General features: G+C 44.9%; 1 protein-coding gene across 1 annotated transcript; it reads right to left on the bottom strand.

Moving 5' to 3' along the window:
* Positions 1-12072: 12072 nt before the first annotated feature.
* MTF2 (metal response element binding transcription factor 2) lies at positions 12073-98683 on the bottom strand. The gene is made up of 15 exons (XM_038744989.1): positions 98540-98683; positions 52062-52260; positions 51870-51951; positions 50218-50313; positions 43198-43298; positions 42685-42833; positions 39508-39603; positions 38106-38174; positions 36792-36915; positions 29355-29422; positions 28843-29013; positions 22090-22198; positions 21647-21705; positions 21423-21527; positions 12073-13714 (listed from the first exon to the last, which is right to left on the bottom strand). Exons 1-15 carry the CDS (start codon positions 98542-98544, stop codon positions 13357-13359), a joined length of 1791 nt encoding a protein of 596 aa, XP_038600917.1. The 5' UTR covers positions 98545-98683; the 3' UTR covers positions 12073-13356.
* Between the last annotated feature and the right edge of the window lie 27835 nt (positions 98684-126518).

Raw genomic sequence — 126518 nt, 5'->3', positions numbered from 1 at the left:
TAGACTGTGAGCCCACTGTTGGGTAGGGACTGTCTCTATGTGTTGCCAATTTGTACTTCCCAAGCGCTTAGTACAGTGCTCTGCACATAGTAAGCGCTCAATAAATACGATTGATTGATTGATTGATTGATTGTGCCCTCACTCAGTTGGAAGCCGTTCAATACCCGGATTGGCTTGGGATTGGTTTGGGAAGGTCTTTTCCAACTTTCGTTGCGAAAGCCGAGGGAAAAGCCAAGCCAAAAGACAAAGTCCACCAAGAATTGCAACAGAAGCCGCAAATTATTACACAGTTTGTCCTTTGTACCACTAAACAGATTGGAGCCCGGATCCAGGACGGCGAGGGCGTCCCCGAGTAACAGTGGTATTAAGCCCCCCCTTCCTGCGCCAAACGCTGTTCTAAGCGCTGAGGTCGAGATATAAAATAAAAAATCAGGCTCAGTGGAAAGAGCCCGGGCTTTGGAGTCGGAAGCCGTGGGTTCAAATCCCGGCTCTGCCACTTGTCAGCTGTGTGACTTTGGACAAGTCACTTCACTTCTCTGGGCCTCCGTTCCCTCATCTGGAAAATGGGGATGAAGACTGTGAGCCCCTCGTGGGACAGCCTGATTCCCTTGTATCTCCCCCATCGCTTAGAACAGTGCTTTGCACATAGTAAGTGCTTAACAAATACCAACATTATCATCATCATCAATCGTATTTATTGAGCGCTTACTATGTGCAGAGCACTGTACTAAGCGCTTGGGAAGTACAAGTTGGCAACATCTGGAGACAGTCCCTACCCAACAGTGGGCTCACCGTCTAAAAGGGGGAGACAGAGAACAAAACCAAACATGCTAACAAAATAAAAGAAATAGAATAGATATGTACAAGTAAAATTAATAAATAGAGTAATAAATCTGTACAAACATATATACATATATACAGGTGCTGTGGGGAAGGGAAGGAGGTAAGATGGGGGGGATGGAGAGGGGGACGAGGGGGAGAGGAAGGAAGGGGCTCAGTCTGGGAAGGCCGCCTGGAGGATAACATTATGGATAACATTATTATCGTAAAAAAGGTCATAGTAATAATTATAATGATGATGGCATTTATTAAGCGCTTACTATGTGCAAAGCACTGTTCTAAGCGCTGGGGAGGTTACCAGGGGATCAGGTTGTCCCACAGGGGACTGGCAGTCAATCCCCATTTTACAGATGAGGGAACCGAGGCCCCGAGAAGTGACTTACCCAAAGTCACACGGCTGACACTTGGCAGAGCCGGGATTCAAACCCATGACCTCTGACTCCCCCTTCTAGCCCGTGAGCCCGCTGTTGGGTAGGGACCGTCTCTAGATGTTGCCGACTTGGACTTCCCAAGCGCTTAGTATCATCATCATCAATCTTATTTATTGAGCGCTTACTGTGTGCAGAGCACTGGACTAAGCGCTTGGGAAGTCCAAGTTGGCAACATATAGAGACAGTACAGAGCTTAGTCCAGTGCTCTGCACACAGTAAGCGCTCAATAAATACGATTGATTGACTCCAAAGCTGATTGATTGACTCCACGATACGATTGATTGACTCCACGATTGATTGACTCCACGACGATTGATTGACTCCACGCTGTCCCACACGGGGCTCACGGTCGTAAGAGGGAGGCAGACGATAGATTTTATCCCCATTTCACAGGGGAGGAGAAGTTGTCACTCGCTGTAGGTCCCACAGCAGGTAAGTGGCAGAACGGAGTTTAGAACTCAGGTCCTCCGGCTCCCAAGCCTGTCCTCTTCCCACTAGGCAACACTAAAAGGCTTCTTGCCTCTTTTTCTTTTGACCATATCCCCGCACCGCTTATCCCAGGAAAGGCAGGGAATGCTAGGACTGCGTGGTTGCCCTGCCTTATCCCAAACTTCCTGCCTAAAGCGGTGGAGTGTGAAAGAAGGATTAGTCAAAACTCTTTCTCCCTCCCCAACGGAAACAACTTTAAAATAATCAATCAATCAATCAATTGTATTTCTTGAGCGCTTACTGTGTGCAGAGCACTGTACTAAGTGCTTGGGAAGTACAAGTTGGCAACATATACAGTCCCACTGTACTAAGTGCTTGGGAAGTACAAGTTGGCAACAGCGGGCTCACAGTCTAAAAGGGGGAGACAGACAACAAAACCAAACATACTAACAAAATAAAATAAATAGAATAGATATGTACAAGTAAAATAAAGAGTAATAAATATGTACAAACATATTGTACATATGTACAAAATATGCAGGCATCTTCCACACACGTTTGGCTGAGTTCTCCTGTTAGCTAACAGAGCCGGTTTCTCAAATAATGCCAACTTGTACTTCCCAAGCGCTTAGTCCAGTGCTCTGCATATAGTAAGCGCTCAATAAATACGATTGATTGATTGATTGACTCCAAAGCCCGTGCTCTTTCCACTGAGCCACACTGTCCCACACAGGGCTCACGGTCGTAAGAGGGAGGCAGAAGAAGCGCTCAATAAATACGACTGATTGATGATGGTGTTTATTAAGCACTTACTACGTCCAGCGCGGCTCAGCGGAAAGAGCCCGGGCTTTGGAGTCGGAGGTCGTGGGTTCAAATCCCAGCTCCGCCACTTATCAGCTGTGTGACTTTGGGCAAGTCACTTCACTTCTCTGGGCCTCAGTTCCCTCATCTGTCAAATGGGGATGAAGACTGTGAGCTCCCCGTGGGACAACCTGATTACCTTGTAACCTCCCCAGCGCTTAGAACAGTGCTTTGCACATAGTAAGCGCTTAATAAATGCCATCATCATTATTATGTGCAAAGCACTGTTCTAAGCGCTGGGGAGGTTACAAAGTGACCAGCTTGTACTTCCCAAGCGCTTAGTACAGTGCTCTGCACACAGTAAGCGCTCAGTAAATACGATTGAATGAATGAATGAATCCGGTTGTCCCACAGGGGCTCACAGTCTTAATCCCCATTTTACAGATGAGGGAACTGAGGCCCAGAGAAGTGAAGTGACTTACCCAAAGTCACAGCTGAGAATTGGTGGAGCCAGAATTTGAACCCATGACTTCTGACTCCAAAGCCCAGGCTCTTTCCACTGAGCCATGCTGCTTCTCTCATCATCTCATCTCATCCCAGACTGAGCCCCCTCCTTCCTCTCTCCCTCCTCCCGCTCTCCATTCCCCCCGCCTTACCTCCTTCCCTTCCCCACAGCACCTGTATATATTTGTACGTATTTATTTGTACGTATTTATTAGAGTATTTATTACTCTATTTATTTCATTTGTACATATTTACTGTATGTATTTTATTTTATTAATATGTTTTGTTGTCTGTCTCCCCCTTCTAGACTGTGAGCCCACTGTTGTGTAGGGACCGTCTCTATATGTTGCCGACTTGGACTTCCCAAGCGCTTAGTACAGTGCTCTGCACACACCTCCTTCCCTTCCCCACAGCACCTGTATATATGTATATATGTTTGTACATATTAATTACTCTATTTTACTTGTACATATCTATTCTATTTTATTTTGTTAGTATGTTTTGGTTTTGTTCTCCGTCTCCCCCTTTTTAGACTGTGAGCCCACTGTTGGGTAGGGACCGTCTCTAGATGTTGCCAACTTGTACTTCCCAAGCGCTTAGTACAGTGCTCTGCACACAGTAAGCGTTCAATAAATACGATTGATTGATTGACTTGGACTTCCCAAGCGCTTAGTACAGTGCTCTGCACACAGTAAGCACTCAATAAATACGATTGATTGACTTGCACTTCCCAAGCGCTTAGTACAGTGCTCTGCCCACAGTAAGCGCTCAATAAATACAATTGAATGAATGAATCTCTAGAATGTAAGCTCATTATGGGCAAGGATTAGCATGCTATCTGCTAATTCTCTTGTACTCTCCCAGCCGCTGAGAACAGTGCTCTGCAAATAGTAAGCGCTCAATAAATCATCATCATCATCATCAATCGTATTTATTGATATTTATTGCAGAGCACTGTACTAAGCGCTTGGGAAGTACAAATTGGTAACACATAGAGACAGTCCCTACCCAACATTTTCAACTTTTTGCAAACCCCACCGTTGTTACTGCGACAGTTAGGGGCCTATACTGTCAACTATAATGAAATCATGAGCAACACAAGAATCTTTTTAGACGGTGACAAAAAGTTTCCGGTTCTTTCTGCAGCGATGGTTGGATAAATTCAAATATAGTTAACGGAGCTTGTGAGATGAACCGCAAACAAATCCTGCTTTTCTACTCTTCCTGTACAGCAGACGTATTACAGAAGCAGCGCGACCCAGTCAGCCTGGGAATCCGAAGGGTCTGGGTTCTAATCCCGGCTCCACCACTTGTCTGCTGTGTGACCTTGGGCAAGTCACTCCACTTCTGCGCTTCAGTTCCCTCATCTGTAAAATGGGGGTTAAGGCTGAGCCCCGTATTGGACAAGGGACTGTGCCCAACCTGATTAATTACCCCATCTACCGCAGCATTTAGTACAGAAGCAGCGTGGCTCGGTGGAAAGAGCCCGGGCTTTGGAGTCAGAGGTCATGGGTTCAAATCCCGGCTCCGCCAACTGTCAGCTGTGTGACTTGGGGCAAGTCACTTCACTTCTCTGCGCCTCAGTGACCTCATCTGTAAAATGGGGATTAACACTGTGAGCCCGCCATGGGACAACCTGATCACCTTGTAACCTCCCCAGCGGTTAGAACAGTGCTTTCTACATAGTAAGCGCTTAATAAATGCCGTCATTATTATTATTATCATGCTGCTTCTTTCCCAGGAAAGAGCTCGATCCTGGGAGTCGGAGGTCTTAATATTATTATTATTATTATTATTATTATTATTATTATTATTATTACAGTGCCTGGCACATAGTAATTTAATTCTATTTGTTCTGACAACTTAACACCTGTCTACATGTTTTGTTTTGTTGTCTGTCTCCCCCTTCTAGCCTGTGAGCCCGTTGTTGGGTAGGGACCGTCTCTATATGTTGCCAACTTGTACTTCCCAAGTGCTTAGTACAGTGCTCTGCACACAGTAAGCGCTCAATAAATACGATTGAATGAATGACTTAAATACCACAATTATTATTTTTCTACCAATTTTATTATTTACAGGGTTTCTGCCCCACCGTGACATTTCTTTATAGGCACATACTTTCCTTCTGTCCCTCCTGTGAGTATCTGTTAAGCTCTTACTTTGCCAGGCACTGTACTAAGCTCAGGGTAGACATGAGATTCATTCAATCATCATCATCAATCGTATTTATTGAGCGCTTACTGTGTGCAGAGCACTGTGCTAAGCGCTTGGGAAGTCCATGTTGGCAACATATAGAGACGGTCCCTACCCAACAGTGGGCGCACAGTCTAAAAGGGGGAGACAGAGAACAAAACCAAACATACTAACAAAATAAAATAAATAGAATAGATATGTACAAGCAGAATATATAGAGTAATAAATATGTACAAACATATATACATATATACAGGTGCTGTGGGGAAGGGAAGGAGGTAAGATGGGGGGATGGAGAGGGGGGCGAGGGGGAGAGGAAGGAAGGGGCTCAGTCTGGGAAGGCCTCCTGGAGGAGGTGAGCTCTCAGCAGGGCCTCTGCACACAGTAAGCGCTCAATAAATACGATTGAATGAATGAATGAATACTTTTTTTTTTTCCATAATGCTCTTCTTTCTGAATTTGAAGCTATATGCTGTTGGCCAGATGAGAAAGGCGGTGCCTGGGGAACTATAGTAGGCCCCCGGGGAGGGGGGGAATCAGAAGTCCAACTGTTAAAACATTTAAATAAATCGTAAAGGGAAGAGCATTTCTAAGTATACGTCTCTGCACAGATGCCAAAAGTGCAGGAAGCAACGAGCAGCAACAGTGCTTTGCACATAGTAAGCGCTTAACAAATACCCCCCAAAAAAAAAAAATAAAGCCAACACTGCCTCAATCTCCTATCTTCTTTGCCAGCTCCCTTCCTGCATCCCCCGGGGGGGAAGGTCACATGGTTCTCCCACTTCTGCTTTTTTTTAATGGTATTTTTAATAATAATAATAATAATAATAATAATGGCATTTGCTAAGCGCTTACTATGTGCAAAGCACTATTCTAAGCACTGGGGGGGGATACAAGGTGATCAAGTTGTCCATGTGGGGCTCACAGTCTTAATCCCCATTTTACAGATGGGGTAACTGAGGCTCAGAGAAGTTAACTGAGCCCACTGTTGGGTAGGGACTGTCTCTATATGTTGCCAACTTGGACTTCCCAAGCGCTTAGTACAGTGCTCTGCACACAGTAAGCGCTCACTAAATACGACTGATTGATTGATTAAGTGACTTGCCCAAGGTCACACAGCAGACATGTGGCAGAGGCAGAATTCGAACCCATGACCTCTGACTCCAAAGCCCAGGCTCTTTCCACTGAGCCACACTGCTTCTCCATAATACCATTTTAATAGTTTTTAATAGTTGTAATTCTTAATAGTACTGGCACACAGTGCCAGGGTAGACACCTGTTAATAAGGTTTGGACACAGTCTCTGTCCCACATGGGGCTCAGGCTTAATCCCCATTTTACAGATGAGCTAACCGAGGCACAGAGAATTTCATTCATTCAATCGTATTTACTGAGCGCTTACTGTGTGCAGAGCACTGTACTAAGCGCTTGGGAAGTCCAAGTTGGCAACATAGAGAGACGGTCCCTACCCAACAGCGGGCTCACAGTCTGAAAGGGGGAGACAGAGAACAAAACCAAACGTACTAACAAAATACAATAAATAGAATAAATATGTACAAATAAAATAGAGTAATAAATCTGTACAAACATATATACCGGTGCTGTGGGGAGGGGAAAGAGGTAAGGTAAGGGGGGATGGGGAGGGGGAGGAGGGAAGTGACTTGCCCAAGATCACAAGGCAGACAAGTGGCAGAGTCGGGATTAGAACCCAGGTCCTTCCGACTCCCAAGCCCGGATTCCATCCATTACTTGTACATATTTACTCTTCTATTTATTTTGTTAATATGTTTGGTTTTGTTCTCTGTCTCCCCCTTCTAGACTGTGAGCCCGCTGTTGGGTAGGGACCGTCTCTATATGTTGCCAACTTGGACTTCCCAAGCGCTTAGTCCAGGGCTCTGCACACAGTAAGCGCTCAATAAATACGATTGAATGAATATGTTGCCAACTTGTACTTCCCAAGAGCTTAGTACAGTGCTCTGCACACAGTAAGCGCTCAATAAATACGACCGAATAAATGAATGAATGAGGCCATGCTGCTCCTTTTGGGGAAGCCCCAAAATACCACCACCCCTATACCACAACTTCTTTTCTCATTGCCAATAAAAGACCAAAACTTAAAAACCAGACAGCATGCTGGTTTCGGCCACCTTTTTTTTAAAAAATAAAATCTGTTTTACAACTACCATAGTCTACTTACTGCCTTTGATGCATAGTATGGAGTTCAGGAAACAAAACGGAATCTTTTTGCATTTTATGGCTTGCCTCCCCACTTCACAGTCTTACTGTACATTAAATTACTGCAAAATGAAAATACTCACTAAATTTTTATGTGTCAGTTTTCATCCCCACCGTTGGGTAGGGACTGTCTCTATATGTTGCCAACTTGTCCTTCCCAAGCGCTTAGTCCAGTGCTCTGCACACAGTAAGCGCTCAATAAATACGATTGATTGATTGATCTTAAATAGTGTAGAATAACTAATGCCTTAAACCACCATAAAGGAAATCATGGGTGTGAATTTATGGATGATTTGGTTTGAAAATTTCCACAATATTAAAACAAGTTCAGCACTGGTTGGCTGGTGATTTCATCTTGCTTCCCACATCGTAGACTCAGAAATCTAGCTTTTTCAATCAATCAATCGTATTTATTGAGCGCTTAATGTATGCAGAGCACTGTACTAAGCACTTGGGAAGTACAAGTCGGCAACACATAGAGACAGTCCCTACCCAACAGTGGGCTCACAGTCTAGAAGGGGGAGACAGAGAACAAAACCAAGCATACTAACAAAATAAAATAAATAGAATAGATATGGACAAGATAAATAGAGTAAAAAAAAAATATGTACAAACATATATACATATATACAGGTGCTGTGGGGAAGGGAAGGAGGTAAGATGGGGGGATGGAGAGGGAGACGAGGGGGAGAGGAAGGAAGGGGCTCAGTCTGGGAAGGCCTCCAGGAGGAGGATTTATTTTCATCATAAATCATATTTATTGAGCGCTTACTGTGTGCAGAGCACTGTACTAAGCGCTTACTTAGTTTTCAGACCACTAACTACGTAGCATGGCTCAGTGGAAAGAGCCCGGGCTTGGGTTCAAATCCCAGCTCTGCCAATTGTCCGCTGTGTGACTTCGGGCAAGTCACTTCACTGGGCCTCAGTTCCCTCATCTGTAAAATGGGGATGAAGACTGTGAGCCCCCCGGGACAACCTGATCACCTTGTAACCTCCCCAGCACTTGGAACAGTGCTTTGCACACAGTAAGCGCTTAATAAATGCCATCATTACACGTAGATAGAGCTGATCTGTAATTTTTTACTCAACCTAATACACAGACCTGACACTCATCTGACTTCATACGGCAAGATTTAATACCTGAGCACTATGCAAAATTATAAGGAGCAAACATTTTTATCCTTTTTTTTTTTGCCTAGTCAAAACTTTCATTTAATTTTTGACCAGAACCCGCATGCAGCAAAACAAATCTCAAACACATATGAGGCTATCTGCTCTATAGAGAAAAAGGAAAGGATTTTAGAACCACAGAGCATCTCATAGTCTACCGAATCAATCGTATTTATTGAGCGCTTACTGTGTGCAGAGCACTGTACTAAGCGCTTGGGAGGTACAAGTTGGCAACATATAGAGACGGTCCCTACCCAACAGTGGGCTCACAGTCTAGATATCATCATCATCATCATCATCGATCGTATTTATTGAGCGCTTACTGTGTGCAGAGCACTGTACTAAGCGCTTGGGAAGTACAAGTTGGCAACATATAGAGACGGTCCCTACCCAGATATCTGCATGATATCTGCCTGACTGACAGTGTTTGGGGTTTTTAATGATATTTGTTAAGCTCTTACTCTGTGCCAGGCACTGTATTAGGCGCTGGGATGGCTACAAGCTAATCGGGTTGGACACAGTCCCTGTCCCACATGGGGCTTACAGTCTTAGTCCCCATTTTACAGAGAAACAGCGTGGCCCAGTGGAAAGAGCCTGGGCTTTGGAGTCAGAGGTCATGGGTTCAAATCCCAGCTCCGCCGCTTGTCAGCTGGGTGACTTTGGGCGAGCCACTTGACTTCTCTGGGCCTCAGTTCCCTCATCTGGAAAACGGGGATGACGACTGTGAGCCCCACGTGGGACAACCTGATCACCTTGTATCTCCCCCAGCGCTTAGAACAGCGCTTGGCACATAGTAAGCGCTTAACAAATACCATCATCATCACCTTGTATCTACCCCAGCGCTTAGAACAGCGCTTGGCACATAGTAAGCGCTTAACAAATACCATCATCATCACCTTGTATCTCCCCCAGCGCTTAGAACAGCGCTTGGCACAGAGTAAGCGCTTAACAAATACCAACATTATTATTTTACAGATGCGGTCACCATGGCCCAGGGAAGTGAAGTGCCATGGTCCTACAGCAGACAAGTGACAGAGACCAGAGAAGTGAAGTGACTTGCCCATGGTCACACAGCAGACAAGTGACGGAGACCGTAAGCTCTCTTGTGGGCAAGGAATGCGTCTGTTTAATGTTGTATTGGACTCTCCCAAGCACTTAGAACAGTGCTCTGCATGCAGTAAGCGCTCAATAAATAGGACTGAATGCACGCAGGTCTTTTCACCAGGTTAGGGAGGGAAGGAGGGGGAGTGTCCCCTCGGGACAGTAGGATTGAGGGGAACGGTTGTCAATTAAGCCTTTTAGACTGTCATTTTGTTAATATGTTTTTTTTTGGTGTCTGTCTCCCCCTTCTAGACTGTGAGCCCACTGTTGGGTAGGGACTGTCTCTATATGTTGCCAATTTGTACTTCCCAAGCGCTCAGTACAGTGCTCTGCACACAGTAAGCGCTCAATAAATACGACTGATGATGACGATGATGATTAAGCCAACACCAAGCCAATTACAGGTCTACAGTAGAGCGCAGCCTCCCAGCCAAAAGACCTCCCAAGGTAAGACTTTAAAGAAACAATCCCAGCTGAAGCACCTCAATTTAGCCAAACACCTCCACTGTACATTTCCCATCTGTGACACAGGCCACAGGCTGAAAATAGTTTCTTGTCCACAAATGTGACTTTAGGGTCTTAGGGAGCCGGTGAGGAAGTGGGTGGGCTATAAGCATCAACGCACATTTTGTTCTGTCCCAAGCAGAAGTAACCTCTGGCATCTACAAAACACACCTATTTTACTCGATTGCTCATATTCTGGTCTGATTGATTTTCCCAGACTCTCATGATCAGAAATATTGACCATTAAGCAGTGCAAAAAAAAAAAAAAAATTACATTCCCTCATCCACCGCTATTCAATTCTGTACCACAGCGGGTTAAATCTTCCAATATGCTGTCTTCCCTTTCCCTATTCCAAAGAGAATATTTTTTTACGGGCCCTGCTTCTTTCTGGTGGCTGCATCATCATCAATCAATCGTATTTATTGAGTGCTTACTGTGTGCAGAGCACTGTACTAAGCGCTTGTATCCACTTCACAAACAATAGGACAAAAAGAAAAGGGATTCATTCATTCAATCGTATTTCTTGAGCGCTTTACTGGGTGCAGAGCACCGTACTAAGCGCTTGTATCCACTTCACAAACAATAGGACAAAAAGAAAAGGGATTCATTCATTCAATCGTATTTCTTGAGCGCTTTACTGGGTGCAGAGCACCGTACTAAGCGCTTGGAAAGTAAAATTCATAGATAAAAAGCTAAAAAGCTCAATCGGTTTTTGCACGGGGAGGGGGAGAAAAATACTCATTGGGATTTTCACTGTCAGATCTGCAGCATGGTTAACTGCTGTTTTCAATTTATAATTTCAGTAGGTGCTTAAAGCTTTAAAACAGGACACGAAAAAATAAGTTCTTTGGGGAACGGGAACAATCAGCGGTTACTCCAGCTAATATTAGCTGTGGAGTCGGAAAATCTCTACCTCCACGGCTAAAGGGCTGGACCGGTGTGTATTTTCGAACAAATTCAAAAGCAAAACCCGTAATCTCTTTAAAAAATACACACATTTAATGATGGTCTGTTTTCATTCTAAGTAAAAGCACTTCCAAAAATACAAACTGAACATCAGAGCCGTGTGAACCACCGTGATAAGACGAAGCAAAGACATTCACAATAACTAAGTCTAAAGACGGTTTAGTTTGATAAGTTTTCTTCCAAGCGCGTCAAGGAAATAATGCTGGTGTTCAGTTAGAATTAAAGGACTCGGGGGGCAGTGAGATCGTGTGAATCCAGGTGGGAGTGGTGGTGTTACATGGGATTTTACATTTTCCATTACCCCTCGACACAGACAGACATTCAAAAAGCAACACGAAGTTTGTGTGTTCTCAAAATATCGCAGCTGCGGGAAAGGCAACTTGAAATTACCAGCTGGGGGGAGAAAAAAAATCAAGTTCTGATGGAGGTAAACAGAAGTGACCGTTTAATTTGCACTTTTGTAAAGCTCATTTAGACCTGGCCACCCAGGCCCCAAGTGCAGGAAAACAAGAGTTCTTTCTGCTTCTTTTGGCTAGAATGTGACAGGAAAAAGTCATCTTTTGAAGATGTTCAAAGAAACAAAGCAACTTTCTTCATAAACAGTCAAATAATCAATTAATGGAATAAATAAGTACTAACCCGGCAGCACACGTTAACAGCTCTGCAATCACTACACTTTACAGATTTTTTCCCCATTTTGGTGGCCAATTCCCAATTTGTAAATTAAGCAATATCAGATAGTCTTCAGAATCAAATGAACAGCCACCAAAATCAGAATATTCTTCTGTTTACTCTTTGGCTAAAAAAGAAACCAAACCAAAAAAATATATATATATAAGGAAGAAAGAAAAGAAAAAAAAAACAGAAGACAAAGAAAATACATCTAACACTGGTGATAAAAAAAGAAACTGTCTTTTTTTACATGTCAAATAAAGTTATCAATTTCAACTTGGTACATTTTATAAAAACAAGAGGTAATGTTGTAATTAAAAAAAAAAAACCCAACAGTAGTTACCTCAGTGGGCACCCTACTGCTCATTAACCCTGTGCAATAAAATACTTTCTGTTCATACTACATTTATCCAACACGACTAACAGTTACTACTGACATCGTAGGAATCTTTGATAGGACTCCTATAGACTGACTGTTAAAACTGGGAGACATTTACAATCATAATGTGCCACACACACACACACACACACACACAAAAAAAGGTTCAAATGTTACTTCTGGTAGAATGTCCGTAATTTTGTCATTTTCTTATTTTTTTTTCCCCTAAGGTTCTGGTTCCAGAATCGAAAAGCATCACGAACAGCCCATCAGCGCCGTCGTTCGCACCCTTGCGCTGAACTCGTTTGACACATTTCTCTTCATACATAGCAAGCAACAGCACCCAATAAAGCCTGAGAAGAAATGCTGCTGTGTAAATACTGCAACTATTCCTGAAAAAAGAATTATGGGATATATATATATATATATATATACTCCAAAGCTGCCCGTTCCCATAATCGAAATTGCATAGGTCACAATCACACGCATATACAGACGCACAAGGAGTGTGTGTATCTCTATATGCACATGCAAGAATATATTAAGACGACAATGAAGTCTAGTCACAGAGCAATTTACAGGCTCAATATATTTTTTTTTTTTTTTACACTTTGCTTGAAAGGAATTTCAAATTTTACAGTCTTCAGTAGGAATTATATACACTGCACTGTGTGAAACCTCAAAGGTACTGAAATAGAAATTCATTCCCGCCAACGTTTGGGTTACAAAACAGACACTGCTTCTCCAACGGCTTGTGCTACCTACGCGATCGGTTTGCTCCGACGACCACTAATCACCCACGGACTCGAGGAAATACCTAGAAAGATTTTTCTACCACCATGCACGGAATCGAAGGATCAGTTCTTAAAAAGCTCCTAACCCTAGACACCATCTACGGTCCGTCAGCTTACGGAATTAAGTCTCTGCTCTGATTTTAAAAGACAGCTTTTCTGACGATATCCACAACGTTCCCCAGGTATGTGTTTAAGGCTAAAATGGTTTCTGTGTGTTTTTTTTTTTGTTTTTTCCTTTTATTTTTAAGAAAGACCGTCAAAAGCAAGACTCCTTCGGGGCTCTGCGGTGTACCTACGGGAGATGAGAGTGCAGTGAACGCGGCGTTCAGTCCGCCAGTCAGGACGCAGTCGCTCCTTCCCACTCCACCAGATACTGCACCTTTCCGTCAAGGGTCACTCGGCGGGCCAGGACACGGTACTTCTCGCCACAGGCGATTCTTCCCGCGGCGCCGAAGTAACTCGTGATGGAGTTCTTCAGGTGGTTCAGCTGCAGCTCCTGATCGGCTAAATTATTCAGGATCTCCGTGTTGAGTTCATCGAACTGGTAATCTTCCTTGCCTTCGTCCTCTGGGACGATTTCCGAGTTCTGCGCCTGGAGGGCTTTGCGGGGGAGGCGGCCTCGTCTCCTCCGCAGGTGTGGGATGGCGGCCGGCCACGGTCTCCCCGTCCGAGTTCTTTTCCTGGAGTCGGATAGGCTGCGCAACGCAAAAGGCCAACGGGGGCTCGGTAAATGCTCAAGACCGCGGGCTGCCTCCCTGAATTCTGCTACTGATAATAATCAATCAATCGATCGTATTTATTGAGCGCTTACTGTGTGCAGAGCACCGTACTAGGCGCTTGGGAAGTCCAAGTTGGCAACACATAGAGACAGTCCCTACCCAACAGGGGGCTCACAGTCTAAAAGGGGGAGACAGAGAACAGAACCAAACATACCGACAAAATCAAATAAATAGGATAGAAATGTACAAGCAAAATAAGTAAATAAATAAATACAGTAGTAAATCTGTACAACCATATCTACATATATACAGGTGCTGTGGGGAAGGGAAGGAGGTAAGATGGGGGGGATGGAGAGGGGGACGAGGGGGAGAGGAAGGAAGGGGCTCAGTCTGGGAAGGCCTCCTGGAGGAGGTGAGCTCTCAGCAGGGCCTTGAAGGGAGGAAGAGAGTTGGCTTGGCGGAGGGGCAGAGGGAGGGCATTCCAGGCCCGGGGGATGACGTGGGCCGGGGGTCGATGTAACTTCTCTGAGCCTCAATTACCTCATCTGTAAAATGGGGATGTAGACTGTGAGCCCCACGTGGGGCAACCTGATCACTTTGTATCCCCCCAAGCGCTTAGAACAGTGCTTTGCACATAGTAAGCGCTTAACAAATGCCAACGTTATTATTTTATTACAACAACAACAAAGCACTTAGTGCAGTGCTCTGCACACGGTAAGCGCTTAATACATACGGCTGAATGAATGAGTGAATGAATAATAGCAACAGTGACATTTTTTAAAGCGCTTACTATGTGCCAAGCACTGGGGGTATCTATGAGGGAATCGGTTTGGACACAATCCCTGGACCACGTGGGGCTCGCAGTCTAGGCAGGAAGGGGTAGGACTTAATCTCCACTTTTGCAGATGTGGAAACTGAGGCCCAGAGAAGTGAAGTGACTTGCCCAAGGTCACACAGCTGATAAGTGGCTGAGCTGGGTTTAGAACCCAGGACCTCCGACTCCCAGGATCGAGCTCCTTCCTGGGAAAGTAGCAGCATGGTAATAATAATAATGACGGCATTTATCAAGCGCTTACTATGTGCAAAGCACTGTTCTAAGCGCTGGGGAGGTTACAAGGTGATCAGGTTGGCCCACGGGGGGGCTCACAGTCTTAATCCCCATTTTACAGATGAGGTAACTGAGGCCCAGAGAAGTGAAGTGACTTGCCCAAAGTCACACAGCTGACAACTGGTGGAGATTTGAACCCCTGACCTCAGACTTCAAAGCCCGGACTCTTTCCACTGAGCCACATATAGTGATGAGAGCCTGGTCCTGGGAGTCAGAAGGTCATGGGTTCTAATTCTGACTCTGCCACCTGTCTGTTGGGGGGCTTTGGGCAAGTCACTTTACTTCTCTGTGCCTCAGTTCTCTCATCTGCAAAATGGGGAATGAGACTGTGAGCCCCACGTGGGACAAGGACTGTGTCCAACCCAATTTGCTTGTATCCACCCCAGCGCTTAGTACAGTGACTGGCACACGGTAAGTGCTTAATAAATACCACGATTATTATTATTATTATTTCCACTGGGCCACGCTTCTTGTCTATTGTGTTATTTTCTTACCTTATTCTTTTGGTCTTCCTATTTTGGGACAAAAACGAACATTTCTCTCTAACATCTCCACTCCCCCACCCCACCCAAAACCAGTAGGCTGAATAATAATAATAATAATAATGATGGCATTTATTAAGTGCTTACTATGTGTAAAGCACTGTTTTAAAGTGCTGCGAAGGTTACAAGGTGATCAGGTTGTCCCACGGGGCGGTCACAGTCTTAATCCCCATTTTCCAGATGAGGGGACTGAGGCACAGAGAAATTAAGTGACTTGCCCAAAGTCACACAGCTGACAATTGGCAGAGCCGGGATTTGAACCCATGACCTCTGACTCCAAAGCCTGGGCTCTTTCCACTGAGACACACTGCTTCTCTTTAATAGACTGTCTAGACTGTGAGCCCATTGTTGGGTAGGGACTGTCTCTATATGTTGCCAACTTGTACTTCCCAAGCGCTTAGTCCAGTGCTCTGCACACAGTAAGCGCTCAATAAATACGATTGACTGATTGATTGATTGATTAATAAGTGTGGTATTTGTTACATGTTAACTATGGACCCGGCACTGTACTAAGTCCCAGGGTAGATACAAGATAATCGGGTTGGACCGGGTTAGTACAGTGCTAAGCGCTTAGTACAGTGCTCTGCACACAGTAAGCGCTCAATAAATACGATTGATGATGATGACCAGTCCCTGTCTCATGTAGGGCTCAAAGACTTAGCCCCCCTTTTTACAGACGAGGAAATTGAGGCCCAGAGAAGTGACTTGCCCAAGGTCACACAGCAGACAAGTGGCAGAGCTGGGATTAGAACCCAGGTCCTCTGTCTCCCATTCATTCATTCAATCGTATTTATTGAGCGCTTACTGTGTGCAGAGCACTGTACTAAGCGCTTAAGCCCAGGCGTGGCTCACTGGAAAGAGCACGAGCTTTGCAGTCAGAGGTCATGGGTTCAAATCCCTGCTCTGCCAATTGTCAGCTGTGTGGCTTTGGGCAAGTCACTTCACTTCTCTGTGCCTGTTACCTCATTTGTAAAGTGGGGATTAAGACTGTGAGCCCCCGTGGGACAACCTGATCGCCTTGTAACCTCCCCAGCGCTTAGAACAGTGCTTTGCACATAGTAAGCGCTTAATAAATATCGTCATCATCATTATTATTATTATTATTATCACTAGGCCACGCTGCTTCTTGTAAATGCTGTCACTATCCTGCATCTTTTAGACTGTGAGCCCACCGTTGGGTAGGGACCGTCTCTATATGTTGCCAATTTGTACTTCCCAAGCGCTTAGTACAGTGCTCTGCACACAGTAAGCGCTCAATAAATACGACTGATTGATTGATTGAGCCATACCATCATTCTCTCTCTGTCGCTTACTTCTTAGGAAGATGGTTCCCCCGAGCAACCGCCGCCTGGTAAGCTGGAGACGGGAATACCTGGGGATTGTTAGGAAGCCAGGGGCCAAGGAAACCCGGCACGTTACCTGGCAGATGCCCTGGGGCCTAAAAATAGACCGGCAGTTGCTCCCCGGGCAAACGAGGTCTCATTTCAGCCGAGGAGACCGTGACGGCGACACCATCATCATCATCAATCGTATTTATTGAGCGCTTACTGTGTGCAGAGCACTGTACTAAGCGCTTGGGAAGTACAAACTGGCAACCTATAGAGACAGTCCCTACCCAACAGTGGGCTCACAGTCTTAAAGGGGGAGACAGAGAACAAAACCAAACATACTAACAAAATAAATAGAATAGATATGTACAAGTAAAATAGAGTAATAAGTATGTACAAACATATATACATATATACAGGTGCTGTGGGGAAGGGAAGGAGGTAAGATGGGGGGGATGGAGAGGGGGGCGAGGGGGAGAGGAAGGAAGGGGCTCAGGGTGGGAAGGCCTCCTGGAGGAGGTGAGCTCTCAGTAGGGCCTTGAAGGGAGGAAGAGAGCTAGAAAAAAGGGAGTCTACCCACTGGGCATGGTGGTTTTAGTCTTCACAATTCCTGACTCGGATGACTAATAAGTTTTTCCGGTTTTAAAGGGCCCTCTGTTCACATGCTGACGCAAACAAGGCTCGGATACACCGTGTCCATAATTTGGGCACATTTTTCCAATGACCCTGCTTCTGACGCACCTCTCAAGGAGGTTGTGGGTTCAAATCCCAGCTCTGCCAATTGTCAGTTGTGTGACTTTGGGCAAGTCACTTCACTTCTCTGTGCCCCAGTTACCTCATCTGTAAAATGGGGATTAAGACTGTGAGCCCCCCGTGGGACAACCTGATCACCTTGTGAACTCCCCAGTGCTTAGAACAGTGCTTTGCACATAGTAAGCGCTTAATAAACGCCATTATTATTTTACTTTATTATTACTGAAATTGCTATTGAGGCTCTTTTTTTTTTAATGGTGTTTGTTAAGCGCTTAGTCTGTGTCGGCACTGTACTAACCGCTGGGGTAGACAAAGGTTAATCAGTGTGGACTCAGTTCATGTCCCATCTGGGGCTCACAGTCAATCTCCATTAAGGGGAACTGACTCCCAAAAAAGTTAAGTTAGTAAGTCAGTCAATCGCATTAATTGAGTGCTTACCATGCGCAGAGTACTGTACTAAGCGCTTGGGAGAGTACAATGTAACAGACACATTGCCTACCCACCACGAGCTTACAATCTAGATGGGGAGACAGAAATTACTTTATTACAGATAAAGTATTTATCTGTATTTATATTTATTACAGATATTAATTGAGAAGCAGCGTGGCTCAGTGGAAAAGAGCACGGGCTTTGGAGTCAGAGGTCATGGGTTCAAATCCCAGCTCCCGCACTTGTCAGCTGTGAGACTTTGGGCAAGTCACTTCACTTCTCTGGGCCTCAGTTCCCTCATCTGTAAAATGGGGATGAAGACTGTGAGCCCCATGTGGGACAACCTCATGACCTTGTATCCCCCCAGAACTTAGAACAGTGCTTTGCACATAGTAAGTGATTAATAAATGCCATCATTATTATTATTATTATGATTATATTACAGACTGAGCCCCCTCCTTCCTCTCCCCCTCCCCAACCCCCCCCACCCTGCCTCCTTCCCCTCCCCACCGCACCTGTATATATGTTTGTACAGACCTATTACTCTATTTATTTTGCTTGTACATATTTACTATTCTATTTATTTTATTTTGTTAATATGTCTTGTTTTGTTGGCTGTCTCCCCCTTCTAGACTGTGAGCCCGTTGTTGGGTAGGGACCGCCTCTACATGTTGCCAACTTGTACTTCCCAAGCGCTTAGTACAGTGCTCTGCACACAGTAAGCGCTCAATAAATACGATTGAATGAATGAATATTAATATAAATGCATAAATTACAGACATGTACATAAGTGCTATGTGGCTGGGAGGTTTTTTTTTAATGGCATTTATACTATGTGCAAAGCACTGTTCTAAGCGCTGGGGAAGTTACAAGGCGATCAGGTTGTTCCTCAGGGGGCTCACAGTCTTAATCCCCATTTTCCAGATGAGGTAACTGAGGCCCAGAGAAGTTAGGTGACTTGCCCAAAGTCACACAGCTGACAACTGGCAGAGCCGGGATTTGAACCCATGACCTCTGACTCCAAAGCCCTGGCTCTTTCCACTGAGCCACACTGCTTCACCAGCAGCGTTGAATAAAGGGAGCAAGTCAGAGTGACACAGAAGGGAGCTGAAGGAAAGGGAAAGAGGGCTTAGTCAGGGAAGGCCTCTTGGAGGAGATGTGACTTCAGTAAGGCTCTGAACAGGAGGGGGAGAGGAAATGGGGATGAAAGGAGGAGGGAGGACGTTCCAGGCCGGGGGAGAATGTGGAAGAGAGGTGGGCAGCAATCAATCAATCAATCAATCGTATTTATTGAGCGCTTACTGTGTGCAGAGCACCGTATTAAGCGCTTGGGAAGTACAAGTCGGCAACACATCCCTAAGACAGACGAAACTGAGGTACAGTGAGACCGTTAGCATTACAGAAACAAAAGGGTGTGGGTTGAACTGTAGTATGCGAGTACGATTGATTGATTGATTGATTGACTGAAGCCCATTTCCACCTGGCCCGCCCTCCGCCTTCCTCTCTACATTCCTCCTCCGTGCCGTATCTCCTCGGCAGAGATGGAAGGAACGGAAGAAGTGAGTGGAGAGGGAAAGGGGATCGATGGTGAGGCAGTGGGTTGGAGCAAGCTCTTACAAATGACCAAGGAACTTAAAGGAATGGAGAAGCTGGGGGAAGCCTACAGCAGCTGGGGAATAATAATAATAATAATGGCATTTGTTAAGCGCTTACTATGTGCCAAGCACTGTTCTAAGCGTGGGGGGGGGAGATACAAGGTGATCAGGTTGTCCCACGTGGGGCTCACAGTCATCAACCCCATTTTACAGATGTGGTAACTGAGGCTCAGAGAAGTTAAGTGATTTGCCCAAGGTCACACAGCAGACGTGGTAAGCTGGAGTATTTTATTTTATTCTGTTAATATGGTTTGTTTTGTTCTGTGTCTCCCCCTTCTAGACTGTGAGCCCACTGTTGCCCCCTCCTTCTTTTCCCCCTCCCCATCCCCCCCACTTTACCTCCTTCCCCTCCCCACAGCACCTGTATATATGTATATGTGTTTGTATGTATTTATTACTGTATTTTATTTGTACATATTTATTCTATTTATTTTGCTAATATGTTTTGTTTTGTTGTCTGTCTCCCCCTTCTAGACTGTGAGCCCACTGTTGGGTAGGGACCGTCTCTATATGTTGCCAACTTGGACTTCCCAAGCGCTTAGTATAGTGCTCTGCACACAGTAAGCGCTCAATAAATATGATTGAATGAATGAATGAATGGGTAGTGAGGTGAGGTAAGAGGGGGGAAGGTGATTGAGTCCAGTGAAGCCAAAGGTAAGGAGTTTCTGTTTTATGCAGAGGTTGATGGGCAACCACTGGAGGTTCCTGAGGAGTGAGAAAACACGTCCTGTATGTTTTTGTAGAAAAATGATCCGGGCAGCAGAGTGAGGTATGGACTGGAGTGGGGAGAGACAAGAGGCAGGGAGGTCAGCAAGGAGGCCGATGCAGTTATCAAAGCGGGGTGGGATAAGTGCATGGACTGACGTGGTAGCAGTTTGGATGGAGAGGAAAGCGAGGACTTTAGCGACTTGCCCATGGTCGCACAGCAGACGAGTGGCCAAGCCATGATTAGAAACCAGGTCCTTCTGACTCCGAGGCCCAGGCCGCATCCAGAAATGAGAACGCCATTCCAATCGGGGCGGCCTCCTCCGGATCGGCTATGATCGAACGGAAGCATCTGTTTGCTCGAACAGATGGCAACTTTAGGATCTGGACAGCTTTGATGGAGTGGAAGCATCTGTTCTACGGCACAGGCTAGAATGTTACACCCGGGCAGCTTTGGTCGGGCAGAAGGGTCCGTTCTATCGGACAGACAATGACTTTAATCTGCGGTCAGGAGACGGACTCAGACCATTAGCCTTTCCCCTGCCCAAAAACAACCGAGTTCCCTCATCTGTAAAATAGGGGTTAAGACTGTGAGCCCCATGTAGGGAGAGGGACTCTCTCCAACTTGATCAGCATGTCTCAACCCCAGTGCTTAATACAGTACCTGGCAGATAGTAAGCGCTCAACAAATACCATTGCAAAAAAAGGCACCATAGAAACCACCTAAGAAAATCTCAGGTGGAATGATTTCAAACCAACCATGGGGCCTATGAGATTTATCCGCATATATTCATATATGCTTGGCTTAGTGGCCAGAGCCCGGGCTTTGGAGTCAGAGGTCATGGGTTCGAATCCCAGCTCTGCCAACTGTCAGCTGTGTGATTTTGGGCAAGTCACTTAACTTCTCTGCACCTCAGTTCCGTCATCTGTAAAACGGGGATTAAGACCGTGAGCCCCATGTGGGACAACCTGATTACCTTGTATCTACCCCAGCACTTAGAACAGTGCTTGGCACATGTTAAGCGCTTAAACACCATTATTATTATTATTATATATTTGGTTTGCTTGGTGAACGGAAAGAGCGTCCTTTTTATAAAGAAAAATAGTCAAATCAGTCAAACTCTACGAATAAGCACGAACAACCCGAGAGTAAACAAAAGCTACCTATAATGCCTGGAAATGCTAGATGAGGTAGTTTCTTTTGTACTGGCAGCACCCGTGAGGTCCACATCTGAGGTATTGGATGAATGTGCAGTCCCATCAGTTCGTCTAAGACAAAGGAATTTGTGACAATTACTTCTACTAAGAAAACACGACTAGAAATTTGAAAGAGACTAGATTCCTCACCAAATTCCCATTAGGAAAAGAGAAAAGAGCATTCTATTTACCCTATAGAGCAAGGTAAATCTGAGGTGGGATTCTCTATCCCTGGAACTGATTCCTTATCCTGTGAAAGAAGAAAATTATTGAGGCACGGGCTCTAAAACTCCATTGTACAAATTTATGGCTTTCCGAACAAGACTTGTTATAGGTTCACACAATGGCAACGCTACACATTTGGAGCTCTAATAGTTATCTTTTTTGACTCTTTCATATAGAAGCTGTTAGTTTTTTCTTCCATATATGAAGACAGTATTGTTGGACAGCAGTAGGTGTACATCTCCATTTTTCATATGAATTGGCTTGAGTTCTTTTAAAATGTATACTATTTGAATTTTGGAATATGCTTCCAAGGATAAGGATTCCTTATCCTGTGAAAGAAGAAAATCATTGATGCAAGTGCTCTAAAACTCAACTTCTGGCTTTCAAAATTTCCACTCAAAACACTTACCAAAGAAGATGGTTCGGTGGTTTTGTGAATCATCTTTCTGGTATATGGGCCGGGTGGACGCCCAACAGATTTTTTCTTTCCTTTTTTTTCTATACCATTGCTTACTTCCCTGAAGGAAGAGATACATGTTTTTCATGACAAACTTCATTTAAGGCCGCTTAAAAAAACAAACAAAAAACTCCCCACAGTTACGGTCAGTGTAAATAGTCAAAATGAAATCCAGAAAATGAGTGCATGCCCACAATGCTAAATATGCTGAATAAACAAGCCAACCTCAGCACTATTCAGTCCTCGGTACTCATGGACATGTGTTTTGATGTATTTATACATTTTTGTGAATGCCGTTCAATCACTGGTATTTATTGAGCGCTTAGTATGTGCAGAGCACTGTACTAAGCGCTTGGGGGAGTGCGATGCAACAAAATTAGTGGGCACATTCCCCGCCCGTAACGAGCTCACTCTGTACAGTACTCTGCACACAGTACAGCGCTCGATAAATATTACTGACTGACCGATCTGTTTGTACATATTTATTACTCTATTTATCTTACTTGTACATATCTATTCTATTTATTTGATTTTGTTAGTATGTTTGGTTTTGTTCTCTGTCTCCCCTTTCTAGACTGTGAGCCCGCTGTTGGGTAGGGACTGTCTCTATGTGTTGCCGACTTGTACTTCCCAAGCGCTTAGTCCAGTGCTCTGCACACAGTAAGCGCTCAATAAATACAATTGACTGATTGATTGATCTTTCTCAGGTTTTCAGTCCTGATGTGTTTGTACTGCTTTCTGCTTTATATTCTTTCTTTGACTTTGTTTATCTACAAGTAATTTCTGACATCTGCCCCATGAGACTGTGGGCTCCGTATGGATGGGGTAAATGGGTTTGTTATTTTTGTATTTTCCCAAGGGCTTAGTACAGTGTCTAGCCCTCTCCCTTCATATCCAACAGACAATCACTCTTCCTACCTTTAAAGTCATTATAAAATCCTATCGCTTCCAAGAGGTCTTCCCTGACGAAGCCCTCCTTTCTCCTACTCTTTCTTCCTTCTCCTCACCCTTGTGAATTACTTGGGAATCCTTTCAGCATTTGATATTCATCCCACCTCCAGCCTCTTAACTAACACATATTCTTCTACCCTGAAATTTTCCCTATCTGTGATTTATTTCAAGATCTGCTTAGATGTGTATCCTTTCAGCATTTGATATTCACCCCACCCTCAGCCTCTTAATGTGCATGTTCTTCTACCCTGCAATTTCCCCTATCTGTGATTTATTTCAAGATCTGTGTCCCACTCTAGGGGGGACAAGCTCCTTGAGGGTAGGGATGGTGTCTATTGTATTGTACTCTCCAATTCTCTCCAGATTAATCACTCAATAAATTCCACTGACTGATTGAGGAGGCTCAATAGATATCACTGATGGACGACTGCCTGCTTCACTAGTTTGTACCCTAGATGCCATCAGGCATTAAATATTATTTAACAAGTTTTATGTAAAGTTTACCAACAAAAACCCAACTGCTAAACAGAGGAATGGTCGACTGCATTTTGTAAACACGTCCTCAAAAGAAACTTGATAATAATAAGATTTAAAATGGTTGTAATTAGTGCTTACTGTGGGCCAAGCACTGTACTAAGCGCTGGAGTATATACAAGATAATCAGTTCAGATTATCTTGTATATTCTGTATAATTGTATAATTACACAATTATACAATTGTATAATTATATAATTGTATAATTCTGTATATATATATATAATTCTGTATATAATTCTGTATATATTGTATAATCAGATTGTGAAGCAGCGTGGCTCAGTGGAAAGAGCCCGGGCTTTGGAGTCAGAGGTCATGGGTTCAAATCCCAGCTCCGCCACTTATCAGCTGTGTGACCTTGGGCAAATCACTTAACTTCTCTGGGCCTCAGTTCCCTCATCTGGAAAATGGGGATTAGGACTGTGAGCCCCACATGGGACAACCTGATCACCTTGTATCCCACCCCAGCGCTTAGAACAGTGCTTTGCACACAGTAAGCGCTTAACAAATACCATTATTATTTATTATTATTACTCAGACACAGGCTCTATCCCGCACAGGGCTGATAACAGAAGGAAAAATAGGTTTTTATTCCTGTTTTACAGGTGAGGAAACTGAGGCACAGAAATGACTTGCCTACAGTCATATGGTACGCAAGTGGCAGTGCTAGAATTTGAACTCGGGTCCTCTGACTCGTAGGCTAGTACTCTTTTCACTAGATCATGCTGATTCCTACTGTTTTGAAGATGCAAATTTGCTTTACTCAATAAAACACTAAGCATAACGGTTATTTTTTTTAATTCTCCAAAGCATTGAAGTGACTTTGATAAATGTAAAGACACTTCTTTATCTTCTAGAAAAGCAGTGTGGCCTAGCAGAAAGAGTACAGGCCTGGGAGAAAGAGGACATGGCCTGACTGGCTTCTAATCCCAGCTCCGCCACTTGTCTACTGTGTGACCTTGGGCAAGTCACTTAACTTTTCTGTGCCTCAGTTTATCTCACCTGTAAAACGGGGATTAAGACTGTGAAGCCCATGTAGGACATGGACTGCATCCAACCTGATTAGTTTGTATCTACCCCAGCACTTAGTACACTGCCTGGCACACAATAAGCGCCTAAATACCATTAAATTTGGGGGGGGGGGGGGGTGGAGAATATGAACTGGGGTGTAATAAAAAAACAGAGAACAGTGCTTGGCACATAGTAAATGCTTAACAAATACCACCACCATCATCATCATCATCATTATTATTATTAAGAAGAGAGTAGACAGACAAGGGAAACAGCTACTACATATAGAGAAGCAGCGTGGCTCAGTGGAAAGAGCACGGGCTTTGGAGTCAGGGGTCATGGGTTCAAATCCCGACACCGCCACATGTCTGCTGTGTGATCTTGGGCAAGTCACTTAACTTCTCTGGGCCTCAGTTACCTCATCTGTAAAAGGGGGATGAAGACTGTGAGCCCCACGTGGGACAACCTGATCACCCTGTAGCCTCCCCAGCACTTAGAACAGTGCTTTGCACATAGTAAGCGCTTAGCAAATGCCAATTATTATTATTATATATCTGAAATCAATGATTCGGAGTTTTTCTATTTACTGTGGACATTCTGAGTGCTTCCTTTTGGGTAAAGCACTGAATTGAGCTCTGGGAGATAAGCACAAAATATAAACTGACAGTAGGCCCTACCCATGACAGAGGAAATACGGACCGCAGAGAATACATACATCAAAGCTTCCTTTTCCTCGCCCTTCCGCTTTCCCACCCCAGGAACAACAGAGTACCTGTATATATGTAGATATGTTTGTACATATTTATTACTCTATTATTTATTTATTTTACTTGTACATAGCTATTCTATTTATTTTATTTTATCAGTACGTTTCGTCTTGTTCTCTGTCTCCCCCTCTTAGACTGTGAGCCCACTGTTGGGTAGGGACTGTCTCTATATGTTGCCAATTTGTACTTCCCAAGCGCTTAGTAGGAGGCCTTCCCGGACTGAGCCCCTTCCTTCCTCTCCCCCTCGTCCCCCTCTCCATCCCCCCATCTTACCTCCTTCCCTTCCCCACAGCACCTGTATATATGTATATATGTTTGTACATATTTATTACTCTATTTATTTATTCATTTTATTTGTACATATCTATTCTATTTATTTTATTTTGTTAGTATGTTTGGTTTTGTTCTCTGTCTCCCCCTTTTAGACTGTGAGCCCACTGTTGGGTAGGGACTGTCTCTGTATGTTGCCAATTTGTACTTGCCAAGCGCTTAGCACAGTGCTCTGCACACAGTAAGCGCTCAATAAATACGATTGATGATGATGATGAGTACCTAATGTTCCAAATGTTCCGCCAGATACTGATCCACCCTCCCTCTGCTCCAGTGGGAGGGCAAGATTTGGATTCCACAATGGTGGGCCACAACCCTTGAGGAACACACACAAGCTCATGATCTGAAAAATGGGCCGGCCTTGGGCCACCCTGTTTCCATCAATCAACTGAGAAGTTAGTGTTCAGAGATTAAAGTAGGGTTGTTAAACATGATCCCGGCCACTGGAGAGCTTTTAGTGGGAGGGAGGTGATGGAGCTTCACCTGCCCATCACTCTGTTAGAGGTTATGGACGGTCAGTCAATCATATTTACTGAGCACTTACTTGGTACAGATCAGTCAGTAAGTCAATCGTATTTACTGAGCACTCACTTGGTACAGAGCCCTGTACTAAGTGCTTGGGAGAGGACAACAGACATATTCCCCGCCTACAATGAGTTTACAGTCTAGAAGGAGAGACAGACATTAACAGAAATAAATAAATGACAGATATATGCTTTAGTGCTGGGGAGCTCTGGGGGGATGAATAAAAGGAGTAATTCCGGATGACGCAGAAGGGAGTGCGAGAAGAGGAAAGGAGAGCTTAGTCATTCATTCATTCGTTCATTCAATCGTATTTATTTAGTGCTTACTGTGTGCAGAGCACTGTACTAAGCGCTTGGGAAGTACAAGTTGGCAACATATAGAGACGGGCCCTACCCAACAGTGGGCTCACAGTCTAGAAGGGGGAGACAGAGAACAAGACAAAACATATTAACAGAATAAAATAAATATGTACAGGTAAAATAAACAGAGTAATAAATCTGTACAAACATATATACATATATACAGGTGCTGTGGGGAAGGGAAGGAGGTAAGGCGGCGGGGGATGGAGAGGGGGAGGAGGGGAAGGCCACTTGGAGATGTGCCTTCAATAAGGCTTTGAAGGGGGGGGATTGTGTCTACCAATTCTGTTGTACTGCACTCTCCCAAGTGCTTACTACAGTGCTCTGCACACGACAAGTGCTCAAGAAATACCACTGACTGACTGACTGATTAATAGAGGGTAGCAGAGAACTGCAGGGTTGGGGCTCCATGATGGTGAGTGGCGTTCCAGGGAGGTTAAACCTTTAAGGCCACGAGCTCTGGAACAGAATGGCCCTGATGGCAAAGGATTCAACAGATTTACTATTCTATTTATTTTGTTAATGATGCGCACATAGCTATAATTCTATTTGTTCGGACAATTTTGACACCTGTCTACATGTTTTGTTTTGTTGTCTGTCTCCCCCTTCTAGACTGTGAGCCCGTTGCCGGATGGGGACCGTCTCTATATGTTGCTGACTTGTACTTCCAAAGCGCTTAGTACAGTGCTCTGCACACAGTAAGTGCTCAATACATACGATTGAATGAATGAATGAATGCAAGGTCATACCTCCTGCTTCACCATCACCCAAGCCAGGTAAGAGGGGCAGGTTTGAATATCATGATTACTGGTGGTACTCTAAGCTGCTGGGGGTGGGATGCAGTGAGGTCAGAAAATCCCACAAATGGCTTAATCAATCAATCAATCAATCGTATTTATTGAGCGCTTACTCTGTGCAGAGCACTGTACTAAGTGCTTGGGAAGTACAAGTTGGCAACAGCAGAAAGCTTTGCCATTTCTCATCCAGTTACTGCCATGCAATGATGTGCATTTAGCTTTAATTCTATTTGTTCTGACGATTTGACACCTGTCCACATGTTTTGTTTTGTTGTCTGTCTCCCCCTTCTAGACTATGAGCCCGTTGTTGGGTAGGGGCCGTCTCTGCTGCCAACATGTACTTCCCAAGCGCTTAGTACAGTGCTCTGCAAACAGTAAGCGCTCAATACGATTGAATGAATGAATACCCCTTGTTCCTCCTCATCTAGTTACTATTTATTCCAAATGCTGCCAGCTGTAGCTTCATTCAACCCTGGCTCCTTCCCTTCAGCCCTCTGTCCTGGGATCTGACTCAGAGTTATAAAAAGGATTTTTTTTTTTTAAATAGGCTTTGTTAAGCGCTTACTCCGTGCCAGGCACCGTTCTAAACAACGGGGTAGATACAAGATCATCAGGTTGAATGCAGTCCCTGTCTGACGTGGGGCTCACAATCCCAATCCCCATTTTACAGATGAGGTAGCTGAGGCCCAGAGAAGTGAAGTGACTTGCCCACGGCCACACAGCAGACATGTGGCAGAGCCAGGATTAGAACCCAGGTCCTTCCGTCTCCCAGGCCCGTGCTCTATCTACTAGACCACGCTGTCCCTGCATGATCCCTACAGGTAAAGTTGCAGTTCAGAAGAAGAATGCTCTAACCTAGCTATGAAAGCAAAACCAGAGGGGTATTTACCAGGGCACAACTGAAAGTTTTAAACATGAGGTGACAGCCTATCGAGTTGGGGTGAAGGGATAAGCCATAATTATTTGCCAGGTCAGAGTCATATACATTTTTCACCCTTCCTGAAGCTAACAATTTGTAGACCTTGTGAATACACTCCACCACAGCATTTGAGGCAGTATTTCTATTTAACTGCTGAACCAAGTCAACAGTTACTAAATAAATAAATAAATCCTCCAGGAAAGGTGACATTTCTCAGCTAATTTGGCTGGACAATTCCAATAAACATTGTTCATTCATTCAATCGTATTTATTGAGCGCTTACTGTGTGCAGAGCACTGTACTAAGCGCTTACTAAATATAAAAACATGCAGGTTGACAACCTCCCCAATAGCAGTAAAAGCCCAAAACCCAAAATGTTTTGTTACGGCATATTCAACTTGTATATGCAAAATATACCAGCGGCGGGTTACTAGGATCTGGTCTGTGAGTCAACTGCAGGGAAAGTGAACGACGAACCACAAGCCCACAAGTATTAAGCTATAAATTTTTACCTTGAATTGGGAATAGGTTTGGATGCTTTTCTGCCTTTAATTTTGAACTCATGAGATGTTCCTTCAGGTTCTTTCTCTGCTTTAAAAGCAGCGTTAGGTGGCACAGGGGGGACTCGAATTCTCAAGCCAAATAAATGTTTCTTCTTTTTGATTTCTTTCCCAGACATAAACCTAAATGATTGGAAACGTTAGATCCGACTCAATACATCTTCAAAAGCACAATTTTTATTTCAAATGATATTTTGCGGAGTCTTGCTTTCCAACAATGACAACTGATTGCATAATGCCAGACTTTAAACGATTTCGTCCACATTGAGACTACAGCACTTCCTACTATTTGATTCCAAGTTAACTTTACTTGACAGGGCTTTTCTTAGACAACAACTGGCCACCGCTTTGGTCTATTAGAAGCCTGGAAGGGACTGACATTAAAAAAGTTCAAAGCATTCCATCAAATTCTTATACTTACAAAGTATCTCCTTCCCACAGAGACATAAATTAAATCAACTTACATGGTCTTGTAATGATTTAATGCCTCCAGAACATGCTCATATCTTTCAGATTTTGGTGTGTCTGCCAGCTGTGAAGCATCAAGAAAGAATTAAAGATACTACTTTCCGGCAACAAAGAAAATACTGGCGATCGTGTTTATTTTATTACAGGTGGTGCAACTGTCTCATTTCCCAGTTTCCCGTAACTAAGGAAAACGCTACCCGATTCAGGATCAGCAGAGTTTCAAAATTTTTGAGCAGCTGTCTCCCACACTTTTAGTTTTGGAGAGGATGAAGTGACGACACCCGTGTAAAATACTCAGAACAGCGGGGTCTTTAATGACAGAAGAGGAAAGACCTTGAAAGCAGTACTGAGATAGCAACTGTAACCTTTCCCTTTTTTGAAAATTCCATGCACTCTAACCCAAGACTGTTTAAATGCAGCCTGTGAAGTGATTGATTTCAAACTGTATCCAAACCCTAAGTGCCCTATCGTATGAAAGACTCAAAATTGCTCAGAGTAGCAAACTGGAGTTCTAGCCTCGGCTCTCCTGCATGCCCTATGAAAAAACTCCCGTCTCCTCAACAGGTCAAACCTTGGGAACCTATCAATCAATTGTATTTATTGAATGCTTACTGTGTGCAGAGCACTGTACTAAGCGCTTGGGAAGTACAAGTTGGCAACATATAGAGACAGTCCCTACCCAACAGTGGGCTCACAGTCTAAAACAAAAACACCCTACTGATATCCGCACTGAAGTTAACGACTGTACTGTGGCCCTGCACACCTGAACCACGGATACTCACCCTACAAATTCACAAGTGACTGAACATCAGCACCGTACACAGACGTCTGGAAATTGTCGTCCTATACTTCACGCGGTTCACGCCAAGGGAAGCTTTGAAATGGAATTCAAAATGACCTCCGGTGGCAAATAACGCAGGGCTCAAAGTCCTGGAGTTTCTAAGGCATTTTGTTTAAGAGGTCGATTTTGGTGCCGTCACTGAAAAGCCCGCTGACAGGAATGGGCTGCCCCAAGAAAAAGGGCACACAGAGTCAGAACTAGCTGCCTTTATTGCACATCAGGTTCAGCCAGTAGATATGCACTAAGCACTCTTGATTGACTGAAAACTAACACCTGTCAATTCAAGGGAGGCTTTCCTTGCCTGACGATTCGGTACCGCATCCCCATTTTACAGTTGAGGAAACCGAGGCATAGAGAGGTTGAGTGACTTGCCCAGGGTCACACAGCAAGCAGTTGGCAGAACTAGGATTGGAGCCCAGGCCCTCTGAATACCAGGGCCGTGCTCTTCCCATCAGGCTATGCTACTTTCTTATAATAATAATAGTGATAATAATAGCATTTATTAAGCACTTACTATGTGCAAAGCACTGTTCTAAGCGTTGGGGAGGTTACATGGTGATCAGGTCTTAATCCCCATTTTGCAGATGAGGTAACTGAGGCCCAGAGAGGTGAAGTGACTTGCCCAAGGTCACACAGCTGACAATTGGCGGAGCAGGGATTTGAACCCATGACCTCTGACTCCAAAGCCCGGACTCTTTCCGCTGAGCCACGCTGCTTCTTATGCCTGTCTTCTAGACTGTGAGCCCGTTGTTGGGTAGGGACTGTCTCTATCTGTTGCCGAATTGTGCTTTCCAAGTGCTTAGTACAGTGCTCTGCACACAGTAAGCGCTCAATAAATTTACTGGTGCTATTGTTATTATTTATATTATTTATTTTAACACCTGTCTTCATGTTTTGTTTTGTTATGTGTCTCCCCCTTCTAGACTGTGAGCCCGTTGTTGGGTAGGGACCGTCTCTATACTTTGCCGACTTGTACTTCCCAAGCGCTTAGTACAGTGCTCTGCACACAGTAAGCGCTCGATAAATATGACTGAATGAATGAATGAATGATTTCAAGTTGGCTACCGAGTGCTAATAATATCAAAGGCAGAGAAGCAGCACATTCAAGTGGAAAGAGTATGGGCCTGGGAGCTAGAGGACCTGGATTCTAATCCCCGCTCTGGTCCTTGTCCGCTGGGTGACCTTAGGCAAATCACTTAGCTTCTCTGTGCCTCAGTTCCCTCATCTGTAAAATGGGGAGTAAGACTGCGAGGCCTATATGGGGCAGGGACTGGGTCAAATCTAATGAACCTGCACCTACCTCAGCGCTTAGTAGAGTTCCTGGTACACAGTAAGTGCTTAACCAATACCACTTTAAAAAGACAGCTGAGAATGGACTCCAAAATGGACACCTTATCTTGCAAAACATCCTGAAATTAATTTGGCCCTAAGAACGATGCTACCTCATATGAAATTCAAATAAGCAGCTCAGAATGGTCAAATGCTACTTCACGGGCTACTGATTTTTCAACCAAAAGATTACAGATGCTACTCTCTCAGATAACTACTGCAAAATGGAGAAGTTTAAACAAACGAGGTAAAGTGGCGAGATGCCAATGGGGATCCCACAAGCTTTTTCCATTTTTATAATCATTTCAAAAATGTAGCACACTTTACTCATTCTAGAACAACCTTGGGATCTGGCATGGCCTAGTGGCTACAGCACAGGCCTGGGAGCCAAAAGGCCTTGGGTTCTAATCCCAGCTCTGCCACTTGCCTGCCGGGTGACCTTGGGCAAGTCACTTCCCTTCTCGGTGCCTCAGTTACCTCATCTGTAAAATGGGGACTGAGATTGTGAGCCCCAGGTGGGACAGGGATTGTGTCCGATCTGATAGCTTGTATCTACCCCAGCACTTAGTACGGTGCCTGGCACACAATAAATACTTAATACCCCACAAAAAAACAAAAACATAAACAAAACGCTTGGTTGGTGGAAGCAGGGAACTCACCCACAAAAATAATCTGAGGAAAACGACTTGTCACAAGTGATGCCTGTAGCCTGGAACGAGCTAAGACCTGACTGGCAGCTTCAAGGACGGTGGATAGACACGGAAGCGAGACTGAACTGCGGTTGAGCTTCTGACTCCAGCATCCACAAATTGTTTGTGGCCTGTTGAGCCCTGGGCACCCTCCAACTGAGCGTGCCTTCCAACTAGGAGGAACCTGGAATATTCGTAGAACTCAACACCTTCGGGAGGTGGGGAGGAAGCTAGCTAGGGTAAAATGAGCCAGGAAGGAAGGTGGAGGGCTTCAACTAACCGACCACGTTGGATAACTCTGGGGACCATGAACGCTCTCACCTGGAATGATGGATGAGTATCAGCTCTAAGACATCGGGGCTCAGAAACTGCCCAAAGGAGTGGGTGATAGGACTTACGGCTGGACTGGCTGACTGGCAGATTGGCTAGTGGCTTGCACAGGACCACTCACGCTCTCTCACCTCTGTCAGTCACAAGCCCACTGGGGCATGGAGGGCAAAAAGCAAGTTGGCAGGCCCAGGGGCAGCCCACTGCCAACTGTGGGTTCAGTCTTCACCCGGGTACAGAGCCCAAAAACTAGAACCCAGGTGCCCTAATTCCCAGAGCAGGGATTTTTCCACTAAACGCATAACTTATATAATCCCTTTAGGCATATGTAAATTGCAGTTTCCAGAGGAGCCATTCCGTTCTGCAATTACATTCTACTCAGCTGGGCTGAAGGCTAAAAGCTTGCGGCAACTCAGCTGAGAAATCTTCACTCATCAGCACTAGGCTCTTCCTTTTCGGGAGGATGGGAGAGAAAGTTAGCCCTTGCCCTGGACGCGACTGATTTTCAGTGTCCCTGTCCCCCCCCCAGGTTTCTGACGACTGGCTTTGGATGTGGACAGAAGGGGGGAAAGAATTCAAGGTCCCGATGGACACTTCACTGAAAATGAGTTCGCTAGGTATACTACTGGGATACATCCATTAAAAAAAAAAAAGCAATTGGGAACTGAGGCAGTTCTCCTCGCCAGACTTTATTCGAGACTAGGTTTTAAAACTAAAAAGAGATGGCAGTAAGCCGGAGATGACTCAGAGTAGGAGAACAGCGATACCGGATTTAAAAAAAAAACCAGGATTGACGAATGTTCAAGGAACTAAAATGTTTCGGTTTTGAGACCGCGGGAGGCGTTTACTGCATTTATACATAATAATAATAATAATAATGGCATTTATTAAGCGCTTACTATGTGCAAAGCACTGTTCTAAGCGCTGGGAAGGTTACAAGATGATCAGGTTGTCCCCTGAGGGGCTCACAGTCTTAATTCCCATTTTACAGATGAGGTAACTGAGGCCCAGAGAAGTTAAGCGACTTGCCCAAAGTCACACAGCTGGCAATTGGTGGAGCCGGGATTCGAACCCATGACCTCTGACTCCAAAGCCCGTGTTCTTTTCCACTGAGCCACGCTGCTTCTCTACATGTGGTCGGGGGTAGCCTTTCTCCATCTCTACTGGGGTAAAACGCAAAAGAAAGCATTCTGTTTGAAATAAAGTTAAACCAGTTGGAGAGGGAGAATCTCGACACAGGAGCACTGATAAGAATGGGAAAATTGTTCAATGGAAGCCCACTCTGTGACAGTCTGTGGTCCCTATCCATGTAGCATATGAAAGCCTACATCCCTCCAGCCCTTTGATTTTATGATCAGAAATGTGAAACCCAACCTGAGATGGCTTGTTTGAATTTCAGTCTACCCCAAATCTAAAAGACTAGAGGCATGATCCTCTGTGAATGGAAACCTTTAGAAAACACCAATTTCCTGATGGATGTTTCACAAAAATAACCTTCCATGACTCGGGAAAGGAACAGTCAGACGGCAGTCTAATCTTGAAAGAAAACATCGAACTACTCTATCCAATGTTTCTGCCCGCCCAAGTTCTTCATGTAATTCCTGTCAGTAATCAGCATATTAGCCTTAGAATGAGCTTCCTCTTAAAAGCCAAGAATGATAAGAAATTCATAAAATATTGAAGAAACAGCAGGGAGAAATCGTTAAAACAAATTACTGGAGAAAATACATTTGGAGTGACTTGATTTCCAGATCTAAGGATTTGTGCCTTGAATAAACTTAATGTCCCAAATGAAGGAAATGTATTTCTTTCAGGCCCTGGGCCTGTCAGATGCAGGGAATGCTGGTACTCGGTCCTACCAGCCTCAATAGAGGATAGAAAAATGGATGAGAATTAAAATAGTTCTATGACAAACGATTGCTGATGTACATGAGAAGAAAACAGGCGAACTAGGAGTAAAGGAAGAATAGCTTGTTTGGATAGCTGTCTGGAACAAAGATGGTCCTTTAAGAACTGGAAAAAATTATGCCATGTAGAACACCCTCTTTCTCTCCACAAATTAATTATGTTCGACCCACTTTCTCATTTCTAACTACTTAAAATACAAAATAATCCAAGACATTACATTCACATAGGATAACAACACTAACATTTAATTTAAACATGACTCGGGTATTTCCTCTTAATTATTTCAGATTTTCATCACATGAAGGAGAAAGGGTACTAACAGGAATATCCTATGTACATCAAATCTAGTTGTAGCTGCAGTGTGTGGTGATGAAAGAATCATCCCCTAGAAGGAAAGCATTTTAAAACAGTACGAATTTCCGGACGTTTTCTAATCAGATATTTAGAGGGAAAAAAAGGGAAAGCACATGATAGCATCTTTGACAACCCTTATATTGATTGATCTTTTTATCATTTCAACTGATCATTAATCATGGGTGATCCTCTGACTGGCAGAGACTATAGGCTGATCTAAGCCTGTTCCGCAAAAAGCTTACTCCTAAAAAATACTGAAATTAATTAATTCTGGATTTTTAGTGCAATCGTTTCATTTTCTATTCAAATTTTCTTCCAATGAATACCTTAACCCTCACACTGTGTTCAAATTTTCCTCACTCCAAAAGTACAGCTCACATTTCATTTTTAGAAGGTCAATGCACGGCCATAATTCAGAGTAAAATGAAATGATTTGTGACACCAAGAAATACATCTTGGAGTTGTTTGACCTTAAAACCAAACCACTTTTGTGTGGGTGAGCAGCCTAAATGTTCTTGGCATTTGGAGTTGACCAGTTAACACCTTTAACAGGTTACTTCTTTTAACATTTTGGGTTCTCAAAATATGAAAATGAAAATCAGATTTTAATAATATATCTGTCCAACCAAAATGAACAGGTTTTCAACCTACTTCATCCTATGCTGCCTCACCCTGGTATTTGAGGCCCAAATTTTGGACTTGCCAAATCTGCTCATCACAACAGGTACGACTTTATTTGGTGGCCATAGATAAAAGTGGCATTTCCCTGATTCACCCCATCTAACTTTGACCAAGATCTCCACAATATCCCAAACACTTATCGCCTCTATTGACATATTTCTATCCTCATACTGATCTTTTGGTTGCAATCCTTAACCTAGAGATTATTTTTGCCTAACCCTATTGTGCACGTAAACTCCTTCGAGGCAAGGAAAGTGACTTTTCTGCGCCTGTCATTTCCCAAAATAAGTACTCAAGATACTGCAGATTTACAGGCAGCACACAGTCTCAGGTACTTCCTCTCCTCAACCCTAAAAAGCTGAGACAGTGAAAGAAAAGGACAATAATTATTATTGTTGTTCTATTGTTGGAACGGGACCCATTTTAACCCCAACTGCTTGGAAGGTTGTGGCAAATATATTACAAATTTCTCGTTAAAAATAAATTAAAAATTGCACAGATAAAGATAATACCACCTACCTCTCCAGGGTGAAATCTATCAGAGGACCTGGACTCTAATCCGGCTCTGCCACTCATCTGCTCTGTGACCTTGGGCAAGTCATTTAACTTTTCTATGCCTCAGTTACCCCATTTGCAAAATGGGGATTAAATCTTCCTCTCTGTGACGTCGACTGAGGCCCATCTGGGGCAGGGACTGTGACCAACCTGATTATTTTGTATCTATCCCGGCGCTTAGTACAGTGCCTGGCACAGAGTACGCCCTAACAAGTACCATTTTAAAAAATCCTCAGTGGGGCCTTGCCTCTTCTCTGTTTTCCTTATTTCCTCTTCTTCCCAGCCCCAAGGCAACCCAGCCCTCACAGACTCAGTTCTCCTACAATGTGGAAGTTATGGTTCCCGATGAATCCCACTTTGAGGAAATCCGTGTTATAGTATGTGTTTTAGCCAGGGCTGACCCAGTGTGCACAAACATTTCTATTCCAACATCACAATCCCATTCAACCCAAAATAAGTACCAAAAATATGGGCTATGGAAGAACGTCGTGCACAGGCCTCCCCCAACACGTTTCCGTCTCCCACGGCTAGTCTTGAGATTGATGTGAGGAAACAAATTATATCTGAAAAAGCTGGGGGGTAAACCTTTGAACAGCAGATATTCTGTCCAAAAGGTTAATTCATCCCATTGTTAGAACGGGACCCATTTTAACCCTAACTGCTTGGAAGGTTGTGGCACACAAACAATATATTACAAATTTCTCGTTAAAAATAAATTAAAAAATTGCACAGATAAAGATACCACCTACCTCTCCAGGGTGCAATCTATCCCAGTTGTCATTAATATATGTCATAAGCTCAAGTTCAGAATCAAAGTATTTCTTCTTGTGAATAACACTTAGGTTGTAAAGGCATAGGTGTGCTATATCTACCCTAGAATTAAAGATAGCCAAATACATGAAATACAAACTTTTAATTAGATTCCTTACCGATTTCAAGCTACCTATGAAATCTCTATGTTAGAGTTCTAGGTTTCAAAAAGGCATCTGTAACAGTTAAGTGCTTATTATATCTAGAAATAATCACAAAGATCATGAATGAAAATCAATGGTTTTCTCTCCCTCTAGGGTGGGGATGCCATTACTCGCCCCCCACCCCCGACTCTCTCGATCACTGTAGACGGCACCACCCTCCTCCCTGTCTCCCAGGCCTCGCTTCATCTCTCTCATTCAATCCGTCACAAAATCCTGTCGGTTTTACCTTCACAAAGCTACTGCAATGCATCCTTTTCTCTCCATCCAAACTACTACCGTGCTGATTCGAGCACTGCTCATTTCCTGCCTTGATAACTGCATCAGCCTCCTCTTTCGTTTCCCTGGCTCCTGTCTCTCCCCTCTCCAGTCCACACTTCTCTAATGCCCAGATAATTTTTCTGAAAAACCATTCAGCCCACACCTCCCCACTCCTCAAAAACCTCCACTGGTTGCCCATCCACCTTTGCATCAAACAGAAACTCATTAGCATTGGCTGTAAGGCATTCAATCAGCTCTCTCTCGCTCCTACCTAAACTCTCTAATCTCCTACTACGGGCCATGCTTTGCTCTTCTAACAAGAGTTTCTCTAGACTGTAAGCTTGTTGTGGGCAGGGAACGAGTCCGTTGATTGTTTTATTGTACTCTCCCGAGTGCTTAGTACAGTGCTCTGCACACAGTAAGTGCTCAAGAAATATGAATAAGTGACTGACTAGCCTTTATAGGAGGGACTGGTTGCAACCTCCATTACGGAAAAGTCGCAGCAACAGCTGTGCAGGAGAGCAGCAAGAGGTTAATCGATTATCATCATCATCATCAATCGTATTTATTGAGCGCTTACTATGTGCAGAGCACTGTACTAAGCGCTTGGGAAGTACAAATTGGCAACATATAGAGACAGTCCCTACCCAACAGTGGGCTCACAGTGTAAATATGTGAAATGATGATGAAGACTATGTGAAAAAATGTGTGGGGTAAAGTGAAAGAAGGATAAGGGAAAGGGAACAGTGTAGAATTCTATACTCATATCTACATGGTAAATAAGTGTGCTGGATGTGTCAAACAATTCAGGCCTCCTACGATTGCACTTACCATTGTAAGGGAAGACGTTTGAGGTATTCTGGTCCGGAACTGCAGACAGAACAAATAAATGTATAAAACCTAGGGAAAAATAAAAACCAAATGGAACACCGAGTAGGAAAGCTTTTCCTACCCATAGTTTTCCGGCAATCCCTAACCACCCTGACCCTTATGTGGAATATGCAGGGCTCGCTTCTGTTAAACTAAGCTTTTCCCCTTTACGGGATGTCAGGTTTGGACAGGTTCTAAATCATGGATAGTGCTGCCTTTTTAAAAGGAAATGGTTCAAACGCAATTTGAATGCTTTAAAAATGAACATAACCACGAGGGATGGTCAGTTCAGAATGGGAGTTTCGGACAGACCTCCATCCCTAATTCCAGCAACAGAGGAAACGTATGAAGAACCGAGACCACAGGAAACACAGATACGGGATGAAGCGGGAAGCCATCCAGCTCGGGGTTCTACCTGACAATGGCACGGGTTGTCTGGTGGGGCTATGTGATGGTTAAACACCTCGACACCCTTCCTAAGTGGTTGGACGCTTAGTACAGTGCTCTGCACACAGTAAGCACTCAACAAATACGATTGATGATGGACATGTATCGCCTGATCATCATCATCATCATCATCATCAATCGTATTTATTGAGCGCTTACTATGTGCAGAGCACTGTACTAAGCGCTTGGGAAGTACAAATTGGCAACATATAGAGACAGTGCCTACCCAACAGTGGGCTCAAAGTCTAAAAGGGGGAGACAGAGAACAAAACCAAACATCCCAGCTCCGCCACTTGTCAGCTGTGTGACTTTGGGCAAGTCACTTAACTTCCCTCATCTGTAAAATGGGGATTAGGACTTTGAGCCCCCCGTGGGACAACCTGATCACCTTGTAACCTCCCCAGCGCTTAGAACAGTGCTTTGCACATAGTAAGCGCTTAATAAATGCCATTATTCTTATTATTATTATTATTATACTAACAAAATAAAATAGAATAGATATGGACAAGTAAAATAAATAGAGTAATAAATATGTACAAACAAACATCTACTCCAGGGTTCAGCACAGTGGGTAGGAAAACAGAAAGCTCTCAGTCAAAGCCAGTGAAACCAAGTCAAAGAGAATGGAGTGAATCCAGTCCGGAGGCAAAGGGAATTCCCGAAGCAGACGATCTGGGACCCACTTTATGGGTGGACGGGCCGGGAGGGAGTGATATCTCAAACTTTCCCTCTGCCGCCATGAGTTTACCTAAAGTCCCCTGAACCCGGTAACTCAAGTGATATTATGGTTAAAAAGGACGGTGATCCAGGTGGAATTCCCAGATCTCTACCCAGGGACAGAAAATAGGACACGCCTCCACGTCCTTTAGGGCTACGTGCGCACACAAATACACGGACTGATGCTCAAAATCCTTACCTGTCACCAAAAAGCATTGGCTTTTGAAGGCATTGCACACAGGCCTCGTGAAACCACTGTTTACATTTGCAGCACTGCAACATCTTTAAATACCAGCTTCAAAAAGAAAACAACACAGGTACCTGCATTAAAATTAATTCACAGCATCGGAACGATCAGCACTAGATCAGAACCCCCTTTAAAGGAAAAAGCTCAGTCGCATCCAAATCCTAGAAAAGGCTACTTGTTTTGGGAGTGGAAAGGATCGCTTTTCTAGCGATCGATATTCTCTATCAAGGATCCAGAGTGAGAAGAAGAAGATTTTTCCTTTCAAGACTGTAAGCTCGTTGTGGGCAGGGAACACGCCTACCAACTCCAGAGAAGCAGCGGAGCCTAATGGAAAGAGCACGGGCCTGGGGCTCGGAGGACCTGGGTTCTAATCTGGCTCCGCCACTTACCTGCTGTGTGACCTTGGGCAAGTCACTTCTCTTCTCTGGGCCCTCAGTTACCTCATCAGTAATAAGACTGTGAGCCCCATGCAGGACATGGACTGTGCCCAACCTGATTATCTTGTATCAATCCCAGTGCTCAGCGTAGTGTCTGGCACATAGTAAGCGCTTAACAAATACCAACCAAAATACAAAAACCTCTTGCTGTATTGTACTAAGCGGACAATACAGTGCTCTGCACACTAAATAATCATTCAATAAATACCACTGATGAGGATGATGATGAGGCACACAGCACTGTTTTCTACTTGCCATTCAATCAATCAATCAATCAATCAATCGTATTTATTGAGCGCTTACTATGTGCAGAGCACTGTACTAAGCGCTTGGGAAGTACAAATTGGCATCACATAGAGACAGTCCCTACCCAACAGTGGGCTCACAGTCTAAAAGTCTCAAAGCCATCTCAGGAAATCCATGATATTTACTGAGCGCCTACTATGTGCGGAGCACCCTACTAGATGCTTGTAAGAAGCAGCATGGCTCAGTGGAAAGAGCAGGGGCTTGGGATTCAGAGGTCATGGGTTCTAATCCCGGTGCCGCTACTTATCAGCTGTGTGACTTTGGGCAAGTCACTTAACTTCTCCGTGCCTCAGTTACCTCATCTGTAAAATGGGGATTAAGACTGGGAGCCCACATGGGACAACCCGATTACCTTGTATCAACCCCAGTGCTTACAACAGTGCTTGGCGCATAGTGAGCGCTTAACAAATACCATCATTTCAGAGGAGCAGCGTGGCTCAGTGGAAAGAGCACGGGCTTGGGAGGAGCCAGAGGTCATGGGTTCGAATCCTGGCTCTGCCACTTGTCAGCTGTGTGACCTTGGGCAAGCCACTTAACGTCTCTGGGCCTCAGTTACCTCATCTGTAAAATGGGGGTTAAGACTGTGAGCCCCATGTGGGACAACTTGATCACCCTGTATCCACCCCCAGCGCTTAGAACAGTGCTCTGCACGTAGTAAGCGCTTAACAAATGCCATCATTATTATTGGGAGGAGCCAGAGGTCATGGGTTCGAATCCTGCCTCTGCCACTTGTCAGCTGTGTGACCTTGGGCAAGCCACTTAACCTCTCTGTGCTTCAGTTACCTCATCTGTAAAATGGGGGTTAAGACTGTGAGCCCCATGTGGGACAACCTGATCACCTTGTATCCGCCCCAGGGCTCAGAACAGTGCTTCACACATAGTAAGCACTTAACAAATACCAAAATACCATTATTATTATTGGGAGAGTACAATAAAACAGAGTTGGTAGACACATTCCCGGTCCACAAGGAACTCACAGAATAAAAGAGGAGACAGCCATTAAAATACAATTAAGGATATGTACGTAAGCGCTGCCCCTCTCAGGATAGCACTTGGAGAGTTTCCAGTCCTCCACCAGTCTCGGCTTTGGGAGGGAGAGTCCAGCAGGATTCATGGAATGGAATCCATTCCATTCCTAGCTTGGCCAGTGACTAGCGAGTGGGAAGCAATCTGCTGGCTTAGTGGAAAGAGCCCGAGCTTGGGAGTCAGAGGACGGGGATTCTAATCCCGGGTCCGCCGCTTTGTCGGCTGTGCGACTTTGGGCGAGTCGCTTAAACTTCTCTGGGCCTCAGTTCCCTCATCTGTAAAATGGGGATTAAGACTGTGAGCCCCACGTGGGACAACCTGATTGCCTTGTATCTACCTCAGTGCTTGGCACACAGTAAGCGCTTAACAAGTACCATCATTATTATTATTATTATTACAAGTCGAAACTCCCCTGTGCTGGGCAGCAGTGGCCTAGGAGAGAACAGAGGGCAGAGACCCAAGTTGACTGCGCAGGAGGCAGCAATGGTAAACCACTTCTGTATTTTTACCAAGAAAACTCTACGGTTCCACTACCAGAACTGCAGGCGGAGGTGGGGCATTCCCCACAGCACCTGTATATATGTTTGTACATATTTATTACTCTATTTATTTTACTTGTACATATCTATTCTATTTATTTTATTTTGTTAGTCCGTTTGGTTTTGTTCTCTGTCTCCCCCTTTTAGACTGCGAGCCCACTGCTGGGTAGGGACTGTCTCTACATGTTGCCAACTTGGACTTCCCAAGCGCTTAGTACAGTGCTCTGCACACAGTAAGCGCTCAATAAATACGATTGATGATGATGATGGGAGAGATGTGTCCATGGCGTCGCTACGGGTCGGAGACGACTCGACAGTGTTAAGACAAGTTTGCTTCCACAGCTGGGAAGAATCAACCAATCAGTGGTATTTACTGAACACTTACTAAGTGCAGAGCACTGTACTAAGCACTTGGGAGAGTACGAGACAACAAAATTGGTAGACACGTTCCCGATCCACAAAGGGCTTGCAGTGTAGAGGAAGCACTGACTATGTGTCAGGCACTTTATGCACTGGTGTAGACAAAACACAACCACAAGTCAGCCTTTTACCCACCTACCCATTCTGATATGGGCATTTCCTGGGGTCAATAATGATTACTGCCCAGAGCTGATGTGTGGGCAAACAGTCAAAATCAGGGAAATCCCAAATCCTGTCCGACTCAGTATAAATCACTTTCCTCAGGAGTAAACCTATAAAAACTCAGCCACAAATGGCATTAATCAGTTCCTTCTCCAGCCCTCTCAGTTAGCAAGACTGACGAATTAAATTCATTTCGGGGCCGGACTCAAATACTTGAGGAATAACGTGTCTTTACTTACTCTCCAGGGCCTCCACAGTAACAGTAACATTGCTGGACGTTGGTTTTGTGACCCGCATCCCATTCGAGGTCTGCCACGCTGTAGGGTAAAGTCTGCTTCATGACTTGTAATGCTTTGGCATTTGGTCCTTTCTTAAGCGCACCACCTCGCTGAAGATAAAGAGTTAAAAATGTGTAAAAGCCTAGTGTGCAAATCCTATGACCTCTAGGCTGGATTTTTTGAAGTGGTTTCAATTCCAAACACTGTCATTGTGGGGACTGATGATTAAACATTAACTTGTGTTTGTTTTGCCTTTTTAAATAACGATAACTTTCAATGTGGCCCTCATCGTCCTACTTAGATTTCTGCTGCACGCTAGTGAAACCTCATTAGGCAAACTATGAGTAATTCCTACAAACCCTGCTTTATTTTTACATAAAAGGCACTGCATGCCATAAAACCAATGCCCACGTGCTAAACTGGAGCCCCGTTCCATGAGTTCGACAGACCAGAAAGCAAATACTTAGAGCTTACCTTTGTTGTTGTTGCAAACACACACTGTCGACAGAGCCATTTTTCATCTGAGTCGATCACACTGGGATCAATATTTGGTGTGTGACACTGCTGGTGATAGCCTGAATTCAAAATGTATTTTTTTTTACTATTAAGAAAGCATTACATGAGTCAATACTAACCAATTTCCAATCAATATTTTACATGAACGCATCAAAATATATATATGTATATTTCATATATATAAAAGAGATTAAAACGGGCCACACGCCACCCACTAACTGCTGAGGTAGCCCAAGATCCATTATGTCCAATCGCTGCAGGGAATTAAACTCCTTCTCCCTCAGCTCCCGGGTCCCTCCGTGAGCACAAACAGGATGCTGGCTCCTATGCTCTACTCGCCAACAGCCTACAATTGTGAGGCAGTAAAAAAGGCTGCCTAAATCCAGTTAAAAATCCCTGCCCTTCTACCTTCTTTGGGATTTCGGATGAAGCGGAGAAAGTGGAGACGGTTATTACGATTGCCACAGGGCAAAAATTTTAGCTCCACCCCACTGATAGTTTTGGACTAAAGAGTCTTCATCATCACCAGCATCATCAAAATTTATTGAGAGATTACTGTTTGCAGAGCGCTTTACTAAGTGATTGGGAGAGTTGGTAGACTTGTTCCCTGCCCACAATAAGCTTATGGTCTAGAAGAGTTGATAGACATATATAAGTTGTATCCATTTTCAAGAAAGCAGATGAACTTTTAAAAGGGACTGGGGAAGACCTTTACGGAGATATTTAGAAGGGCATTGCCTACAAGGTGCTTTATGAAGAAAAGGAAGCTATTGCTCAAACTCACTTCTCCCTCTCGGCTTCAAGGCTGTCCATCCCCTCGCCCCCTCCTACCTCACCTCCCTTCTGTCCTTCTCCAGCCCAGCCTGCACCCTCTGCTCCTCCACCGCTAATCTCCTCACCGTACCTCGTTCTCGCCTGTCCCGCCATCGACCCCTGGCCCACGTCCTCCCCCCGGGCCCGGAATGCCCTCCCTCCGCACATCCGCCACATCCTCTCTTCCTCCCTTCAAAGCCCTACTGAGAGCTCACCTCCTCCAGGAGGCCTTCCCACACTGAGCCCCCTTTTTCCTCTCCTCCTCCCCATCCCCCCAAGCCCTACCTCCTTCCCCTCCCCATATCACTTGTATATATATTTGTACAGATTTATTACTCTATTTTACTTGTACATATTTACTACTCTATTTTGTTAATGCTGTGCATATAGCTTTAATTCTATTTTGTTCTGACGACTTTGACACCAGTCTACATGTTTTTTTTGTTGTCTGTCTCCCTCTTCTAGACTGTGAGCCCGTTGTTGGGTAGGGGCCGTCTCTATATGTTGCCGACTTGTACTTCCCAAACGCTTACACAGTGCTCTGCACACAGTAAGCGCTCAATAAATACGATTGAATGAATGAACCTAAACTGTAGACATTTTACTCTAAAGTGGAAAAACCTCTATCAGTCAATCAATCACCACTATCAATCAATTAATGGCATTTACTGAGCGCTTAATCTGTGCAGAGCACTGTACTAAATGCTTGGAAAGCAGAAAACAAGACTCGGTGGGCAGGTTCCCTGCCCATAAGGAGCATACAGTCTGTGAGTAGGACATGCTTCTACTGCAGCAGCCTCCTACAAGGACTAATAATCATGTTACCAACTCAATCAATCAATCAATCAATCGCATTTATTGAGCGCTTACTGTGTGCAGAGCACTGTACTAAGCGCTTGGGAAGTACAAGTTGGCAACACATAGAGACAGTCCCTACCCAACAGCAGGCTCACAGTCTAGAAGGGGGAGACAGAGAACAAAACCAAACATACTGACAAAATAAAATAAATAGAATAGATATGTACAAGTAAAATAAAGAATAATAAATATGTACAAACATATACATATATACAGGTGCTGTGGGGAAGGGATGGAGGTAAGATGGGGGGATGGAGAGGGGGACGAGGGGGAGAGGAAGGAAGGGGCTCAGTCTGGGAAGACCTCTGATACATTGCTCTGAATTACTTTAATTGAAAAATAACAACTTAAGGATGTCTAATGTTACACAATATTGCATGTACAGAAATTTCATATATTTCCAGAGGCTCTGGAATGGATTCCAATCGATAACATTGGAAAAAAAAAAATCTACCTCATGACATAGCCATTCATGGATTAGTGGAAAGAGCCCAGGCATAGGAGTCACAGGTCGTGGGTTCTAATCCCGGCTCCGCCACTTATCAGCTGTGTGACTTTGGGCAAGTCATTTCACTTCTCTGTGCCTCAGTTACCTCATCTGTAAAATGGGGATTAGGACTGAGAGCCCCATGTGGGACAACCTGATTATCTTGTATCTACCCCACTGCTTAGCACATAGCAAGCGCTTAACAAATACTGTCATTATTACATATCCATGTTTTTGAGAACCATGTTTCGGGCTGAATCGGGGTTAGGCCTCTAGACTGTGTCCCTCCCCATCAAGACTGTTCACTCGATGAGGGCAGGGTATTCTCCCAAATGCTTAGTTTAGTGCTCTGCACACAGTAAGCGCTCAATAAATGCCACTGATTAACTGATGCCTGTACCACACTCAAAGTCAACTCCTTTCCTTCAACTCATAATCAGTAAGTCTCATTTAGTCTCATAATAATGATAATTGAGCGCTTACTAAGTGCCAACACTGGGCTTCGCGCTGGGGTAGATTCAACATAGGCGGATCAGAAAAAGCCCCTGTCCCTCATGGGGTTCAAAGTCTAAGTGGGAGGGAGAACAATATTTAATCCCCAGTTTACAGATGAAGGATAAGGGGAACAGAGAAGATAAATTACTTGTCCAAGTTCACGAAACAGCTAAGTGGTGTTTTTTTGTTTTTATGGGATTTCTTAAGCGCTTACTATGTGGCAGGCACTGTACTGAGTGCTGGGGTAGACACAAGCTAGTGGGGTTGGACATGGTCTCTGTACCACATGGAGCTCACAATCTTAATCCCCATTTTACAGATTAGGTAACTGAGGCCCAGAGTAATTAAATGACTTGCCCAAGCCAGAATCAGAACCCAAGTCCACGCTCTATCAACTAGGCCACACTGCTTCCCATGTAACTGTCAAGTAATATCTCAAAATGCCAGTAATTTTATCAGTACGTAAGACTACGATACAGTTATTTCCCCTTTAGCAGAGGGACTGAATTTTTGCAACCCCCCTGTAGACTGTAAACTCGCTGAGAGCAGGGAATGTTTTCTACCAACTCTGTTACACTGCACTCTCCCAAGCTCTGCCAACTGTCAGCTGTGTGACTCTGGGCAAGTCACTTCACTTCTCTGGGCCTCAGTTACCTCATCTGTAAAATGGGGATGAAGACTGTGAGCGCCCCGTGGGACAACCTGATCACCTTGTAACCTCCCCAGCGCTTAGAACAGTGCCCACTGTTTGGGTAGGGACTGTCTCTATATGTTGCCAACTTGTACTTCCCAAGCGCTTAGTACAGTGCTCTGCACACAGTAAGCGCTCAATAAATACAATTGGTGATGATGATGATGCTTTGCACATAGTAAGCGCTTAATAAATGCCATCATCATCATCATCACTAGGTAGAGTGCTCTACTCAAAGTAAGCCTTCAATAAATACGATTAATTGAAGAATGCAGTGTTTCTAAAATCTTGCGCTGTAGTACTTAACCTTGACCGATGCAAGTCACATGCATACAGCCATTTCTTCCGTTACCACACTGTGCCGTATCCAGGTGGAAGCAATTAGGAGTCTATCCAGTTCCATCCAAAATGCAGAGCGACAACACACAATCTAGGAAAACTGACTGTGTTACATCTTTACCCGTACCTTGATCTCGTCTTTCTCGCTGCCGATCTCCCGTCCACATCCTGCCTCCGGCCTGGAACGCCCTCCCTCCTCATATCCAACAGACAATTACTCTCCCCCCCATTCAAAGCCTTATTCAATCAATCCTATTTATTGAGTGCTTACTGTGTGCAGAGCACTGGACTAAGCGCTTGGGAAGTACAAGTTGGCAACATATACAGACAGTCCCTACCCAACAGTGGGCTCACAGTCTAGAAGGGGGAGACAGAGAACAAAACCAAACATACTAACAAAATAAAATAAATAGAATAGATATGTACAAGCAAAATAAATAGAGTAATAAATATGTACAAACATATATACAGGTGCTGTGGGGAACCTTATTGAAGGTACATCTCCTTCAAGGCACTTTCTATTTATTAATTCCCTCAATCGTATTTATTGAGTGCTTGCTGGGAGCAGAGCACTGTACTAAGCGCTTGGGAAGTACAAGTTGGCAACATATAGAGACAGTCCCTACCCAACAGTGGGCTCACAGTCTAAAAGGGGAAGACAGAGAACAAAACCAAACATATTAACAAAATAAAATAGAATAGATATGTACAAGTAAAATAAAAAAATAGAGTAATAAATACGTACAAACATATATACAGGTGCTGTGTGGAACCTTATTGAAGGTACATCTCCTTCAAGGCACTTTCTATGTATTCATTCACTCAATCGTATTTATTGAGTGCTTGCTGGGAGCAGAGCACTGTACTAAGTGCTTGGGAAAGAACAATACAATAGCCATATCCCCTGCCCACAATGAGTTTACAGTCTAGACGGGGGGAGACAGACATCAATACAAATGTATATAATTATAGATAAATAAATATAATTATAGATACGTACATAAGGGCTGTGGGGCTGGGAATGGGGAAGAGCAAAGGGAGCAGATCAAGGCGACGCAGAAGGGAGTGGGAGATGAGGAAAGGGGGGGCTTAATCTGGGAAGGCCTCTTGGAGAAGACGTGCCTTCAATGAGGCTTTGAAGCGGGGGAGAATAATTATCTGTTCGAATCGAGGAGGGAGGGCGTTCCAGGCCAGAGGCAAGATGTGGGCTGGGGTCGGCTGCGAGACAGGTGAGATTGAGACACAGTGTGAAGTGTGCGAGCTGCGTTGTAGAAGGAGGGAAGCGAGGTGAGGTAGGAGAGGGTGACGTGGTGGAGTCCTTTAAAGTCAATGGGTAGGAGTTTTTGTTTGATGCCAAGGTGGATGGGCAACCACCGGTGTTTTCTGAGGAGCGGGGTGACATTTCCTGAAAATTTTTGTAGAAAGATGATCCGGGCAGCAGAGAGAAGCATGGACTGGAGTGGGGAGAGACAGGAAGCTGGGAGGTCAGCAAGGAGGCTGATGCAGTAATCCGGGCGGGATAGGATAAGTGATTGTATAGGGAAGCAGCGTGGCTCAGTGGAAAGAGCCCGGGCTTGGGAGTCAGAGGTCATGGGTTCTAATCCCAGCTCCACCGCTTGTCCGATGGGTGACTTTGGGCGAGTTACGTCACTTCTCTGGGCCTCAGTGACCTCATCTGGAAAATGGAGATGAAGACTGTGAGCCCCACGTGGGACAACCTGATCACCTTGTATCCCCCCAGCGCTTAGAACAGTGCTTTGCACATAGTAAGCGCTTAACAAATGCCATCATTATTATTATTAATGTGGTAGCAGTTTGGGTGGAGAAGAAAGGGTGGATTTTAGTGATCTTGTGAAGGTGGGAACAACAGGATTTAGTGATCGATTGAATATATGGGTTGAGTGAGAGAGGGGAATCAGGGATAACGGCAAGGTTATGGACTTGAGACAGGAAGGATGGGGGTGCCATCTACAGTGGTGGGAAATGTCAGGGGGAGGACGGGGTTTGGGTGGGAAGATAAGGAGCTCTGTTTTGGAAATATTAAGTTTGAGGTGACGGAAGGACATTTAAGCAGAGATGTCTTGAAGGCAGGAAGAGATGCAAGACTGCAGAGAGAGAGAGAGATCAGAGCTGGAGATGTAAGCTTTGGGTATCATCCACGAAGAGGAGGTAATTGAAGCCACGGGAACTAATGAGTTCTCCAAGGGAGTGGGTGTAGATGGAGAATAGATAGGGACCTAAAACTAAACCTGAGGGACCCCCACAGTTATGGGGTGGGAGGCAGAGGAACAGTTCATGAAAAAGGCTGAGAATGAACAGCTAGAGAGATAAGAGGAGAACCAGGAGAAGACAGAGTCAGTAAAGCCAAGGTTGGATAACGTTTCCAGGAGAAGGGGGTGGTCCACAGTGTCAAAGGCAGCTGAGAGGTCGAGGAGGATTAGGATGGAGACTGTTGGATTCGGAAAGGAAATCACAGGTGACCTTTGAGAGGGCGGTTTCTGTGATGTGAAGGGGACTAAGCCGTCTTTTCCTTTTCTTTAACTCCCATCTGCATCACCCTGACTTGCTCCTTTTATTCATTGCTCTCTCCAAGCCCGATATCACTTATGTACATATCTGTCATTTATTTATTGATTGTTATAGTATCCTCTCCCAAGTGCTTCGTACAGTGCTCTGCACACAGTAAGGTCTCGTTCATTCATTCATTCAATCGTATTTATTGAGCGCTTACTGTGTGCAGAGAATTGTACGAAGAGCTTGGAAAGTACAAGCTGGCAACATATAGATATGGTCCCTACCCAACGGGCTCTCAATAAATAACACTGAATGAATGAATATATTAATGTCTGTCTCCCACTCTAGACTGTAAACTTGTTGTGGGCAGGGAATGTGTCTGTTAAATTCTTACAGTGTACTTTCCCAAGTGCTTAGTACAGTGCTCTGCACAGTGAGTGCTCTTATGATAGACTGATTGACTGACTAGACTTTACTTATAATCACCAGCCTAAAGTTACGGTTACGAACGCAAGCCTAAAATGATCAAGCGTCTATACGTATAGACCGAAAGCTCGTTTGGGCCGAGAAGGCGTCCGTTTATTGTTGTAGGGTCTTCTCCCAAGCGCTTAGCACGGTGTTCTGCACACACTAAGCGCTCAACATATCCGACTGAAGGAATACAGCAGTTTGAATTCCAACAGGGTCAACTGACTGACTTGCTGGTCCTTCGCAATACTGAAGGAAAGAAAGACTAAGTGGTGAGATTCGTTCACGTGATAAGAGCAGAAACTCTACTCACCTTGGCCACACTTATCACATATAACCATTTCATTGGGAGCTTCTGAATACTCTTCTTGACATATTGAACAGACCATTTCCCCACTTCCAGTGGCTCCTGGAGACATTTTAGATACGTTAGAATATTTTCGATATAGACCAAAAGATCTCAGGCCAGTTAAATACCTCTAGAAGATTTTCGATACGACAAAAATTGCATTTTTCTAGTGTGGCCGAAGGGAAGGCCAGAAAAATAGGTCCAGAGCCCTGAGCTCCTCCCTGATACGGCTAGCCCCGCGCCTGCAGTCAGAGAGCTCCTGAAAAACCACTTATCGCCACCAAGGAAGGTTAGCAAACCTCCCGATCCTCTAAGGTCCCGAACCCAAGACACTCGTCGTCGTTTCAATTATTTGTAATGCTTGGTCACTTTCCCTGCTTGATATGGCTAACGATTTTTTTTTCCCTGTACATTTTAAGAATTGGCTTTCCTCTTGTTATCAATTAGACTCTGATCTCCTTAGGGACTAGAACTGAGCTGAGCAGTGTAGGGCCAACTGGGCAGAGTGCTCAAAATACCATCACATCTGATTAGTCACAGATTACCTAGCCTCGCTGTCTTGAAAATAGACGGAGTGCCAATGGGTGCCAACATTTCTGTCCTTCTCCCCCTAACAGCATATTGAACTGAAGTAAAGAACCCAATGATGACTGGGAAGCTTAGTGCCCCCACACTTGCTCCCTAAAATCTACTCGTGAACGTGGTTTTCAGCAGCCTTGGGATCCAGATACATGTAACCCCAATATCTGATTATTTATTAATCATTTTATTGAATCCACCAAACCTGCTGAATATCTTAAGAGGGTGGAAAATAGAGCACTTCTATTGGTTTTGATCTGTTCCTAAATCTCTCCTATTTGTTCACTGTGTAATGTAGCAAAACTTGACAGATCCGGAGAAGCAGTGTTGCCTAGTAGACACAACATGGGCTTGGGATTCAGAAGGAACTAGGTTCTACTCCCAACTCTGTCACTTGTCTCCTGTGTGGCCTTCGACAAGTCACTTATCTTCTCTGTGCCTCAGTTACCTCATCTGCAAAATGGGGATTAAGACTGTGAGCCATAAAAGGGACAGGGACTGTGTCCCTCCTGATCATCTCGTATCTACTCCAGCGCTTAGCAGAGTGCCTGGCACATAGCAGGCACTTAATACCATCAAAAGGAGTCTTTGGCTATAACAGACCATATACATTAGGAAAAACTGTATATACGTAAATCACACACTAATTTTGAATCTCAAAATTGAGACTTAAATGAGGGCCCTCCCTCTTCTGACTGACATTAAAGCAACTACTCTGGGTTTTGGTCTACTTTGAGGAATGGCGTTTTTTGGATGGAATTTTGCTTTAGGGATCGCCTGGTGGAAATTTACATCTTCAAAGTGTCAATAAGCATTTCCTGCTGCTGCATATTAAAAAAAACAATTACACATTTGTTTAAGTGTAGTTCAAACTACGGATCAGAAACCGTACCTATAGGTTCTCCTTACGCTATGGACATTTCTGGAATGGTTTTAGTTTCTAAATAATAACCGCATGCTCATTTAAGCCATGCTGCACAAAACCATGGGGCGCGTCCACCCAATGCAAAACATTTGAAAAAGACTCCACCGCCCACCTGTTTGTATGTCCTTCCAGAGAACCCAGGATTTAGAACTATCTTCAAATATGATAAAGCAGCTCTGTTTTAATATGTTTATCTGAAATACAGAGAAATACAGTACTTGAAGATGATTCCAGCAGAAGCCCCGCTTGCTTGATTTTTCAAAGACGTGATGCTTTTTTTTTACCGAAAAGTTCAGAAACTTGCCTTTTTGATAGTTCCAAGATAAAACAAGCCATCTGACCACCTAGCTAGGACATCCTGACCTTCTTCAAATTTACACGCTGGCTTTTTGGCTTTCTGTCCATCCTGTAAAGACAGCTTGGTCAAGGATGTTGGGCTCTTTTGGTTTCGACGTACAGGAGACCGCTTGTGGACCAGTGAATTACCCGCCCCTGTGGAGTCTCTGTTTAAAAAACAAAAGCCAGAAATGCATTAGAATACCTAATTTTGGCTTATTTTACAACAGCAGCCTAAGGAATTCGTCAAAGGGATGTCTATTAGGGGAAGGTTATGGCTCGGCCATTAGGGGAGCAGTCAAAATTAAAAACAAAGACTTCAGATGTAGTACGCTAGAATACCAGTCTAAAAAGTCTAGCCCCTTGCTGAGGAGGTATGGACAAGCTGAGAAGCAATGTGGTCCAATGGATAGAGCCTGGGAGTCAAAAGCACGTTGGAAGCCCAGCCTCTTGAATGCTGTGTGACCTCAGGCACGTTACTTTACTTCTCTGGGCCTCAGTTCCCTCTTCTTTAAAATGGGGATTAAGACTGTGAGCCACATGTGGGGCACGGACTGCGTCCAACCTGACTAGCTTGTGTCTGGCACAGTGCTCAGTACAGTGCCCGGCTTATAATAAGCACTTAAATACCACAGAGTCCACCTAACAGTCATTTTCCCAGATGTTATGGCAATTTCTCCTTTGATCCTTTTCAACAGACCCTGATTTTACAAGAGGAATAGTGCTTACCCCCAGTCACAAGATGGGCCAAATAAATGGTTCCTAAAATTAACCGGCAGGGAGAGAAAAACTAACGGGAGGGTGAGGGGAAATTTGGAATCTTGGATTTTGGCAAAAAACAAAACAAAACAAAAAAAATATACAGGAAACAGAAAAGTAACAGTCAATCTATTTTTTGTAAAAGTGTGATAGCCTTGAAAGCTTTCCAGTGTGAAAGTCTTGAATTATGAGAGCATCATAGTTTGGCAAAACAAGTAAAAAGCTGCTACAGGCAGGGTCACAGATGACTCCTCACGGCATGGCATCCGTTTTTTTTTTAGAAACTTTTTATTTTAGTGGTATTTGTTAAGCGCTTACTATGTGCCAGGCACTGTACTAAGTGCTGGGGTAGATCCAAGCTAATTGGGTTGGAAACAGTGCATACACCTCATGAGGCTCACAGTCATAATCTCTATTTCACAAATGAGGTAACTGAGGCCCAGAGAAGTTAAGTTACTTTCCTTACGTTACACAGCAGACAAGTGGCAGAGCTGGGATCAGAACCCAGGGAATTTGAGAAGGGCATGTATAGAGTCATCCTGTTCAAAGGAGAGCCACAGAATTACTGCCAGGATTGGTGGTTCAAACAGAGAAGCAGCATGGCTCAGTGGAAAGAGCCCGGGCTTTGGAGTCTGAGGTCATGGGTTCAAATCCCAGCTCCGCCACTTACCTGTGTGACTTTGGGCAAGTCACTTAACTTCTCTTAGGCCTCAGTTACCTCATCTGCAAAATGGGGATGAAGACTGTGAGCCCCCTGTGGGACAACCTGATCACCTTGTAACCTCCCCAGAGCTTAGAACAGTGCTTTGCACATAATAAGCGCTTAATAAAGCGCTTTTAGACTGTGAGCCCACTGTTGGGTAGGGACTGTCTCTATATGTTGCCAATTTGTACTTCCCAAGCGCTCAGTATAGTGCTCTGCACACAGTAAGCGCTCAATAAATATGATTGATGATGATGATAAATGCCATCAAAAAAAAAAATCTGGTTCATGGTCTCTTAAAGGCACAGACCCTAACACACGGTCTACCACAGGGCAGAAGTTATCAGTTTGGTATGGGAAAATATGACCAAAGAGACCCAAGGATGGATTGTTCCTACTCAAGCGAAGTATATATGTAGGAGAATGGAAGATTCCAGGAATGGGACTATATTTACATTTTTAAATACATTTCTCTTTGAGACTGAGCTGGATATTTGAGTAATACTACCAATAATAATTATAGTTTTTGTTAGTGCTAAGCGCTGGAGTGAATACATGCTAATCAGGTTAGACACAGTCCCACATGGAGTTCAGTGTTAATCCCCCCCCTTCCTTCCTCTCCCCCTCGTCCCCCTCTTCATCCCCCACAACTTACCTCCTTCCCTTCCCCACAGCACCTGTATATATGTATATATGGTTGTACATATTTATTACTCTATTTATTTATTTATTTATTTATTTTACTTGTACATATCTATTCTATTTATTTTATTTTGTTAGTATGTTTGGTTTTGTTCTCTGTCTCCCCCTTTTAGACTGTGAGCCCACTGTTGGGTAGGGACTGTCTCTATATGTTGCCAATTTGTACTTCCCAAGCGCTTAGTACAGTGCTCTGCACATAGTAAGCGCTCAATAAATACAATTGATGATGATGATGATGATGATCCCCATTTTACAGATGAGGTAACAGGCACACAGAAGCAAAGTGAGTTGCCCAAGACCACACAGCAGACAGATGGTGGAGGAAGGATTAGAACCCATGACCTTCTGACTCCCAGGACCGTGCGTTATCCACTATGTCATACTGCCTCCCAGTAGTAACGGTGCTACTTTCCCTAGCAGTAATGCTATTTACTGAACACCCACTGAGTGCAATGCACTGTCCTAAAGGCTTGGGATAATTACAACATAAACTATATAGGGTTCCTTGCCCATGAGAAGCTTACAGTCTAATGGGGCGACAGACAAAAGGTATTTTACAAACAGTGGAAGGAGAAAGGACAAGTGGAGTGGAACAAATATGCCAGCATGAAATACCAAAATAAATCAGGATGAATAACTGAATACACTTAATCAATCAGTCGGATTTATTGAGCACTTACTGTGTGTTGAGCACTGTATTAAGCGCTTGAGAAAGCACAACTCAACAGATTTGGTAGACACAATCCTTGCCCACACGGAGCTTACACTCTACAGGAAGAGACACACATTAAAATAAGTTACGATAGGGGTAATAGTGGAGTATAAGGATATTTACATAACTGCTACGGTTTGGGTATCAAAGTGCTTAAGGAGTCCACAACCCAAGTGCACAGTCAACCAATCAACCAATCAGTGGTATTTATTGAGCACTTACTACTGTTCTAAGTGTTTGGGAGAACACAATACAAGAGAATTAGCAGACACATTCCCTGCCCATCATGAGCTTACAGTCTAGAGGGCAAGACAGACATTAATGAGGGCAGGTCGGATAGGGGAAATAAGGCCTCAGTCAGGGAAGGGCTACTGGAGATGTGATTTTAGGAGGTGATTTTGAAGGTGAGAAAAGTGGTGAACTGTCAGATACGAAGGGGAGGGAGTTCCAAGCCCGAGGAAGGATAATAATTATGGTATTTCTCATTCATTCATTCATTCAACTGTATTTATTGAGCGCTTACCGTGTGCAGGGCACTGTACTAAGCACTTAGGAAGTACAAATCGGCAACATATAGAGGCGGTCCCTACCCAACAACGGGCTCACAGTCTAGAAGGAGGATACAGACAACGAAACAAAACAAGTCGACAGGTGTAAATACCATCAGAATAAATACAATTATAGCTATGTACACATCATTAATAAAATAGAGTAATAAATATGTACAAATATACACAAGTGCTGTGGGGAGGGGAATCAATCAATCAATCATATTTATTGAGCGCTTACTGTGTGCAGAGCACTGTACTAAGCACTTGGGAAGTTGGCAACATACAGAGACGGTCCCTACCCAACGGTGGGCTCACAGTCTAGAAGGGGAAGGGAGGAGAGCAGAGGGAAGGGGGTGATGGGGAGGGGAGGAGGAGAGGAAAGGGGGGGCTCAGTCTGGGAAGGCTTCCAGGAGGAGGTGAGCTCTCAGTAGGGCTTTGAAGGGATGAAGAGAGCTAGCTTGGCGCATGTGCGGAGGGAGGGCATTCCAGGCCAGGGGGAGGACGTGGGCCGGGGGTCGAAAGCGGGACAGGCGAGAACGAGGCCCAGTGAGGAGGTTAGTGGTGGCAGAGGAGTGGAGGGTGCGGGCTGGGCTGGAGAAGGAGACAAGGGAGGGGAGGTAGGAGGGGACGAGGTGATCGAGAGCTTTGAAGTCGAGAGTGAGGAGTTTTTGCTTCATGCAAAGGCTGACAGGCAACCAAGTGCTCAAGTGCTTAACTATGTGCCAGGCACTGCTCTAAGCCCTGGGGTAGATACAAGTTAGTCAGGTTGGACACAGTCCCTGTCCCACATGGGAACCACAGTCTTAATCCCCATTTTACAGATGAAGTCACTGAGGCCCAGAGAACTGAAGTGACTTGTCCCACAGCAGACAACTTCTAGACTGTGAGCCCTCTGTTGGGTAGGGACTGTCTCTATATGTTGCCGACTTGTACTTCCCGAGCGCTTAGTACAGTGTTCTGTACACAGTAAGCACTCAATAAATACGATTGAAAGAATGAATGAATGAAGCGGTGGAGCCGGGATTAGAACCCATGATCTTTTGACTCTCAGGCCTGTGCTCTATCCACTAGGCCACAGTGCTTCTCCAGAGGACGCGGGAAAGGCGTCAGCAACGGGATAGAAAAGATCGGGATAAAGAAAGCAAGTTGGCACTAAGGGAGCAGAGTATATAGGAGGTCAAGGAGGTTAGGAGGAAAAGAGCTGACTGAGTGCCTTAAAGCCGATATATACATAAGTGCTGAGAATGGGTTAAAATACAATGAAGTGTGTTGAAATGACTGGGGGGATGGAAATGGAGATGACATTTCAAGAAGCCTCCAAATATGGGGGGGGGGGGGGCTGAGGCCTAAAGGATTTGGGGGTGGTTAGGGAAATGGGGAGCTCCAGGCCAAAGAAGACAGGATGAGCAAGGGATTGGAAGAGGGCAAGTCAAAAGTGTCGTACAGTTAATAGGTGAACTTGGGAGGGGTAAGGAGTATAAGCTGGAGACTTATAGACTGTGAGACTTTAGACTATAAAGTCTATATACTATATAAAGTCTATATACTATATAAATAATATATAATATACATTATATAATGTATTATATAATATATAATATAGTCTATATACTATAAAGTCTATATAAAGACTATAGACTGGAGACTTTAGACTGTGAGCCCACTGTTGGGTAGGGACTGTCTCTATATGTTGCCAATTTGTACTTCCCAAGCGCTTAGTACAGTGCTCTGCACATAGTAAGCGCTCAATAAATACGATTGATGAGATGGGGAGATCACCTTGCTGACCTCCCAGCCTCCCGTCTCTCCCCACTCCGGTCCATACTTCACTCTGCTGCCCAGATCATTTTTCTACAGAAAAGTTCAAGACATGTCACCCTGCTCCTCAAAAACCTCCGGTGGTTGCCCATCTGCCTCAAACAAAAACTCCTCACCACTGGCTTCAAAGCACTCAATCACCTCGCTCCCTTCTACCTCTTCCTGTTTGCGTCTGTGCCATTTCTGGTTGATTACCTATGTTGAGCCCCACTCAGTGTGCTTGGGAAATTAGACTGTAAGTTCATTGCAGGTGGGGAATTTGTTCATTGTTGTATTCTCTAAAGCACTTAGTACAGTGCTCTGCACACAGTGAGCGCTCAATAAGGACGACTGACTGACTACTACAACCCGGCCCGCACACTTGGCTCCTCTAATGCTAACCTTCTCACTGTACCTCGATCTCATCTATCTTGCCGCCAATCCCTGGCCCATCTTGACTCAGGCCTGGAGCGTCCTCCCTCTTCAAATCCAACAGACAACTCCTCTCCCTGACTTCAAAGCCTTACTGAAGGCCCATCTCCTCCATGAGGCCTTCCCTCACTAAGCTCCCCTTTCCTCTTCCCCCCACTCCCTTCTATGTCACCCTGACTTGCTCCCTTTTTCCATCCCCAAAGTATGTACATATCTGTAATTTATTTATTTCTGTTAATTTCTGTCTCCCCTTCTAGACCGTAAGCTCATTGTGGGAAGGGAACGTGTCTGTTTATTGTGATACTATACTCTCCCAAGTGCTTAGTAGATTGCCCTGCACAAAGTAAGTACTCAATAAATACGACTGGATAAATGAAAGATCAGTGAGACGGTTGATAGCTATCAATATCACAGGAGGTTGAATCAGGGTGGTGGTTTGAGTGACAAAGAAGAGGCAGATGTAGGAAATGCCTGGGATCTCACAACGGCTGACCTTGGAACAACCTTCTCCCCAGGGCAGAATCCCCAAATCATTCTTTGCAGAGGCTACGAAGGGGAGTCCAAACCAATCAATCAACGTGATTTATTGAGCACTTAATAGGTGTGGAGCACCGTACAATCTACCGAAGCTGGTAAACAGGCTCCTTGCCCACAGTGAGCTTACATCGAGATGCGAATGAATGCCAATAACTCAACTGTTATTAAATTACGCTCTCTATCTCTCTGGTTAGTGGTGCCTAGATATTGCTTAATCATACAGCTCTGCTTTCAGTAGCTGAAAGCAAAAAAGCAATGAAGTCTAAAAAGGAAAAAGGACCCAGTGGACGACTAAAGGTGAGTGGGAACCAATTCTTATTTTCAAATGGACTTAATTTGATCCAAAGATGCTGACATTTTATGCCGAAATCGGATTAGCAGAAATCTAATTAAATGCAGGCACCTGAACACACAGCATGGCTCAGTGGAAAGAGCCCTGAGCTTGGGAGTTAGAGGTCGTGGGTTCTAATGCCAGCTCTGCCACTTACCAGCTGTGTGACTTTGGGCAAGTCACTTCACTTCTCTGTGCCTCAGTTCCCTCATCTGTCAAATGGGGATGAAGGCAGTGAGTCCCACGTGGGACAACCTGATGACCCTGTATCCCCCCGCCCCCCCCCCGTGCTTAGAACAGTGCTTGGCACATAGTAAGCACTTAACAAATACCATTATTATTATTACCACCAACGATACACACCAACTCAATTATTCAATGTATTATATGACGTCACGCTATAAGCTCATTCTGGGCAGGGAACGTGTCTGCTAATTCTGTTGTACAGTACTCTCCCAACTGCTCAGTACAGTGTTCTGCACATAGTGAGCACTCGATAAATATGATTGATTGATATGGAATGCCACTGTAAAATGATTATTTAGCTCCCCAGGCCACGGTTGGCAAACTCTGTTTCTCTCCATCTATTTGGCAAGTATCTGGTAGGTACTGATTCCTTCTCCTTTTTTCACAGTATTTGTTAAGAGCTTACTACGTGCCAGGCACTGCAACACGCTAGGGTAGATTCAAGCTAATCGGATTGGACACAGACCCTACCCTCACGGGGCTCACAGTCTCAATAGCCATTTTACAGATGAGGTAACTGAGGCACAGAGAAGCTGAGTGACTTGCCCGTGGCCCCACAGCAGACGACCGATGGAGCTGGGATTAGAACCCAGGTTCTTTGACTCTTAGGCCTGTGTTCTTTCCACTAGGCCATCCTGCTTCTCCCTGGCCTGCTAAGGTTTATCCAAAGGAACATGAGAATGAAGTAGTGAAGAGAGAGAAAAGATGGAAAGTAGAGAGTAACAGAAATCAAAGCATGAGTGGAAGAGGGACAAAAATATGCTCCTCTGTACTTCTTCCTCCCCAATCTCAGGATGCTCCCCACTTACAACTGATAGAGGTTGTAATGCCAAGCTGCACTCCATTCAATAATTGGGACTCTGCCCTAAGGCTATCCCCAAAGTCCAATACCCTGCATGGCCAATTTCTCGTTTTCACTTATGCAAATCAAGTTAACCATTCTTAAATCCGCAGGGTCACTTTGCTAAGATGGACATTCACCTAGCACTTAAACTTTAAGGTTATAAAATTATATCATTCTGCAGAACTACAAATGGTTTTCTCTTATGCATCTTTACGTATTCACCCTCCCCATTCATTCATTCATTCAATAGTATTTATTGAGCGCTTACCATGTGCAGAGCACTGTACTAAGCGCTTGGGAAGAACAAGCCGGCAACATAGAGAGACGGTCCCTACCCAACAACAGGCTCACAGTCTAGAAGGGGGAGACAGACAACAAAACAAAACATGTAGACAGGTGTCAAAACCGTCCGAATAAATAGAATTACAGCCTTATGCACATCGTTAACAAAATAAATAGAATAGTAAATATGTACAAGTACAATAAATAGAGTAATAAATCTGTACAAATATACACAAGTGCTAAGGGGAGGGAAAGGAGGTAGGGCAGAGGCGGGGGATATCATGAGAAGGAGCCTGGCCCAGTGGCAAGAGCCCAGGCTTGGGGGTCAGAGGACCTGGGTTCTAATCCCAGCTCCACCACCTGTCTGCTGGGTGACCTTGGGCAAGTCACTTCACTTCTCTGGGCCTCAGTTCCCTCATCTGGAAAATGGGGATTAATAATAATAATTATGGCATTTTAAGGCTTTTAAAGTTAATTTGAATTTCACAGTCTGACATTTATGAAAATGTAGATGCCTTTACCTACAACCTGTTTAAGGGATTTGGAATTAGTTATTTTTGGAAGCCGAAGACTTTTCAAATAGAGATCTGATGGTGTGTGACCTCTCCAACCAGACATAGAGGAAAAAATAAGGGAGAACACCTTACTTCTTCACTGCAAGACTGCGTTCTTCTACCATTTCTCTGTGGTGTACAGACATACCTCACAACAGGGCAAAGACCTAGTCCTTGAAAATGTGACCGTACCTTGAACGGCTGTATCGTGGGGTGCCTTTTCTCAGATTCAATTTCTTTCATTTATTTGTATTTTTTGAGGCCTGACTGTATGCACAGCACTGTACTACGCGCTTGGGAAAGTACCTTACAACAATAAACAGCGACATTCCTTGCCCACGATGAGCTCACAATCTAGAGCGGGGGAAGACAGACATCAATACAAATAAATAAAATGACATACATGTGCTTAAGTGCTGTGGAGCTGGGAGGGGGGAAGAGCAAAGGGAATAAGTCACGGTGATGCAGAAGGGAGTGGGGCTTTCTGTGTACCCCAAACTCAGCTCTCCCTTCCCCTCTCTCCCCAACTCCCTAGTGGTGGTAGTAACAGTAGAAACCAGTAGTAGTAATAATTGTGTTAAGTGCTTACTAAACCCTGGGAAAAAAGTGTCCAGGTGGAAATTCGCCATAGTCCCTGTCCCCTGAGGGGCTCGCCGACTATGAACGGAAGTTGCGGAGGAGGGGAGAGGACTGGAGACAAGACATATTGGGAGCGATGAAACACTAAAACATTAAAACAGCATAAGGAACGAGGACGGACGTGCAAAACACGTAATAAAAACGAAAGTCAGAGGGACGCTGCGTCTGGGGAGCAGAATTTCTCCCGGTGATTCAGAGACCAGCGCAAAGGGCCACACGACCGCTAGCTTTCCCGAGGCTGTACGAGGCCTGGGGCTGCCTTTCGGGCGGGGGGGATAGCATTAGAGAAGCAGCGTGGCTCAACGGAAAGAGCCCAGGCTTTGGAGTCAGAGGTCTTGGGTTCGAATCCCGGCTCCGCCACATGTCTGCTGTGTGACCTTGGGCAAGTCACTTAACTTCTCTGAGCCTCAGTTACCTCATCTGTAAATTGGGGATTGACTGTGAGCCCCACGTGGGACAACCTGATCACGCTGTATCCCCCCCAGCGCTTAGAACAGTGCTTTGCACATAGTAAGCGCTTAACAAATGCCATTATTATTATTATTATTATTATTATCTCCTGGATGACGGGGTTTCCTGGATGGGAGAGGAGGGAAGGTGTGCGCTTGGCCACGGCGAGGGGGGCGGGAAGCGCCGAGGGCTCTGGAGGTGAAAAGGGGTTGAAGAGGGGTCCTGAGTGCCTGGACCGAACCGGAGGTGGGGGTCCGAGCGGGGGGGCGGAGAGGTCCTCAGTCGGGTTGCCGGGCCTGGCGGGCTCAGGGCCCAGAGTGGGGGCGAGGCCATGAGCTCACTGTGGGTAGGGAAAGTGTCTATTTGTCATTGTATTGTACTCTCCCGAGCGCTTAGTTCAGTGCTCTGCCCACAGTAAGCGCTCAATAAATACGACAATGAATGAACAGTAAGCAGTCAGTAAACACAACTGAACAAATGAATGAACGAATGCCACGACCAGATGTTTCTTCGGCTGAAGAGGAAGGCCAGGGGCCTTTTTTATGCCCAGACCCCCAACACACGGAGCATTCAATTTTAAGTTGTAACCATGGTAAACTGTCTTCTTATATGATCTCAGAGAAGCAGCGCGGCTCAGTGGAAAGAGCACAGGCTTTGGAGTCAGAGGTCATGGGTTCAAATCCCGGCTCCGCCACTTGTCAGCTGTGTGCCTTTGGGCAAGTCACTTCTCTGGGCCTCAATGACCTCATCTGTAAAATGAGGATTAAGGCTGTGAGCCCCCCATGGGACAACCTGATCACCTTGTAACCTCCCCAGCGCTTAGAACAGTGCTTTGCATATAGTAAGCGCTTAATAAACGCCATTAATATTATTATTATTATTATTATTATGTGGGGGCCATGCAGAGAGCCCCTCAACCACAATCCACCAACCGATCAAATTTATTGAGCACCTCTGTGTACAGAGCACCATGCTAAGCAGCTGAGACGGTATTGGGAAGGAGTGCCGTATAGTGGATAGAGCCCTTGCCTAGGAGTCAGAGGATCATGGGATCCGCCACTTGTCTGCTGTGTGACCCTGGGCAAGTCACTTCACTTCACTGTGCCTCAGTTACCTCATCTGGAAAATGGGGATTGAGACTGAGCCCCACGTGGGACAGGGCCTGTGTCCAACCTGATTTGCTTGTATCCACCCCAGTGCTTAGTACAGCGCCTGGTACACAGTAAGCGCTTAACAAATGCCATAATTACTACTATTATTATTATTACAAGAAGTTGTGGGGCTTAGTGGATAGAGCATGGGCTAGGAGTCAGAAGGACCTGGGTTCTAATTCCGGCTACACCGCGTGTCTGCTGTGAGACCTTGGGCAAGTCGCTTCACTTCTCTGGGCCTCAGTGACCTCATCTATAAAATGGGGCTTGAGAATGTGATTCCCATGCAGGGTAGAGACTGTGACCAACCTGATTAACTTGTTATCTACCCCGGCGCTTAGAACACTGCTTGGCACATAGTGCCATAATTATTATTATTACCCTGTAATAGTACACTCGTTCCCCCTCCACGAGGAACTTACACTGTAGGGGGGAGACAGACATTAAAATGAATTATGGATGTGTTCATCCTTAATCCTTAATTAAATTCCTTAATGTGTTCATCCTTAATTCATGGGGGGAATTCTGTGGGGCTGAGGGTGAGGGGAATAAAGTGCAAAGGAAGAGACATATGTGCTCCTCAGAAACATGGCTGTATCATGGTATGTTGTGTCACAGGTTCATTCCACAACATGAGACAGCAGATGGAAGTGAGCAAATACAGACATGATATCCCTGAGGCCCCGGACAGGTTGTCAAGAGAATAAAGATTAGGATGCAGCACTCGGAGTTGATTTGAGTTTCTCATCGATGAGTGGACTTGCTAATTGTTAAAAGAAACTGGCCCATCAGCTATTGCATAACTGCCCTGACAGGAGAAGAATGATAGTTCATAAGCACCAGTTAACTGGTCTCTTCCCTTTGCCAGCCTCATTATAGGGTGACTTATTGGTCAGAAATGTGGGGGATAGAGGGAGTAAAGGGAGGAGCAGTGAATTAATCCTGAAAATCAGCATTCATTCATTCAATCGTATTTATTGAGCGCTTACTGTGTGCAGAGCACTGTACTAAGCACTTGGGAAGTACAAGTCGGCAACATAGAGAGATGGTCCCTACCCAACAACAGGCTCACAGTCTAGAAGGGAGAGACGGACAACAAAACAAAACATGTAAGACAGGTGTCAAAATAATCAGAACAAATAGAATTATAGCTATATGCACATCGTTAACAAAATAAATAGAATAGTAAATATGTACAAGTAAAATAAATCGAGTAATAAATCTGTACAAATATATACAAGCATTGTGGGGAGGGGAAGGAGGTAGGGAGAGGGGAGGATGGGGAGGAGGAGAGGAAAAAGGGGGCTCAGTTTGGGAAGGCCTCCTGGAGGAGGTGAGCTCTCAGTAGGGCTTTGAAGGGAGGAAGAGCTTGGCAGATGCGTGGAGGGAGGGCATTCCAGGCCAGAAGGACGTGGGCCGGGGGTTGATGGTGGGACAGGTGAGAACGAGGCCCAGTGAGGTGGTTAGAGGCGGCAGAGGAGCGGAGGGTGCGGGCTGGGCTGGAGAAGGAGAGAAGGGAGGGGAGGTAGGAGGGGGCGAGGGGATGGACAGCCTGGAAGCCGAGAGGAGTTTTTGCTTGAGGAGTTTTGCCGTTCAAATTCCCCATTTGAACGGCATTTATAATACTGACTTGTTTGAAACTGCATCAAAAGTATAGAGTAGAAAAGTCGAAAGGGTTGTGATTAAAATGCCTTTGAAGAAAGCTAAAACTTAGTTCATAGTCAAAGCCCCTTCCTTCTCTCCCTCGCTCAACACATACTCCCAAATCCTTCATTTCAGATACCACCCCCCACCCACCCCCTGCAACCAGTACGTATATGACAATCACAGAAGCCAGGCAAACATTTTTAGAGGTCAACCATCCACACCCCAAGAAAAGTCTGCAGCTATTACTCTACAGCTAGCAGCGTGGCTCAGTGGAAAGAGAACGGGCTTTGGAGTCAGTGGTCATGGGTTTAAATCCCAGCTCCGCCAATTGTCAGCTGTGTGACTTTGGGCAAGTCACTTCACTTCTCTGTGCCTCAGTTACCACATCTGTAAAATGGGGATTGACTGTAAGCCCCCCGTGGGACAACCTGATCACTTTGTAACCTCCCCAGTGCTTAAAACAGTGCTTTGCACATAGTAAGTGCTTAATAAATGCCATCATTATTATTACTATGATTTTATGAACAAACACGTCTACCAACTCGGTTGCACTGCACTCTCCCAAGCGTTTATTCATTTATTCATTCGATCATATTTATTGAGCGCTTACTGTGTGCAGAGCACTGGACTAAGTTCTTATATGCATAATAATAATAATAACTATTATTATTATGGCATTTAAGTGCTTGCTTTGCACCAGGCACTGTACAAAGCGCTGGGGTAGATACAAGATAATCGGAGCCCACTCTTCTAGACTGTGAACCCACTGTTGGGTAGGGACCATCTCTATATATTGCCAACTTGTACTTCCCAAGCTCTTAGTACAGTGCTCTGCACACAGTAAGCGCTCAATAAATACGATTGAATGAATGAATGAACCCCTGTCCCACACAGGGCTCACAGTCTTAATCCCCATTTTACAGGGGAGGAATCTGAGGCACAGAGAAGTTAAAGCAACTTGCCTTAGGTCACACAGCAGGTGAGTGACGGAGCTGGGATTCGAACCCCGGTCCTCTGATTCTCAAGCCCAGGCTTTTTCCACTAGGCCATGCCGCTTCTGTGTGTTATGTGTGTGAATGCATGTATGTGGACGTGTTTGTGTGTGTGTGTAAGTGCTGTATGTGGGTCCTCAAAGATGCACATTTGTGTCTACTCAGCAGGAGAAAAAGATCTGTGCCTTCAAACTACCAAATTGTACCCCCAGTTAGACTTTGATGTGAGGCCCTTCCTGAACACCCCCCAAACCCTCAAACACACACACACACACACACACACACACACACACACACACACACACACACACACACCTCGGAACTGGTAGTCATCATCATCATCATCATCAATCGTATTTATTGAGCGCTTACTATGTGCAGAGCACTGTACTAAGCGCTTGGGAAGTACAAATTGGCAACATATAGAGACAGTCCCTACCCATCCTTTGAGGTGGGGGGGCTAGAGCCAAACTGTTCCCTAAAACAGAGCCAGGGGTCAATCTATCATGGTCAACATACCCGTCAAATGCATCGGCCTCAATGCCTCTGTTAAAACTCTAATTTTAGCAACTGTAAAACTGCTAATATACTTGGTACTCTTCTATGAAGGGCAAAAAAAAAAAACCCAACACTGTATAAGACATAAATGGGAAGTTAGCAAGTGAAACAGAAAAGGCATAAAGCTCAAAATAGCAATATTAGTATACAGCCAACTGCAAAGTAAATGACTACTTAAATAACAGACCATCAAATCCAGTAACTTAATTTCTTTAGAATAATAATTAGGGAATTACATCCTCAAAGAGGTCCTATTTATACAGGATTTCTAAAAACAAAGAACATATAGTGCTCCTCCCACAGCATAGGAAAAAAAAAGCTCTAAAACTTTCTGCTGTATTCTTCAGTAGCCCAGTCATCAAATTACTAAGCGTTACAGTAAATTTACCAATCTTTCCTTCATCCTGTTTGAAAGTATAAATGGTGTCTTACAATCTAATCTTGCTGTTTAAGAGAAACACAGTATTTCTTTAAATTATTTCCTCTATTAGATTTTCTCAGACACCTCTTTAAAACAAGAGACGCAGCGCGGCCTTGGGGCTAGAGCACGGGCTTGGGAGTCAGAAGGATCTGGGTTCTACTCCCTGTTCCACCACTTGCCTGTTGGGTGACCTTGGGCAAGTCACTTCACTTCTCTGTGCCTCAGTTACCTCATCTATAAAATGGGGATTAGACTGTGAACCCCACGTGGGGCAGGAACTGTGTCCAATCTGACAAACTTGTATGCACCCCAGTGCTTAGAACAGGGGGAAGCAGTGTGGTTCAGTGGAAAGAGCCCGGGTTTGGGGGTCAGGTCATGGGTTCTAATCCCGGCTCCACCACTTGCTCTCTGACCTTGGGCAAGTCATTTCGTTTCTCTGGGCCTCAGTTCTCTCGTCTGTAAAATGGGGATTATGACTGTGAGCCCCATGTGGGATAATAATAATAATAATGGCATTTATTAAGCGCTTACTATGTGCAAAGCACTGTTCCAAGCGCTGGGGAGTTTACAAGGTGATCAGGTTGTCCCACGGGGGGCTCACAGTCTTAATCCCCATTTCACAGATGAGGTAACTGAGGCCCAGAGAAGTTAAGTAACTTGCCCAAAGTCACACAGCTGACAAGTGGCGGAGCCGGAATTTGAACCCACGACCACTGACTCCAAAGCCCGGGCTCTTTCCACTGAGCCATGCTGCTTCCCTGATAACCTGATGACCTTGTAGCTACCCCAGGGCTTAGAACAGTGCTTGGCACATAAGTAAGCACTTAACAAATACCATCATTTCTAGACTGTGAGCCCACTGTTGGGTAGGGACCGTCTCTATATGTTGCCAACTTGTACTTCCCAAGCGCTTAGTACAGTGCTCTGCACACAGTAAGCGCTCAATAAATACGATTGATTGATTGATTGATTAACAACAAATAGCGTAAAAAAATCCAAAAAACAAAACATGGAACAGGTAGACTCTAAACTTCCTTCCACCACTTTGGTTCCGATGCAAATGAAGACTGTGAGCCCACTGTTGGGTAGGGACCGTCTCTCTATGTTGCCAACTTGTACTTCCCGAGCGCTTAGTACAGTGCTCTGCCCACAGTAAGCGCTCAATAAATACGATTGAATGAATGAATGAACACAGATCCCAACCCACCACAAATACCTGCAAACAAACTTCATTCCCCTTCCCACCCTCATCATCATCATCATCATCAATCGTATTTATTGAGCGCTTACTGTGTGCAGAGCACTGTACTAAGCGCTTGGGAAGTACAAGTTGGCAACATATAGAGACAGTCCCTACCCAACAGTGAGCTCACAGTCTCTCCACCCAGAGAGGCTCTCTTTTAGCATTTGCCACACCTCAGGGGGGGCAAGAGCATGGATGGGGGGGCAACGGGAGAATCCGCTAGGATCCGGGGAGTTCCTGTGGGCTTCTTGAGGATTTCCTCTAGATTTATTGAGGCCCCAGGAAAACCCGAGGGCACCGGGAAGTTCCAGAAAGCAACCTGCCCCAGGGGAAAGGGCACAGACCTGAGAGGCGGAGGACCTGGTTCTCATTCCGGCTCCACCACTTGTCTGCTGTGTGACCTCCTCCGCCGCTAATCTCCTCCCCGTACCTCGTTCTCGCCTGTCCCGCCATCGACCCCCGGCCCACGTCCTCCCCCGGGCCTGGAATGCCCTCACTCTGCCCATCCGCCAAGCTAGCTCTCTTCCTCCCTTCAAGGCCCTGCTGAGAGCTCACCTCCTCCAGGAGGCCTTCCCAGACTGAGCCCCTTCCTTCCTCTCCCCCTCGTCCCCCTCTCCATCCCCCCATCTTACCTCCTTCCCTTCCCCACAGCACCTGTATATATGTATACATGTTTGTACATATTTATTACTCTATTTATTTATTTATTTATTTTACTTGTACATATCTATTCTATTTATTTCATTTTGTTAGTATGTTTGGTTTTGTTCTCTGTCTCTCCTTTTAGACTGTGAGCCCACGGTAGGGACTGTCTCTATATGTTGCCAATTTGTACTTCCCAAGCGCTTAGTACAGTGCTCTGCACATAGTAAGCGCTCAATAAATACGATTGATGATGATGATGATGATGACGACCTTGGGCAAATCACTTCATTTCTATGCGCCTCGCTTCCCTCATTTGCAAAATGGGGATTAAGACTATCTCACTGCCGACTCCTTGCCCGCGTCCTGCCTCTGGCCTGGAACCCTCTCCTTCCTCAAATCCAACAATTACTCTTGCCCCCTTCAAAGCCTTACTGAAGGGACATCTCCTCCAAGGGGCCTTCCCCGACTAAGCCCTCCTATTCTCTTCTCCCACTCCTTTCTGGGTCTCCCTGCCTTCCTCTCTTTGTTCTTCCCCCTTCCCGGCCCCCCGGCGCTTATGTACAGATCTGTAATTCACTTATTTATATTAATGTCCTCTCCCCGGCTCGACCCCAGACCGTAAGCTCGGTGCAGGGAGGGAATGTGTCCGTCTACTGTGAAGCAGCATGGCTCAGTGGAAAAAGCCCGAGGTTTGGGGTCAGAGGTCATGGGTTCAAATCCCAGCTCCGCCAATTGTCAGCTGTGTGACTTTGGGCAAGTCACTTCGCTTCTCTGGGCCTCAGTTACCTCATCTGGAAAATGGGGATTAAGACTGTGAGCCCCCCTTGGGAAAACCTGATCACACTGTAACCTCCCCAGCGCTTAGAACAGTGCTTTGCACATAGTAAGCGCTTAATAAATGCCATCATTATTATTATTATTTTGCCCACGATGGGCTCATGGTCTCAATCCCCATTTTACAGATGAGGGAACTGAGGCACAGAGAAGTGAAGTGGTCACAGAGCAGACAAGTGGCACAGCAGGATTAGAACCCACATCCCCTGACTCCTAAACCTGTGTTCTTTACACTAAACCACACTGCTCCTCTTGTATCCACCCCAACGCTTAGTACAGTGCCTGGCATATAGTAACTGCTCAACAAATACCACTATTATTATTATTATTAACTCAGGGGGTGGCTGTTTGGGTGGGGAAGAAAGGGTGGCGTGGCCTCATGTGGAAGCAGCACAGCCCTGGGAGTCAGAGGACCTGGGTTCTAATCCCAGCTCCACCTCGGGTCTGCTGTGTGACCTTAGGCAAGTCACTTCACTTCCCTGAGCCTCAGTTCCCTCATCTGCAAAATGGGGATTCAGTACCTGTGCTGCCTCCTACTAAGACAGCAAGCCCCATGTGATGATCTCGTATCTACCCCAGTGCATAGTACAGTGCTTGGTACATAGTAAGCTCTTAAACATAATTATTATTATTATTACTTTTATACAGGAAATGTTCAGGTGGAGCAATCGACAGGAGTGAGCAGGTGATTAAATGAGAAAGCTAAAAGGAAGTGAGGAGAAAAGGATCAATTAATGGCATTTATTGAGTGCTTACTAAGCACTTGGAAAAGTATTATATCACGGAGTTGGCAGATGTGATGATCCCTGACCACCAAGAGCTTAAAGTTTACAGGGAGAGACAGACATTACGATAAATTTCAGATAAGGGAAATGGTAGATGGGGTACAAAGAGAACATGAACCCATGGGTTAAAATCCCGGATCCGCCACTTGTCAGCTGTGTGACTTTGGGCGAGTCACTTCACTTCTCTGGGCCTCAGTTACCTCATCTATAAAATGGGGATTAAGATTGTGAGCCCCACCTGGGAAAACCTGATCACCCTGTGTCCTCCCCAGCACTAAGAACAGTGCTCTGCACATAGTAAGTGCTTAACAAATACCAAAATTATTACTATTATTAAAGAGAAGCAGCAAGACAAAGAGGATAGAGCATGGGCCTGGAAATAAAAAGGTCACGGGTTCTAATCTCTATCTCCGCCACTTGTCTGCTGAGTGACTTTGGGCAAGTCATTTCACTTTTCTGGGCCTCAGTTCCCTCATCTGTAAAATGGGGATTGAGACTGTGAGCCCCACATAGGACAGGGACTGTTTCCAACCCGATTTGCTTGTAGCCTCCCCAGCGTTTAGTACAGTGCCTGGCACACTGTATTTGCTTAACAAATACCCTAATCATTATTATTATTATTATATGTGCATTAAGTGTGTGGGCCAGAGGGAGTATCAGAGTGCTTGAGGAATACACAGCCAAGCATACAGATGACAGAGGCGGGCAGTAGATGGAGAAACAAGAACCTAGTCAGGGAAGATTCACTTCACTTCTCTGGGCCTCAGTTACCTCATCTATAAAATGGGGATTAAGACTGTGAGCCCCACATGGGAACAACCTGATCCCCTTATATCCTCCCCAGCGCTAAGAACAGTGCCTTGCACACAGTAAGTGATTAACAAATACCAAAATTATTATTATTATTAAAGAGAAGCAGCAAGGCAAGATTCTGTGACTGCCAGCGGTGGGGAAGCTGGGAGGAGGGAAAGGCGCTGACCCAAGCACTTATTTCCCCCCTTCACTACTGCAACTGAGGGCTCACCTCCTCCAAGCCGCCTTCCCAGACTGAAGACAGGCCTTCCTCTCCTCCTCCCCATGCCCTACCTCCTTCCCCTCCCCACAGCACTTGTATATATTTGTACAGATTTACTACTCTATTTTACTTGTACATATTTACTCTTCTATTTATTTTGTTAATAATGTGCATGTAGCTATAATTCTATTTACTCTGAAGATTTTGACCCCTGTCTACAAGTTTTGTTTTGATGTCTGTCTCCTCCTTCTAGACTGTGAGCCCGTTGTTGGGTAGGGACCATCTCTATTTGTTGCCGACTTGGACTTCCCAAGCGCTTAGTACAGTGTTCTGCACACAGTAAGCACTCAATAAATACGATTGAATGAATGAATGAACAACCTTCTCCCTGACCTCCCTGCCTCTCCCCACTGCAGTCCATACTTCAGCTCTGCTGCACGGATCATCTGTCGGTAAAAAACATTCGGTCCACATCTCCCCATGCCTCGAAAACCTCTACTGGTTAGCTATCCACCTCTGCGTCAAACACACCTCTGCGTCAAACAAAAACTCTTTCTGACCCTTGGTGTGAAGGCCCTCAATCTGCAACTCATCTCCTCCCTTACCTTGCCGATCTATGACGCCCCAACCCAAAAGTACACTCTCCTCCTCTAGCACCACCCTGTTCTCTATACCTCAATCTCAATCCACCTCTGCCACCAACCCTTTGCCCGCATCCTCCCCTCAGGTCTGGAATTCCCTCCCCCTTCATAACTGACCATCCACAACTCTCCCCCCTCTTCAGAATCCTCCTAAAATCCTATCTCCCCCAGGAGTTCTCCCCTAAATCCTTATTTCCCCTCTCCGTCCTCCCCTCTGGGTCGACTCTGCACTCTGTGTACACCTTAAGCACACTGATACCACCCCACCCCACAGCACTTAATAATAATGATGGTATTTGTTGAGCGCTTACTATGTGTCAAGCACTGTTCTAAGTGCTGGGGTAGACAATAACCATAATTACTGTACTAGGTAAGCGCTTACTATGTGCCAAGAACTGTTCTAAGTACTGGGCTATACACAAGGTAATCAGGCTAGATGCAGTCTCTGTCCTACATTCACTCATTCAATCAATGGTGTTTATTGAACGCTTACTGTGTGCAAAGCACTGTACTAAGCACTTGGGAGAGTACAATACACCAACCCACAGACACATTCCCTACCCACAACAAGCTCACAGTCTTAATCCCCATTTTACGGATGAGGTCATTGTGGCCCAGAGAAGTGAAGTGACTGGCCCAAGGTCACACAGCAGACTCATGGCAGAGCCACAATTAGAACTCATGACCTTCTGAGTCCCAGGCCAGTGCTCTATCCACTAAGCCAGGCTGCTTCTCTACCGTCCTTATACTCTACCATTCTCCTACTGTAATTCATTTGAATGCCTGTCTCCTCCTATAGACCGTAAGCTCCTTGTGGGCAGGGACCATGTCTACCGACCCTGTTGTACTGTACCTTTGCAAGCACTTAGTACAGTGCTCTGCAGAGAGTAGATGCTCAATGACTGACTGACTCAATTATTAGCTCAGTTTTGGACCCGTTGAATTTGAGGTCCCAGCAGACTGGCCAAGTGGAAATGTTCTGAGAGGCAAGAATCAATCAATCAATCGTATTTATTGAGCGCTTACTGTGTGCAGAGCACTGTACTAAGTGCTTGGGAAGTACAAGTTGGCAACATATAGAGACAGTCCCTACCCAACAGTGGGCTCACAGTCTAAAAGAAGGGATGGGAGATGGATGGGTGGGGGAGACGTCCGAGTTAGAGAGGTAGATGACGGAGGAGACAACCAGCTGAAAGCAGCAAGGCCTTGTGGACAGAACATGGGCTTGGCGGTCCAAAGGCCCTGGGTTCTAATCCCGCCTCTGCCACTTGTCCGCTGTGTGCCCTTGGGCCCGTCACTTCACTGCTCTGGACCTCAGTTACTTCATCTGTAAAATGGCAAATAAGAGTGTGAGCCCATGTGGGACAGGGACTGTGTCCAACCTGATTAACCTGTTTCTATACTAGCGCTTAATACAGGGCCTGGAACATAATAAGTGCCTATCAAATACCATTAGGAAAAACAAAAGCTTTCCTAACAGAGCTGAGTGCAAAGTGAGTAGGGTAAAGGTGACCCCAAATAAACCTGGAACACACACAAGCTGAGAGAAACCACCAAGAGACTCTGAAAAAGTCGTCAGGTACTCATTCGTTCAATCGAATTTACTGAGTGCTTTCTGTGTGCGAAGCACTGTACTGAGCGCTTGGGAAAGCACCATGTAGCAATACTGGTATGGGTCAGTAAGACCCTTCCCCACAGCACCTGTATATATGTATATATGTTTGTACATATTTGTTACTCTATTTATTTATTTTACTTGTACATATCTATTCTATTTATTTTATTTTGTTAGTATGTTTGGTTTTGTTCTCTGTCTCCCCCTTTTAGACTGTGAGCCCACTGTTGGGTAGGGACTGTCTCTATATGTTGCCAACTTGTACTTCCCAAGCGCTTAGTACAGTGCTCTGCACACAGTAAGCGCTCAATAAATACGATTGATTGATTGGTGTGACCTGCAGTCTAAGGAGGAGATGGTAGTGGGCAACAGAGTCAAAAGGGGCCAAGAGTTCAAGGAGGATTAGGACAGAGTCTGTTACACTTTAGTCTGTTAGAGCAGTGTGGCCTAGTGGACGGAGCACGAGCCTGGGAGTAAGAAGGACCTGGGTTCTCATCTCGGCTCCACCACGTCTTCTGTGTGACTGTGGGCAAGTCACTTCACTTCTCTGGGCCTCAGTTACCTCATCTGTAAAATGGGGATGAAGACTGTGAGCCCCATTTGGGACATGGACGGTGTCCAATCGGATTAACTTGTATCTACCCCAGTGCTCAGAACATAGGAATATACATATAAACCTGTATATATGTATATATGTTTGTACATATTTATTACTCTATTTATTTATTTATTTTACTTGTACATATCTATTCTATTTATTTTATTTTGTTAGTATGTTTGGTTTTGTTCTCTGTCTCCCCCTTTTAGACTGTGAGCCCACTGTTGGGTAGGGACTGTCTCTATATGTTGCCAATTTGTACTTCCCAAGCGCTTAGTACAGTGCTCTGCACATAGTAAGCGCTCAATAAATACGATTGATGATGACGATGATAGGAAGTTTTTAAAAAGTTGGGGGGCGGTGTGAGGAAGAGACCTAGCCGGGAGTGAGGAAGTAAGGGCAGGATAATTTGAACAGATGATGGGACGGCAGCGATGGGGTGAGAGTTGAAAGGAACCGTGGGCTGCTTTTGATCTAGACTGTCAGCTCGTTGTGGGCAGGGAATCTGTTTATTGTCATATTATACTCTCCCAAATGCTTAGTACAGTGCTTGGCGCACAGTAAGCACTCAACAAATATAACTGAATGAATGTATCTAGGTGAGACTGGCATACTTGAAGGCAGAGGGGAAGGAGCCATCCAAGATCAAGATGATGATGATGGCATTTGTTAATCACTATATCAATCAATCGTGTTTACTGAGCGCTTACTGTGTGCACAGCACTATACTAAGCGCTTGGGAAGTACAAGTTGGCAACACATAGAGACGGTCCCTACCCAACAGTGGGCTCACTGTCTAGAAGGGGGAGACAGAGAACAAAACAAAACATATTAACAAAATAAAATAAACAGAATAGATATGTACAAGTAAAATAGAGTAATAAATACGTACAAACATATATACATATATACAGGTGCTGTGGGGAAGGGAAGGAGGTAAGGCGGGGGGATGGAGAGGGCGAAGAGGGGAAGAGGAAGGAGGGGGATCAGTCTTGGAAGGCCTCCTGGAGGAGGTGAGCTCTCAGTGGGGCCTTACTACGTGCAAAGCACTGTTCTAAGCGCTGGAGTGAAGAAGCTCTATGGCCTAGTGATAAGGGCCCGGCCCTGGGAGTTGGAGAACCTGGATTCTAATCCGCGCTCCGCCACTTGCCTGCTGTGTGTCTGCGCAACTCACTTAACCTCTCTGTGCCTCAGTCCCCTCACCTATAAAATGGAGATTCAAAACCTGCTAACCCTAACTCTTTTTTTAAAAAAAAACTGGCATTTGTTAAGCACTTACTCTGTACCAGGCACTGTTCTAAACACTGAGGAAGGTAATCAGGTTGGCCACAGTCCACATCCCACATGAGGCTCCCAGTCTTAATCCCCACTTTACAGATGAAGTACCAGAAAAGTGAAGTGACTTGCCCAAGGTCATACAGCAGACAAGTGGCGGAGCTGGGATTAGAACCCAGGCCCTTTTGACTCCTACTTAGACTGTGAGCCCCATGTGGGATGGTAGGTGTCCCACCTGATCATCTTGAGCCTGGTACGGTGCTTAGCACATAGTAAGTGCTTTACAAATCCTACAATGTGAGAGCTTTAAATTAGCAAAATCGGGGAGGAGAATGGGAACAACCATTTTTAAAGGACAATAAGGAATGGAGTCACTAGGAGAGGAAGGAGGTTTGAGCCCATTGTTGGGTAGGGGCCATCTCTATATGTTGCCGACTTGTACTTCCCAAGCGCTTAGTATAGTGCTCTGCACACAGTAAGCGCTCAATAAATACGACTGAATGAATCTTCCTGACCAACAGCTGGAATCAATCAATCCTTCCTCCTTCCTCTCCATCCCCGACCCCCACCTTACCTCCTTTCCTTCCCCACAGCACCTGTATATGTTTGTTCGTATTTATTACTCTATTTATTTATTTATTCTACTTGTACATATCATAGTAAGCGCTCAATAAATACGATTGATGATCTATTCTATTTATTTTATTTTGTTAATATGTTTTGTTTTGTTCTCTGTCTCCCCCTTCTAGACTGTGAGCCCACTGTTGGGTAGGGACTGTATATGTTGCCAACTTGTACTTCCCAAGCGCTTAGTACAGTGCTCTGCACACAGTAAGCGCTCAATAAATATGACTGATTGACTGATCAATCAATGGTATTGGTACTGAGCACTTATTGTGTGCAGAGCCCTGTACTAAGCACTTGGGAGAGTACAACACAACAGAACTAGCAGACACTTTCCCTGCCCATAACGAGCTCTGGTGCTCTCCACACAGTAAGCGCTCAATAAATAAAATTGATTGACTGACTGATTGATTTAGAGTCTAGAGCTGGAAAAGGGCGTGCATACACCTTTCCGACAAGTCTGTTCCTGTCCTGAGCCCTACCTGCGTCTCTATCTCCCTGTCCCTCTATGTGTACATTCACTCATATCGTATTTATTGAGCGCTTACTGTGTGCAGAGCACTGTGTTCACCTGCCTAGATAGGCCTGCCCCTGCAAAACTTCAACCATGTTTTCATGAGAGTATATATAAATGTGTATCTATAGCCACCTCTGAGGGTCCACGGGTGACCACTTAATAATAATAACAGTGGTATTTGTTAAGTGCTTACTGAGCACCAGGCACTGTAGTAAGCGCTGGGGTGGATATGAGCAAATCGAGTTGGACGCAGTCCCTGTCCCATGTGAGGCTCACAGTCCCGATCCCCATTTTCCACAATCAATCGTATTTATTGAGCGCTTACTGTGTGCACAGCACTGTACTAAGCGCTTGGGAAGTACAAGTTGGCAACATATAGAGACAGTCCCTACCCAACAGTGGGCTCACAGTCTAGAAGGGGGAGCCGGATGTGTGTCTGGATGTTCACACACCCCACAGGACAAAGAGGTGGACATGTGCACATGCATTCACACCCAGGGCTGGGGATGTGGATGTGATGTAGAAACACAGAGTCAGTCAGAGAGGTGGATATAGATACACAAACAGGTGAGGCCAGGGAAGGAGACGTGTACAGCACCCCCCCCCCCCGCCCCAAAAAAATAAAGGGCCAAGGAGGGAGACGTGCATGGGCTCATGAACAGCAAAAGTTAGAGAGGCAGATACACACATGCACCCAAACACTTAACGCACAAAGCCAAGGAAGTTGTGAAGCAGCATGGTCTAGTGGTTAGAGCACGGGCCTGGGTGTTAGAAGGTCGCCGGTTCTAATCCTGCCTCTGCCACTTATCTGCTGGGTGATCTTGGGCAAGTCACTTGGCATCTCTGTGAACGTCCGGACACACATCCGGCCCCCCCTTCTAGACTGCGAGCCCACTGTTGGGTAGGGACTGTCTCTATATGTTGCCAACCTGCACTTCCCAAGAGCTTAATATAGTGCTCTGCACACAGTAAGTGCTCAATAAATACAATTGACTGATTGATTGGTAATGTGTGTAGGCACATGTCCACCTCTGTCCCAGGGGTGTGTGGATGTCTGCGCATATGTTCATCTTCCTGGCTCCGTGTATGCACACATGTCCAGTTGTCCTGTGTGTGCGCGAGCGCACACGCACCCCCGGCCCTGTCTGTGCATCTGTGCCCACATACCCAGCCTCACGTGGGCAGTCACACACCCACCTCCTTGACTCCATTTGTGTGGGTGCCCACATGTACCTCTCTGGCCCCGACTGTGGGCGTGTCTGTACTGACCTCCCTGGCTAGACTTTGAGCTCGCTGCGGCAGGGACTGTCTCTCTTTATTGTACTTTCCCAAGCGCTTAGTAAAGTGCTCTGCGCACACAGTAAGCGCTCAATAAATACGATTAAATGAATGAAGGAATGAACGGCCCCGGACGCACACCTATCTCCGCTTCCCTTCCTCTGGGCACGCGCTTGCCTTGTGCAAGCCCACAGCCAGCCCTCTGGCACCGTGTTTATGCACGGCAGTGGCCACCTCCCTGGGACTCTGAGTGCACACAGAACCACGGCCACCTCCCTAGTTGTATGTGTTTGTGTGCACGCACGCACACATTTCCATAACCACCTCCTTGGCGGGGGCAGGCATGGACGTGTGAGTGTGCAAGCGTGTGTATCCACAGCCACTTCCCTGGCCCTGTGTGTTTCAGCCACCTCCCTGGCCCCGTGTGCATCTGTGTGCCTGTAGCCATGTAGAGAGGTATGTGCGTATATAATAATAATAATAATAATAATAATAATAATAATAATAATAATGGCATTTATTAAGCACTTACTATGTGCAAAGCACTGTTCTAAGCGCTGGGGAGGTTACAAGGTGATCAGGTTGTCCCACGGGGGGCTCAAAGTCCTAATCCCCATTTTACAGATGAGGGAAGTTAAGTGACTTGCCCAAAGTCACACAGCTGACAAGTGGCGGAGCTGGGATTTGAACCCATGACCTCTGAATCCAAAGCCCAGGCTCTTTTCAGTGATCCATGCTACTTCTCACAGCCCCTGCCCCGGTGCACATAGGTCATTTCATTCATTCATTCAATCGCATTTATTGAGCGCTTACTGTGTGCTGAGCACTGTACTAAGCGCTTGGGAAGTACAAGTCGGCAACATATAGAGACGGTCCCTACCCAACAATGCGCTCACAGTCTAGAAGGGGGAGACAGACAACAAAACAAGTGGACAGGTGTCAAAACCGTCAGAATAAATAGAATTACAGCTATATGCACATCATTATTTTCCATACCCGACACCCAGCCCCCGTCTCCATAGTCGCCTCCTCTGTTCCGGACATATGTATCCTTAGCCACCTCCCTGACCTCCTCACGTGTGCCGTCACACGCGGATGCCCACCTCCCTGACGTTATGAATGTGTGCGCGTGCGCCCACCTAACTGGGTGGATACGCCCGCATATATGGGTCCACTCCCCAGCCGCACGTCTTGTGTATTTGTGTATATATCATCATCATCAATCGTATTTATTGAGCGCTTACTATGTGCAGAGCACTGTACTAAGCGCTTGGGAAGTACAAATTGGCAACATCATCATCACCATCAATCGTATTTATTGAGCACTTACTATGTGCAGAGCACTGTACTAAGCGCTTGGGAAGTACTAATTGGCAACATGTAGAGACAGTCCCTACCCAACAGTGGGCTCACAGTCTAAAAGGGGGAGACAGAGAACAAAACCAAACATACTAACAAAATAAAATAAATAGAATAGATATGTACAAATAAAATAAATAAATAAATAGAGTAAAAAATACATACAAACATATATACATATATACAGGTGCTGTGGGGAAGGGAAGGAGGTAAGATGGGGGGATGGAGAGGGGGACGAGGGGGAGAGGAAGGAAGGCGCTCAGTCTGGGAAGGCCTCCTGGAGGAGGTGAGCTCTCAGCAGGGCCTTGAAGGGAGGAAGAGAGCTAGCTTGGCGGATGGGCAGAGGGAGGGCATTCCAGGCCTGGGGGATGACATGGGCCGGGGGTCGATGGCGGGACAGGTGAGAACGAGGTACGGTGAGGAGATGAGCGGTGGAGGAGTGGAGGGTGCGGGCTGGGCTGGAGAAGGAGAGAAGGGAGGTGAGGTAGGAGGGGGCGAGGGGATGGACAGCCTGGAAGCCCAGGGTGAGGAGTTTCTGCCTGATGCGCAGATTGACTGGTAGCTACTGGAGATTTTTGAGGAGGGGAGTAACATGCCCAGAGCGTTTCTGGACAAAGATAATCCGGGCAGCAGCATGAAGTATGGATATGTTTGTACATATTTATTACTCTATTTATTTATTTATTTTACTTGCACATATCTATTCTATTTATTTTATTTTGTTAGTATGTTTGGTTTTGTTCTCTGTCTCCCCTTTTTAGACTGTGAGCCCACTGCTGGGTAGGGACTGTCTCTATATGTTGCCAACTGGTACTTCCCAAGTGCTTAGTACAGTGCTCTGCACACAGTAAGCACTCAATAAATATGATTGATTGATTGATTTGTGGGCATTCCCAGGCCCAGGCCCGGGCATCTCCACCTTGGGCACCATCCTGCTCAGGGGTGCCCATGACGGCAGCGGCCTGGACCTTCTGCTGCCCACCCTGAGTCAACCTTACCACTCCAAAACTTTGCCCAAAGAGGGCACGCTCCCTCTTTGGCCACTTCCACGCAGATGCCAGCCGCCGCACCAACGGGGATTCGGCCAACCTTGGGCAGGGGGTGGGGGAAGACCTGGCCCCTCTGCAGAGTGAACAATGAGTCAGTGGGTTGAGGTGGGCACAGACTATCTTGCTGTGTTCATTCAGTTGTTTTTATTGAGCTCGTTGTGGGCACAGACTGTCACTGTCCTTTCCCAAGCACTTAGTACAGTGCACACAGGGCAAGTGCTTAATATGACAATGAACGAATGAGCGCTTACTGTGTACTAAGCACTTGGGAGAGTCCAATACCCCAACAGACCCATTCCCTGTCCACAAGGAGCTTATAGTCTACAAGAGTCTGCGCCTCTGGGGATGAAGGCTGGAGAGAGGCAACGATGTCTCCACCGCCCAGAAGCTGGGAAACTAGGAAATTAATAATGGGCAGGGAGCGTATCTGTCAACTCTGTCCTCTTCCGAGCAGCTGGTACAGTGCCCTGCACGTAGTAAGCACTCAATAAGTACCACTGACCGATTAATAATGAATCATGCACATGGCTGAATCACTCCTAAAACATGGGGACAATTTAACTGCATTCTCCAGAAACAAGTGTCTGTGGTAAATGTCATATCTGCCACATCCCAAAAAGGTTTTCATGTCTAAACGGACACCAAGAAATGATAGGGAAGCAACTTATGGGGAGCTCAAACTCTGATTAAAAATAATATTGATTAGCGGAGCCATTGGCTTTTCTTGTCTGAAAAGTGTTTTAAATAAAACCTTTTTGTTTTGAGGAATACCAAGGACAAAAACAAATGGGGTTGACAAAAAAAAAAAAGGTACACTGAGTTCTGCCTTAGCTTGTTGTTTTGACTCCACGCTTTGGCTAGATTATAATTAGGGAATTACAGAACACTGCCCCGATAATGCCTGTTTGGATTCAGGCGGCGGTAGCAGCGGGACAAAGAGTGTAAGTACACGTGTTTGGCATTGGAAGAGTATTACAATCCGAGTTTTCCTTAACAAGGGGTTTTGCGAGAGCACAACCCACAAATGACAGGAACATTAGGTTTACCTGACTTTGAAAATACCAAAATAAGGCACACTGTCCTCAGAACACGCACAAGAGAAAATGCCTATCATTTGCCTACTATTAATTGGGTATGCCTGTGTCCCCCCATTAAATTGTGTACTCCTTTGGGGGAGGGAACTTGGGTTTTGCTTCTTTTGTAATAATAACGATGATGATAATAATTAATCATAATAATAATGATAGTATTTGTAGAGCGCTTACTATGTGCCAAGCACTGTTTTAAGCACTGGGGACACACAAGGTTATCAGGTTGTCCCACATAGGGCTCACAGTCTCAATCCCCATTTTACAAGTGAGGTAACTGAGGCACAGAGAAGTTAAGCAACTTGCCCAAGGTCACACCGCAGACAAGTGGCAGAGCCGGCATTAGAACCCAGGACCTCTTACTCCCAAGCCCGGGCTCTTGCCACTAAGCCATGCTGCTTCTTGGAGATCGGAGCATCCATCCAAGCCTTGTGTTGTCACTAAAAAGTGGCAACAAGAGGAAAAAAGCCTGTAAGAGCCTGGATGGACCCCATGATGCCTCCAAGGTAACAAGATGTGGTTCTATACAGCAAGAATTATGTAACGGTAATACACAATCGACACTCATTTTCTTGGGAAACAGCCTAACCTAAGGCAGAGGGGTCCAAGTTGAGAGGCCTCACTTTTCCCGGAACAGGGGGTGAGGCCCGCTCCCCATGATTTTTGCATGGGGGGCGGGGGGAAAGACAGGAGAGGTAAAAGGAGAGAAGAGAAGTGAGAGGAGGCTCTTCTCAGACGTTTCTTCACGTAAAAATACCATTTTTAGAATGGAAAAGTGAAGCGCCAGCAGCGATGTGAGGAGAACGTGCCCGTCTCTCCAATGCACAGAAACTAGAGGAAGGGGTTTTAGTGGGGAGGGAGTCAAGGAGAGAAAAAGGGCGGGGTGCGGGGGAGAAAAATTCTCCTTGCCCCAAATTAACCTTAAGGGCAGAGACGTATGGATCTCAGAGCTTCCCTTGAAATGTGGTGGGCTACAAGCAGATCGGCAGACCTGTGGTTGAACTACACCGGTATAAAGAGCTTTGGATTCCCTATTTCCCCATTCGCTGTCTAACTTTGGGTAAATTGCTTAATTTCTCTGTGCTTCAAATTCCGTGTCTGTGAGATGCTACAGCTTGTATTCTCCCTTCAGCAGATGGGTATTTGAAGTCAGATATAATCCTATTAGAGAAGCACTTCACGCCAGAATGAAAGTATCCTCTACTCACATTAACACTGGAAAGACAGGAACCACGATACACAGTCCCTAGCAAAAATGACACCCGTAACAAAGAACTCTCACAAAGTAAAAGAATTATTATTGCATATTGCCAGGTTATACCCATTGGCGAATTTTATCATAGTGTGTCTGAGTATGAAGGATAACTATACTCAGTGCAGTTGCTAAATATTAAATGTTTTTATGCTGTATATTGGTAAACAGGTGCTTAGAAGATGAAATGCAGAGAGCATCTGGATGAACAAAACCAATCATTCATTTAATGTTTAGATTTCCAGATTTTGCAAGATGGGAACTTAACCCCGTTATTCTATCTGCCAAGCTATCATCTTACATGCAAAGAATAGTACAAGTTTAAAATCCTAATAAAAGTATGTCCTATTCAACAATCTAACGGCACATATTTCTTGCACAACCATGCTGAACAATTTCACTCAATAAAACATTGGAAAGAACCAGTAAGATTATATAAACATTTTGATTTATACAAATGAGTTTTTAAAATTCACATCTCTTTACAATATACTGCTCAATGGGATTTGAATACGGAAGCTACGAAACGACCAGGAACCCAACTGACAACTAGGGCCAATGCCCTCAAGATGGTCTCAAGGAATCAGTCTGAAGGGGAAAGCTGCTACTTATTGTAGCATCTGGACTAGACTTAGAATGGATACTATTTAGACACACAGGTCCACGAACTACATATTCTGCTTTCCAATGTGCCTGAAAGAATCCTACCATTATTTTCTTGATTTATCATTTGTTTAAAATACCCAAGTGAAATTTCTCAAAAAGCATGACTGAACCCAGCATTTCTCTCCTTTGGATCCATTGTTCCATTTCACCCTTCACTCAAACTTTTATCCATATCCTCCACCTCTATGAGATAAACAACCTATTCTGAGTTCAATTTCTGGCTCTAACACCCATTTAGCTGTTTTAACCTCTGGAACAGAGCGATCTCATTAAGCAAACGATTGCCTCACTGTACCAGTGAGAATTTGGTACAATCTAAGAAGAGTGGGCAGATTATTATTTTCTTTAAAAAAAGGGAAAGATTAATGTTCCCATCTTTTACTTTCAGTCTCTTTCCTTCTTGTCCCAAGGCTCCGACTGATGGTCCCCAACATTTTCCTCCCCTCCATCTGGTGACCCCCTCATTCCAGCCTCCTCCCCTCCCACAGATGGTCCTCCACTCTCTAACCACTCTTCCTGACCTCCAATCCATTAATGGCATTTATTGAGTGCTTCCTGGGGGTAGACCACTGTATTGAGCGCTTGAGGAAGTACAATACAACAGAGTTGGCTGAAATGATTTCTGTCCACAAGAGCTTACAGCCTAGAGGGGGAGACAGATATCACAATAAGTTTTAGATAGGGGGAAAACAGCAGAATGTAAAGCTGTAAATGTAAAGGTTGTAGGGTTGAGGATGGGGTGAATATCAAATGCTTAAGGGGTTCCTTCCCCTGCAATCTCCCCCGCCACTGCTCACCCAGGTTCTCCTTCCCTTTCCCTCCATCTCCATCTGTTCTCCTCTTATCTCTCCGGTCGTTCATTCTCAATCTCTTTTGCAGGCTCCTCCCCCCCCCCCCCCCATCCCCTTACTGTGGGGGTTCCCCAAGGTTCAGTTCTTGGTCCCCTTCTGTTCTCGAACTACACTCACTCCCTTGGTGACCTCATTCGCTCCCACGGCTTCAACTATCATCTCTACGCTGATGACACCCAGATCTGCATCTCTGCCCCTGCTCTCTCCCCCTCCCTCCAGGCTCGCAACTCCTCCTGCCTTCAGGACATCTCCATCTGGATGTCTGCCCACCACCTAAAACTCAACATGTCCAAGACTGAACTCCTTGTATTCCCTCCCAAACCCTGCCCTCTCCCTGACTTTCCCGTCACTGTTGACGGCACTACCATCCTTTCCGTCTCACAGGCCCACAACCTTGATGTCATCCTCGACTCCGCTCTCTCATTCACCCCTCACATCCAAGCCGTCACCAAAACCTGCCGGTCTCAGCTCCGCAACAGTGCCAAGATCCGCCCTTTCCTCTCCATCCAAACCGCTACACTGCTCGTTCAAGCTCTCATCCTATCCCGTCTAGACTACTGCATCACCCTCCTCTCTGATCTCCCCTCCTCGTGTCTCTCCCCACTTCTATCCATACTTCATGCTGCTGCCCGGATTGTCTTTGTCCAGAAACGCTCTAGGCACGTTACTCCCCTCCTCAAAAATCTCCAGTGGCTACCAATCAATCTGTGCATCGGGCAGAAACTCCTCACCCTCAGCTTCAAGGCTGTCCATCCCCTCGCCCCCTCCTACCTCACCTCCCTTCTTTCCTTCTCCAGCCCAGCCCGCACCCTCCGCTCCTCTGCCGCCGCTCACCTCCTCACTGGGCCTCGTTCTCGCCTGTCCCGCCGTCGACCCCCAGCCCACATCCTCCCCCTGGCCTGGAATGCCCTCCCTCCCCACATCCACCACGCTAGCTCTCTTCCTCCCTTCAAGGCCCTACTGAGAGCTCACCTCCTCCAGGAGGCCTTCCCAGACTGAGCCCCCTCCTTCCTCTCCCCCCTCATCCCGCTCTCCATCCCCACCGTCTTACCTCCTTCCCTTCCCCACAGCACCTGTATATATGTATATGTTTGTACATATTTATTACTCTATTTATTTTACTTGTACATAGCTATTCATTTTATTTTGTTAATATGTTTGGTTTTGTTCTCTGTCCCCCCCTTCTAGACTGTGAGCCCACTGTTGGGTAGGGACTGTCTCTATATGTTGCCAACTTGTACTTCCCAAGCGCTTAGTACAGTGCTTTGCACACAGTAAGCGCTCAATAAATACGATTGATCTGTTCCTTCCCTCCTCTGGCTGCAAATCTCCCCAGGTTCCTTTCTTTCTTTCCCCAACCCTCTAATTCCTTCCCACCCCTCCAAATGCTCCCTACTCTAGGGTTCCTTCCTTCCCCTCCAACAGACTCTCCCTTTTCCCACCCTCCAACCAATATCTCCTCCCACATCCTTCAGTTCCTTCCCTTCCTTCCCCCTGAAACTGATTCCCTCCTGTCTCCGGGTTATTTCCTTTCCCTCCCTCCAAGATAATTTGCCCTCAGTCCTTCCTTTCCCTTCCTTTGTCTCCTACAGATCATCCGCCCCATGTTCCTTCCCCTCCTACCAATCTCCGCCTCCGCAAGGTTCTTTCCTTCTCTTCCCCCCAGTTCCTTCCCCTCCAACCCCCCACCCCCACCAGTTCCTTCCTTCCCCTCGAATCAATGACCCAGTTCCTGCCTTCCCCATTCCAACTGATCCCCCCAGTTCCTTCCTCCCCCTCCAACCCAACCCTAGTATGCTGGGTTTAAAAAAAAAAAAAAGCTCTCTTGTTCAGCACTTATTATATGGCAAACACTGTCCTAAACATGGGGCAAAGACAAGTTGATTAGGTCAGAGAGCGTCCCTGTCCCACTTGGGGCTCACAGTCTAAGACAGAGGGACAATGAGTATCTCATCCCCATTTTACAGTTGAGGAAACTAAGGCACAGAGAAGTTGGGTGAGTTGCTCAAGGTTATACAGCAGGAACACCGCAGAGCTGGGATGAGAACCCAGGTCCCACGTTGTTTCTCTAATTCTTTCCTTTCGCTCCAACCCACCCCCCAGTTCCTTCCTTCGGTCCCCTCCATTCCTTCCCTGCCTCTTCCTTCTCCTCCAACCAACTCTCCTTGTTCCTTTCATCCCCTGAAACTGATTCCCCCCACAGTGCCTACTTTCTCTTCCAACCCATCTTCACCTGGCCTGATTCCTTCCTTCTCCTCCATCCTCCAACCTATCCCCCCCACCCCTTTCCTTCTCCTCCAATCAATTCCACCTAGTTACTTCCTTCCTATTCCTCCAATCTATCTCCACCCTCCTTTGCTTCTCCAATCGATTCCCCTGCCCTCCAGTTCCTTTCTTCCCTCCCCTCCAACAGCTCCCCCTCAGTGCCTTCCTTCCCCTCCGATTCCCCCCACTTCCTTCCTCTCCAACCTACCCACCCTATTCCTTCCTATTCCTTCCTTCCCCTCTAACCCACTCGCCCTGTTCCTTCCTTCCCCTCCAACCCATCCCCCCCACTTCTTTCCTTCCTCTCCAACCCATCCTCCCCACTTCTTTCCTTCCTCTCCAACCCATCCTCCCCACTTCTTTCCTTCCTCTCCAACCCATCCCTCCCAGTTCCTTCCTTCCCCTCGAATCAATGACCCAGTTCCCGCCTTCCTCACTCCAACCAATCCTCCCCCAGTTCCTTCCCCCCCCAACCCAGCCCTCCCAGGTCCCTCCTTCCCCTCCAACCCATCCCCACCAGTTCCTTCCTTCCCCTCCAACCCATTCCCCCATTTCCTTCCTTCCTCTCCAACCCATCCCAACTTCCTTCCCTCCCCTCTAATCCACCCCATGTTCCTTCCCTCCCCTCCAACCCATTCTCCCATGTTCCTTCCCTCCCCTCCAACAGCTCCCCCTACTTCCTTCCTTCCTCTCCAACCCATCCTCCCGTGTTCCTTCCCTCCCCTCCACCCCAACCCGCCATGTTTCTTCCCTCCCCTCCAACAGCTCCCCACCACTTTCTTTTCCTCCAACCCATCCCCCCAGTCCCTTCCTTCCCCTCAAGCGATCCCCCTCAGGTCCTTTCTCCCTTCCCCCTATTTCCTTCCACCCAGTTCCTTCCCTCCTCTCCAACCAATTCTCCCTGTTCCTTCCTTCCCCTCCAACAGATTCTCCCTGTTCCTCCCTTCTCTCCAATTCTCCTTATTCTTTCCTTCCTTTCCAACCGATTCCTTCTTTCCCCTCCAACCGACTCTCCCTGTTCCTTCCTTCTCTTCCAATTCTCCTTGTCCCTCCCTTCCCCTCCAATTCTCCTTGTCCCTCCCTTCCCCTCCAACCAATTCTCCTTTCCTCGCTTCTCCTCCAACCGACTCTCCCTGCTCCCTCCTTCCCCTCCAACTGATTCACCCTGCTCCTTCCTTCCCCTCCAACCAATGCTCCCTGCTCCTTGCTTCTTTTCCAACCAATTTTCCCTGTCCACCCCTTCCGTCAGTCGTATTTCTTGAGCGCTTCCTGTGGGCAGAGCACCTAAGTGCTGGGGCCAGTACAAATTGGCAGCACCCCTTCTTCCCCTCCAACCGATTCTCCCTGCTCCTTCCTTCTTTTCCAACCAATTCTCCCTGTCCCTTCCCCTCCAACCAATTCTCCCTGTTCACTCCTTCCTTCAATTGTATTTCTTAAGTGCTTCCTCCCTTCCTTCATTCAATCATATATATTGAGCGCTTACTGTGTGCAGAGCACTGGACTAGGTGCTTGGGAAATTCCCTCCTCTGCAGGCCCAGTCCCCAGGGTCCCTTCCATCCTTGAGTCATGGGTATTGGGTTCAAATCCCAGCTCCGCCAATTGTCAGCTGTGTGACCTTGGGCAAGTCACTTAACTTCTCTGGGCCTCAGTTCCCTCATCTGTAAAAGGGGGATTAAAGACTGTGAGCCCCTTGTGGGACAACCTGATCACCTTGTAACCTCCCCAGCGCTTAGAACAGTGCTTTGCACAGAGTAAGCGCTTAATGCCATCATCATTATTATCATGAGAAGCAGCGTGGCTCAGTGGAAAGAGCCCGGGCTTTGGAGTCGCAGTTCATGGGTTCCAATCCCAGCTCTGCCAATTGTCAGCTGTGTAACTTTGGGCAAGTCACTTCACTTCTCCGGGCCTCAGTTACCCCATCTGTAAAATGGGCAGGAAGATTGTGAGCGCCCCCTCCCCCGGTGGGACTACCTGATCACCCTGTAACCTCCTCAGCGCTTAGAACAGTGCTTTGCACATAGTAAGAGCTTAATAAATACCCTCATTATTATTATTATTATGAGAAACAGCGTGGCTCAGTGGAAAGAGCCCGGGCTTTGGAGTCGCAGTTCATGGGTTCAAATCCCGGCTCTGCCAATTGTCAGCTGTGTGACTTTGGGCAAGTCATTTAACTTCTCTGAGCCTCACTTACCCCATCTGTAAAATGGGGATGAATCAATCAATCAATCAATCAATCGTATTTATTGAGCGCTTACTATGTGCAGAGCACTGTACTAAGCGCTTGGGAAGTACAAATTGGCATCACATAGAGACAGTCCCTACCCAACAGTGGGCTCACAGTCTAAAAGGGGGAGACAGAGAACAGAACCAAACATACCAACAAAATAAAATAAGTAGGATAGAAATGTACAAGTAAAATAAATAAATAAATAAATAAATAGAGTAATAAATATGTACAACCATATATACATATATACAGGTGCTGTGGGGAAGGGAAGGAGGTAAGACGGGGGGATGGAGAGGGGGACGAGGGGGAGAGGAAAGAAGGGGCTCAGTCTGGGAAGGCCTCCTGGAGGAGGTGAGCTCTCAGCAGGGCCTTGAAGGGAGGAAGAGAGCTAGCTTGGCGGATGGGCAGAGGGAGGGCATTCCAGGCCCGGGGGATGAAGTGGGCCGGGGGTCGATGGCGGGACAGGCGAGAGCGAGGTACAGTGAGGAGATTAGTGGTGGAGGAGCGGAGGGTGCGGGCTGGGCAGTAGAAGGAGAGAAGGGAGGTGAGGTAGGAGGGGGCGAGGTGATGGACAGCCTTGAAGCCCAGGGTGAGGAGTTTCTGTCTGATGCGCAGATTGATCGGTAGCCATTGGAGGTTTTTGAGGAGGGGAGTAATATGTCCAGAGCGTTTCTGGACAAAGATAATCCGGGCAGCAGCATGAAGTATGGATTGAAGTGGGGAGAGACACGAGGATGGGAGATCAGAGAGAAGGCTAGTGCAGTAGTCCAGACGGGATAGGATGAGAGCTTGAATGAGCAGGGTAGCGGTTTGGATGGAGAGGAAAGGGCGGATCTTGGCAATGTTGCGGAGCTGAGACCTGCAGGTTTTGGTGACGGCTTGGATGTGAGGGGTGAATGAGAGAGCGGAGTCGAGGATGACACCAAGGTTGCGGGCTTGTGAGACGGGAAGGATGGTAGTGCCGTCAACAGAGATGGGAAAGTCAGGGAGAGGACAAGGTTTGGGAGGGAAGACACGGAGCTCAGTCTTCGACATGTTGAGCTTTAGGTGGCGGGCGGACATCCAGATGGAGATGTCCTGAAGGCAGGAGGAGATGTGAGCCTGGAGGGAGGGGGAGAGAGCAGGGGCAGAGATGTAGATCTGGGTGTCATCAGCGTAGAGATGATAGTTGAAGCCGTGGGAGCGAATGAGGTCACCAAGGGAGTGAGTGTATATTGAGAACAGAAGGGGACCAAGCACTGAACCTTGGGGAACCCCCACAGTAAGAGGATGGGAGGGGGAGGAGGAGCCTGCAAAAGAGACTGAGAAAGAACGACCGGAGAGATAAGAGGAGAACCAGGAGAGGACGGAGTCTGTGAAGCCAAGGTCAGATAACGTGTTGAGGAGAAGGGGGTGGGCCACAGTGTCAAAGGCAGCTGAGAGGTCGAGGAGGATTAGGACAGAGTATGAGCCGTTGGATTTGGCAAGCAGGAGGTCATTGGTGACCTTTGAGAGCGCAGTTTCCGTGGAATGAAGGGGACGGAAGCCAGACTGGAGGGGGTCGAGGAGAGAGTTGTTGTTGAGGAATTCTAGGCAGCGCGTGTAGACAACTCGTTCAAGGAGTTTGGAAAGGAATGGTAGGAGGGATATGGGACGATAACTAGAAGGTGAGGTGGGGTCAAGAGAGGGTTTTTTTAGGATGGGAGAGACATGGGCATGTTTGAAGGCAGAGGGGAAGGAACCAGTGGAGAGTGAGCGGTTGAAGATGGAAGTTAAGGAGGGGAGAAGGGATGGAGCGAGAGATTTCATAAGATGAGAGGGAATGGGGTCAGAAGCACAGGTGGCCGGAGTAGCACTTGAGAGGAGGGAGGAGAGTTCCTCTGAGGATACCGCTGGGAAGGATGGGAGAGTAGCAGAGAGTGTTGAGAGCCGGGGGGTTGGAGAAAGGGGGGAAGAGACTTTGGGGAGGTCGGACCTGATGGATTGAATTTTGTTAATGAAGTAGGAGGCCAGATCGTTGGGGGTGAGGGAAGGAGGAGGGGGAGGAACCGGGGGCCTGAGAAGGGAGTTGAATGTACGGAAGAGCTGGCGGGGGTGATGGGCATGGGTGTCAATAAGGGAGGAGAAATAGTTTTGTCTGGCAGAAGAGAGGGCTGAGTTAAGGCAGGAAAGGATAAACTTGAAGTGAACGAGGTTGGCATGGTGTTTAGACTTTCGCCAGCAGCGTTCGGCAGCTCGAGCATCAGAGCGAAGGAGGCGGACAGTGGCAGTGATCCAGGGCTGTGGGTTAGTGGTGCGAGAGCGGCGAAGGGAAAGGGGAGCGAGCGAGTCTAGCTGAGTAGAAAGGGTAGAGTTGAGAGCAGTAATCTGATCATCAAGACTGGGTAGAGAGGAGAGGGCGGCGAGGTGGGGTGTGAGGCGCTCCGAAAGATGGGTGGGGTCCAGAGAGCGGAGATCTCTGTGAGGGATGAAGACTGGAAGCCACCCCCCCCTCGCCCCAACGTGGGACTACCTGATCGCCTTGTAACCTCCCCAGTGCTTAGAACAGTGCTTTGCACATAGTAAGCGCTTAATAAATGCCATGATTATTGTTATTATTATTATTCCCTGCTGGCCTGGAATGCCCTCCCTCCACACATCTGCCAAACTAGCTCTCTTCCTCCCTTCAAAGCCCTACTGAGCTCACCTCCTCCAGGAGGCCTTCCCAGACTAAGCCCCCTCCTTCCTCTCCCCCTCCTCCTCCTCACTTACCTCCTTCCCCTCCCCACAGCCCCTGTATATATGTTTGTACACATTTATTACTCTATTTATTTGACTTGCACATATTTACTATTCTATGTATTTTATTTTGTTAATATGTTTTGTTGTCTGTCTCCCTCTTCTAGACTGTGAGCCCGCTGTTGGGCTCACACTAAGTGCTCAAGCGCTTAGTACAGTGCTCTGCACACAGTAAGCGCTCAATAAGTACGACTGAATGAATGAATGAATGTTGGGTAGGGACCGTCTCTCTATGCTGCCACCTTGGACTTCCCAAGCGCTTAGTCCAGTGCTCTGCACACAGTAAACGCTCAATAAATACGACTGAATGAATGAATGTAGGGTAGGGACCGTCTCCATATGTTGCCAACTTGTACTTCCCAAGCGCTTAGTCCAGTGCTCTGCACACAGTAAGTGCACAATAAATTCATTCATTCATTCAATCGCATTTATTGAGCGCTTACTGTGTGCAGAGCAGTAGACTAAGCACTTGGGAAGGACAAGTTGGCAACATCTAGAGATGGTCCCTACCCAACAACGGGCTCACAGTCTAGAAGTCTAGAATTCTAGACTTCTAGTCTAGAATTCATATTCATAAATACGAATGAATGAATGTTGGGTGGGGACCGTCTCTATATGTTGCCAACTTGGACTTCCCAAGCACTTAGTCCAGCGCTCTGCACACAGTAAGCGCTCAATAAATACAATTGAATGAATGAGTGTTGGGTAGGAACCCAACTAGACTGTGAGCCCACTGTTGGGTAGGGACCGTCTCTATATGTTGCCAACTTGTACTTCCCAAGAACTTAGTACAGTGCTCTGCACACAGTAAGCGCTCAATAAATACGATTGATTGTCTCTATATGTTGCCAACTTGTACTTCCCAAGCGCTTAGTCCAGTGCTCTGCACACAGTAAGCGCTCAATAAATACGATAATAAGTAAATAATAAAATAAACCGTCTCTATATGTTGCCAACTTGGACTTCCTAAGCGCTTAGTCCAGTGCTCTGCACACAGTAAGTGCTCAATAAATACAATTGATTGAATGAATGAATGTTGGGTAGGGAGCGTCTCTATCTGTTGCCAACTTGTACTTCCCAAGCGCTTAGTCCAGAGCTCTGCACACAGTAAGCGCTCAATAAATACGAATGAATGAATGTTGGGTAGGGACCGTCTCTATCTGTTGCCAACTTGGACTTCCCAAGCGCTTAGTCCAGTGCTCTGCACACAGCAAGCGCTCAATAAATACGACTGATTTAATGAATGAATGTTGGGTAGGGACCGTCTCTATCTGTTGCCAACTTGGACTTCCCAAGCACTTAGTACAGTGCTCTGCACACAGTAAGCGCTCAATAATTTCATTCATTCATTCAATTGTATTTATTGAGTGCTTCCTGTGTGCAGAGCACTGTACTAAGCGCTTGGGAAGGACAAGTTGGCAACATCTAGAGACGGTCCCTACCCAACAACGGGCTCACAGTCTAGAATTCGTATTCATAAATCCGCCAACTGTCAGCTGTGTGACTTTAGGCAAGTCACTTAACTTCTCTGAGCCTCAGTTACCTCATCTGTAAAATGGGGATGAAAACCATGAGCCCCCCGTGGAACAACCTGATCACCTTGTAACCTCCCCAGCGCTTAGAAAAGTGCTTTGCACATAGTAAGCGCTTAACAAATACCATCATTTTCTAGACTGTGAGCCCGCTGTTGGGTAGCAACCATCTATGTTGCCAACTTGGACTTCTCAAGTGCTTAGTACAGTGCTCTGCACACAGGAAGCACTCAATAAATATGATTGAATGAATAAATACGAATGAATGAATGTTGGGTAGGGACTGTCTCTTTATGTTGCCAACTTGGACTTCATACTTCATGCTGCTGCCCCATACTTCATGCTGCTGCCCGGATCATCTTTGTGCAGAAACGCTCTGGGCATATTACTCCCCTCCTCAAAAATCTCCAGTGGCTACCAATCAATCTGCGCATCAGGCAGAAACTCCTCACCCTGGGCTTCCAGGCTGTCCATCCCCTGGCCCCCTCCTACCTCACCTCCCTTCTCTCCTTCTCCAGCCCAGCCCGCACCCTCCGCTCCTCTGCCGCTCACCTCCTCACCGGGCCTCGTTCTCGCCTGTCCCGCCATCGACCCCCGGCCCACGTCATCCCCCGGGCCTGGAATGGCCTCCCTCTGCCCATCCTCCAAGCTAGCTCTCTTCCTCCCTTCAAGGCCCTGCTGAGAGCTCACCTCCTCCAGGAGGCCTTCCCAGACTGAGCCCCTTCTTTCCTCTCCCCCTCGTCCCCCTCTCCATCCCCGTCTTACCTCCTTCCCTTCCCCACAGCACCTGTATATATGCATACATGTTTGTACAGATTTATTACTCTATTTATTTATTTATTTTACTTGTACATATCTATTCTATTTATTTTATTTTGTTAGTATGTTTGGTTTTGTTCTCTGTCTCCCCCTTTTAGACTGTGAGCCCACTGTTGGGTAGGGACTGTATATGTTGCCAATTTGTACTTCCCAAGCGCTTAGTACAGTGCTCTGCACATAGTAAGCGCTCAATTCATTCATTCAATCGTATTTATTGAGGGCTTTCTGTGTGCAGAGCACTGTACTAAGCGCTTGGGAAGGACAAGTTGGCAACATTTAGAGACAGTCCCTACCCAACAACGGGCTCACAGTCTAGAAGTGTAGAATTCGTATTCATAAATACGAATGAATGAATGTTGGGTAGGGACCGTCTATCTGTTGCCAACTTGTAATAATAATAATAATGTTGGTATTTCTTTAGCGCTTACTACGTGCAAAGCACTGTTCTAAGCGCTGGGGGGAATACAAGGAGATGAGGTTGTCCCATGTGAGGCTCACAGTCTTAATCCCCATTTTACAGATGAGGGAACTGAGGCACAGAGAAGTGAAGTGACTTGCCCAAGGTCACACAGCAGACATGTGGGGGAGGCGGAATTCGAACCTATGACCTGTGACTCCCAAGCCCGGGCTCTTTCCACTGAGCCACGCTGCTTGTAGAGCGCTCTGCACACAGTAAGCGCTCAATAAATACGAATGAATGAATGTTGGGTAGGGACTGTCTCTATCTGTTGCCAGCTTGGACTTCCCAAGCGCTTAGCCCAGTGCTCTGCACACAGTAAGCGCTCAATACGAATGAATGAATGTTGGGTAGGGACCACCTATGTTGCCAACTTGGACTTCTCAAGCGCTTAGTCCAGTGCTCTGCACACAGTAAGCGCTCAATACACACGATAATAAACAAATAAAAAAATAAACCGTCTATGTTGCCAACCTGGACTTCCCAAGCGCTTAGTCCAGCGCTCTGCACCCAGTAAGCACTCAATAAATATGAATGAATGAATGTGGGGTAGGGACCGTCTCCATATGTTGCCAACTTGGACTTCCCAAGCACGTAGTCCAGTGCTCTGCACACAGTAAGCGCTCAATACATACGAATGAATGAATGTTGGGTAGGGACCGTCTCCATATGTTGCCAACTTGGACTTCCCAAGCGCTTAGTCCAGCGCTCTGCACGCAGTAAGCGCTCAATAAATACGAATGAATGAATGCTGGGTAGGGACCGTCTCTATCTGTTGCCAACTTGTACTTCCCAAACGCTTAGTCCAGCGCTCTGCACGCAGTAAGCGCCCAATAAATACGACTGACATTCATTCATATTTATTGAGCACTTACTGAGTGAATGAATGAATGAATGTAGGGTAGGGACCGTCTCTAGATGTTGCCAACTTGGACTTCCCAAGCGCTTAGTCCAGCGCTCTGCACACAGTAAGCGCTCAATAAATACGAATGAACGAATGTTGGGTAGGGACCGTCTCTAGATGTTGCCAACTTGGACTTCCCAAGCGTTTAGTCCAGCGCTCTGCACACAGTAAGCGCTCAATAAATACGATTGAATGAACGAATGAATGTAGGGTATGGACTGTCTCTACTTCCCAAGCGCCTAGTCCAGCGCTCTGCACACAGTAAGCGCTCAATAAATACGACAATGAATGAATGAATGTTGGGTAGGGACCGTCTCTATATGTTACCAACCTGGACTCCCCAAGCGCTTAGTCTAGCGCTCTGTACACAGTAAGCGCTCAATAAATACGAATGAATGAATGTTGGGTAGGGACCGTCTCTATCTGTTGCCAACTTGTACTTTCCAAGCGCTCAGTCCAGCGCTCTGTCCAGCGCTCTGCACACAGCAAGCGCTCCATAAATACGACTGATATTCATTCATATTTATTGAGCGCTTACTGAGTGAATGAATGAATGAATGTAGGGTAGGGACCGTCTCCATATGTTACCAACTTGGACTTCCCAAGCGTTTAGCCCAGTGCTCTGCACACAGTAAGCGCTCAATTAATACGATTGAATGAATGAATGAATGTTGGGTAGGGACCGTCTCTATATGTTGCCAACTTGGACTTCCCAAGCGCTTAGTCCAGCGCTCTGCATACACTAAGCGCTCAATAAATACGAATGAATGAATGTTGGGTAGGGACCGTCTCTATCTGTTGCCAAGTTGGACTTCCCAAGCGCTTAGTCCAGAGCTCTGCACACAGTAAGCGCTCAATAAATACGATTGAATGAATGAATGAATGCTGGGTAAGGACCGTCTCTATATGTTCCCAACTTGTACTTCCCAAGCGTTTAGTCCAGCGCTCTGCACACAGTAAGTGCTCAATACATACGATAATAAATAATAAAATAAACCGTCTATGTTGCCAACTTGGACTTCCCAAGCGCTTAGTCCAGCGCTCTGCACACAGTAAGTGCTCAATAAATACGATTGAATGAATGAATGTTGGGTAGGAACCGTCTCTATCTGTTGCCAACCTGGACTTCCTAAGAGCTTAGTCCAGTGCTCTGCACAGAGTAAGCACTCAATAAATATTAATGAGTGAATGTAGGGTAGGGACTGTCTCTATATGTTGCCATTGGGCTTCCCAAGTGCTTAGTCCAGCGCTCTGCACACAGTAAGCGCTCAATAAATATGATTGAATGAATGAATGAATGAATGTTGGGTAGGGACCGCCTCTATATGTTGCCAACTTGGACTTCCCAAGCGCTTAGTCGAGCGCTCTGCATACACTAAGCGCTCAATAAATACGAATGAATAAATGTTGGGTAGGAACCGTCTCCATATGTTGCCAACTTGGACTTCCCAAGCGCTTAGTCCAGCGCTCTGCACACAGTAAGCGCTCAATAAATACAATTGAATGAATGAATGAATGCTGGGTAGGGACTGTCTCTATATGTTGCCAACTTGTACTTCCCAAGCACTTAGTCCAGTGCTCTGCACACAGTAAGCGCTCAATACATACGATAATAAACAAATAATAAAATAAACCGTCTATGTTGCCAACCTGGACTTCCCAAGTGCTTAGTCCCGCGCTCTGCACACAGTAAGCGCTCAATAAATACGAATGAACGAATGTTGGGTAGGGACCGTCTCTAGATGTTGCCAACTTGGACTTCCCAAGCGCTTAGTGCAGCGCTCAGCACACAGTAAGCGCTCCATAAGTACGACTGAATGAATGAATGAATGAATGAATGTTGGGTAGGGACCGTCTCTAGATGTTGCCAACTTGGACTTCCCAAGCGCTTAGTGCAGCGCTCTGCACACAGTAAGCGCTCCATAAATACGACTGATATTCATTCATATTTATTGAGCGCTTACTGAGTGAATGAATGAATGAATGTAGGGTAGGGACCGTCTCTAGATGTAGCCAACTTGTAGTTCCCAAGCGTTTAGTCCAGTGCTCTGCACACAGTAAGCGCTCAATAAATACGAATGAATGAATGTTGGGTAGGGACCGTCTCTAGATGTTGCCAACTTGGACTTCCCAAGCGCTTAGTCCAGCGCTCTGCACACAGTAAGCGCTCCATAAATACGACTGAATGAATGAATGAATGAATGTTGGGTAGGGACCGTCTCTATATGTTGCCAACTTGGACTTCCCAAGCGCTTAGTCTATTGCTCTGCACACAGTAAGCACTCAATGCATACAAATGAATAAATGTTGGGTAGGAACCGTCTCTATCTGTTGCCAACCTGGACTTCCCAAGCGCTTAGTCCAGTGCTCTGCACCCAGTAAGCGCTCAATAAATATGAATGAATGAATGTAGGGTAGGGACTGTCTCCATATGTTGCCAACTTGGACTTCCCAAGCGCTTAGTCCAGTGCTCTGCACACAGTAAGCGCTCAATAAATACGATTGAATGAATGAATGAATGAATGCTGGGCAGGGACCATCTCCATATGTTGCCAACTTGTAGTTCCCAAGCGTTTAGCCCAGTGCTCTGCACACAGTAAGCGCTCAATAAATACGAATGAACGAATGTTGGGTAGGGACCGTCTCTAGATGTTGCCAACTTGGACTTCCCAAGCGTTTAGTCCAGCGCTCTGCACACAGTAAGCGCTCAATAAATACGAATGAATGACTGACTGACTGAATGAATGAATGTTGGGCAGGGACAATCTCCATATGTTGCCAACTTGTAGTTCCCAAGCGTTTAGCCCAGTGCTCTGCACACAGTAAGCGCTCAATAAATACGAATGAATGAATGTTGGGTGGGGACCGTCTCTAGATGTTGCCAGCTTGGACTTCCCAAGCGCTTAGTGCAGCGCTCTGCACACAGTTAGCGCTCCATAAATACGACTGAATGAATGAATGAGTGAATGAATGTAGGGTAGGGACCATCTCTAGATGTTGCCAACTTGTAGTTCCCAAGAGTTTAGCGCAGTGCTGTGCACACAGTAAGCGCTCAATAAATATGAATGAACGAATGTTGGGTGGGGACCGTCTCTAGATGTTGCCAACTTGGACTTCCCAAGCGCTTAGTCCAGCGCTCTGCACACAGTAAGCGCTCAATAAATACGAATGAATGACTGACTGAATGAATGAATGAATGTTGGGCAGGGACCATCTCTAGATGTTGCCAACTTGTAGTTCCCAAGCGCTTAGTCCAGTGCTCTGCACACAGTAAGCGCTCAATAAACACGAATGAACGAATGTTGGGTAGGGACCGTCTCTAGATGTTGCCAGCTTGGACTTCCCAAGCGCTTAGTGCAGCGCTCTGCACACAGTTAGCGCTCCATAAATACGACTGAATGAATGAATGAGTGAATGAATGTAGGGTAGGGACCGTCTCTAGATGTTGCCAACTTGTAGTTCCCAAGCGTTTAGCGCAGTGCTGTGCACACAGTAAGCGCTCAATAAATACGAATGAATGAATGTTGGGTAGGGCCTGTCTCCATATGTTGCCAACTTGTACTTCCCAAGCGTTTAGCACAGTGCTGTGCACACAGTAAGCGCTCCATAAATACGACTGAATGAATGAATGAGTGAATGAATGTTGGTCCATAAATACGACTGAATGAATGAATGAGTGAATGAATGTAGGGTAGGGACCGTCTCTAGATGTTGCCAACTTGTAGTTCCCAAGCGTTTAGCGCAGTGCTGTGCACACAGTAAGCGCTCCATAAATACGACTGAATGAATGACTGCGTGCCTGAGTGAATGAAGGAATTCCCCTCAGCGGCCCCCGCTCTCACCTCATTCGGCCCCTTCAGTGGTGCCCACCGCCTCACGCAGGAAAAACCCCCGGAGCGGGCACCGAATTCCCGGCCGCTTCGCCCTCGGCCGGGAAGGGACGGGAAGGGCCGGGAAGGGCCGGGAAGGGAAGGGGACGGAGGGGGGGAAACTGAGGGACGGAGGGTCAGGGCCGCCTGAGGCGCAGGGCCGCCCGCCCGGCTCCCGCCGCCATCTTGGTTTGGCGCGCCGGCCGCGGGGCATTGTGGGAGGGCGGCGGGGCGGGCGCGTCCAATGGCCGCGCGCCGGACCGCCCGCCCGCCCGCCCGCGGAAGGACACGGACCCGCGCGCGCCGCCCCACGCCGAACAAAGAAACGGCCGCCGCACCGCCCGGATCCCTCCGCCGCGCCATGGCCCCGCCCCCCCGGCGCTCCCGCTGCGCGCGCAGCGCTGCCCTCAGCGCGCTCCCCTTCATTCATTCATTCGGTCGGACTTATAATAATAACAATTAATTATAATATATTATATAGAATATATAATAATCATATATAATAATTCGGTCGTACCATAATAATAATAATGATGGTCTTTGTTAATCAATCGATCGTATTTATTGAGCGCTTACTGTGCGCAGAGCACTGGACTGAGCGCTGCCCTCAGCGCGCTCCCCTTCATTCCTTCATTCGGTCGGACCTATAATAAGAATAATTAATTATAATATATTATATAGAATATATATAATGTAATATATAATAATAATAATATATAATAATTCGGTCGTACCATAATAATGATGGTCTTTGTTAATCAATCAATCGTATTTATTGAGCGCTTACTGTGCGCAGAGCACTGGACTGAGCGCTGCCCTCAGCGCGCTCCCCTTCATTCCTCCATTCGGTCGGACTTATAATAATAATAATTAATTATAATATATTATATAGAATATATATGATATAATATATAATAATAATATATAATAATTCGGTCGTACCATAATAATAATAATGATGGTCTTTGTTAATCAATCGATCGTATTTATTGAGCGCTTACTGTGCGCAGAGCACTGGACTGAGCGCTGCCCTCAGCGCGCTCCCCTTCATTCCTTCATTCGGTCGGACCTATAATAATAATAATTAATTATAATATATTATATAGAATATATAATATAATATATAATAATAATATATAATAATTCGGTCGTACCATAATAATAATAATGATGGTTTTTGTTAATCAATCGTATTTATTGAGCGCTTACTGTGTGCAGAGCATTGGACTGAGCGCTCCCCTCAGCGCGCTCCCCTTCATTCATTCATTCGGTCGGACCTATAATAAGAATAATTAATTATAATATATTATATATAATATATATAATATAATATATAATAATAATATATAATAATTCGGTCGTACCATAATAATAATAATGATGGTCTTTGTTAATCAATCAATCAATCGTATTTATTGAGCGCTTACTGTGTGCAGAGCACTGGACTGAGCGCTGCCCTCAGCGCGCTCCCCTTCATTCATTCATTCGGTCGGACTTGTAATAATATATGATGATGATTAATTATAATATAGATTATATATAAAATATGTAATATATAATAATAATATATAATGATTCGGTCGTACCATAATATTAATATAATATATAGTATGTGATAAGACGTAATATAATAATAATTGTTGATTGAATAATAATAATGGTCTTTGTTAATCAATCAATCAATCGTATTTATTGAGCGCTTACTGTGTGCAGAGCACTGGACTGAGCGCTGCCCTCAGCGCGCTCCCCTTCATTCATTCATTCGGTCGGACCTATAATAAGAATAATTAATTATAATATATTATATATAATATATATACTATAATATATAATAATAATATATAATCATTCGGTCGTACCATAATAATAATAATGATGGTCTTTGTTAATCAATCAATCAATCGTATTTATTGAGCGCTTACTGTGTGCAGAGCACTGGACTGAGCGCTGCCCTCAGCGCGCTCCCCTTCATTCATTCATTCGGTCGGACTTGTAATAATATATGATGATGATTAATTATAATATAGATTATATATAAAATATATAATATATAATAATAATATATAATGATTCGGTCGTACCATAATATTAATATAATATATAGTATGTGATAATACATAATATAATAATAATTGTTGATTGAATAATAATAATGGTCTTTGTTAATCAATCAATCAATCGTATTTATTGAGCGCTTACTGCGTGCAGAGCACTGGACTGAGCGCTGCCCTCAGCGCGCTCCCCTTCATTCATACATTCGGTCGGACTTATAATAATAATAATCAATTATAATATATTATATGTAATATATATAATATAATATATAATAATAATATATAATCATTCGGTCGTACCATAATAATAATAATGATGGTCTTTGTTAATCAATCAATCGTATTTATTGAGCGCTTACTGTGTGCAGAGCACTGGACTGAGCGCTGCCCTCAGCGCGCTCCCCTTCATTCATTCATTCGGCCGGACCTATAATAATTAATTATAATATACTATATAGAATATATAATATAATATATAATAATAATATATAATAATTCGGTCGTACCATAATAATAATAATGATGGTCTTTGTTAATCAATCGATCGTATTTATTGAGCGCTTACTGTGCGCAGAGCACTGGACTGAGCGCTGCCCTCAGCGCGCTCCCCTTCATTCATTCATTCGGTCGGACTTATAATAATAATAATTAATTATAATATATTATATAGAATATATAATATAATATATAATAATTCGGTCGTACCATAATAATGATGGTCTTTGTTAATCAATCAATCGTATTTATTGAGCGCTTACTGTGTGCAGAGCACTGGACTGAGCGCTGCCCTCAGCGCGCTCCCCTTCATTCATTCATTCATTCGGTCGGACTTATAATAATAATAATAAATTATAATAATATATAATATATATTACATATATATATTATATATAATAATATATAATAATTCGGTCGTACCATAATAATGATGGTCTTTGTTAATCAATCGCATTTATTGAGCGCTTACTGTGTGCAGAGCACTGGACTAAGCTCTGCCCTCAGCGCGCTCCCCTTCATTCATTCATTCGGTCGGACTTATAATAATAATAATTAATGATAATATATGATATCTTAATATAATATATATAATATAATATATAATAATAATATATAATAATTCGGTCGTACCATGATAATAATAATGACGGTCTTTGTTAATCAATCAATCAATCGTATTTATTGAGCGCTTACTGTGTGCAGAGCACTGGACTGAGCGCTGCCCTCAGCGCGCTCCCCTTCATTCATTCGTTCGGTCGGACTTGTAATAATATATGATAATGATTAATTATAATATAGATTATATATAAAATATATAATATATAATGATAATATATAATGATTCGGTCGTACCATAATATTGATATAATATATAGTATGTGATAATACATAATATAATAATAATTGTTGATTGAATAATAATAATGGTCTTTGTTAATCAATCAATCAATCGTATTTATTGAGCGCTTACTGCGTGCAGAGCACTGGACTAAGCGCTGCCCTCAGCGCGCTCCCCTTCATTCCTTCATTCGGTCGGACTTATAATAATAATAATTAATTATAATATATTATATAGAATATATAATATAATATATAATAATAATATATAATAATTCGGTCGTACCATAATAATGATGGACTTTGTTAATCAATCAATCGTATTTATTGAGCACTTACTGTGCGCAGAGCACTGGACTAAGCGCTGCCCTCAGCGCGCTCCCCTTCATTCATTCATTCGGTCGGACTTATAATAATATATAATGATAATTAATAATGATATATAATATATTATATATAATATGTATAATATAATATGTAATAATAATATATAATAATTCGGTCGAACCATAATAATAATGATGATGGTCTTTGTTAATCAATCAATCAATCAACCGCATTTATTGAGCGCTTACTGTGTGCAGAGCACTGGACTAAGCGCTGCCCTCAGCGTGCTCCCCTTCATTCATTCATTCCGTCGGACTTATAATAATATATAATAATAATTAATAATAAAATATAATATATTATATCATTCATTCGGTCGGACTTATAATAATATATAATGATAATTAATAATGATATATAATATATTATATATAATATGTATAATATAATATGTAATAATAATATATAATAATTCGGTCGAACCATAATAATAATGATGATGGTCTTTGTTAATCAATCAATCAATCAACCGCATTTATTGAGCGCTTACTGTGTGCAGAGCACTGGACTAAGCGCTGCCCTCAGCGTGCTCCCCTTCATTCATTCATTCCGTCGGACTTATAATAATATATAATAATAATTAATGATAATATATAATATATTATATCATTCATTCGGTCGGACTTATAATAATATATGATAATGATTAATAATAATATATTATATATAATATATGCTATAATATATTATAATATATAATAATTCGGTCGTACCATAATAATAATGATGATGGTCTTTGTTAATCAATCAATCAATCAATCGTATTTATTGAGCGCTTACTGTGTGCAGAGCACTGGACTAAGCGCTGCCCTCAGCGCGCTCCCCTTCATTCATTCATTCGGTCGGACTTATAATAATAATAATTAATGATAATATATAATATCTTAATATAATATATATAATATCATATATAATAATAATATATAATAATTCGGTCGTACCATGGTAATAATAATGACGGTCTTTGTTAATCAATCGTATTTATTGAGCGCTTACTGTGTGCAGAGCACTGGACTAAGCGCTGCCCTCAGCGCGCTCCCCTTCATTCATTCATTCGGTAGGACTTATAATAATAAATAATGATAATTAATAATCATATAGAATATATTATATAGAATATATATAATATAATATATAATTATAATATATAATAATTCGGTCGTACCATGATAATGATAATGATGGTCTTTGTTCATCAATCAATCAATCAATCGTATTTATTGAGCGCTTACTGTGTGCAGAGCACTGGACTGAGCGCTGCCCTCAGCGCCCTCCCCTTCATTCATTCATTCGGTTGGACTTATAATAATATATAATAATGATTAATTATAATATATATTATATATAAAATATGTAATATATAATAATAATATATGATAATTCGGTCGTACCATAATATTAATACAATTATATTAATATAATATAATATAATATAATTTGTAATAATACATAATACAATTATAATTATTGATTGAATAATAATAATGGTCTTTGTTAATCAATCAATCAATCGTATTTATTGAGCGCTTACTGTGTGCAGAGCACTGTACTGAGCGCTGCCCTCAGCGCGCTCCCCTTCATTCATTCATTCGGTCGGACTTATAATGATATATAATAATGATTAATTATAATATATTATACATAAAATATATAATATATAATAATAATATATGATAATTCGGTCGTACCATAATATTAATGCAATAATATTAATATAATATAATACGTGATAATACATAATACAATAATAATTATTGATTGAATAATAATAATGGTCTTTGTTAATCAATCAATCAATCAATCGTATTTATTGAGCGCTTACTGTGTGCAGAGCACTGGACTAAGCGCTGCCCTCAGCGCGCTCCCCTTCATTCATTCATTCGGTCGGACTTATAATAATATATAATAATAATATATAATATAATATATAATAATATATAATAATATATAATAATTCGGTCGTACCATAATAATAATAATGATGGTCTTTGTTAATCAATCAATCAATCAATCGTATTTATTGAGCGCTTAACTGTGTGCAGAGCACTGTACTAAGCGCTGCCCTCAGCGCGCTCCCCTTCATTCATTCATTCGGTCGGACTTATAATAATATATAATAATAATTAATAATAATACATTATATATAATGTATATAATATAATATATAATAATATATAAGAATTCGGTCGTACCATAATAATAATAATGATGGTATTTGTTAAGCAATCAATCAATCAATGGTATTTATCGAGCGCTTACTGTGTGCAGAGCACTGTACCAAGCGCTTGGGAAGTCCAAGTTGGGAACATAGACGGTCCCTAAACAACAGCGGGCTCACGGTCTAAAAGGGGGAGACAGAGAACAAAACCAAACATACTAACAAAATAAAATAAATAGAACAGTCATTCGGTCGTACTTTTATAATAATATATAATAATTAATAATAATAATATATAATATATAATATAATATATAATAATTCGGTCGTACCATAATAATAATAATGATGGTCTTTGTTAATCAATCAATCAATCGTATTTATTGAGCGCTTACTGTGTGCAGAGCACTGTACTAAGCGCTGCCCTCAGCGCGCTCCCCTTCATTCATTATTATATAATATATAATAATTCGGTCGTAGCATAATAATAATGATGATGGTCTTTGTTAATCAATCAATCAATCAATCGTATTTATTGAGCGCTTGCTGTGTGCAGAGCACTGTACTGAGCGCTTGGGAAGTCCAAGTTGGCAACACAGAGAGACGGTCCCTACCCAACAGCGGGCTCACAGTCTAGAAGGGGGAGACAGGGAACAAAACCAAACATATTAACAAAATAAAATGAATAGAACAGTCATTCGGTCGTACTTATAATAATATATAATAATAATTAATAGTAATATATAATATATATGATATATATTATATATATTATATATAATATACAATTAATAATAATATATAATAATTCGGTCGTAGCATGATAATAATAATGATGGTATTTGTTAATCAATCAATAAATCGTATTTATTGAGTGCTTACTGTGTGCAGAGCACTGGACTAAGCGCTTGGGAACTACAAGTTGGCAACATAAGAGAGACGGTCCCTACCCAACAGCGGGCTCACAGTCTGAAAGGGGGAGACAGAGAACAAAACCAAACGTACTAACAAAATAAAATAAATAGAATAGATATGTACAAGTTAAATAGAGTAATAAATATGTACAAACATGTATAATCGGGGGTGGCGACTGTGTGTACCAGGCACTGTTCTAAGCACCGGGGTGAAGCCAAGCAAATCAGGTTGGGCACAAACCCCCGTCCCATATTCATTCAATCGTATTTATTGAGCGCTTACTGTGTGCAGAGCACTGTACTAATCAATCAATCAATCAATCATATTTATTGAGCGCTTACTATGTGCAGAGCACTGTACTAAGCGCTTGGGAAGTACAAATTGGCAACATATAGAGGCAGTCCCTACCCAACAGAGGGCTCACAGTCTAAAAGGGGGAGACAGACAACAAAACTAAACATTCTAACAAAAGAAAATAAATAGAATAGATATGTACAAGTAAAATAAATAAATAAATAGAGTAATAAATATGTACAAACATATATAATCGGGGGTGGCTACTGTGTGTACCAGGCACTGTTCTGAGCACCGAGGTGAAGCCAAGCAATTCAGGTTGGGCACAAACCCCCGTCCCATATCATCATCATCATCATCATCAATCGTATTTATTGAGCGCTTACTGTGTGCAGAGCACTGTACTAAGCGCTTGGGAAGTCCAAGTTGGCAACATATAGAGACGGTCCCTACCCAACAGCGGGCTCACAGTCTAAAAGGGGGAGACAGAGAACAAAACCAAACATACTAACAAAATAAAATAAATAGAATAGATATGTACAAGTAAAATAAATAGAGTAATAAATATGTGCAAACATATATACAGGTGCTGTGGGGAAGGGAAGGAGGTAAGACGTGTACAAAGCACTGTTCTAAGCGCTGGGGGGGATTACAAGGTGATGAAGTTGTCCCAAGAGGGACGCACAGTCTTCATCCCCATTTTACAGATGAGGGAACTGAGGCTCAGAGAAGCGATGTGACTTGCCCAAGGTCACACAGCAGACAAGTGGCGGAGGCAGGATTTGAACCCGTGACTTCTGACTCCAAAGCCCGGGCTCTTTCCACTGAGCCACTCTGCTTCTCTAATGGAGCGCTCACTGTGTGCAGAGCACTGGACTAAGCGCTGGGGGGGGGGGGATACAAGGGGATGAAGTTGTCCCTCAGTTACCTCATCTGTAAAATGGGGACTAAGACTGTGAGCCCCACGTGGGCCAACCTGATCACCTTGTATCTTCCCCAGCGCTTAGAACAGTGCTTGGCACATAGTAAGCGCTTAACAAATACCATCATTATTATTATTATGAGGGACGCACAGTCTTCATCCCCATTTTACAGATGAGGGAACTGAGGCTCGGAGAAGCGAAGTGACTTGCCCAAGGTCACACAGCAGACGCGTGGAGGAGGCGGGATTGGAACCCGTGACTTCTGACTCCAAAGCCCGGGCTCTTTCCACTGAGTCATGCTGCTTCTCTAATGGAGCACTCACTGTGTGCAGAGCACTGTACTAAGCGCTTGGGAAGGACAAGTTGGCGACATATAGAGATGGTCCCTACCCAACAGCAGGCCCAGAGAAGCAGCGTGGCTCAGTGGAAAGAGCCCGGGCTTTGGAGTCAGAGGTCATGGGTTCAAATCCAGGCTCTGCCACTAGTCAGCTGTGTGACTTTGAGCAAGTCACTTAACTTCTCTGTGCCTCAGTTACCTCCATCTGTAAAATGGGGATTAAGATTGTGAGTCCCCCGTGGGACAACCTGATCGCCTTGTATCCCCCCAGCGCTTAGAACTGTGCTTTGCACATAGTAAGCGCTTAAAAAACACCACCATTATTATTATTATTATTATTATTATTATTCATTCTTTCATTCAATCGTATTTATTGAGCGCTCACTGTGTGCATTCATTCCATTCATTCAATCGTACTTATTGAGCGCTCACGGTGTGCAGAGCTCTGTACTAAGCGCTTGGGAAGGACAAGTTGGCGACATATAGAGACAGTCCCTACCCAACAGCGGGCTCATTCATTCTTTCATTCAATCGTATTTATTGAGCACTTATTGTGTGCACTCATTCCATTCATTCAATCGTATTTATTGAGCGCTCACCGTGTGCAGAGCTCTGTACTAAGCGCTTGGGAAGGACAAGTTGGTGACATATAGAGACGGTCCCTACCCAACAGCGGGCTCATTCATTCATTCATTCATTCATTCAATCATATTTATGGAGCGCTCACTGTGTGCAGAGCACTGTACTAAGCGCTTGGGGAGTACAAGTTGGCAACATATAGAATCGGTCCCTACCCAACAGCAGGGTCATTCATTCATTCATTCAATCGTATTTGTGGAGCGCTCACTGTGTGCAGAGCACTGGACTAGGCGCTTGGGGAGGACACTCATTCATTCATTCAGTCGTATTTATTGAGCGCTTACTGTGTGCAGAGCTCTGTACTAAGCGCTTGGGAAGGACAAGTTGGCGACATATAGAGACGGTGCCTACCCACACCGGGCTCATTCATTCATTCATTCATTCATTCATTGAACCGTATTTATGGAGCACTCACTGTGTGCAGAGCACTGGACTAAGCGCTTGGGAAGGACACTCATTCATTCATTCAGTCGTATTTATGGAGCACTCACTGTGTGCAGAGCACCGGACTAAGCGCTTGGGGAGGACATTCATTCATTCAATCGTATTTATGTAGCGCTCACTGTGTGCTGAGCACTGTACTAAACACTTGGGGAGGGCATTCATTCAGTTGTATTTATGGAGCGCTCACTGTGTGCAGAGCACTGGACTAAGTGCTTGGGGAGGACACTCATTCATTCATTCAATCATTTATGGAGCATTTACTGTGTGCAGAGCACAGGGCTAAGTGCTTGGGGAGGACATTCATTCATTCATTCATTCAGTCGTATTTATGGAGCGCTCACTGTGTGCAGAGCACTGGACTAAGTGCTTGGGGAGGACATTCATTCATACATTCAGTCATATTTATTGAGCACTCACTGTGTGCAGAGCACTGGACTAAGCGGTTGGGGAGGACATTCATTCATTCATTCAATCGTATCTATGGAGCGCTCACTGTGTGCAGAGCACTGGACTAGGCGCTTGGGGAGGACACTCATTCATTCATTCAATCATATTTATGGAGCACTCACTGTGTGCAGAGCACAGGGCTAAGCGCTTGGGGAGGACACTCATTCATTCATTCAGTCGTATTTATGGTGCGCTCACTGTGTGCAGAGCACTGGACTAAGTGCTTGGGGAGGACATTCATTCATACATTCAGTCATATTTATTGAGCACTCACTGTGCAGAGCACTGGACTAAGCGGTTGGGGAGGACATTCATTCATTCATTCAATCGTATCTATGGAGCGCTCACTGTGTGCAGAGCACTGGACTAGGCGCTTGGGGAGGACACTCATTCATTCATTCAATCATATTTATGGAGCACTCACTGTGTGCAGAGCACAGGGCTAAGCGCTTGGGGAGGACACTCATTCATTCATTCAGTCGTATTTATGGTGCGCTCACTGTGTGCAGAGCACTGGACTAAGTGCTTGGGGAGGACATTCATTCATACATTCAGTCATATTTATTGAGCACTCACTGTGCAGAGCACTGGACTAAGCGGTTGGGGAGGACATTCATTCATTCATTCAATCATGTATATGGAGTGCTCACTGTGTGCAGAGCACTGGACTAAGCGCTTGGGGAGGACATTCATTCATTCATTCATTCAGTCGTATTTATGGAGCGCTCACTGTGTGCAGAGCACTGGATTAAGCGCTTGGGGAGGACATTCATTCATTCATTCATTCATTCAGTCGTATTTATGGAGTGCTCACTGTGTGCAGAGCACTGGACTAAGTGCTTCGGGAGGACATTCATTCATACATTCAATCATATTTATGGAGCGCTCACTGTGTGCAGAGCACTGGACTAAGCGCTTGGGGAGGACATTCATTCATTCATTCAATCATATTTATGGAGCGCTCACTGTGTGCAGAGCACTGGACTAAGCGCTACAGGAGGACATTCATTCATTCATTCATTCATTCAATCGTATTTATTGAGCGCTCACTGTGTGTAGAGCTCTGTACTAAGCGCTTGGGAAGTACAAGTTGGAGGCATATAGAGACGGTCCCTACCCAACAGCAGGCTCATTCATTCATTCATTCATTCAATCGTATTTACTGAGCGCTTACTGTGTGCATTCATTCAATTCATTCAATCGTATTTATTGAGCGCTCACTGTGTGCAGAGCACTGTACTAAGCACTTGGGAAGTACAAGTTGGCAACAGATAGAGACGGTTCCTACCCAACAACGGGCTCATTCATTCATTCATTCATTCATTCATTCATTCATTCAATCATATTTATGGAGCGCTCACTGTGTGCAGAGCACCGGACTAAGCGCTTGGGGAGGACATTCATTCATTCATTCAATCGTATTTATGGAGCGCTCACTGTGTGCAGAGCACTGGACTAACCGCTTGGGAAGGACAATCACTCAATCAAAACAACGAGCTCATTCATTCATTCATCCATTCAATCGTATTTATTGAGCACTTACTGTGTGCAGAGCTCTGTACTAAACGCTTGGGAAGTACAAGTTGGCCACATATAGACATGGTCCCTATCCAACCGCGGGCTCATTCATTCATTCATCCAATCGTATTTATTGAGCGCTTACTGTGTGCAGAGCTCTGTACTAAGCGCTTGGGAAGGACAAGTTGGAGGCATATAGAGACAGTCCTTACGCAACAGCGGGCTCATTCATTCATTCATTCATTCATTCATTCATTTAATCGTATTTATGGAGCGCTCACTGTGAGCAGAGCACTGGACTAAGCGCTTGGGGAGGTCATTCATTCATTCATTCAGTCGTATTTATGGAGCGCTCACTGTGTGCAGAGCACTGGATTAAGCGCTTGGGGAGGACATTCATTCATTCATTCAGTCGTATTTTATTGAGCGCTCACTGTGTGCAGAGCACTGCCACATGTCTGCTGTGTGACCTTGGGCAAGTCACTTAACTTCTCTGAGCCTCAGTTACCTCGTCGGTAAAATGGGGATTAAAAATCTGAGCCCCACGTGGGACAACCTGATCACCTTGTATCCCCCCCCCAGCGCTTAGAACAGTGCTTTGCACATAGTAAGCATTTAACAAATGCCATAATCATCATCATCACTGGACTAAACGCTTGGGGAGGACATTCATTCATTCAGTCGTATTTATGGAGCGTTCACTGTGTGCAGAGCACTGGACTAAGCGCTTAGGAAGGACAAGTTGGCGACATATAGAGACGGTCCCTACCCAACAGCGGGAGGACATTCATTCATTCATTCAATCGTATTTATTGAGCGCTCACTGTGTGCAGAACACTGTGCTAAGCACTTGGGGAGGACATTCATTCATTCATTCAATTGTATTTATTGAGCGCTTACTGCGTGCAGAGCACTGTACTAAGCGCTTGGGAAGTCCAAGTTGGCAACATCTAGAGACGGTCCCTACCCAACAACGGGCTCACAGTCTAGAAGGGGGAGACAGACAACAAAACCAAACCTATTAACCAAATAAAATAAATAGAATAAATATGTACAAGTAAAATAAATAGAGTAATAAATACGTACAAACATATATACAGGTGCTGTGGGGAGGGGAAGGAGGTAAGGCGGGGGAGATGGGGAGGGGGAGGAGGGAGAGAGGAAGGAGGGGGCTTAGTCTGGGAAGGCCTCCTGGAGGAGGTGAGCTCTCAGTAGGGCTTTGAAGGGTATTTATTGAGTGCTTACTGTGTGCAGAGCACTGTACTAAGCGCTTGGGAAGTAGGGTCGGCAACATCTAGAGACGGTCCCTACCCAACAACGGGCTCCCAGTCTAGAAGGGGGAGACAGACAACAAAACAAAACGTGGAGACAGGCTCATTCATTCATTCAATCGTATTTATTGAGCGCTTACTGTGTGCAGAGCACTGTACTAAGCGCTTGAGAAGTCCAAGTTGGCAACATCTAGAGACGGTCCCTACCCAACAGCGGGCTCACAGTCTAGAAGGGGGAGACAGACACCAGAACAAAACATATTAACAAAATGACAGGTGTCAGTACCATTAGAATAAATAGAATTATAGCTATATAATAATAATAATAATAATGGCATTTATTGAGCACTTACTATGTGCAAAGTACTGTTCTAAGCTCTGGGGAGGTTACAAGGTGATCAGGTTGTTCCACGGGGGGCTCACAGTCTTCATCCCCATTTTACAGATGAGGGAACTGAGGCACAGAGAAGTGCTTTGCACATAGTAGAACATAGTAGAACAGTGCTTTGCACATAGCAAGGGCTTAATAAATGCCATAATCAATCAATCGTATTTATTGAGCGCTTACTGTGTGCAGAGCACTGTACTAAGCGCTTGGGAAGTACAAGTTGGCAACATATAGAGACAGTCCCTACCCAACAGTGGGCTCACAGTCTAATAAAAAAGTGACTTACCCAAAGTCACACAGCTGACAATTGGCGGAGCTGGGATTTGAACCCATGACCTCTGACTCCAAAGTCCGGGCTCTTTCCACTGAGCCACGCTGCTTCTCTGTATGCGCATCAGTAACAAAATAAACAGAATAATAAATATGTGCAAGGAAAATAGAGTAATAAATCTGTACAAACATATATACAAGTGCTGTGGGGAGGGGAAGGAGGTAGGGCAGATGGGGGGATGGGGAGGAGGAGAGGAAAAAGGGGGCTCAGTCTGGGAAGGCCTCCTGGAGGAGGTGACCTCAGTGAGAGCACTCTCCCTGTGCGCAGAGCACTGTCCTAAACGCCCTTCCTCCCTCATTCCTTCATTCCCTCCTATTTATTCATTCATTCATTCATTCAATCGTATTTATTGAGCGCTTACTGTGTGCAGAGCACTGGACTAAGCGCTTGGGAAGTACAAGTTGGCAACATATAGAGACAGTCCCTTTATGAGTTCTCCCTGTGCGCGGAGCACTGGCCTAAGCGCCCTTCCTCCCTCATTCCTTCATTCCCTCCTATTTATGGGTTATCCCTGTGTGAGGAGCACTGTCCTAAGCGCCCTTCCTCCCTCATTCACTCTCCCTGTGCGCAGAGCACTGTCCTAAGCGCCCTTCCTCCCTCATTCACTCTCCCTGTGCGCAGAGCACTGTCCTAAGCACCCTTGCTCCCTCATACGCTCTCCCTGTGCTTTGTCCTCAGCGCCCTTCCCTCCTCATTCCTTCATTCCCTCCTATTTATGAGTTATCCCTGTGCGCGGAGCACTGTCCTAAGCGCCCTTCCTCCCTCAATCACTCTCCCTGTGCGCAGAGCACTGTCCTAAGCGCCCTTCCTCCCTCATTCACTCTCCCTGTGCGCAGAGCATTGTCCTCAGCGCCCTTCCTCCCTCATTCCTTCATTCCCTCCTATTTATGGGTTATCCCTGTGCGCGGAGCACTGTCCTAAGCGCCCTTCCTCCCTCATTCACTCTCCCTGTGCGCAGAGCACTGTCCTAAGCGCCCTTCCTCCCTCATACACTCTCCCTGTGCATTGTCCTCAGCGCCCTTCCTTCCTCATTCCTTCATTCCCCCCTATTTATGTTATCCCTGTGTGCGGAGCACTGTCCTAAGCGCCCTTCCTCCCTTATTCACTCTCCCTGTGCGCAGAGCACTGTCCTAAGCGCTCTTCCTCCCTCATTCACTCTCCCTGTGCGCGGAGCACTGTCCTCAGCGCCCTTCCTCCCTCATTCCTTCATTCCCTCCTATTTATGGGTTATCCCTGTGCGCGGAGCACTGTCCTAAGCGCCCTTCCTCCCTCATTCACTCTCCCTGTGCGCAGAGCACTGTCCTAAGCGCCCTTCCTCCCTCATTCACTCTCCCTGTGCGCAGAGCACTGTCCTAAGCGCCCTTCCTCCCTCAATCACTCTCCCTGTGCGCAGAGCACTGTCCTAAGCGCCCTTCCTCCCTCATTCACTCTCCCTGTGCGCAGAGCACTGCCCTAAGCGCCCTTCCTCCCTCAGTCCTTCATTCCCTCCTATTTATTAGTTCTCCCTGTGTGTGTGGAGCACTGTCCTAAGCGCCTTCCTCCCTCATTCACTCTCTCTGTGGGTAGAGCACTGCCCTAAGCGCCCTTCTTGTGTGCGGAGCACTGTCCTAAGCGCCTTCCTCCCTCATTCACTCTCTCTGTGGGTAGAGCACTGCCCTAAGCGCCCTTCTTGTGTGCGGAGCACTGTCTTAAGTGCCCTTCTTGTGTGTGGAGCACTGTCTTAAGCGCCCTTCCTTCCTCATTCACTCTCCCTGTGCGCAGAGCACTGTCCTAAGCACCCTTCCTCCTTCAGTCCCTCATTCACTCTGTATATATACCTGTATATATATATACATATATATATGTATATATGTTTGTACATATTTATTACTCTATTTATTTATTTATTTTACCTGTACATATCTATTCTATTTATTTTATTTTGTTAGTATGTTTGGTTTTGTTGTCTGTCTCCCCCTTCTAGACTGTGAGCCCACTGTTGGGTAGGGACCGTCTCTATATGTTGCCAACTTGTACTTCCCAAGCACTTAGTACAGTGCTCTGCACACAGTAAGCGCTCAGTAAATACGATTGATTGATTGATTCACTCTGTGCGCAGATCACTGTCTTAAGCGCCCTCCCTCCCTCAGTCCTTCATTCCCTCCTATCTATGGACTCCTCACTGTGGGCAGAGCACTGTCCTAAGCGCCCTTCCCTCATTCCTTCATTCCCTCCTATCGACTCCTCTCTGTGCACAGAGCACTGTCCTAAGCGCCCTTCCTCCCTCATTCCTTCATTCCCTCCTATTTATAATTATAATAATAATAACAATGGTATTTATTAAGCACTTACTATGTGCAAAGCACTGTCCTAAGCGCCCTTCCTCCCTCATTCCTTCATTCCCTCCTATCTATCGACTCCTCCCTGTGCACAGAGCACTGTCCTAAGTGCCCTTCCTCCCTCATTCCTTCATTCCCTCCTATTTATAATAATAATAATAACAATGGTATTTATTAAGCACTTACTTTGTGCAAAGCACTGTCCTAAGCGCCCTTCCTCCCTCATTCCTTCATTCCCTCCTATCTATCGACTCCTCCCTGTGCACAGAGCACTGTCCTAAGTGCCCTTCCTCCCTCATTCCTTCATTCCCTCCTATTTATAATAATAATAATAATAATAACAATGGTATTTATTAAGCACTTACTATGTGCAAAGCACTGTCCTAAGCGCCCTTCCTCCCTCATTCCTTCATTCCCTCCTATCTATCGACTCCTCCCTGTGCACAGAGCACTGTCCTAAGTGCCCTTCCTCCCTCATTCCTTCATTCCCTCCTATTTATAATAATAATAATAATAACAATGGTATTTATTAAGCACTTACTATGTGCAAAGCACTGTCCTAAGCGCCCTTCCTCCCTCATTCCTTCATTCCCTCCTATTTATAATTATAATAATAATAACAATGGTATTTATTAAGCACTTACTATGTGCAAAGCACTGTTCTAAGCGCTGAGTTCTCCCTATGCGCAGAGTACTGGCCTCAGCGCCCTTCCTCCCTCATTCCTTCATTCCCTCCTATTTATAATTATAATAATAACAATGGTATTTATTAAGCACTTACTATGTGCAAAGCACTGTCCTAAGCGCCCTTCCTCCCTCATTCCTTCATTCCCTCCTATTTATAATAATAATAATAATAACAATGGTATTTATTAAGCACTTACTATGTGCAAAGCACTGCTCTAAGCGCTGAGTTCTCCCTCTGCGCAGAGTACTGGCCTCAGCGCCCTTCCTCCCTCATTCCTTCATTCACCCCTACCTATCCCGCCTCTGCCAATTGTCAGCTGTGTGACTTTGGGCTAATCACTTCACTTCTCTGGGCCTCAGTTACCTCACCTGGAAAATGGGGATGAAGACTGTGAGCCCCCCGTGGGACAACCTGATCACCTTGTAACCTCCCCAGCGCTTAGAACAGTGCTTTGAGCATAGTAAGCGCCTAATAAATACCATTATTATTATTATTATTATTATTATTGTTGTTGACTCTTCCCTGTGCACAGAGCACTGTCCTAAACGCCCTTCCTCCCTCATTCACTCTCACTTGCTCGGAGCACTGTCCTAAGCGCCCTTCCTCCCTCATTCCTTCATTCTCTCCTATCATTCATTCATTCATTCAATCAATCAATCAATCATATTTATTGAGCACTTACTGCATGCAGAGCACTGTACTAAGCGCTTGGGAAGTCCAAGTTGGCAACATATAGAGACGGTCCCTACCCAACAGTGGGCTCACAGTCTAGAACGGGGAGACAGAGAACAAAACAAAACATATTAACAAAATAAAATAAATAGAATAAATATATACAAGTAAAATAGAGTAATAAATAGAGTAATAGAGTAACAGAGTAAATTCAATCGTATTTATTGAACACTTGCAGCTTGGCCCAATGGAAAGAGCCCGGGCTTGGGAGTCAGAGGTCGTGGGTTCTAATCCCGACTCCTCCCACTGTCAGCTGGGTGACTTTGGGCAAGTCACTTCACTTCTCTGGGCCTCAGTTACCTCCTCTGTAAAATGGGGATGAAGACTGTGAGCCCCACGTGGGACACCCTGATCACCTTGTATCCCCCCCAGCGCTTAGAATAGTGTAGGGCACATAGTAAGTGCTTAACAAATGCCATCATTATTATTATTATTATTACTAAGCGCTTGGGAATTACAAATTGGGAACATTCATTCATTCCATCGTATTTATTGAGCACTTACAGTGTGCAGAGCACTGGACTAAGCGCTTGGGAAGTACAAATGGGCAGCATAGAGAGACGGGCCCTTCCCAACAATGGGCTCACAGTCTATCAATCAATCAATCAATCGTATTTATTGAGCACTTACTGTGTGCAGAGCACTGTACTAAGTCTATCGACCCCTCCCTGTGCGCAGAGCACTGTCCTAAGCGCCCTTCCTCCCTCACTCACTTTCCCTGTGCGCGGAGTGCTGTCCTAAGCACCCTTCCTCCTTCATTCATTCATTCAATCGTATTTATTAAGCGCTTACTGTGTGCAGAGCACTGTACTAAGCGCTTGGGAAGCATAAATCGGCAACATTCATTCATTCCATTGTATTTATTGAGCGCTTACTGTGTGCAGGGCACTGTACTGAGCGCTTGGGAAGTACAAATGGGCAACATAGAGTAGACGGTCCCTACCCAACAATGGGCTCACAGTCTATTGACCCCTCCCTGTGTGCAGAGCACTGTCCTAAGCGCCCGTCCTCCCTCATTCATTCATTCAATCGTATTTATTGAACACTTACTGTGTGCAGAGCACTGTACTAAGCGCTTGGGAAGTACAAGTCGGCAACAGAGACAGTCCCTACCCAACAACGGGCTCACAGTCTAGAAGGGGGAGACAGACATCAAAACAAAACATGTGGACAGGTGTCAATACCGAGAAGCAGCGTGGCTCAATGGAAAGAGCCCGGGCTTTGGAGTCAGAGGTCACGGGTTCAAATCCCTACTCCGCCAATCAATCAATTGTATTTATTGAGCGCTTACTGCGTGCAGAGCACTGTACTAAGCGCTTGGGAAGTACAAGTTGGCAACATATAGAGACAGTCCCTACCCAACAGTGGGCTCACAGTCTAGAACTTCTCTGAGCCTCAGTTACCTCATCTGTAAAATGGGGATGAAGACTGGGAGCCCCACGTGGGACAACCTGATTACCTTGTATTCCCCCACCACCAGCGCTTAGAATAGTGCTTTGCATATAGTAAGCGCTTAAAAAATACCATCATTATTATTCATTCCCTCCTACCTATCGACTCCTCCCTGTGCGCAGAGCACTGTCCTAAACGCCCTTCCTCCCTCCTTCCTTCCTTCACTCCTGTCTAGCAGAGAGACCCTTTAGTCAGTCCCTCCTATTTATTGAGCACTCATTCATTCAATCGTATTTCCTGAGCACTTACTGTGTGCCAAGCATTCATTCATTTTTTGTTTTGTTGTCTGTCTCCCCCTTCTAGACTGTGAGCCCGTCGTTGGGTAGGGACCGTCTCTAGATGTTGCCAACTTGTACTTCCCAAGCGCTTAGTACAGTGTGCTGCACACAGTAAGCGCTCAATAAATACGATTGAATGAATGCAGGGCATTCATTCATTTAATGGTATTTATTGAGCACTTACTATGTGCAGGGCATTCATTCAATCATATTTCTTGAGGTTTTACTGTGTGCAGGGCATTCATTCAATAGTATTTATTGGGCACTTACTATGAGCAGAGCATTCATGCATTCAATCGTATTTCTTGAGTGCTTACTGTGTGCAGGGCATGCATTCATTCATTCAATTGTATTTATTGAGTGCTTACTATGTGCAGAGCATTCATTCATTCAATCGTATTTCTTGAGCGCTTACGGTGTGGAGGGCATTCATTCATTCATTCAATCGTATTTCTTGAGCACTTACTGTGTGCAGGGCATTCATTTATTCAATCATATTTCTTGAACACTTACTGTGTGCAGGACATTCATTCAATTGTATTTTTGGAGCGCTTACTATGTGCAGGGCATTCATTTATTCATTCAATCGTATTTATTGAGCACTTACTGTGTGCAGGGCATTCGTTTATTCATTCAGTCATATTTATTGAGCACTTACTGTGTGCAGGGCATTCATTTATTCATTCAGTCATATTTATTGAGCACTTACTGTGTGCAGGGCATTCATTTATTCATTCAATCATATTTATTGGGTGCTTACTGTGTGTAGGACATTCATTGATTCATTCAATCATATTTATTGAGTGCTTACTCTGTGCAGGGCATTCATTTATTCATTCAATCATATTTATTGAGTGCTTACTCTGTGTAGGGCATTCATTTATTCATTCAACCATATTTATTGAGTGCTTACTCTGTGCAGAGCATTCATTTATTAATTCAATCATATTTATTGAGTGCTTACGGTGTGGAGGGCATTCATTCATTCATTCAATCGTATTTCTTGAGCACTTACTATGTGCAGGGCATTCATTTATTCAATCATATTTCTTGAGCACTTACTGTGTGCAGGACATTCATTCAATTGTATTTTTGGAGCGCTTACTGTGTGCAGGGCATTCATTTATTCATTCAATTGTATTTATTGAGCACTTACTGTGTGCAGGGCATTCATTTATTCATTCAGTCATATTTATTGAGCACTTGCTGTGTGCAGGGCATTCATTTATTCATTCAATCGTATTTATTGGGTGCTTACTGTGTGTAGGACATTCATTGATTCATTCAATCATATTTATTGAGTGCTTACTCTGTGCAGGGCATTCATTTATTCATTCAATCATATTTATTGAGCGCTTACTCTGTGCAGGACATTCATTTATTCATTCAATCGTATTTATTGAGCGCTTACTATGTGCAGGACAGTCATTCACTCATTCAATCATATTTCTTGAGCACTTACTGTGTGTAAGGATTCATTCAGTTGTATTTATTGAGCGCTTACTGTGTGCAGAGCATTGTACTAAGCTCCTGAGAGAGGACAATAGAACAATAAATGGACATGTTCACTACCCACAACGAGAACTTTCCATCTGTCTTCCACATCCCTCCAAAGGAAATGCATTTTCAAGCTGGATTTAATTGATCGATCGGTGGGGATTTATTTGGGCAGGGAATGTGTCTGTTTATTGTTGAATTGTACTCTCCCAAGCATTTAGTACAATGCCCCGCGTACGGTAAGTGCTCAATAAATATGATTGAATGAACTGAGCGCTTACTCTGTGCAGAGTACTGTACTAAGCGCTTAGGGGAGTACTACACAACAGAATTAGCAGACACATTGTCCTTCAGTAGATCAGTGGTATTTATTCAGGGCTTAATATGTGCAGAATACTGTACTAAGCGCTTGGGGGAACAATAAATAGATATGTTGCCCTTCCGTCTACCCATGGTATTTTATCTTCTAGACTGTGAGCTGACTGTTGGGTAGGGACCGTCTCTATATGTTGCCAACTTGTACTTCCCAAGCGCTTAGTACAGTGCTCTGCACACAGTAAGTGCTCAATAAATACGATTGATTGATTGATTGATTGATTGAGCGATTTCTATAATAATAATAATAATAATAATGACATTTGTTAAGCACTTACTATGTGCAGAGCACTGTTCTAAGCGCTGGGGGGGTTACAAGGTGATCAAGTTGTCCCACGTGGGGCTCACAGTCTTAATCCCCATTTTACAGATGAGGTAACTGAGGTTCAGAGAAGTGAAGTGACTTGCCCAAGGTCACACAGCAGACCTGTGGCGGAGTCGGAATTCGAACCCATGACCTCTGACCCCAAAGCCCGTGCAGCTTGGGATAGCACAACCAACAGAATCAGCAGACACATTCCCTGCCCTTCCTGGAGATGCCGGATTATTTTTTGTTTGTCTGTTTGCAACCTGGGACTCTGCCAGTGGCAGATACCATACCTGAATATTACCGGCATAAATTAAAGAGATGACCGTTTTGCCACAAAAATATTTTTTTCCAAAAAAAGATGAAGACCAAAAGATGAGGTGACTAAGTGCTGGATGAGATAAAATACAATCAATCCCTACTAAATTATGCTGTCCATTGTGTCCCTGCCGCTAACCCCACCTCCCTCTAAACTGCAAGCTGGACAAAATTTCAGAGGTGATTTTTGCTTAGAAAAATGTAAGATAATGCATATTTGCCAACTAATTTCTATGGGTCAGAGACGAGTCGGCAGCATAAGACATAGGGAAGCAGCGTGGCTCATTTGAAAGAGCCCGGGCTTTGGAGTCAGAGGTCATGGGTTCAAATCCCGGCTCTGCCAGTTGTCAGCTGTGTGACTTTGGGCAAGTCACTTAACTTCTCCGGGCCTCAGTTACCTCATCTGTCAAGTGGGGATTAAGACTGTGAGCCCCAAGTGGGACAACCTGATCAGCTTGTATCCTCCCCAGCGCTTAGAACAGTGCTTTGCGTATAGTAAGCACTTAACAAATGCCATCATTATTATTTTTATTATTACTTGAGAAGCAGCGTGGCTCAGTGGAAAGAGCGCAGGCTTTGGATTCAGAGGTCATGGGTTCAAATCCCAGCTCCACCACACATCTGCTGTGTGACTTTGGGCAAGTCACTTCACTTCTCTGGGCCTCAGTTACCTCATCTGGAAAATGGGGATTAAGAGTGTGAGCCCTATGTGGGATAACCTGATCACCTTGTAACCGCCCCAGCACTTACAACAGTGCTTGGCACATAGTAAGCACTTGATAAATGCCATTATTACTATTATTATCTTTTAGACTGTGACCCCACTGTTGGGTAGGGACTGTCTCTATATGTTGCCAACTTGTACTTCCCAAGCGCTTAGTACAGTGCTCTGCACACAGTAAGTGCTCAATAAATACGATTGATTGATTGATTGATTGATTGACAGGACAGGTAGTTTTCTTCGAGCTGTTTTATAATCTCTATGTAATCGATCTTTCCTCTTGATTCTTTATTGTATTTCATATTTATTCTTTAGTACAGTCTTCCTCAACTCCTAGTCCAGCTTTGTACACAGTAGATATTCGATAAATTCCATTGAACGAATGAATCAATCGATCCATCAATGGCATGTGAGCACTTCCCGTGCGCAGAATACTATTCATTCATTCATTCATTCAATCGTATTTATTGAGCGCTTACTGTGTGCAGAGCACTGTACTAAGCGCTTGGGAAGTCCAAGTTGGCAACATATAGAGACGGTCCCTACCCAACAGCGGGCTCACAGTCTAAAAGGGGGAGACAGAGAACAAAACCAAACATACTAACAAAATAAAATAAATAGAACAGATTTGTACAAGTAAAATAAATAAATAAATAAATAGAGTAATAAATATGTACAAACATAAATACATATATACAGGTGCTGTGGGGAAGGGAAGGAGGTAAGATAGGGGGATGGAGAGGGGGATGAGGGGGAGAGGAAGGAATAATAATAATAGTGTTTATTAAGTGCTTACTATGTGTCAGGCACTGTACTGAGCACTGGGGTGGACAGAAGCAAATCGAGTTGGACACAGTCCTCACAGACTCAATCCCCATTTTACAGAGGAGGTAACTGGGGCACAGGGAAGTGAAGCGACTTGCCCAAGGTCACGCAGCAGACACGTGGCAGAGCCAGGATTAGAACCCATGACCTTCTGATTCCCAGGCCCATGCTCTGTCCACTATGCCATGCTGCTTCTAACCAAAGACTGCTAGCCTGGATTGAAGACTGATCCCTCTAAGAACCGTTCTACTTGTATATTTTAATGTTATCTGCTGAGCGCTTAGAACAGTGCTTCGTTCATTCATTCATTCCGTCGTATTTATGGAGCGCTTACTGTGGGCAGAGCACTGTATTAAGCGCTTGGGAAGTTGGGAAACAGGGTGGCTCAGCGGAAAGAGCCCGGTCTTTGGAGTCAGAGGTCATCGGTTCAAATCCCGGCTCTGCCACTTGTCAGCTGTGTGACTTTGGGCAAGTCACTTCACTTCTCTGGCCTCAGTTACCTCCTCTGTAAAATGGGAATTAAGACTGTGAGCCCCACGTGGGACAACCTGGTCACCTTGTAAATTCCCCAGTGCTTAGAACAGTGCTTTGCACATAGTAAGCGCTTAATAATGCCATTATTATTATAACTGGACTTCCTCTAATCATTGCTTGTATCAAATTTTTATTGTTCAGTGGCTCTGTCTTCCCCCACTTAGGTGAATGTCTTGCAGAGACAATTAAATTAATTGCCTACATTTGCCCCAGTAACTTAGTACAGAGCTTTGTACACTGTGAACACTTCATAAACATTGCTAATAATAGTCATAATTACGTTTACTCTGTAGTCTATTCAATTCTTAGTGCTGGAATTTAATGAGGAAATATCTTCCCCCACAATTAAATTAATTTCCTATGTTTGCCCCAGTAACTTAGTACAGAGCTTTGTACACTGTGAACGCTTCATAAACATTACTAATAATAGTCATAATTATGTTTGCTCTGTAGTCTATTCTATTCTTAGTGCTGGAATTTAATGAGGAAATCTTCCCCCACTTAGGTGAATGTCTTGCAGAGACAATTAAATTAATTGCCTACATTTGCCCCAGTAACTTAGTACAGAGCTTTGTACACTGTGAACACTTCATAAACATTGCTAATAATAGTCATAATTACGTTTACTCTGTAGTCTATTCAATTCTTAATGCTGGAATTTAATGAGAAAATCTTCCCCCACAATTAAATTAATTTCCTACATTTGCCCCAGTAACTTAGTACAGAGCTTTGTACACTGTGAACACTTCATAAACATTGCTAATAATATCAATCAATCAATCAATCAATCAATCGTATTTATTGAGCGCTTACTATGTGCAGAGCACTGTACTAAGCGCTTGGGAAGTACAAATTGGCATCACATAGAGACAGTCCCTACCCAACAGTGGGCTCACAGTCTAAAAGGGGGAGACAGAGAACAGAACCAAACATACCAACAAAATAAAATAAGTAGGATAGAAATGTACAAGTAAAATAAATAAATAAATAAATAAATAGAGTAATAAATATGTACAACCATATATACATATATACAGGTGCTGTGGGGAAGGGAAGGAGTCATAATAATAGTCATAATTACGTTTACTCTGTAGTCTAGTCTATTCTTAGTGCTGGAATTTAATGAGGAAATCTTCCCCCACTTAGGTGAATGTCTTGCAGAGACAATTAAATTAATTTCCTATATTTGCCCCAGTAACTTAGTACAGAGCTTTGTACACTGTGAACACTTCATAAACATTGCTAATAATAGTCATAATTACGTTTACTCTGTAGTCTAGTCTATTCTTAGTGCTGGAATTTAATGAGGAAATCTTCCCTCACAATTAAATTAATTTCCTATATTTTCCCCAGTAACTTAGTACAGAGCCTTGTACACTGTGAACACTTCATAAAAATTACTAATAATAGTCATAATTATGTTTACTCTGTAGTCTATTCTATTCTTAGTGCTGGAATTTAATGAGGAAATCTTCCCTCACTTAGGTGAATGTCTTGCAGAGACGATTAAATTAATTTCCTACATTTGCCCCAGTAACTTAGTACAGAGCTTTGTACACTGTGAACACTTCATAAACATTACTAATAATAGTCATAATTACATTTACTCAGTAGTCTATTCTATTCTTAGTGCTGGAATTTAATGAAGAAATCTTCCCCCACTTAGGTGAATGTCTTGCAGAGGCAATTAAATTAATTTCCTATATTTGCCCCAGTAACTTAGTACAGAGCTTTGTACACTGTGAACACTTCATAAACATTGCTAATAATAGTCATAATTATGTTTACTCTGTAGTCTATTCTGTTCTTAGTGCTGGAATTTAATGAGGAGATATCTTCCCCCTCAAAACAGTAACGATTACAAATAAATAGGTGCAGTTCGACCCTGTAGAATAATCTGGTCTTTTAAAAAGTAGTTCTTGCTAAATAAATGAAGATTTGGAGTTCGGTGAAGACTCGGACCTGTATCTCTGCCTTGCAAAGGAGGGCAGGAAGAGAAGCGGTCCTAGGAAAGCAAAATGTTTAGAGTAACAATAGAGAAGCTTGGAAAGGGGGCCTCAATCCACATGCTGAGGAGCTGAGTTTTGGATTAATTGTTTTGTGTCGTCAGACATGGAGAACCTCCAGTGAGGTTCTCTGGCTAATCAGAGACAGGATTTGCTAGCCCGGTGGCCAAGTTCGAAAATAATAATAATAATAATGGCATTTATTAAGCGCTTACTATGTGTAAAGCACTGTTCTAAGCGCTGGGGAGGTTACAAGGTGATCAGGTTGACCCACGGGGGGCTCACAGTCTTCATCCCCATTTTCCAGATGAGGGAACTGAGGCCCAGAGAAGTGAAGTGACTTGCCCAAAGTCACCCAGCTGACAAGTGGCGGAGCGGGATTTGAACCCATGACCTCTGACTCCAAAGCCCGGGCTCTTTCCACTGGGCCACGCTGCTTCTCTAGAAAATTGAAAATTAAGAAGTTTCCAAGGCTCCACCTGACTGTCCGAGGATGTGATGATATCTAATCCTTTATCGCGTATCCATATCAGGGCCATAGAGCTGAATAAACATATTTATTCAATTTATTTTATTTTGTTCATATGTTTTGTTGTCTGTCCTCCCCTTCTAGACTGTGAGCCCACTGTTGGGTAGGGACTGTCTCTATATGTTGCCAACTTGGACTTCCCAAGCGCTTAGTCCAGTGCTGTGCACACAGTAAGCGCTCAATAAATACGATTGAATGAATAAATAAACCTAGAGCGATCCATTCATTCAATAGTAATAATAATAATGATGGCATTTGTTAAGCGCTTACTTTGTGCAAAGCACTGTTCCAAGCGTTGGGGGGGGATACAATGTGATCAAGTTGTCCCATGGAGGGCTCACAGTCTTAATCCCCATTTTTACAGATGAGGGAACTGAGGCTCAGAGAAGTTAAGTGACTTGCCCAAGGTCACACAGCAGATTTGTGGTGGAGCCGGGATTCGAACCCATGACCTCTGACTCCAAAGCCCGTGCTCTTTCCACTGAGCCATGCTGCTTCTGTATTTATTGAGTGCTTACTGTGTGCAGAGCACTGTACTAAGCGCTTGGGAAGTACAAATCAACAACATATAGAGACGGTCCCTACCCAACAATGGGCTCACAGTTTAGAAGATAATAATAGTGATAATAATTGCGGTATTTGGTAAGCACTTCCTATGTGTAAGAGAAGCAGCATGGCTCAGTGGAAAGAGTACGGGCTTGGGAGTCAGAGGTCATGGGTTCTCATTCCGGCTCCCCCACATGTCTGCTGTGTGACCTTGGGCAAGTCACTTAGCTTCTCTGAGCCTCAGTTACCTCATCTGTAAAATGGGGATTAAGACTGTGAGCCCCACGTGGGACAACGTGATCACCTTGTATTCCCCCAATGCTTAGAACAGTGCTTTGCACATAGCAAGTGCTTAACAAATGCCATCATTATTATTATTATTATGTGCCAGGCACTGTTTTAAGCCCCGGGGTAGATACAAGCAAATAATAATAATAATGGTATTTGTTAAGCGCTTACTATGTGCCAAACACTGTTCTAAGCACTGGGGTAGTTACAAGGTAATCTGGTTGCCTCTCGTGGGGCCCCCAGTCTTAATCCCCATTTTGCAGATGAGGTAACTGAGGCACAGAAAATCAATCAATCAATCAATCGTATTTATTGAGCGCTTACTAAGAGCACTGTACTAAGCGCTTGGGAAGCACAAATTGGCAACATATAGAGACAGTCCCTACCCAACAGTGGGCTCACAGTCTAAAAGTAAAGTTAAGTGACTTGCCCAAGGTCACACAGCAGACAAGTGGCCAAGGCAGGATTAGAACCCACATCCTCAGACTTCCAAGCCCGGGCTGTTTCCAATAAGCCACGCTGCTTCTCTGCTTTCATTTCATATTTCACCAAGGTGTGTACTTTTGGTTGAGTTTCTTCCTCTCTTCTTTCCCTCCAGTTATGAAACCAAAGGCAAAACAGTCCCGTCATTTCTACCTCTACCCAAACTTTCAACACCCCAGTCCTTATCTCCCCGTTTCCAGAAACGCTCTGGACATATTACTCCCCTCCTCAAAAACCTCCAATGGCTACCGATCAATCTGCGCATCAAGCAGAAACTCCTCACCCTGGGCATCAAGGCTGTCCATCACCTCGCCCCCTCCTACCTCACCTCCCTTCTCTCCTTCTACTGCCCAGCCCGCACCCTCCGCTCCTCCACCACTAATCTCCTCACTGTACCTCGCTCTCGCCTGTCCCGCAGTCGACCCCCGGCCCACGTCATCCCCCGGGCCTGGAATGCCCTCCCTCTGCCCATCCGCCGCGCTAGCTCTCTTCCTCCCTTCAAGGCCCTGCTGAGAGCTCACCTCCTCCAGGAGGCCTTCCCAGACTGAGCCCCTTCTTTCCTCTCCCCCTCGTCCCCCTCTCCATCCCCCCGTCTTACCTCCTTCCCTTCCCCA

Source organism: Tachyglossus aculeatus, chromosome 4 (genome assembly GCF_015852505.1).
Source record: "Tachyglossus aculeatus isolate mTacAcu1 chromosome 4, mTacAcu1.pri, whole genome shotgun sequence".
NCBI lineage: Eukaryota > Metazoa > Chordata > Mammalia > Monotremata > Tachyglossidae > Tachyglossus > Tachyglossus aculeatus.
The sequence above is the reverse complement of the archived record's forward strand: the minus strand, read 5'-3'. Positions and strand labels throughout refer to the sequence as shown.

Coding starts and splice junctions, on each gene's coding strand:
- MTF2 (XM_038744989.1), bottom strand. Junction 29,014..29,354: donor TTAAATCATTACAAGACCAT/GTAAGTTGATTT, acceptor CCAATCATTTAG/GTTTATGTCTGGGAAAGAAA. Junction 21,706..22,089: donor CCACCGAACCATCTTCTTTG/GTAAGTGTTTTG, acceptor CTTCTTTCACAG/GATAAGGAATCAGTTCCAGG.